The following is a 144179-nucleotide window of genomic DNA, read 5'->3' as shown; positions in this document are numbered from 1 at the left end:
TGCAGCAAGAACAGTTCTAAGAGAGAAGTTTATAGCAATACAATCCTACCTCAAGAAACAAGAACTATCTCAAATAAGCAAGTTAACCTTACACCTAAAGCAATTAGAGAAAGAAAGAAAAAAAAAAAACAAAGTCAGCAGAGGAAAGACATCATAAAGATCAGACCAGAAATAAATGAAAAAGAAATGAAGGAAACAACAGCAAAGATCAAAAAAACTAAAAGCTGGTTCTTTGAGAAGATAAACAAAATTGATAAACCATTAGCCAGACTCATCAAGAAAAAAAGGGAGACGACTCAAATCAACAGAATTACAAATGAAAAAGGAGAAGTAACAACTGACACTGCAGACATACAAAGGATCATGAGAGATTACTGCAAGCAACTATATGCCAATAAAATGGACAACCTGGAAGAAATGGACAAATTCTTAGAAAAGCACAACCTTCCAAGACTGAACCAGGAAGAAATAGAAACTACAAACAAACCAATCCCAAGCACTGAACTTGAGACTGTGATTAAAAATCTTCCAACAAACAAAAGCCCAGGACCAGATGGCTTCACAGGCAAATTCTATCAAACATTTAGAGAAGAGTTAACACCTATCCTTCTCAAACTCTTCCAAAATATAGCAGAGGGAGGAACTCTCCCAAACTTATTCTATGAGACCACCATCTCCCTGACACCAAAACCAGACAAAGATGTCACAAAGAAAGAAAACTACAGGTCAATATCACTGATGAACATAGCTGCAAAAATCCACTGCACAATACTAGCCAACAGAATGCAACAGCGCCTTAAAAGGATCATACACCATGATCAAGTGGGGTTTATCTCAGGGATGCAAGGATTCTTCAGTACATGCAAATCAATGTGATACACCATATTAAAAAACTGAAGGATAAAAACCATATGGTCGTCTCAATAGATGCAGAAAATGCTTTCAACAATATTAAACACCCATTTATCATAAAAACCCTCCAGAAAGTAGGCATAGAGGGAACTTTCCTCAACATAATAAAGGCCATATATGACAAACCCACAGCCAGCATCGTTCTCAATGGTGAAAAAGTGAAAACATTTCCACCAAGATCAGGAACAAGACAAGGTTGCCCACTCTCACCACTATTATTCCACACACTTTTGGAATTTTTAGCTACGGCAATCAGAGAAGAAAAAGAAATAAAAGGAATCCAAATCGGAAAAGAAGAAGTTAAGCTCTCACTGTTTGCAGATGACATGATACTATACATAGAGAATCCTAAAGATGCTACCAGAAACCTACTAGAGTTAATCAATGAACTGGTAAGGGTGCAGGATACAAAATTAATGTACAGATATCTCTTTCATTCCTATACACTAAAGATGAAAATTCTGAAAGAAAAATTAGGGAAACACTCCCATTTACCACTGCAACACAAAGAATAAAATACCTAGGAATAAACCTACCTAAGGAGACAAAAGACGTTTACTCAACAAACTATAAGACACAGATGAAAGAAATCAAAGATGACACAAACAGATACAGAGATATACCATGTTCTTGGATTGGAAGAATCAACATTGTGAAAATGACTCTACTACCCAACGCAATCTACAGATTCAATGCAATCCCTATCAAACTACCAATGGAAGTTTTCAGAGAACTAGAACAAAAATATTTCACAATTTGTATGGAAACACAAAAGACCCCGAACAGCCAAAGCAATCTTGAGAAGAAAAACAGAGCTGGAGGAATCAGGCTCCCTGACTTCAGACAATACTACAAAGCTACAGTAGTCAAGACAGTATGGTACTGGCACAAAAACAGAAATATAGAGCAATGGAACAGGAGAGAAAGCCCAGACATAAACCCATACACATATGGTCACCTTATTTTTGATAAAGGAGGCAAGAATATACAATGGAGAAATCACAGCCTCTTCAATAAGTGGTGCTGGGAAAACTGGACAGCTACCGGTAAAAGGATGAAATCAGAAGACTCCCTAACACCATACACAAAAATAAACTCAAAATGGATTAAAGACCTCAATGTAAGGCCAGACACTATCAAACTCTTAGAGGAAAACATAGGCAGAACACTCTATGACATCAATCACAGCAAGATCCTTTTTGACCCACCTCCTAGAAAACGGAAATTAAAAAGAAACATAAACAAATGAGACCTAAGGAGACTTAAAAGCTTTTGCACAGCAAAGGAAAACGTAAACAAGACGAAAAGGCCACCCTCAGAATGGGAGAAAATATTTGCCAACGAAGCAGCTGACCATGGATTAATCTCCAAACTTTACAAGCAGCCCATGCAGCTCAATATCAAAAACAAACAAACAAACAAACAACCCAATCCATAAATGGGCAGAAGACCTAAATAGACATTTCTCCAAAGAAGATATACAGATTGCCAACAAACACATGAAAGAATGCTCAACATCACTGATCATTAGAGAAATGCAACTCGAAATTACAATGAGGTATCACCACACACAGGTAAGAATGGCCATCATCAAAAAAATCTACAAACAATAAATGCTGCAGAGGTGTGGAAAAAAGGGAACCCTCTTGCACCGTTGGTGGGAGTGTAAATTGATAGAGCCACTATCGAGAACGGTATCGAGGTTCCTTAAAAAACTAAAAATAGAACTACCATATGACACAGCAATCCCACTACTGGGCATATACCTGGAGAAAACCATAATTCAAAAAGAGTCATGTTCCACAATGTTCATTGCAGCTCTATTTGCAATAGCCAGGACATGGAAGCAACCTAAGTGTCCATCAACTGATGAATGGGTAAAAAAGATGTTGCACATCTTCAATATAAAATGGAATATTACTCAGCCATAAAAAGAAATGAAATTGAGTTATTTGTAGTGAGATGGATGGACCTAGAGTCTGTCATACAGAGTGAAGTAAGTCAGAAAGAGAAAAACGAATACTGTATGCTAACACATATATGTGGAATCTAAAAAGAAAAGGAAAAGAAACGGTTGGGAGGAACCTAGGGACAGGACAGGAATAAAGACGCAGACATAGAGAATGGACTTGAGGACATGGGGAGGGGGAAGGGTAAGCTGGGACGAAGTGAGAGAGTGGCATGGACTTATATATACTACCAAATGTAAAATAGCTAGCTAGTAGGAAACAGCTGCATAGAAGAGGGAGATCAGCTCAGTGCTTTATGACCACTTAGAGGGGTGGGATAGGGAGGGCGGGAGGGAGACGCAACAGGGAGGAGATATGGGGATATATGGATATGTATAGCTGATTCACTTTGTTCTAAAGCAGAGACTAACACACCATTGTAAAGCAATTATAGTCCAATAAAGATGTTAAAATTAAATAAATAAATGAATAATTTATGCCCCCCCCCAAATTAAATCTTTTTTTAAAAATAAATAAATAAAAAAGAGCACTCAGTGACATGGAACGCTAAACCTAAGTATTTTCAGTACTATAGTAAATGTAAATGGATTAATATCTCCTATTAAAGTGTAATTTTTTATATTATGTGCAACTAAATTTTTTTCACAATATACAGGTAAAATAAAAGAATTACATTAGAAAGGAGAAAACATTCCATGTATTTAAAAACAATAAAACAATAAGCATATAATATGCATCTTAGATATAAGTAGTCTTTAAGTTCAGAACAATTTGTCATTATTGTAATTAGTATTATTATACCAATTTCTTTAAAACATTTCAATACTTGTTGTATTTGAAAAAATATTTTAATATTTTTTCTTCTCTCTTTTGTGGTCTAATACATGGTAAGTATTTAGCTGCTAACATAACTTAAAAATATATTTTGTTCTTTTACAGCCGAACAAAACTGAATCAAGAAGAAATAGATAACTTGAACATACTGATCACTAAAAGCAAAATAGAGGGCTTCCCTGGTGGCGCGGCGGTTGAGAATCTGCCTGCCAATGCAGGGGACACGGGTTCGAGCCCTGGTCTAGGAAGATACCACATGCCGTGGAGCAACTGGGCCCGTGAGCCACAACTACTGAGCCTGAGCGTCTGGAGCCCGTGCTCCACAACAAGAGAGGTCACGATAGTGAGAGGCCCACGCACCGTGATGAAGAGTGGCCCCCGCTCGCTGCAACTAGAGAAAGCCCTTGCACAGAAACGAAGACCCAACACAGCCAAAATAAATAAATAAATAAATAGAATTTTTAAAAAAATAGAATCTGTAATTTAAAAAAACTCCCTACCAACAGAAGTCCAGGATCAGATGGTTTCACAGGCAAATTCTACCAAATATAAAAAGCAGAACTTACACTGATTCTTCTCAAACTCTTCGAAAAGATTGAAGAGTAAGGAATACTTCCAAAGACATTCTATGAAGCCACTATCACGCTGATATCAAAAACAGATGGGGAGGGGGGACTTCCCTGGTGGCACAGTGGTTAAGAATCTGTCTGCCACTGCAGGGGACATAGGTTCGAGACCTGGTCTGGAAAGATCCCACATGCCATGGAGCAACTAAGCCTGTGTGCCACAACTACTGAGCCTGCGCTCTACAGCCCACGAGCCACAACTACTGAGCCTGATAGCCACAACTGCTGAAGCCCACGCACCTAGAGCCCATGATCTGCAACAAAAGAAGCCACCACAATGAACAGCCTGCACACCACAACGAAGAGTAGTCCCCGCTCACCACAACTAGAGAGAGCCCGAGCACAGCAACGAATGCCCAATGCATCCAAAAATAAAGAAAGAAAGAAATTTACTTAAAAAAAAAAAAAAACAAATAAAACAGATGGGGACTTTTCTGGTGGTCCAGCAGTTAAGATTTCGCCTTCCAGTGCAGGGGGTGCCTGTTCGATCCCTGGTTTTGGAGCTAAGATCCCACATGCCTCACAAACAAGAAACCAAAACATAAAACAGAAGCAATATTGGAACAAATTCAATAAAGACTTTAAAAAAAAACACAGAGAAAGACACTACCAAAAAAGAAAACTGCAGGCCAATATCGTTGATAAATATAGATGCAAAAATTCTCAACTGAATATTAGAAAACCGAATCCGACAACACATAAGAGGATCATACACCATGACCAAATTTGATTCACCCCAGTTTCACAAAGCTGTTTCAACATATGCAAATCAATCAACATGATACACCCCATCGACAAAGGAAAAACAAGAAACAAACGACCATCTCAGTAGATGGCGAAAAAGCATTTGAAAAGCTTCAACATCCATTCATGGTAAAAACACTTACCAACGTGGGTACAGAGGAAACATATCTCAACATAATAAAAGCTATTTATGACAAACCCACAGCCAATATAATACTCAACGTTCATAAGCTGAAAGCCTTCCCGCTAAAATCTGGAACAAGACAAGGATGCCCACTCCCACGTCTTCTCTTCAACATAGTATTGGAAGCCCTAACCACAACAATCAGACAAGAAAAAGAAATAAAATCTAACCAAATTGGAAGGGAAGAGGTAAAGTTGTCATTATATGCAGATGACATGATAATATATATAAAGGAAACCCTAAAAATCCCACACAAACACTACTAGAACTGATAAACAAATTCAGCAAAGTAGCAGGATACAAGATTAACATATATAAATTGGTTGCATTTCCTGGTTTTTCTTTCTTTTTTTTTTAAATTTATTTTGGCTGCATTGGGTCTTCATTGCTGTGCACGGGCTTTCTCTAGTTGTGGCCAGTGGGGACTAGACTTTCTTGTGGTGCGCAGGCTTCTCATTGCAGTGGCTTCTCTTATTGTGGAGCACGGGCTCTAGGCATGCAGGCTTAAGTAGTTGTGGCACATGGGCTCAGTATTTGTGGCTCACTGGCTCTAGAGTGCAGGCTAAGTAGTTGTGGCACACAGGTTTAGTGGCTCCACGGCATGTGAGATCTTCCTGCATCAGGGCTCAAACCCGTGTCCCCTGTATTGGCAGGCGGATTCTCAACCACGGAGCCACCAGGGAAGTCCCTGGTTGCATTTCTTTACACTAACAATGAAATATCAGAAAGGAAATGTAAACAAGCAATCCTTTTATTAATGGCATCAAAAAAATAAAATGCTTAGGAATAAACCTCACCAAGGAGGTGAAAGACTTATATACTGAGAACTACAAAACATTAGTAAAGGAAGCTGAAGATGATTCAAAGAAATGGAAAGACATCCCACGCTCTTGGATGGGAGGAATTCATACTGTTAAAATGGCTATACTACCCAAAGCAATCTACAGATTTAATGTGATCCCTATCAAATTACCCATGACATTTTCCCCAGAACTAGAACAAATAATCCTAAAATGTATCTGGAACCATAAAAAGTCAGAAATGTGAACACAATCCCCAGGAAAAAGAACAAAGCAGGAGGCATAACCCTCCTAAACTTCAGAAAATACTACAAAGTTACAGTAATCAAAGCCGCATTGTATTGGCACAGAAAGAGATACCTGGATCAATGGAATAGAATAGAGAGCTAAGAAATAAACCCTCACACCTATGGTCAATTAATCTTTGACAAAGGAGGCAAGAATATACAATGGGGAAAAGACAGTCTCTTCAGCAAGTGGTGTTTTGAAAGTTGGAGAGCCGTATGCAAATCAGTGAAGTCAGAACATACCCTCACACCATACACAAAAATAAACTCAAAACGGCTTATATGCTTAAATATAAGATAGGACACCATATAACTCCTAGAAGAGAACATAAGCAAAACATTCTCTGACATAAGTCATACCAAAATTTTCCTAGGTAGTTCTCCCTAGGCAGTACAAATACAGTAAGTCACCTACATACGAACCTTCAAGTTGCAAACTTTCAAAGATGCAAACGTCCATTCGCGTGTCCAATCATGTAAGTTAGTTCACGTGTCTGGCATACATTGTCACGTGCGTGCTTCCTCTATATGTGGTTGTGCTTTTGTGTACTTTGCAGTACTGTATAGAGTACAGTAGTACAGTACCTTTATTTCAAGCCCAAGATGTCTGGAAGCAAGCGTAAAAGCAGAGGTGATGTAGCTGGTACTGTTAAGAAGCGCCAAGCGATAATGACGGAAACAAAAGTGAAAGTAATTGAGAGAGTGGAGCGAGGCAAAAAGATGTTAGACATCGCTCATTCTTATAATATGAATCATTCAATCATTGGCACGAATCTAAAGAACAAGGACAAGATCATGGAACATGTGAAGTCTGCTGTGCCGACGATGTTGACACAATATCCAAGAAGCATGGAAAAGTGATGGAGGAGATGGAGAAACTTCTCAGTGTGCGGATGCAGGATCAACATCAGCGCTGAGTCCTTCTCAACTTAATGCTGATTCAAGAGAAAGCTAAAAGCCTTTATGAAGACTTGAAGAAGAAACATGGCAAAGAATCAGAGGGCACATCTTTTAATGCCAGCCGTGGCTGGTTTCATCGGTTCAAGGCTAGAGCCAGCCTTCACAATGTAAAAGTAAGTGGAGAGACAGCAAGTGCAGATAGGATAGCTGTCCAGGAACTTCCAGAAACACTTTGAGAAATTATTGATGATGGTGTGTATTTACCCAACCAGGTTTTTAATGTGGATGAGACACAACTGTACTGGAAGAGGATGCCAGACCGAAGTTACGTCAGTAAGGAGGAAAAGTTGATGCTGGGCTGTAAAGCAGCAAAGGATAGGCTAACTGTTGTTTGGTGGCAATGCTTCCGGTGAATTGAAGCTGAAACCTCTCTTAGTTTATCATTCACAGAACCCAAGAACCCTTAAAAACATAGCCAAGGGCTCTCTTCCTGTTGTGTGGAAGCGTAACCCCAAATCCCGGATTACACAGGCCACGTTCCAGGACTGGTTTTGCCACCACTTTATCCCAGATGTAGAGAAATATTGCTTGGAGAAGGACGTTCCAGCAAAACATTCTTTTGCTGCTCGACTATGCTCTGGGCCACCCCCCATTCATGGATGACTTTCATCCCAACGTCAAAGTACTGCATCTGTCACCAAATACTACATTGCTCATCCAACCTATGGACCAGGGCGTTATAGCGACTTTCAAGAAATATTATTTATGTCACACTTTTTGTCAGGCAGTAAAGGTAAGTGACAAATCAGGAACAACCTAGGGACAGCTTTGGGAGGACTATAACATCTACAAGACCATAAAAAACATTGACTTTGCATGGTGTGAGGGTATGGCGGTCACGATGAATGGGGTTTGGAAGAACCTTTGCCCACAGTTTGTTCATGATTTTTGTGGATTTGAGAAGGTAGATCAGAAGTCCGAAGAGGTCTTCAGCAACGTAGTGACCCTCAGCGAGAAGCTGGAGCTAGATCTGCAAGAGGACGATTTCGCTGAACTCCTTGCTGTGCAACATGAGGAGCTTACTGATGGAATTGGAGGCCCAGAGAAAGGATGAAGAGGGACAGGAGGAAGAAAAAGTAACTGAAGAACTGAAGAGATTCACGACACAGAAAATGGCAAGGGAATCTTCGTTATTTGAGGAAGCACTGTTAGTTTTTGAGGCACAGGACCCGAACCTAGAATGGGACCCAAAGGTGGCAGCAGCCATTCAGATTGCAATCCAGTGTTACCTTGTCATCTATGATGAGAAAAAAAGAGCTACTACCCAGACATCAATGGATCATTCTTTCAAGAGGGTAGATAGAATTAAATCCAGCAAGGAACCAGAACCTTTGCCATCAACGGCAGGTATGAGTGAAATTGCAGCTTGCCCTCTGTCTCCTACTGTTGATAATCCTTCACCCCTACCATCTCCCACCTCCCCTCCCTCCTCCAATCAGTAACTCTGCTCGCCTGTTCCTTCGATGCCAGCCCGAGTATCCTAGCTGTTGTACTGTATTACTGTACTTTTCAAGTTACTGTACTGTAAGATTAAAAATGCTTTCTTTGTTTTTGTGCTTGTTTTTTATGTATTGTTTGCGTGAAAAGTATTATAAACCTATTACGGTACAATACCATACAGCCGACTGTGTAAGTTGGGTACCTAGGCGAACTTTGTTGGACTTACAAACAAATTGAACTTACAAACGCACTCTTGGAACAGAACTTGTTCATATGTAGGGGACTTACTGTAAAAGCAAAAAAGAAACAGGAACTAATCAAACTTATAAGCTTTTGCACAGCAAAGGAAACCATAATCAAAATGAAAATACAACCTATGGACTGGGAGAAAATATTAGCAAATGATGAGACTGACAAGGGCTTAATTTCCAAACCATACAAACAGCTCATACAACTCAATAACAAAATAACAAATAACTCAATGGAAAAATGGGTAGAAGACCTAAATAAACATTTCTCCAAAGAAGACATACAGAGAGCCAATAGGCACATGAAAAGGTGCTCATCATCACTAATTATTAGATAAATGCAAATCCAAATTACAATGAGGTATCACTTCACACTGATCAGAATGGCCATCATTAAAAAGAAAATCTACAATTAACAAATGCTGGAGGGGGTATGGAGAAAAGGGAACCCTTCTACACTGTCGGTGGCCATGTAAGTTGGTGCAGCCACTATGGAAAACAGTATGGAGGTTCCTCAAAAAAACTATAAAGAGAGTTGCCATATGATCTAGCAATCCCACTTGTGGACATATATCTAGACAAAACTATAATTCAAAAAGATACATGAAACCCTATGTTCATAGCAGCACTATTTATAACAGCCAAGACATGGAAACAACCTAAATGTTCATTGAAAAATGAGTGTATAAAGAAGGTGTGGTATACGTATACAAAAGATATTACTCAGACATAAAAAAGAATGAAATAATGCCATTTGCAGCAACATGGATGGACCTAGAGATAATGATACTAAGTGAAGTAAGTCAGAGAGAGAAAGACAAATACCATATAATATCACCTACATGTGGAATCGAAAACAGGACACAAATGAGCATGTCAGCGAAACAGAAACAAACACACAGATATAGAAAAGAGAGTTGTGGTTGCCAAGGAGAGAGTGAAGGAAAGATTGGGAGTTTTGGAATAGCAGAAGCAAACTATTCTACATAGGATGGACAACCCACCAAGACCTACTGTAGAGCACAGGAAACTATATTCAATACCCTGTGATAAACCATAATGGAAAAGAATATATATAGATATATAGATATAGATACATAGATATAGATAGATATATAGATAGATATATATAAAACTGAATCACTTTGCTGCACAGCAGAAATTAATACAACAATGTGTAAAGGCTGCAGAGGGTGTGGAGAAAAGGGAACCCTCCTGAACTGTTGGTGGGAATGTAAACTGATAGAGCCACTATGGAGAACAGTATGGAGATTCCTTAAAAGCTAAAAAATAGAACTACCATACGACCCAGCAATCCCACTACTGGGCATATACCCGGAGAAAACCATAATTCAAAAAGATACATGTACCACAATGTTCACTGTAGCACTATTTACAATAGCCAGGACATAGAAGCAACCTAAATGTCCATCGACAGATGAATATATAAAGAAGATGTGGCACATCTATACAATGGAGTATTACTCAGCCATAAAAAGGAACAAAATTGAGTTATTTGCAGTGAGGTGGTTGGACCTAGAGTCTGTCATACAGAGTGAAGTAAGTCAGAAAGAGAAAAAACAAATACCGTACGCTAACACATATATATGGAATCTAGAAAAATGGTACTGACGAACCTAGTGACAGGGCAGGAATAAAGACACAGATGTAGAGAACGGACTTAAGGACACAAGGGGCAAGGGGAGACAGGGACGTAGTGAGAGAGTAGCACTGACATATATACACTACCAAATGTAAAATAGCTAGTGGTAAGCTGCCGCATAGCACAGGGAGATCAGCTCGGTGCTTTATGTCTCCCAGAGGGGTGGGATAGGGAGTGTGGGAGGGAGGCTCAAGGGGGGGGGGATATGGGGAATATATGTATACATATAGCTGATTCACTTTGTTGTAAAGCAGAAACTAATACAGTGTTATAAAGTAAGTATACTCCAATAAACATGTATTTAAAAAAACCCACAACATTGTAAATCAACTACACTTGAAAATATTTCTTAAGTGCAAACAATTTTCTGAATGTAAGTTTTACTGTGTGTGTGTGTACCACAGGTTCAATATATATGAATTATGTCAAATTGATTACATTGCTTTTCAAAATAAAGAATTTTTGATATTTTACATCAGCCTCATGTTATAAATGCAGAAAAACTATATTATTTTTTTCTAAAGTTCAGAAATAGCCATTTTGCTCATTCGGTATGCTATAAACCATTAACTATTAAAAAGGGATTCGTGACCTCTTCCTTCCAAAGAAATATTTCTCCACTCACACAAGTTTAATAGAATGTTCCACCATGAACTGACTTCCCACCTTAGAGACACGAGATTTGCATCCTGAAATCTCTTTCTTGCAAAAATGTCCAATTATCATCCTAGCATTACAGAAAAGAAATGCTTTTTTCCAGATCTCAAATTCCATACAACTTTAGTCAAGACATCATGTATGTTTTTTTTTCACACGCACACAGACTGTATTTTATTTTTACAAGAGATAAATCAACTGACACCAAGCACTGTAAATGGATGACCACAACAAAAGCAACAATGGTTGCAATTACCAAACACGAAACACACTCATACTATGTCATAATATTGACATTCAGTCCAGTAATCCTCCACTGTAACAGCTCATTTACTTTGCAGTGAAAGACATCATGCATTTTTAAATAATCAGCACTCACCTGAGGTCTTTAAAAATCAACATAAACATAATGTTGTGTTCTCTTTCATTTACTCTGGTTCTAAGTGGTCATTTCTAAACGAAAGTATTTAAGTATGTTAACGTCATCTTATAGCATCATATTTCAAATGACTACCGTGTCTCCAAAGATGAAATATGAGGAACTCACAATTAGGCTCTCCAAAGTTTTGCTCTCTGAATGTGTATTACCCTTCTGCTGAACTCCACACTGTTCATTATTCTCTGAGAATATTCTTTTTCTTGTATGGCCATCTCACATGCTCTTTCATTTCATGAAGTTTTTTCCTACAATGTTATGCCTAGTTTATTTCTGAGAATATGCATTATTTCAGAATGATATTTATAGACACAAAGACTTCTCTATAATTCCCTGAGAGTTTCAAGAACTCCTTCTTTTTTTTTTTTTTTTTTAATACCTAGATTCTGAAGCTCTCCACAAAGCATTACTAAACTTGCATTTACATAAGTATCTACATATTAATCACACATTAATGCATTCACAATTGTATTATGATTTATTGCTAATTTTGGAGCTGTCTTATATACCACCCTCTTGGAAATCACTTTAATATTTGCACTTAGGACTTGAAAGAGAATGGATAAATAAAAACCTGAAGAATATGCAAATACAATTTATATATTTCTCATAAAATTAGGTGATTATCTAACCTTTATCCAGAAAAAAAGAAGAGCCCAGATACTCTGCAGGCATGATCCTCGAGAATGTGTGGTCTTCCAGCAGGAAAACATGCAGTAATCCATGTGGCAGGGCAGAGTTTACCTGTGACCAGCTGGGGTTAGTGACCTATGCATTCCTTACATGCAACATATCAGGAGTGGAAAAAGGGAATTTGTCCGTTGTGGCAATAAGTATAATGAAGATTTGTAGCAGGTCATGCTCATATGTTCAACACAGGTACAATCAAAAGTTTGCTCAATTCTGGTAGATCTAAGTCTGTATCTGTTACCTTGTCTTTAACGAGGAAATGTCAGAACTGACTTACCAAAAAAAAAGTGTTTTGTTTGTTTGTTTGTTTTAATTAGAGTCACGGTGAGTAAGGCAGAGTTCAGAACAGCTAATGTGACTTAGTGATTCTCTCATCAGGAAATACAGTTTCTACTTCCCTGTTTATTCTCCACATCCTGTAGTAAGTCAAGTTTCAATGAAAGATAAATCTACAGCGTGAAAAGAAAAGAAAACTTACAGGTGTTGATAGGGTCATTTTGACAGGTTTTACCACGTATGTCAGTGTTTCTGGGGATGGACACAAGCCAGAGCTCCCTACTCTGACATTTTCACTGATGTCATTCCCCTTGATCCTCAATTTGAAAGTGGATAAAAATGCTTTCTATGCTTTCTTCTTTAAGAAATTAAATAAAGAATGTTTTCTAGACATGATCCTCTAATGATCTGCAGTCAGTGGTCATCAACAGAGGAAAAGCACAGAATCTCATCCCCACAGAAGGGTGACATTCAGTCAGGTAAGAAAATTCTCCCCGAAATCAGAGCTTCATCTTTAACATGCAATCAAAGGCTTTCACAGGTTCTTCATCACTCTGCACTCAGCCCTACCATATGGGATTGGCTCTGAGAATCTCACATCAGATGACTGACAAACATGTCATAGTACACTGATCTGGTACCAGATCCTGCCTCTCTTAATGATCTCCCACAGGGACATTGGAATATTCTAGGATATTTCCTGGAGCCCTCTATTCTACACAGGTACACTTCCAAGTAGAAACAGAAGCTTGGATTCTCACTGGGACCCCTGCTCTGTCCAACCAACCTCTCTAGAAATATGATGTTCTAATCTCTCCTGATTAGAACATTTCAAGGTCTCTCCCTGTGCTAATTTAGTAAAGGTAAAAGAGAAACAAGAAAGAGCAAACTATGCAGGGAGCAATATATAAGATTCCTTTACTTAACGTATTTATCTGATATACCCAAATACTGAGAAATATAGATTCATTTCATAATGTTCAAGAAAAGAGGAGGAGGAACCTCCATGCCAACAGTATATATAAAATGGAATCAATATTGCATAAGCTCCAGCTTAAGCTTAGCTACGAGGTACTAACCCTTCTCATAAAGAAGCAATAGTTCTCCATCATTTGAAGCACACTGAGGACTCAGACAGCTGGACACTGAAGGTGTAGCCTCCTCACTCGAATTCTGTACCTGCATCACAGAGCAGTGAAATATTCCCAAAGAATTATTAAGGATGAGGGGGGGGGGGAGGCGAAATAAAAAAGATGAATCCATCGTCTGTCCTACCGTCTGTTCTGTCGGATATTACCACCATCTTGGCCCAATATGACCTTCCCACTTTTCTCTGGGTCTCCCTACTTTCCACCTCCATCCTCTCATTATATCTTACCTACACTTGGGAACGACTCTAGTTTTTCCACTTATCTTTATCAACAAGTAATCCAAATAGCAACTGTGTATATAACTCCTTAGAAACCTCAGGTCTGACTCAGTAATAATACATGACCTTCAAAGTCCAAAGTTTTCCTAATTCCCTTCATTATTATTTTTTTCTAATTTCCATGTACTTACACTCTTAAGACCTCCACTGTTCTCAGGTTCGTCTTCCCTGCAAAATCTGTCAACCTAGACATAGACTTAAGTACCACCCTCTAATTATCTCCTAGGGAATCCAGTTTTTAAAAAAGCCTCAGCAAGCCTTATGGACTTTATTAAAGACTCTTTAAGATAACCCATGGGAGATAGCAGCACACCCACAGATATCTACCTAATACACCCTCAGAGTAATTTTTTTTTTCTCTTTTATAAAGTCTCTTCTGGCCAATGAAGACTCTCAGCTCTTCTTCTTCAACATATGCAGTGTCTCACCCTTCTGATTACTCTCTGCTCTATCCCAGGTCCACTCCCTTTCCTGATATTACATTCTTTCCCAATTTTGTATGTTGGTAAAATCAAATAACATAAAATATAACATGTTAGTTATTATAAAGTGCACCGTTCAGTGATATTAAATGCATTCATATTATTGGGCGATCAACATCACCATTTATCTTTCTAATTCTTTTCTACGTTTTAAAACTGTAACTCTATATCCTTTAAATATAACTTTCCTTTTTGTTCCATAACCACCTGAAAAGCGTCATTGCCCTCCCAATTTCTATGGTTTTGACTACACTAAGTACCCCCATATAATTGAAATAAGTAGTTGTATTGTTATGACTCACTAAAAGTCACAAAAATGGCATTTTTGGTAGCTAAATTTCCTCAAGATTCATCCATGTTGTAGCATATTCCTAGATCTTTTCCTTTTTAACACTGAATAATATTGTATTATATGGGTATACCACACTTTGCTTATCCAGGAACTAGTGGATGAACACTTAGGTTGCTTTCATATTTTAGCTACTGTGATTATTACTGCTCTAAACACTGGAGTACAAATATTTCTTTAAGACCCTGATTTCAATACCTTTGGGTATACCTCATAGTAAAATTCCTGGATCATGTAGTAAGTCTATTTTTCAATATCTGAAAAATTGCCATACTCTTTTGCAAAGCAGCTGTATCATTCTGCATTCCCTCTGACATAGCACAATGGTTCCAACTCCCTCACATCCTCACCAATAGTTGTTTTCTGCTTGTGTATGTGTGTGTGTGCTTGTGTGTATATGCATGCACACAAATATATAAACATGCATTTAGTGATATGGAGCATCTATTCAAGTGCTTAGTCATTTGTACATCTTTGTGAAGAACCATCTATTCAAGTCTTTTATCCATTTTTGAATCAGGGTGTTTGCTTTTTGTTCAGTTGTAGGAGTTCTCTGTATATTCTGAATAGAAATCTCTTGTCAGATAGATGGCTCTGAAATATTTTCTCCCATCTTGTGGGTTGCCATTTTATTCTGTTTACATTTCTTTGATACACATTTTTTTTTTAACTTATGTACTGAAAATTGTTTATTTTTTTGTTAGCTGTACCTTTGTTGTTCCTTCGTTTCATATGGAGGAAAACACTGCCAAATCCAATATCATGAAGCTCTTGTCCTCTATCTTCTTCTAAGACTTTTTATATTATTAGGTCTTATATTTAGTTTCTTGATACGTTTTCATTAATTTTTGCATATGATGTTAGGTAAGGGTCCATCCTCTTTCTTTTGCATGTTGCCCACAAGACTTCTCAGCACCATGTGTTGAAAATACTATCCTTTCTACTTTGAAAAGTCTTGGCAACTTGTCAAAAATCATTTGGCCATATATCAGGGTTTACTTCTGGGTGTTGTATTCTATTCTATTCTATTGGTCTTGAATAAGGGAGAAAATAGTATAACCTATCCAGGTTGATGAAGAACATAAAGAAAGACCAGGACTGAGAATTAGGAGGGCAATATAAAACAGCAGGGAGTAAAAGACAGTGTGAGAGAAGATCTTGTATTTGCGAGTTCATGGAAATAGGATCATGCTAAAACCACTAAACGCCTGCCTTTGAACAATACGGTAAATGTGCCAGCAAGAAACATAACACTTACCCATCTCTGGGAAATATAGTATGGGCATAAAGGTAAACTACACACAAATATATTAAAAAGGGAAGGGTTTTCATGGTGTGAGAATATTGTGGCATTTGAAATACAATTTACTTCTGTTCTACCATTGTCTCTAAAATTTATCAAAGTGTATATACAAGCAATTCCAATTCTGGTAATGTGCTTGACAGGTTTATATATGAACTTCAGTAGAGCAGTAAATGTACATTCATAGTAGGACTGTTCCCTAAACCAAAAAACAAAACACAAAAACTGCAAAGACTAGAGTTCACTTTGTCAACACACATACAGATGCAATGATGGTTAACGGTCCGAAAACAGAAGGTGAGCATGGGTGCAAGAGGTTAATCCCCAGGCTGGGGTGGGGTGCAGAGTTTGAGGGTAACACAAGTAGAAAAGGCTTTTGTCCTATCCTTGATTTTTGAGGTATGGAAATTCACAGGTCACTACCTTCATTTCAAACTGAATGAATGCACTATTCAATTTTTTTAGACAGGCGAAGTAAACATGAGTGATAATAAATTTCAAACTGTCGCTAATCAAATAAGATACTAAGAAAACTTAAATAATATGATTTAGGAATGAAGTAGAGAGATTGTCCAACATGGTAGCATTCAAAGACCCAGAGCTTGATGCCTCTCATGGGCACACCAAAGTCACAACTGTTTACAGAACAGCAATTGATGAAAAAGGCCGGGACCTACCATAAAAGATGTTTTACAGCTAAAGATATAAGGAAGGCACCTCGACAAGACAGAAAGGAAGGGCAAAATCTCAATAGAGTCAAGACCCATACCACCAAGTGGGTGGCCCACAAATGGGAGGATAATTACAATTTCAGAGGTGCTCCCAGGTAGCAAGGGGTATGAAGCCAACATCAGGCTCCCAAGCCCAGGGATCCTGTTGTGGAAAGAAGAGCTCCTAGAAAGTTGGGCTTTGAAGACCAGTAGTGCTTATTTTCCAGAGAGCCAGAGGGATGTGGGAAATAGAGATTCCACTCTTAAAAGATGCTCACAAAATCCCACATGATCTGAGAATCAGAACAGAAGCAGTCATTTGAAAGGATCCCGGGTCACACCTACCTCCTGATCTTGGAGAGTCTCCCAGAGAGGCAAGAGGCAACTACAGCACAGCCTCAGGGACAGAGACACTGGCAGCAGCCATTCGGGGGAGCTCCTTCTACCTCGTGGACGCTGGTACCAGCAAGCATAATTTCAGAATCCTCCCTGTAGCTTATCAGCCTCAGGACCGAGCCCCACCCATTTCCACCAGACTACAGACGCAAGTACTAGGATGCTGCAGGCCAAGCAACTAACTGAGCAGGGGCATAGCCCCATCCACCAGCAAACAGGCTGCCTTCAGATCCTCTCAGTGCACAGCTGCCCCTGGACATGGGTCCAGCCACCAAAAGCCCCAGGACCAGCCTCCACCCCTCAGTGGACAGGCACCAGCCCCAGAGTCCCTGGCCCCTCTGACAAGTGAGCCTGCTCTGGCCTTGGAGTCAGCCTCACCATCGGCAGGTGGTAACTGCACAGGGACTGGATGGAGCTTGGACCTACCCAACAGCAAACCTGCTTTAGCAGTGGGATCAGCCTCATACACCAACAGGCACACACCAGCTCCAGGAATACCACAGCCCAGCAGCCTGTGTAACCAGGCCACTTAATTGCAGGCCAGAAGCAGCCATGGACTCAGCTGGGTCCTGACCCTGCCCATCAGAATGCCAACACAAGATTAGGGATACCCCCGGCCCTGCAGAGAGCTGTGTCAGGAACAGTGATCCAACACCAACTCTGTGGCTCCTGGGCCCTGCAGCCAGAACGCAGAACCTGTCTCTTCCTCCCAGTAGCCAGCATAGCCCCAGAACCAGTGACTGGGCACTAGCCCTGATATCACCTGGACTGCAATTCTACCCATAAGTGAACCAGCACCAGATTTGGTGTCCCCCAGAGTTGTGCAGCCAGCTGCCTTATGATTTAGTCTCACCAAGCAGCACAGACAGCCTCCATACAAGGCAGAGCCTGGCAAACAAGCAGTCTGGGGGCAGCCAAGCCTACCAGACTACCCACAGTAGTCAGCCCGCCACAGCAGAAGAGCCCAAGCAGCCCACATAGGGGGTACACCTAGAATATATAGCTCTAGTGACCAGGGGAGAGGGGGCTGCTGGGACCCATAGGACAGCTCCTACAAAAGGCCACTTCCCCAAGGTCAGGAAATGTAACGAACCTACTACACACATAGCAATAAAAACAGGAAGTTAAGAAAAATGAGGTGACACAGAAACACGATCCAAATGAAGGACCAAGATAAGAATTCAGAAGAAGATCTAAGTGAAGTGGAGATAGCCAATCTCCTCAACAAAGGGTTCAAGGTAATGACTGTAAAGATGATCAAAGAACTCAGGAGAAGAATGGACGACCAGAGCAAGAAGTTAGAATTTTTTTTTAAAAAGAGTTAGACCATTAAAGAACAACAAAACAGAGATGAGGAATACAATAACCAAAATGAAAAATACATTAAAGGAAACTACTGTAGACTAAATGATACAGAGGAATGAATCAGAAAACTGAAGGACAGAGTACTGGCAATCACTGAAGATGAACGGTAAAACAATAGATTAAAATGAAATGAGGAAAGTTGAACAGACTTGTGAAACAACATCAAGTGTACTAATATTTGCATTATACTGGTCCCAGAAGCAAAAAAGGAAAGACAAAGCAGTGTAGAACATACCTGAAGACATAAGAGTTGAAAACTTCCCTAACCTGGGAAAGAAAACAGACATCCAAGTCCAATAAACACAGTAAGGCCAAAACAGGATCAACCCAAAGAGGACCACACCAAGACTCATTGTAATTAAAATGGAAAAAAAAATAAAGATAAAAAGACACTATTAAAAGGAGCAAAGGAAAAGCAACAAGTTACAAACATGGGAAATTGCATAAAGTTATCTGCTGACTTTTCAGGATAACCTCTGCATGCCAGAAGGGAGTGGCATGGTATATTTAAAGTCATGAAAGGGAAAAGCCTATAAGCAAAAATACTCTACCCAGCAAGGCTCTCCTTCAGATTTGATGGTGAGATCTAAAGTTTTACAGAGAAGCAAAACTAAAAGAGCTCAACATCGCCAAACCAGCTTTATGAGAAATCTTAAAGGGGCTTTTCTAAGTGAAAAAGAAAAGGTCACGATTGAAACATAAAAATTAGGAAAGGAAACCTACTAAATGAAAAACCTCATTGGTTAAGGCAAATATTCAACAAAGGTAGTAAATCAACCATGGACACAGCTAATAGGAAGGATGAAAAAAAAAACAGTAATAAAATCATCTATATTCACAATAAGAAGTTAAGGGACACACAAAACAAGTAGATGTAAAATATAAGGTCAAATTCAGTAACTGTGGGGGAGCAGAGTAACAATGCAGGGTTGTTAGTGTCCATGTGAAATTAAGAGCTCAGCAACTTAAATAATCACACACACACACACACACACACACACACACACACACACATAAACAAAACTGAAAGAAATCCAAACATAATATTAAAGATAGTCCTCACATCACAGATGAAGGGAATAAAAGGGGAAGAAAGGAACACTGAAGAAATTAAAGAGGGATTCTAAAAATACCCAAGACAAATGAAAATGAACACAAAATGATCCAAAATCTATGGGACACAGCCAACGCAGTTCACAGGGGGAAGTTATAGTGATACAAGCTTATTCTTAGGAATCAAGAAAAATATCAAATAAACAACCTAACATTACACCTGAAGGAATTAGAAAAAGAAGAAAAAACAAAACTCAAAGCTGTCAGAAAGGAAAATTAAGAAAACTATACCATATGCAATGACATCAAAAAGAATAAGATACCTAGGAATAAACACACCTAAGCAGGTAAAAGACATGTGCTCAGAAATCTATCAGCCATTGGTGAAAGAAGTTGAAGACAACACAAAAAGATGGAAAAATATAGCATGTGCATCGACTGGAAGAATTAATACTGTTAAAATAACCATACTACCAAAGACAATCTACAGATTTAATGCAATCCCTATCAGAATACCAAAGCATTTTCACAGAACTTGAAAAAGTAATTTTAAAATTTGTATAGAAACACAAAGACCCCAAATAGCCAAACAATCTTGAGAAAGAACACAGCTGGAGGCATCACGCACCTTGACTTCAGACTATACTGCAAAGCGACAGTAATCAAAGAGAAAGGGACCAGAGCAAAAACAGACACAAAGATCACTGGAATAGAATAGAGACCCCAGAAGTAAGCCCACCCACTTATATTTAATTGATTTATGACAAAGCAGGCAATATGGAGAAAAAACTGTCTCTTCAATAAGTGGTACTGGGAAAACTGGTCAGCTACATGGAAAAGAATAAAATTAGATTATTTTAGCACACCATATATAAAATAAATGCAAAACTGAATAAAGGCCTAAATGTAGGACCAGAAACCATAAAACCCCTAGAGGAAAATATAGAACATTCTTCAACATAAATGATAGCAACAGTTTTAGGTTCAGTCTACTAAGGCAAATGAAATAAAAGCAAAAATAAACAAATGGGACTTCACTAAACTTAAAAGATTTTGCACAGCAAAGGAAACCAAAGACAAAATGAAAAGACAACCTGCTGAGGGAGAGACAATATTTGCACATGATAAGAGGTTAACATCAAAAAAGATGACCAAGCAAGGGCTCATACCTAAACTACAGAAACAGCACATACAACTCAATATCAAAAAAACACCCAAAATCTTTTTTTAAAAAATGAGAAGCCCTAAATAGACATTTTTTCCAAGGAAAAACTACATATAGACAGCCAGAACTCACAAAGATGCTAAACATAGCTAATCGGCAGTAAAATGCAAATCAAAACTGTGAGATATATCACCTCAGTCTTGTCAGAATGGCTGTCATCCAAAAGATCACAAATAACAAAGGTTAGTGAGGATGTGGAGAAAGGGAAACTCTTGTACACTCTTGATGTGAATGTGAAGTAGTGCAGCTACTGTGGAAAGCAGAATGGAGGTTCCACAAAAAACTAAAAATAGAACTACCATAATATCCAGCAATTTCACTGTTGGGTATATCAGAAGAAAACAAAAACACTATTTCAAAAAAAATAACTGCACACCAATGTTCATAACAGTGTTATTTGCCATAGCCAAGATATAGAGTCAAACTAAGTGTTCATCAATAGCTTAGTGGATAAAAAAGATTTTTTATGATGACTTCAGCAAAAAATGAAATTTTGCCATTTGCAAGAACATGGATGGATTTGGAGGGTATTATGCTTAGTAAAATAAGCCGCAGAGAAAACAAGCATGGCATGTTATGAGAAAAAAAGCATGGTATGGTATGAGAAAACAAGCATGGTATGTTATCACTTACACGTGGCATCTAAAAAATTGAATACAATAACAACAAAAAAACAGACTCACAGATTAAAGAACAGACTAGTGGTTACCAGCAGGGAGAGATAGGGTGGAGGAGCAAAATAGTGGTAGGAGATTTTGAGGTACAATCCACTATGTATAAAATCAATAATCTACAGTGATGTACTGTATAGCATGGGGAATATAGCCACTCTTTTATAATAACTATAAATGGAGAAGAACCTAAACATTTATGAATCACTATGCTGTACCTCTGAAACTAATATAATAATGTAAATTAACTATAGATCAATAAAATATAAAGTAAGAAACAATAAAGGGGGGACACAGATTATTAGATAGAAATCAATTAAATAAACACAAGTTTTGGAAAGCAAGGAATTAAAAAACAACACGTAAGACACAACATTGGCATTTAAAGTGTACAATCTATTCATTTAAAAGAAATCATTTAAGTGGTAAAAAATGGTACCCATTCTCACAATTTTGTATATCTAGGATAAATTATTATCTACAAAAATATGTTACAAATATTCGCTCAAAAAGAAAGAGAAAATTGGGATAAACCCATTTTAGTATCCAAATTTAATATCAAAGTCTCTATGCAAAATTGATTTGAATAAGTTCTGTTAGCCACTTCTAGTTTCTTTGTGATGTAAAATCTTTTAAAGCATAAAAATCAGCTTTTCTACATTATTCCATTAGACATACATAGAAGTTAAAAGAAATGAGAAGACAGAACAATCAACCAGGAAGGTGAATTTACTGAGAAACAGTCATTCGTTCTCCCTCCTCCTTTTCTTTTCCTCCTTTTCCAGGTCTCTTTCGGTTCCGATCAAGAGAAATCTTGAGAGTTCTGAGAATATTTCTTTGAGGGCTTCAAATCACCATACCTACATCCTCTGCCACAACTACACACACGGGAACAAAAATCAACCTCTGCTATCTACTCACGTAGGAGGGATTCATGCAAAATAAACTCCTACATGGAGACCAACAGGTGAGTTTTCTACCTGTTCTTTCTAATGTCCTTCCATTATAGTAAATCCCACACATTATGAGGAAGAAACGGTTATGCGAGCTTTTCCTTGAAGTCAAAAAACTTGCATTCATTTCAAGTACCTGGTGATCATAGGGTACAGCCAGGGAAGGTGCCATCCCCCTTGGGGGGAGGGGCGGTGGATGGGCTCCCGCACCCATGCACCTCCTGATGCACAGATTCTGGAGAAACAAAGGGCGGTCACACCGCAGTCAGCCTGTCAGGCTGTCGGGCCACTGGGCAACCCGACCAGCCTGGAAGTGCCCCATCAGTTTGCTGAAAGCAAAACCCTGTCCCCCCTGTGAAGCCAGGCAATTTGGGTCAGAGAGTCAGAGGAGACCGGTAATCAACTCCTCCTCTCTGCTCACCTCCTTGGGGTTACAGCAACCCCATCTCCAAACCCAAATCTGACCCTGGAGTGCCAAACTGGGAGTGGCAGGTGGGCTCTGCCGGTGCTTCAGCGCCCTCTGGAGGTTGTCTGCTCTAATGGCAACTCTCAGCCCTTCCTCCTCCTCCTTCCCTAGTCCTGGGGGCTGCCTTGGCCTCCTGCAGCTGCTGGCCTGAATTCATTCTTCTTTTTTCTCCAATTACAATGAAGTGTCTTACAGAGGTTTGGAATCTCTTGAAGAAGGAAGATCTTTTAGCCAATACACCTTAACCGTGAGAAGTTGGTTTCAAGAATGAACCTGAAATACTGTATTTTTCTCCTGATGATTCCAAGGAGAGACAGCTCAAGTTTTCTAAATCATAAGAAAAACCAAGGTAAATCTGATATTCTGAGCCAGAGATGAAAAAGCAGTTTTTAGCACCCCCTCCTCATGTCATATGACCGGGATTTAAATCAATCAACTGCCACTGGTTTTTAAATCAAGTGACCCAACTTTAAATCCATCAGCTGCTTCCCTGTAACTCACGTGACTTGGCTTTGAATAGTAAGAAAAGCAGAGGTATAAAAATGATGTTCTGAACAATAAATGGAAAGACAACATTTTAGACAGTTTTTTTCCTTTTCGAATGGACCATTCATTGCCTACAGAATAAAGGATTCCCTTGTGGATTTCTTGAACTGTAAACACTTACATTGTCTCCGTTGGCTTGATTGACTTAGATTTTGGGTTTTTTTGTTGTTGTTGTTGTCGTTAACATCTTTATTGGAGTATAATTGCTTTACCTTGTTGTGTTAGCTTCTGCTGTATAACAAAGTGAATCAACTATTCGTATACATATATCCCCATATCCTCTCCCTCTTGTGTCTCCCTCCCACCTTCCCTATCCCACCCCTCTAGGTGGTCACAAAGCACTGAGCTGATGTCCCTGTGCTATATGCAGCTGCTTCCCAATAGCTATCTATTTCACCTTTGGTAGTGTATATATGTCCACGCCACTCTCTCACTTCATCCCAGCTTACCCTTCCCGCTCCCTGTGTCCTCAGGTCCGTTCTCTACATCTACGTCTTTATTCCTCTGCAGCGACTCCTGCTAGGGACGGATACTTCCTTTTATGCTCAGGGAAATCCCCTAGTTTGAATATGATTTGAGTTTGATCCTGTTAAACCATCAGAACTTCCCACCAGAGATAAATGAGGAGATTCTGGCCTTTATTAGTATGCATGATGAACACGGGTGTCCTGGCTGTACTTGCCAACCCTCCTATTTTACCCACCTATTTTTATCCACCTTCCTCCCTGTGAGTACCTTTGACCAACCCTGAGTTCAGACTCCTGACCTATTACAGTGACTTTGTCAGCCTTTCTTTAAAAATGGACAGGTAATAAAACGAATTTAACCTAGAAGCAGCAGCTCAGTAAGGGAAATAAAATCATCAGAAGTTATCTAATCACAGCCACAGCCATCCAGGGCTCTGTCTTACCTGCTGGGTCATAAGAATGGGACCTTCCTAAACTTGAAGGGCATCCAATCAAATAAGTAAAGGTCTGCTCACCTCTGGCTCTTGGAGGGATTGCTAGGCACTCTACCCAGTGTATACTAACTGCAAAACACTGTCATGGTTGTGAAACACCTATGTTCCAGGAAAGCTTTTTGGGGTGCATGGGGAAGGTTTCTTTTTGACATCAAGCAAAAAATAAATCACCAAGCTCTTTGAGCACAGGGGTTCTTAAGAGGGCAGTAGAAGGAAGGAATGGGCAGAAAAGACGATCTCCAGTGAAGTGAAGGCCGTTTTTCCAAAAGAGTAGGATTTAGTCTCAGTTTAAGGAGAACACTTTTACATAGCTGGGACAGCGCCAAACTGCAGTTTAGGGAACGAGTGCTTCAAAAGAACAGTGCTTTAAAAGTCCTGGCAAGGCAGCAAGAGGATGAAGAGTTGGTTTTGCATAGTTTTGAACACAGGAGTAAAGAAGCAGAGGCATCTCTGACTAAAAGGCCCTGAGATCCTATGGCATCAATGGGTCAGTTGCAGGGGCAGGGGGTGTGGGGGGCGATATTTCTCTCTCAACGTCTCCCAGGGCAGCCACCCCTCCCGACCCCACACCCCCACTCCCTTCACCCTTCCTCCCTCCACTGTTGGGTCCCCAGGGACAGCACTTTTCAAGCTGGAGCCCTCAGGCACCATCTCTGCTGTCTGGATTCTTCCTGGAGCCTGGCAAGTTCTGGGACAGGAAGGCGGGTCTGCAAGGCCGCTGCGGTGCAGTCGGACCTGGAGGCCTGGAGGGGAACTGGAGCCCTGAAGCCCACCCACGTCCTTGAAGCCGAGGGAGGAACACATCCTCCTAACAGTACTTCTCAGGGGTCAGCGTGCTCCCCACCCAACGGTGATCCATACTCACTTGAGGCAGCAAGGACTGCCTCTAACTGGCCCCCTCGATTCCGCCTTAAGGGTCCTCGCACATGTGTGATAGCGCAGGCCCCGGATCTCTTTAGTCAGCTGAGGCCAGTGCTGCCGGCATCCCTCCAGTCCCATCCCCCAGCCCCTCCCTCTGGGACTGTATCTAATAGAAGAAAGAGCACAGAGGAATTGGCTGAATCAAGGGACCTGGGAGCCTGGGGATGAGTTTGAAGACCGAGAACCTAAGGCGCAATTACATATTATTGGAAACTCTTGTGGAGTGTGTGGGGGGGGGGGAGGTTAGGAGGCTGAGAGGCTGAGTCGACCTGGTGAGTCCAGCCCCAGGACACCACACAGCCCTGTCCCCCTTTCCCTGCCATCAGACAAGCGGTGCCGCAACTCCAGCCGGGACTCTGCACTTCCCCCTCCCTGATCCTCCAGAAGAGCAGGTGGCCCCCCTCTGAGGGCAGGGCCAAGACAACGGACCAAGTCCCCCTGCACTAAGGCGCTACTGGAATCTCTTCCTGAACAGCAGTGCTGGCTTGGAGCGAACCCGTGCACCGCCAAAGTTGGTCTCGTCCTGCAGCTGAGGGACGCAAGGCTTTAAGTCAGCTGCCTTGGCTTTAAATCAATCAGTCCCCCCTTTAAGTCAGGTGACCCGACTTTAAATCACTGTGTGCCCCTCAAGCCTGCCACTTCAAAAGTTGGGAACTTCACTTTGATCCCAGCACCTCACACAGCTGAATGCACACTGTAGTCACCCCCAAGCCTGGCTTACAGGCAGGATATAAGGTAAGGGGATGGGCTGCACACATGGTGAGGAGGGTGCACTTCATGTACCAGAAGGGTCCAGGTACTCTGGGTACAGCAAGCAGTGCACGATACAGCAGCTCCCTGGCAAAGCTGGTGATGCACAGGGGGAGCAGGCACACCCAGGCACGCAGAGGTTTCAGGCCGGGAGCTGGGGCACAGCCAGCCGGCAGGGTGTGAAAGCCGAGGATCTGAGCCTTCTTGAGAAAGGCAGACACAGAGGATGGATGAGAAACAAAGAACAGATGAAACATGGATTTGAAAAGCACACCCTGCTCTTGAAATTGGGGTGGGGTCACCCCAGATTTGAGTCTTCTTACGCCCCAGTACCTAGTGCTTTGGCATTTGCCCAATTACTTATAAAATGTGACTGATAATATCTAAACCATAGAATACTGCATTTGGAGTGGTTTTGCGTGTTTATGTTTCTATAGTGGAATAATCTTTTCTACAAGAAAAATGTACACAATCTGAAATAAATTCAAACCCCTCTTTAAAAAGTACTATATCGGACTTCCCTGGTGGCGCAGTGGTTAAGAATCTGCCTGCCAAGGCAGGGGACATGGGTTCGAGCCCTGGTCAGGGAAGATCCCACATGCCGCGGAGTAGCTAAGCCCATGGGCCACAACTACTGAGCCTGCAGACCACAACTACTGAAGCCCGCGTGCCTAGAACCGGTGCTCCACAACAAGCGCAGCAAGAGAAGCCACCGCAATGAGAAGCCCGCGCACCGCAACAAAGAGTAGCCCCCGCTTGCCGCAACTAGAGAAAGCCTGTGCATAGCAACGAAGACCCAACGCAGCCAAAAACACATTAATTAATTAATTAGTTAACTATTTTAAAAAGGTACTATATCCTTCTGTACAGCTTCTCTGGGAAGAACAGAGAGATGGCGTAGGAGAGTGAGAAAGACCAATATTTAGTGCACATCTCTCATGCAGGTGCTCTGCTGGCTCAGATAGATTTATGCCCACTTTACACAGGAGGAACTAGTCTCAGAGAGGTTTAGTAATTTTCCCAAAGCCAAACAGCTATGGAGTGGCAGAACCAAGATCTGAACCAAGTCTGTTACCTTCAAAGCCTAAGTCCTCATCACAGCAAAACTCAATTAATATTTACATTTATCGAATTACATTGCAACCTGGGGAGTTCTTGGCACAATCCTGAATAAGAGTGAGAAAGAAAGAAATAGCATTGTTCCTACAGTCAACCCAAATTTTTGGAGCAGCTCCTAGATGCCTGGCCCTTTTTGGGGTTCAGCAGTGATGAAGACAGGAAGAGTCCTGCTTTCATGAACCACGTAGTGGGGAGGAGAGACGGGTGCAACTTGGGTGAGGGATTTCACCTTGCTGGACCTCTGTTTTGTCATCTGGAAAATGGGATGGGTGTTCCTCATTTTCTGGGATTGTCCAGCCCTCACATTCTCTGATTCCATAAGAAGCATTTGTTTTCCTGTTTCTTTAAACTTCATTCAGGCCGTGAGCTGTGATGAATGTTGTTAGCTGCTCCCCAAAGCACTCTATTCCCACCCTTTTCCTGTGATCAGGTCTTTCCCGAAACATGACTCACAGTCAGTCAGTCAAGTCACAGAACCTAAGGGGCACCCAGCAGAAAAATTCCAACCCTTGCTTCCCAGGAGCTCTGCGGTCTACCTGCCAGGTAAACTTAACTCACCTGGCACAAGGTGGCCATCCCTGGTTTCACATCAACATGATCTCAGGCACAAACCTCCTTGTTTTTCCATTTTGTCTTTAAGTTACTTGTTGAAACAACTGCACAAATATGACAAAGGTATAAAATCAGGCATCTTCTGCCCCCAGTGTCTACTAATAAATGATTTTCTGCCACTTTAATGATAAAGATAGAACATTTCAACATTCTGCTACCCTTATTATTTGTCATTTTTGTTGATATTTCTATTGACTACATCTTTCAGTATTTTAACAATGGAACATTTATTTAGGTTGTTCCAGACCCAGCCTTTAGTGGTAAAGGTTTTGTTGTTATATTTCTATTATGTTTCCTTTAAAAATCATTATCCTATTTAAATGGATTAAGTCAATTCTATAGGCATTTATCTTATGATATTGATGAAATTGATACATAGAGGGCAGTAGTACAAGTTGATTGGACTTGAGAACCTCTATTAGCACAGTTAAGTATAAATATTGTCTATATGTAAACCAAAGTACAGGCCGAGTGAGATTCTCCGACTTTTTTTCACTGTCTGCCCCTCAAGCCGGTGGGAAATGGAATATTTCTTGCCCTATCAGTAAACAAAGGATGTCACAGTCTTCAGCACTTGCAGCCCTCCAATGTGAGCCGGCGGGCCCTCAGGCACTCAGGATATGCAAATACGGAATGCAGGCCCCAGAGAGCTGAGGTGCATATCAAAGGAAGGATTTCAGTGAGTGAGCCCAGGCAAAGAAAAGCGCTGCATTCCTCACCTTGGGAGAGCTGGTTTTCCTTAGTTAACAATCACCTTTTGATGTTCCCCATTACCTGCGCCAGTGCCCTGCCCTGTCCCCTCCCCCCGGTACTTTAGCTCAGGGAGGAAGGAGCGCAGAGGGACTCGGCTGAATAAGGGGCCTGCGCGCCTCGGGAGGAGTTTTCAGCCGCTTTCCCCGCAGTCGGGAGGAGGGGCGCTGACGCTGCAGCCGGACCCTGCGCCTCCCTTGCCCCGTTTCCCCTCAGGACGCTCAGGCCGACCCCCTCCCCACGCCCACCAGGCCTCGCGAGCCAGGCCGAGGGCAGGGGCGGGAGGAGGGACCGAAGTTCCCGGGGACCAGACGCTGGAGGCCGCTCTTTCTGCACAGCAGCGGCGGGCGGCAGCGAACCCCTGCCCCTCAGAAGCTGGTGTTGTGCTGCCGCCCGGGCACCAGACCAGGCGGAGGGTCGGCGCCCACTTACCCGGCCCGCCGTCCCCGCGACTGTCACGGCTTCGGCCGCCGGGGCACCTCCAGAGCCGGCAGCCTCAGTGAGGTCGCCCTCCCCTCGGGCTCTGGGGCAGTTCCGTGAAGGCGGAAGGAAGAGACCCCGCCCGAGCCGGGAGTTCCAGCTCTGAGGAAACGCGGGCTCTGTTCAGCGCGCAGTGGGTGGGACCGCTCTGCCCCGAGGCCTTCCGGGAGGGAGCGGGGCGGCGGGGGAGGGAGCCGCCAGGAGCGCAGGGCCCCGTCGGGGGTCCTGGAGGGGCGGCCCGGCCTGGGGGCCACGCCCACTGTGGCCGCAGCCCAGGCCTTTTTCCTGGAATCCTACACAAAAAGTTAGAAAGATACACAGTCTATAGTAAATATTCACAAATGATTGTTGCTGCTGTGCTCACTATTCTATTAAAGGTGTAAAATCCATAAAACACTTTAAGTTCAAAATTAAATATGAATTTTTACCTTTCTAATTATGTCTCTGATATTCACAGTTGTGGTTAATGAATCAGAGACTGTGGCATCACTACTTAAAAATGAGCTTGTTAAAAAAATAGAACTCAGGCCCACCGGACCTACTGAATCACAATCTGCCCTTTTACAATCTCCCCAGTGTACTTGTGTACCCATGAATAGTTGAAAGGTACATTTCTACCTCGACAGGTCTTTTCTCTATGAGAAATACACACATTTTATCCAGTTTGATATAAATAAAACACTCAAAAATGCATATGCCTGTGTTGAAACCATCATTTTATCATTTCTTTTCCAGACAAGTATAGTCTCTATACTGGTTTTGTGGATCACATGCCATACTCTTTTCTTGTAGTTAGAAATAAGGTAGAGAAAGTTACTTTGTAAAATATATATATATATATATATATATATATTTATATATATATATATATTTATATATATATATATATATATTAGTGGATAATTGAAGACACTCTTGTAAATTAAAACCTTCTCTTAACTTGCTGTTTTCTTCTTGGGTCATATTATGAACTCTTCCCGTGGCCACATGGCATGTGTACTTTTAATTTCAGGGACTGCTGACATTCCAGGATGTGGCCATAGATTTCTGTCAAGAGGAGTGAGAAAGCATGGACCAAGATCAATGGGAATTGTACAGGGATGTGATGTTATAGAAGTATAGGAACCTTCTCTCCTTGGGTGAGGATACCTTCCTTCCAGAATTCCTTATCCAACCACAGGGTTTCGAGTCCTTCATTTGTACAATGTCTCCTGGAATCTTCTGCTTCCTACAATAGGGTTTCAGATTGCAACGTTTCAGGAAAGATTGGGAGTTTGTGGGTATAATTTTTCTTATTCTTTTAAAATTGCAGCCTCCCTTTTAATATACTTTGTAACTGCTTGGGATGTGTCTATATGAACTGTGCACTATATGCTTCTGTTATAGTCCTTACAATATTTTATTGTCTTATTTTCTGTAACCATTTTTCATGGATTCTTTGGGCTTAAGGTATATTAAAAGGGAGACTGCGATTCTCCCTTTAAAAGGGGACTTATTAAAAGGGGACTTCCCTGGTGATGCAGTGATTAAGAATTCGCCTGCCAATGCAGGGGACCCGGTTCGATCCCCGGCCCGGGAAGATCTCACGTGCCACGGAACAACTAAGCCAGTGGGCCACAACTACTGAGTCTGCACGCCACAACTACTGAAGCTGGTGTGTCTTGAGCCCGCGCGCCATTTATTTTTAGGAGAATAAAACCACTTCTGAGTGATTAAAATTTAGGCCAGCTAGTCAAAATGCTTTATCACCTGTTCTTCTAAAACACTGATCAATGGAACAAGTTTTACTAGGGATAACAGTGTAATTGTATTCTGGAGTTCATATGGGCAATATGGTTTATGACCTTGATGCTGGATCACGACATTTCAATGGTATAACTGCTATTAATTGTCTGTTTGTTCAACGATTAAAGTCTCACGTGATCTGAGTTCAGACTGGAGTCATCCTGGTTGGTTTCTGTCTATTGCAGATTTCTTCCAGTATGAAAGGACAAGAGCAATACGGCTTACTTTACAAAATGTCTTCAAACTAAATGATGATATAATCTACATTCAATTAATTTATACATACCCTACTGTAGAACAGGGTTCGTTACGCTGGCAGAGCCCGGTAATTATGTAAAACTGAAACTTTTTCTGCACTGGTTCAGGTCCTCTTCCTAAGAATGTGTTTATAATCAACATTCTTTCACAAATTACCCAATTTAATTCACCATAGCATTCCTCATATTAACTAAATGGAAAATCCTAGGCTATATACAAATCCAGAAAGGGCCAAAAATCATCAGCCCCCATGGATGATTACAACCCATTGCTGAGACATTCAAATTACTTATTAAACAACCACTGTGTCCATCAACATCATCAATTTATATATTATTGCCCCAATGCTGGCCTTAACCCTGGCTCTCACAACATGAATTCCTCTTCCCATATCTTATCCACTAATTAGTATAAATGTAGGCATATTATTTCTATTAGCCATATCACACCTAGGCATTTATTCCATCCTCAGATCTGGATGAACTTCACATTCAAAATACTCACTCACTGGAGCTCTAGGAACAATAACACAGACAATCATCTCATATGAAGTAATGTAGCAGTTATTCTCTTCTCAGTCTTACTGATAAATGGATCATTTACACTTTCAACAGTAATTATTACACTAGAACACCTATGACTAATTTTCTCCTGACCGCTACCCAGAATTTGATTATTTCCGCAGTAGCAGAAATCCAATGAAGCCCCACTTGATTTAACAGAAGTAGCATCAAAACCTGTATATGTCTTCAATGTAGAAAATGTAGCAGGCCCATTCACCCCGTCCCTCCTAGAGAATATGTCAATTTCCCTATAATAAACATTTCCACAGCAATCTATTTTTAGAAGCATTCGACAATCCCTAGGTGCCAGAATTATAGATTCTTTCATCTTGTAAATATATTTTTGAAAAAAAATAATTTTTATAGTTTTACTACCTTTAAACAAAATGTACTCCATAGCTGTGGAATATTCCTTCATAGGAGCGTGCATGGTTCATTTCTGCATCCGCCTGTGATGGCCTTCAGGTTCTTTCAGGTTTGGCTCCTGTGGCTGCGAGTCCATGTCCGTGTGTCCTGGTGCAGGGCTGGTGGGTTTGTGTTCAACTGGGATGAGCACTGTGGGTCTCTGTGCAGGGACTTCGCTATCTGAGGCCCGATTGTTTCAGAAGTGGTTGCATCCCCCCGTTGCGTATCAGGCTTTCCATTGCTCCACATCCTGCTGATATTTGATACTATGTCTTTCATGTCTGCCATTCTGGTAGGTGTATGCACAGTATTTTTCTTATGGCTTTAATCCCTCTGTTGTTAGTGAAGTTGTGCATCTTGTGGTATTCATGGACTATTTCCTGTTGTTTTTTAAAAAGTTTTAAAAATTGTGGTCAGATATACATAACATAAATTTTACTATCTTAACCATTTTTAAGTGCACATTTCAGGGTCAAGAAGTAATTCACACTGTTGTGCAAACCTGACCACCATCATCCTCCAGAACTTTTTCATCTTGCAAAATTGAAACAGTCCCCATTAAACACTCACTCCCCATTGTCCCTCCCTCAGCCCCTGGCACTCAACATCCTACTTTATGTCTCTATGTTTCCGACTGCTCTAGGGGCCTTGTATGAGTGGATCAAGCACTGTTTGTTTTTGTGTGTGTTTAGCTTACATCACTGAGCATAATGCCCTCAAGGTTCATCCCTGCTGCAGCCTGTGTCAGAATTGCCTTCCTTTTTAGGCTGAATAGCATCCCCTTGTATTGATGGACCGTGTTTTTCTTCTCCATTCATCCATTAGTGGACACATGTAATATCTACATTCATTTCTCCTGTCATAATATTTGTGGAATAACATCAGAAAGTCCTATGAATCAAAAGTCATTTGCCATTAACTTTTTTCTTAAACTTTTTGTTGTGGAAAACATCAAGGCTAAGAAAAGGGAAAAATACATGTCAGCTTCACTTGTGTTCAGGAATTAATGCTTTACGGATTCACTTTATTCCCTGTGTGTGTGCTATGCGTGTGCATGTGCCTGTTTGCATACCTATGCTGTGCATGTGCATAGGTGTGTGCACTTGCACACATTAGTGTGTGCATGGGCATATGGGTGCATGTGTGTTCACATGCTAGTGTGTGAATATATTTGTGCTGTGCACGTGCATATGTTTGTGTGTGTGCTGTGCCTGCCTGTGCGCACACCTGTGTGTTTGCTGGAACCACTTGCAAGTTGGTTGCAGACTGAATTGTGCCCCAGATATATCCGCACGCAGCTGCTCTAACAATCCTGCGTAGCCACGTAAAGGTCACAGATCTCAGGGATTTAAATGGATGGAGCAGGATATCCTGACACAGAGTTTGTCTTCCAATGACTGTCACTGTCTCAGTAACATCCTTCACACCTTCTTTTAGCCCCATTCAGGGTCCAGTTTAGACTCCCATTACATTGAGTCGCCTGCCCCAGGTCCCCTAAAGCAACAATGTCACCGATGGAGAGCCCGGCCAAGGCTGGGGGTGCCCCTCCTGTTGGCCTGGCCTCCAGGCCCTGCCCTTGGCTCCTGTGTTCCCATCTCTCAGCCAGGCCCCGACTTGGATGGGGCCGCCACCTCTTTCCACACAGGGTCCCATCTCCCATCGCCCAGTCAAGGGGGTTCATTCTCCCCAAACACAGCATCAGGAGTGGGGGGGGGGGTGCCAGTCCCCACTGGGTCTCCTTCACGTGAGACCCTGTGCTGTTGAAAGAGCAGGCACCCTGCCCTCGGGGGTGGGGGGCTGGGCGGTGACATGCGGCCCACGATGGGCAGGCGGGTCTCCGGGTGGGGCGAGCCAGTGTGCAAGGAGTTCCGCGGTGGGTTCTCCTCTCCAACGGCTTCTGTACCCCTACCTCTCCCCGTGCCTCCCCTCGAAGACAGCGCGGAGCCCGGGACGGGAGCCATGGGAGCCGTCAGCCACCGCCCCCTCTACACACACACACACACACACACACACGCACACGCACACGCACACGCACACGCTGCAGGGAAGCAGGACCTGAGTGCAGGGCTCTCAGCGGCCCTGAGTGCCCCGCCCGGAATCGGCCAGCCGAATGGACAGACCGGGTCTCCCGGCCCGGACCATGCAGGACTCTCCTGCCTGGGCTTCCAGTGTGGCCGCCTCCTTCTGGAAGCCTGGGAGGCTGGAATCAGGCCACTTCTTGTCTGTCCTGGCAGCAGACTGGGCTGCACTCTAAGAAGTTCGTGGCTCGCCCGTGGATCCTGACCATCAGGTGGCCAGAGAAATTGGGAACATTTCTGTTTTGCCTGTTGAAATGTTTAATGACAAAGATTTTGTTCAGTTTCCTGATGTGGGTGTCCAAAGATGAGAGACCCATGTGTGTGATCTGTACCTCCTATGAGATCAGCCCTAAGCTAGTTTAAACATGATCAAGTTGTGTCTACATGGTAGATTTAGACCTCTGCATGTCCTGTCTACTGATTATGTTTAGAGCTGACCATGTGTTGTCTATAATAAGAAGATTTAGACCTGACCATGTTCTGTGTACGCTAGGACTATGGGGACCTGGGTAGAGACCCGGCCTGGCCTCAGTACTGGGAAGCTCCGTGCCTGCATCGGAATGTCAGTGCTTAGATGTCTGGGGTCTGGAGCTGAGGTGGGCTTGTCTACGTAACAGCCTCTCTTCTGAGTGTGGTGACCTGGTCCTCCCAAGGGTCAGTGCTATGGTCGGGGCCTTAGTCTTAATCCCTGCAAGGTTCACCTTCCCTGGGGCTCATGGAGAATCCTCAGGAGGACTACCTGGCAATAATTCCAATTTACCAGCACGTGCATGGTGCATAGGGAAGCAGGTTTAGCTGGTGAATTGATTGCAGGGCACGCAGATCGGGCAAAAGGCCGATGGGTGACAGCTGAGGCTGCTGCTGAGCTCTCCCTCCAGTCTACCGTCCCTACTCAGCAGAGTCCAGAGCTGCCCCTCGGCTTTCAGCCCTGCTGTCCTGTGAGTTTTCTCAACATGTAAGTGAGACGAGAAAGGACTGAGCATGCCAGCACCAGGGTCGTGTGTTCAACTCTAGTATGAAAGCTTTAAAAACAGTTAAAATCACACAGAACCAAAGTGAGAAGAGGAGGACTCCTCTGGGGCAAGTGTGGGGAAAGGAGACCCACCTGACACTTTTTCCCATCCCAGGAGGTCCCAGGGACCCAGCTTGTTTCCACATTGGGGGAGCCCCCTGCAGAGCCATGGTGTCCTGACCAAGGGGACGTGTGACCCCAGGTGCAGGGTCTGGGGAGGTGAGGTCACCCTGGGACTGTGGACATGTGACCCAGGTGGAGGGGTCTGGGGAGGTGGGTCACCCTGGTGAGTGTGGATGTGTGGCCCCAGGTATAGGGTGCGGGGACTGTGTGGGTCTCACCATACCTGCATGGGTCAGGATCACATGTATGGGGAGACCGCATATGCGCTCTTTGCCTGCAGTGTGTCCTGTCCCCTTTGAGATTTCCAACCTCTGCATTAAGGGTGTTGTCCTGATTAACCTGTGGTTCCTTTTCTTCTCTTCATCTTGTCACAATCATATGAGGTCAGGCATGTTTGAGTGGGTTGCTGCTCTGTGTTCCGGTGAGTGACAACACTTGGTGGTATCATATTAATACTATAGTATATCATATGTCTAATCTATGGGGGTCACCACTGCCTGGGTCCCCCTGGACAGAGGTCAGGTGAGCACAGACTAGTCCCCCCTAAGAATGGTCTCCCACGTGCTCTGTGAGGGTACCGTGATGGCCCCTAAGGTAGGGGACTGTGTCTGGGCCTCCGACATTTGTGATGAAGGGGAGTCGAAATGGAATCTCAATTAACAAGACATTATTTTAAGAATTTATTTTAAGTGAAATAAAACACACGTCACATACCCTTTACCATCATCACCATTTTAAGTGCACGTTTCTGAGGCCTCAGATATATTCACTTTCTCGTGGAGCCATCACCACCATCCCTAGAACTTTTCATCTTGCAAAACCAAAATTCCACAACCATGAAAGTCTCATTCCCCATTCCCTCCCACTGCCCCTGGCACCGATATCCACTTCAGTCCCTGAGTTGTCGACTCCAGGGCACCCACTGGAGTGGAATCCTGCAGTGTTTGCTGACGGGTCATTTTGGAAGAGCTGACTTTCAATCTGAAGCTCTGCCTGTTTGCATCTGAAGAATCTGCATTTAAGGAGAGGGTGTATGAGGAAGGGGGTGTATGCGGGACAAAGGTGTCCGGGGTGCAGGTGAGCCAGGACCTGACCAGCTGCCTTTTGGGTCCTCTGGTCCCATCTCTTGGTCTGTGCCTCATCTGCATCATCACTGTCCCCGCTGGCACCGCTGGGGTGTTGTCTGAGTGAGAGTCCCCTGGTGCCCCTGCTCTCCTCCCCTCCTCCTGCTGGTTGGGGAGGGAACTGCTTGCTGTGTGGTCTCTACTCCTGAGGCATGAAGGACCCTGTAGCATGGACCTGCAGAGTGTGGGGTGTGGTCCCAAGAGCATGGGGCCCACATAGGACACGACATCGGGGCGTGACAAGTGCTAGGGCTACCTCATCACTGACAGGGAATGTTGCCCAGATCCTGCTCGAGAGGGCGTGGTGGGTGGCCTGGGACCCTAGAGGCCCCATTCCTATACTGGAGCTTGGAGAGTGCATCCCCATGGGCTCCAGATTCACCCCATATCTCAGCCATATCCCTCTGTCCTGTCTTTGAACTCAGGAAAACGAGCTCTCTTGTCCACAACATAGGCCTGGTCCTGTTGATATTAGGATTCTTTAAGTTAGGCGTCCTGGGATAGCAGCTCTTTTTAGGCCTGAGAAGGAACAACTCCGGAGTGTACAACAATTTCAGATGAAACTAATATTCAATGACTATCCCTAACTACTCGGTTGTTGACTTCTATTAGTCATTATTCTCCTGGTTTTAACTCTGATGTGGGGATTACAGAGGAGTCAACATTTAAATCTTCATAATCTGTGTATTTGTAGCTTCAGTATCATTACTGACCCATAGTTTTTTATGGTTTGGGAAGAGTTATTGATTTCATGTATCATGTAAAGGATTCACAATGATGATAGGGCAATTAAGATTACAATAATAGCTAGTAAATTGTTCACATTTTCTCTACCTGTGCATCTATTGTATGCATATGAGTTTAGATGTCAATATTAGTGAAATGATATAGAGGACAAGAGAACTTATTTTAAAAATCACTATTAATGTGTGATGAAGAAAATGTAAAAGTTCTACCATAATCGGTGATGTTGTATCTTGAGAGCCTAGATGAAATTGATATGCCTTAGTGATGTACAGGATTTTAGCCTATCATTTAACTTTGACAAAGCTACATCACTTTTTACTTTTATCTCATTTATTGAGGAAGACATAATTGTTATGGTGTTGGCTTGAAACTGGTTGAAAAGGACTTGAGTCCTTCCTTATTTTACATTTCCATAGGGAGGATCTTGAAACATAGGATATGGTGGAGGACATCCGTGTAACCATTCTAGGTTAGGAGTAGCAATTTCCACTGCTAAGACTTCTTGTTTAGACACAAATGCTTTTCAAAGTATGAAGATTATTAGCATTACTGCTGCTACTGAGATGAATGAGCCTAAAGACAAAATATTTCATGTTGTGTGTGCCTCAGGGTACTCAGACTAACGTAGTGACATCCCTGAGAGGCCACGAAAGTGCTGCAGGAAGTCATATTTACTACTACAAATATACTTGTGAAGTGAATTTTTGCTCATGCTGAGTTAACTGTATAACCTGAGAATAGTGGGAATCAGTGTAGGAAGCCTCCTATAATAGTGAAGACTGCTCCCATGGACATTAGGTCATGGAAGTGTGCTACTACATAGTATGTATCCTGGAGGACAATGTCTGGGGATGAGATGGCTAAGATGATTCCTGTCAAACCACCTACTGTAAAAAGAAAAACTAAAGCCTAAAACTCATAATATAGTGGGAGGTCATATAGTATTACCTCCGTGAACAGTTGCTAACCAGGGACTTCCCTGGTGACGCAGTGGTTAAGAATTCGCCTGCCAATGCAGGGGACACGGGGTCGAGCCCTTGTCTGGGAAGATTCCACATGCCGCGGAGCAAAAAGCCCGTGTGCCACAACTACTGAGCCTGCCCTCTAGAGCCCGCAAGCCACAACTACTGAAGCCCACGCGCCTAGAGGCCGTGCTCTGCAACAAGAGAAGCCACTGCAATGAAAGGGCCGCACACCGCAACGAAGAGTAGCTGCCGCTCACCGCAACCAGAGAAAGCCCATGCGCAGCAACCAAGACCCAACTCAGCCACAAAAAAAAAAGAAAAGAAAAACAAAAATTAAATAAAGAGTTGCTAATCAGCTAGATACTTTTACTCCTGTAGGGATAGAAGTAATTACGGTAGCTGATGCAAAGTATGCTCCTGAGTCCACAGCTATCCCTATGGTAAACATATGATGGGCCCACAAGAGAACTCCTAAAAAACCAGTGGACATGACTCATACTATTCCCAGATAGCTGAAAGGCAATTTTTGTCCTAAATAGTATGTAATGATATGTGAGTTTATAACAAACCCTGTTAGGCCATGAATACAGACTTCAGGGTGAGCAAAGTATCAACATAGGTGTTGGTATAGGATTCGGTCTCCTCCTGCAGGGTCAAAGAAAGTAGTGTTTAGATTTCTATCTCTTAGCAGCATGGCAATTCTGGCTGCTTGGACTGAGATTGGTAATTATAGTAATATGGCTATAGTTGGGGAAGATTAAACAAATAATGGTGTTTGGTATTGGGATATGACTGCTGGTTTTGTGTTAAAGACTATAGTAATAAAAGTAATAATACAAAGAATTGAGGAGACACCTGCTAAATGTAAGGAGAAAACAGTTAGGTCGACAGAGGCTCCTGCATGGGCCAGATTGCAGGCTAGAGCTGAATACACGGTTCCACTGGTACCAGAACCAGCTTCTACTATTGGTGATATGAGTAGGAGTAAGAATGATGGGGGAAGTAGTCAAAAGTTTATATGATTTATTGGGGGAAATGCTACTTCAGGTGTCTGAGTTATTAGTGGCCCAAGTCAGTTTTCAAAGCCTGCAATCATAACGGGTACAGCTATAAAGAAAATTATTACAAGTGCAGGGACTGTTATGACTACCTTACAGATTTGGGCATCTCCAAGTAGCGGTCCAGGTCAGCATAGCTCAGCCTCGATTAATATAATTAAGGTGCTGCCTGCTACTCCAGCTCAAGCACCAAATAGTAAATATAAAATGCCGATATCTTTGTGATTTGTTGAAAATAATCAGCAGTGTATGAACAGAGGTAAAATGACTGAGTTAGCATTAGACTGTAAATCTAAAGACAGAGATTGAGCCCTCTTTCTGGCAAACCCTGTGGTGAATCAACAAATTGAATTGTAACTTCAGAGAAGCAGCTTCAATTCTGCCAGTGATTTTCCTGCTTTTTTTTCTTCTTTTTTTCTTTCTCAAATGAAGGAGAAGTAGACTGAAGCCAGTTGACTAGAGGATTTGCCTGTTAACTAAAGTTTCCTGGGGTTAAAACTCATCAATCTCCTAAAGATTTGGCTTAAATACAGTGTTTGCTTTACATTCAATTGATGTAGAATAAAGTCTTGCAATCCTTATTTTTAGGAATTAAGTAAATTTCACTTGTTTAGGGTTTTGAAAGCTCTTGGTCTGAACTAACCTAAATTCCTAGTCCAGCACCGATAGAATGGGTGTTGTGTGTAGTAATCGTGTGGGTATTATGATTGGTAATGATAGGAAGGTTATTTCTTTGTATGTTCAAATTGTTTTGTGTTTGTGTTGTTTAATGAAGGGAATATAGTTAGTGATGTGGAGTGTGTTAGCTGCAAGTAGAAATATATGCTGAGGACTGCTATAATGGCTATTAGTGTTGGTAGAATGATGTTGTCGTTTTTGTTATCTCTTGGGTAATTATTCATTTGGGTAGAAACCCTGATAGTGATGGGCGATGTCCTAATGATACTATAATGGTGAGGAAAATGATTGTGATGGGAGGTGTTTTATCTCATGTGTGTGATAATGATACTCTTGTAGTACATGATCTGGGCATAAATAAGAAGAAGGTAGTGTTGTTATGATATAAATTAGTATGTTTTGGATTGTTATAATCTGAATATACATTATAATAGCTGTTATTCATCCTATATGGGCAATTGATGAGGAGCGTGTAATATTTTCCAGGTGAGTATGGCGAAGTCTGCCTCAGCCTCCAGCTATGATTTATAATATCACTATGATTAATAGTATATTTAGGTTGATGGATGGTGACATGTGGTATAAAACTGATAGGGGTGCAATTTTGTCATGTTGATAGCATCAGGTCTGCTGTTCATGGGATGCCTTGTGTGACTTCAGGCACTCAGAAGTGAAATGGGGAAAGTCCTACTTTTGTGACAAGGGCGATTGTCATGAGGGTGGGTGCTGCTGGATTAAAGATTTTTGTTATTCATTGTGCTCTTTGACCAGAGTATATTAGATTAATGATAATAGCCATTATAAGTAGTATTGATGTGGTGGACTGTTTTAGGAAATATTTGTTGGATGCTTCTGTAGCTTATGGGTTCATGTTTTTTATTAGAATGGGGATACCATTAACCAGTGTGAGCTGGTTATACAATTACATTTCCTGAGAAAATGGTCAGTAGAATGATGGTAAAAACAATGAGAGTTTATTTGCACAGGAAGGATATACAAAAATATTTTGGGGGTATGGGCCTGAAGCTTACTTAGAGAACTTTACTATATAGCATGTGGTGTAATGTGGTAGGTAGCATGGAGAATGTAAAATTATTAGGAAGAATTCAATTCCAGGAATAAGAGCATTGAAACCTCTATGATTTACTCTATCAAAGTAACTCTTTTGTCAGACATATTTCTTAAATTTGTGGTGGGTTGCCTGGTATGATGACAAGTAGTGAAAACTCTCATATACATAGGGTTAATGTTAGTCGTAAAAAAAACTTTTTATAAGAGATGTATGCGTTGATCATATCAAAATTGTAGGTAGGAGGCTCAAATTCATAGAAAGGAGATTGTTAGATGTGTTTTAATGATGACTTGGGTTGTATATAATTCTGGCACCTAGGGATTGTCGAATGCTCCTAAAAATAGATTGCTGTGGAAATGTTTATTATAGGGAAATTGACATATTCTCTAGGAGGGACGGGGTGAATGGGCCTGCTACATTTTCTACATTGAAGACATATACAGGTTTTGATGCTACTTCTGTTAAATCAAGTGGGGCTTCATTGGATTTCTGCTACTGTGGAGATAATCAAATTCTGGGTAGGGGTCAGGAGAAAATTAGTCATAGGTGTTCTAGTGTAATAATTACTGTTGAAAGTGTAAATGATCCATTTATCAGTAAGACTGAGAAGAGAATAACTGCTACATTACTTCATATGAGATGATTGTCTGTGCTATTGTTCCTAGAGCTCCAGTGAGTGAGTATTTTGAATGTGAAGTTCATCCAGATCTGAGGATGGAATAAATGGCTAGGTGTGATATGGCTAATAGAAATAATATGCCTACCTTTATACTAATTAGTGGATAAGATATGGGAAGAGGAATTCATGTTGTGAGAGCCAGGGTTAAGGCCAGCATTGGGGCAATAATATATAAATTGATGATGTTGATGGATATAGTGGTTCCTTAATAAGGAATTTGAAAGCCTCAGCAATGGGTTGTAATCATCCATGGGGGCTGATGATTTTTGGTGCTTTCTGGATTTGTATATAGCCTAGGATTTTCCATTTAGTTAATATGAGGAATGCTATGGTGAATTAAATTGGGTAATTTGTGAAACAATGTTGATTATAAACACATTCTTAGGAAGAGGACTTGAACCAGTGCAGAAAAAGTTTCAGTTTTACATAATTACTGGGCTCTGCCAGCGTAACGAACCCTGTTCTACAGTAGGGTATGTATAAATTAATTGAATGTAGATTATATCATCATTTAGTTTGAAAATATTTTGTAAAGTAAGCCGTATTGCTCTTGTCCTTTCATACTGGAAGAAATCTGCAATAGACAGAAACCAACCAGGATGACTCCAGTCTGAACTCAGATCACGTGAGACTTTAATCGTTGAACAAACAGAACAATTAATAGCAGTTATACCATTGAAATGTCGTGATCCAGCATCAAGGTCATAAACCATATTGCCCATATGAACTCCAGAATACAATTACACTGTTATCCCTAGTAAAACTTGTTCCATTGATCAGTGTTTTAGAAGAACAGGTGATAAAGCATTTTGACTAGCTGGCCTAAATTTTAATCACTCAGAAGTGGTTTTATTCTCCAAAAAATAAATGGCGCGCGGGCTCAAGACACACCGGCTTCAGTAGTTGTGGCGTGCAGACTCAGTAGTTGTGGCCCACTGGCTTAGTTGTTCCGTGGCACGTGAGATCTTCCCGGGCCGGGGATCGAACCGGGTCCCCTGCATTGGCAGGCGAATTCTTAATCACTGCATCACCAGGGAAGTCCCCTTTTAATAAGTCCCCTTTTAAAGGGAGAATCGCAGTCTCCCTTTTAATATACCTTAAGCCCAAAGAATCCATGAAAAATGGTTACAGAAAATAAGACAATAAAATATTGTAAGGACTATAACAGAAGCATATAGTGCACAGTTCATATAGACACATCCCAAGCAGTTACAAAGTATATTAAAAGGGAGGCTGCAATTTTAAAAGAATAAGAAAAATTATACCCACAAACTCCCAATCTTTCCTGAAACGTTGCAATCTGAAACCCTATTGTAGGAAGCAGAAGATTCCAGGAGACATTGTACAAATGAAGGACTCGAAACCCTGTGGTTGGATAAGGAATTCTGGAAGGAAGGTATCCTCACCCAAGGAGAGAAGGTTCCTATACTTCTATAACATCACATCCCTGTACAATTCCCATTGATCTTGGTCCATGCTTTCTCACTCCTCTTGACAGAAATCTATGGCCACATCCTGGAATGTCAGCAGTCCCTGAAATTAAAAGTACACATGCCATGTGGCCACGGGAAGAGTTCATAATATGACCCAAGAAGAAAACAGCAAGTTAAGAGAAGGTTTTAATTTACAAGAGTGTCTTCAATTATCCACTAATATATATATATATAAATATATATATATATATATAAATATATATATATATATATATATATATATATATATATTTACAAAGTAACTTTCTCTACCTTATTTCTAACTACAAGAAAAGAGTATGGCATGTGATCCACAAAACCAGTATAGAGACTATACTTGTCTGGAAAAGAAATGATAAAATGATGGTTTCAACACAGGCATATGCATTTTTGAGTGTTTTATTTATATCAAACTGGATAAAATGTGTGTATTTCTCATAGAGAAAAGACCTGTCGAGGTAGAAATGTACCTTTCAACTATTCATGGGTACACAAGTACACTGGGGAGATTGTAAAAGGGCAGATTGTGATTCAGTAGGTCCGGTGGGCCTGAGTTCTATTTTTTTAACAAGCTCATTTTTAAGTAGTGATGCCACAGTCTCTGATTCATTAACCACAACTGTGAATATCAGAGACATAATTAGAAAGGTAAAAATTCATATTTAATTTTGAACTTAAAGTGTTTTATGGATTTTACACCTTTAATAGAATAGTGAGCACAGCAGCAACAATCATTTGTGAATATTTACTATAGACTGTGTATCTTTCTAACTTTTTGTGTAGGATTCCAGGAAAAAGGCCTGGGCTGCGGCCACAGTGGGCGTGGCCCCCAGGCCGGGCCGCCCCTCCAGGACCCCCGACGGGGCCCTGCGCTCCTGGCGGCTCCCTCCCCCGCCGCCCCGCTCCCTCCCGGAAGGCCTCGGGGCAGAGCGGTCCCACCCACTGCGCGCTGAACAGAGCCCGCGTTTCCTCAGAGCTGGAACTCCCGGCTCGGGCGGGGTCTCTTCCTTCCGCCTTCACGGAACTGCCCCAGAGCCCGAGGGGAGGGCGACCTCACTGAGGCTGCCGGCTCTGGAGGTGCCCCGGCGGCCGAAGCCGTGACAGTCGCGGGGACGGCGGGCCGGGTAAGTGGGCGCCGACCCTCCGCCTGGTCTGGTGCCCGGGCGGCAGCACAACACCAGCTTCTGAGGGGCAGGGGTTCGCTGCCGCCCGCCGCTGCTGTGCAGAAAGAGCGGCCTCCAGCGTCTGGTCCCCGGGAACTTCGGTCCCTCCTCCCGCCCCTGCCCTCGGCCTGGCTCGCGAGGCCTGGTGGGCGTGGGGAGGGGGTCGGCCTGAGCGTCCTGAGGGGAAACGGGGCAAGGGAGGCGCAGGGTCCGGCTGCAGCGTCAGCGCCCCTCCTCCCGACTGCGGGGAAAGCGGCTGAAAACTCCTCCCGAGGCGCGCAGGCCCCTTATTCAGCCGAGTCCCTCTGCGCTCCTTCCTCCCTGAGCTAAAGTACCGGGGGGAGGGGACAGGGCAGGGCACTGGCGCAGGTAATGGGGAACATCAAAAGGTGATTGTTAACTAAGGAAAACCAGCTCTCCCAAGGTGAGGAATGCAGCGCTTTTCTTTGCCTGGGCTCACTCACTGAAATCCTTCCTTTGATATGCACCTCAGCTCTCTGGGGCCTGCATTCCGTATTTGCATATCCTGAGTGCCTGAGGGCCCGCCGGCTCACATTGGAGGGCTGCAAGTGCTGAAGACTGTGACATCCTTTGTTTACTGATAGGGCAAGAAATATTCCATTTCCCACCGGCTTGAGGGGCAGACAGTGAAAAAAAGTCGGAGAATCTCACTCGGCCTGTACTTTGGTTTACATATAGACAATATTTATACTTAACTGTGCTAATAGAGGTTCTCAAGTCCAATCAACTTGTACTACTGCCCTCTATGTATCAATTTCATCAATATCATAAGATAAATGCCTATAGAATTGACTTAATCCATTTAAATAGGATAATGATTTTTAAAGGAAACATAATAGAAATATAACAACAAAACCTTTACCACTAAAGGCTGGGTCTGGAACAACCTAAATAAATGTTCCATTGTTAAAATACTGAAAGATGTAGTCAATAGAAATATCAACAAAAATGACAAATAATAAGGGTAGCAGAATGTTGAAATGTTCTATCTTTATCATTAAAGTGGCAGAAAATCATTTATTAGTAGACACTGGGGGCAGAAGATGCCTGATTTTATACCTTTGTCATATTTGTGCAGTTGTTTCAACAAGTAACTTAAAGACAAAATGGAAAAACAAGGAGGTTTGTGCCTGAGATCATGTTGATGTGAAACCAGGGATGGCCACCTTGTGCCAGGTGAGTTAAGTTTACCTGGCAGGTAGACCGCAGAGCTCCTGGGAAGCAAGGGTTGGAATTTTTCTGCTGGGTGCCCCTTAGGTTCTGTGACTTGACTGACTGACTGTGAGTCATGTTTCGGGAAAGACCTGATCACAGGAAAAGGGTGGGAATAGAGTGCTTTGGGGAGCAGCTAACAACATTCATCACAGCTCACGGCCTGAATGAAGTTTAAAGAAACAGGAAAACAAATGCTTCTTATGGAATCAGAGAATGTGAGGGCTGGACAATCCCAGAAAATGAGGAACACCCATCCCATTTTCCAGATGACAAAACAGAGGTCCAGCAAGGTGAAATCCCTCACCCAAGTTGCACCCGTCTCTCCTCCCCACTACGTGGTTCATGAAAGCAGGACTCTTCCTGTCTTCATCACTGCTGAACCCCAAAAAGGGCCAGGCATCTAGGAGCTGCTCCAAAAATTTGGGTTGACTGTAGGAACAATGCTATTTCTTTCTTTCTCACTCTTATTCAGGATTGTGCCAAGAACTCCCCAGGTTGCAATGTAATTCGATAAATGTAAATATTAATTGAGTTTTGCTGTGATGAGGACTTAGGCTTTGAAGGTAACAGACTTGGTTCAGATCTTGGTTCTGCCACTCCATAGCTGTTTGGCTTTGGGAAAATTACTAAACCTCTCTGAGACTATTTCCTCCTGTGTAAAGTGGGCATAAATCTATCTGAGCCAGCAGAGCACCTGCATGAGAGATGTGCACTAAATATTGGTCTTTCTCACTCTCCTACGCCATCTCTCTGTTCTTCCCAGAGAAGCTGTACAGAAGGATATAGTACCTTTTTAAAATAGTTAACTAATTAATTAATTAATGTGTTTTTGGCTGCGTTGGGTCTTCGTTGCTATGCACAGGCTTTCTCTAGTTGCGGCAAGCGGGGGCTACTCTTTGTTGCGGTGCGCGGGCTTCTCATTGCGGTGGCTTCTCTTGCTGCGCTTGTTGTGGAGCACCGGTTCTAGGCACGCGGGCTTCAGTAGTTGTGGTCTGCAGGCTCAGTAGTTGTGGCCCATGGGCTTAGCTACTCCGCGGCATGTGGGATCTTCCCTGACCAGGGCTCGAACCCATGTCCCCTGCCTTGGCAGGCAGATTCTTAACCACTGCGCCACCAGGGAAGTCCGATATAGTACTTTTTAAAGAGGGGTTTGAATTTATTTCAGATTGTGTACATTTTTCTTGTAGAAAAGATTATTCCACTATAGAAACATAAACACGCAAAACCACTCCAAATGCAGTATTCTATGGTTTAGATATTATCAGTCACATTTTATAAGTAATTGGGCAAATGCCAAAGCACTAGGTACTGGGGCGTAAGAAGACTCAAATCTGGGGTGACCCCACCCCAATTTCAAGAGCAGGGTGTGCTTTTCAAATCCATGTTTCATCTGTTCTTTGTTTCTCATCCATCCTCTGTGTCTGCCTTTCTCAAGAAGGCTCAGATCCTCGGCTTTCACACCCTGCCGGCTGGCTGTGCCCCAGCTCCCGGCCTGAAACCTCTGCGTGCCTGGGTGTGCCTGCTCCCCCTGTGCATCACCAGCTTTGCCAGGGAGCTGCTGTATCGTGCACTGCTTGCTGTACCCAGAGTACCTGGACCCTTCTGGTACATGAAGTGCACCCTCCTCACCATGTGTGCAGCCCATCCCCTTACCTTATATCCTGCCTGTAAGCCAGGCTTGGGGGTGACTACAGTGTGCATTCAGCTGTGTGAGGTGCTGGGATCAAAGTGAAGTTCCCAACTTTTGAAGTGGCAGGCTTGAGGGGCACACAGTGATTTAAAGTCGGGTCACCTGACTTAAAGGGGGGACTGATTGATTTAAAGCCAAGGCAGCTGACTTAAAGCCTGCGTCCCTCAGCTGCAGGACGAGACCAACTTTGGCGGTGCACGGGTTCGCTCCAAGCCAGCACTGCTGTTCAGGAAGAGATTCCAGTAGCGCCTTAGTGCAGGGGGACTTGGTCCGTTGTCTTGGCCCTGCCCTCAGAGGGGGGCCACCTGCTCTTCTGGAGGATCAGGGAGGGGGAAGTGCAGAGTCCCGGCTGGAGTTGCGGCACCGCTTGTCTGATGGCAGGGAAAGGGGGACAGGGCTGTGTGGTGTCCTGGGGCTGGACTCACCAGGTCGACTCAGCCTCTCAGCCTCCTAACCTCCCCCCCCCCACACACTCCACAAGAGTTTCCAATAATATGTAATTGCGCCTTAGGTTCTCGGTCTTCAAACTCATCCCCAGGCTCCCAGGTCCCTTGATTCAGCCAATTCCTCTGTGCTCTTTCTTCTATTAGATACAGTCCCAGAGGGAGGGGCTGGGGGATGGGACTGGAGGGATGCCGGCAGCACTGGCCTCAGCTGACTAAAGAGATCCGGGGCCTGCGCTATCACACATGTGCGAGGACCCTTAAGGCGGAATCGAGGGGGCCAGTTAGAGGCAGTCCTTGCTGCCTCAAGTGAGTATGGATCACCGTTGGGTGGGGAGCACGCTGACCCCTGAGAAGTACTGTTAGGAGGATGTGTTCCTCCCTCGGCTTCAAGGACGTGGGTGGGCTTCAGGGCTCCAGTTCCCCTCCAGGCCTCCAGGTCCGACTGCACCGCAGCGGCCTTGCAGACCCGCCTTCCTGTCCCAGAACTTGCCAGGCTCCAGGAAGAATCCAGACAGCAGAGATGGTGCCTGAGGGCTCCAGCTTGAAAAGTGCTGTCCCTGGGGACCCAACAGTGGAGGGAGGAAGGGTGAAGGGAGTGGGGGTGTGGGGTCGGGAGGGGTGGCTGCCCTGGGAGACGTTGAGAGAGAAATATCGCCCCCCACACCCCCTGCCCCTGCAACTGACCCATTGATGCCATAGGATCTCAGGGCCTTTTAGTCAGAGATGCCTCTGCTTCTTTACTCCTGTGTTCAAAACTATGCAAAACCAACTCTTCATCCTCTTGCTGCCTTGCCAGGACTTTTAAAGCACTGTTCTTTTGAAGCACTCGTTCCCTAAACTGCAGTTTGGCGCTGTCCCAGCTATGTAAAAGTGTTCTCCTTAAACTGAGACTAAATCCTACTCTTTTGGAAAAACGGCCTTCACTTCACTGGAGATCGTCTTTTCTGCCCATTCCTTCCTTCTACTGCCCTCTTAAGAACCCCTGTGCTCAAAGAGCTTGGTGATTTATTTTTTGCTTGATGTCAAAAAGAAGCCTTCCCCATGCACCCCAAAAAGCTTTCCTGGAACATAGGTGTTTCACAACCATGACAGTGTTTTGCAGTTAGTATACACTGGGTAGAGTGCCTAGCAATCCCTCCAAGAGCCAGAGGTGAGCAGACCTTTACTTATTTGATTGGATGCCCTTCAAGTTTAGGAAGGTCCCATTCTTATGACCCAGCAGGTAAGACAGAGCCCTGGATGGCTGTGGCTGTGATTAGATAACTTCTGATGATTTTATTTCCCTTACTGAGCTGCTGCTTCTAGGTTAAATTCGTTTTATTACCTGTCCATTTTTAAAGAAAGGCTGACAAAGTCACTGTAACAGGTCAGGAGTCTGAACTCAGGGTTGGTCAAAGGTACTCACAGGGAGGAAGGTGGATAAAAATAGGTGGGTAAAATAGGAGGGTTGGCAAGTACAGCCAGGACACCCGTGTTCATCATGCATACTAATAAAGGCCAGAATCTCCTCATTTATCTCTGGTGGGAAGTTCTGATGGTTTAACAGGATCAAACTCAAATCATATTCAAACTAGGGGATTTCCCTGAGCATAAAAGGAAGTATCCGTCCCTAGCAGGAGTCGCTGCAGAGGAATAAAGACGTAGATGTAGAGAACGGACCTGAGGACACAGGGAGCGGGAAGGGTAAGCTGGGATGAAGTGAGAGAGTGGCGTGGACATATATACACTACCAAAGGTGAAATAGATAGCTATTGGGAAGCAGCTGCATATAGCACAGGGACATCAGCTCAGTGCTTTGTGACCACCTAGAGGGGTGGGATAGGGAAGGTGGGAGGGAGACACAAGAGGGAGAGGATATGGGGATATATGTATACGAATAGTTGATTCACTTTGTTATACAGCAGAAGCTAACACAACAAGGTAAAGCAATTATACTCCAATAAAGATGTTAACGACAACAACAACAACAAAAAAACCCAAAATCTAAGTCAATCAAGCCAACGGAGACAATGTAAGTGTTTACAGTTCAAGAAATCCACAAGGGAATCCTTTATTCTGTAGGCAATGAATGGTCCATTCGAAAAGGAAAAAAACTGTCTAAAATGTTGTCTTTCCATTTATTGTTCAGAACATCATTTTTATACCTCTGCTTTTCTTACTATTCAAAGCCAAGTCACGTGAGTTACAGGGAAGCAGCTGATGGATTTAAAGTTGGGTCACTTGATTTAAAAACCAGTGGCAGTTGATTGATTTAAATCCCGGTCATATGACATGAGGAGGGGGTGCTAAAAACTGCTTTTTCATCTCTGGCTCAGAATATCAGATTTACCTTGGTTTTTCTTATGATTTAGAAAACTTGAGCTGTCTCTCCTTGGAATCGTCAGGAGAAAAATACAGTATTTCAGGTTCATTCTTGAAACCAACTTCTCACGGTTAAGGTGTATTGGCTAAAAGATCTTCCTTCTTCAAGAGATTCCAAACCTCTGTAAGACACTTCATTGTAATTGGAGAAAAAAGAAGAATGAATTCAGGCCAGCAGCTGCAGGAGGCCAAGGCAGCCCCCAGGACTAGGGAAGGAGGAGGAGGAAGGGCTGAGTGTTGCCATTAGAGCAGACAACCTCCAGAGGGTGCTGAAGCACCGGCAGAGCCCACCTGCCACTCCCAGTTTGGCACTCCAGGGTCAGATTTGGGTTTGGAGATGGGGTTGCTGTAACCCCAAGGAGGTGAGCAGAGAGGAGGAGTTGATTACCGGTCTCCTCTGACTCTCTGACCCAAATTGCCTGGCTTCACAGGGGGGACAGGGTTTTGCTTTCAGCAAACTGATGGGGCACTTCCAGGCTGGTCGGGTTGCCCAGTGGCCCGACAGCCTGACAGGCTGACTGCGGTGTGACCGCCCTTTGTTTCTCCAGAATCTGTGCATCAGGAGGTGCATGGGTGCGGGAGCCCATCCACCGCCCCTCCCCCCAAGGGGGATGGCACCTTCCCTGGCTGTACCCTATGATCACCAGGTACTTGAAATGAATGCAAGTTTTTTGACTTCAAGGAAAAGCTCGCATAACCGTTTCTTCCTCATAATGTGTGGGATTTACTATAATGGAAGGACATTAGAAAGAACAGGTAGAAAACTCACCTGTTGGTCTCCATGTAGGAGTTTATTTTGCATGAATCCCTCCTACGTGAGTAGATAGCAGAGGTTGATTTTTGTTCCCGTGTGTGTAGTTGTGGCAGAGGATGTAGGTATGGTGATTTGAAGCCCTCAAAGAAATATTCTCAGAACTCTCAAGATTTCTCTTGATCGGAACCGAAAGAGACCTGGAAAAGGAGGAAAAGAAAAGGAGGAGGGAGAACGAATGACTGTTTCTCAGTAAATTCACCTTCCTGGTTGATTGTTCTGTCTTCTCATTTCTTTTAACTTCTATGTATGTCTAATGGAATAATGTAGAAAGGCTGATTTTTATGCTTTAAAAGATTTTACATCACAAAGAAACTAGAAGTGGCTAACAGAACTTATTCAAATCAATTTTGCATAGAGACTTTGATATTAAATTTGGATACTAAAATGGGTTTATCCCAATTTTCTCTTTCTTTTTGAGCGAATATTTGTAACATATTTTTGTAGATAATAATTTATCCTAGATATACAAAATTGTGAGAATGGGTACCATTTTTTACCACTTAAATGATTTCTTTTAAATGAATAGATTGTACACTTTAAATGCCAATGTTGTGTCTTACGTGTTGTTTTTTAATTCCTTGCTTTCCAAAACTTGTGTTTATTTAATTGATTTCTATCTAATAATCTGTGTCCCCCCTTTATTGTTTCTTACTTTATATTTTATTGATCTATAGTTAATTTACATTATTATATTAGTTTCAGAGGTACAGCATAGTGATTCATAAATGTTTAGGTTCTTCTCCATTTATAGTTATTATAAAAGAGTGGCTATATTCCCCATGCTATACAGTACATCACTGTAGATTATTGATTTTATACATAGTGGATTGTACCTCAAAATCTCCTACCACTATTTTGCTCCTCCACCCTATCTCTCCCTGCTGGTAACCACTAGTCTGTTCTTTAATCTGTGAGTCTGTTTTTTTGTTGTTATTGTATTCAATTTTTTAGATGCCACGTGTAAGTGATAACATACCATGCTTGTTTTCTCATACCATACCATGCTTTTTTTCTCATACCATACCATGCTTTTTTTCTCATAACATGCCATGCTTGTTTTCTCTGCGGCTTATTTTACTAAGCATAATACCCTCCAAATCCATCCATGTTCTTGCAAATGGCAAAATTTCATTTTTTGCTGAAGTCATCATAAAAAATCTTTTTTATCCACTAAGCTATTGATGAACACTTAGTTTGACTCTATATCTTGGCTATGGCAAATAACACTGTTATGAACATTGGTGTGCAGTTATTTTTTTTGAAATAGTGTTTTTGTTTTCTTCTGATATACCCAACAGTGAAATTGCTGGATATTATGGTAGTTCTATTTTTAGTTTTTTGTGGAACCTCCATTCTGCTTTCCACAGTAGCTGCACTACTTCACATTCACATCAAGAGTGTACAAGAGTTTCCCTTTCTCCACATCCTCACTAACCTTTGTTATTTGTGATCTTTTGGATGACAGCCATTCTGACAAGACTGAGGTGATATATCTCACAGTTTTGATTTGCATTTTACTGCCGATTAGCTATGTTTAGCATCTTTGTGAGTTCTGGCTGTCTATATGTAGTTTTTCCTTGGAAAAAATGTCTATTTAGGGCTTCTCATTTTTTAAAAAAAGATTTTGGGTGTTTTTTTGATATTGAGTTGTATGTGCTGTTTCTGTAGTTTAGGTATGAACCCTTGCTTGGTCATCTTTTTTGATGTTAACCTCTTATCATGTGCAAATATTGTCTCTCCCTCAGCAGGTTGTCTTTTCATTTTGTCTTTGGTTTCCTTTGCTGTGCAAAATCTTTTAAGTTTAGTGAAGTCCCATTTGTTTATTTTTGCTTTTATTTCATTTGCCTTAGTAGACTGAACCTAAAACTGTTGCTATCATTTATGTTGAAGAATGTTCTATATTTTCCTCTAGGGGTTTTATGGTTTCTGGTCCTACATTTAGGCCTTTATTCAGTTTTGCATTTATTTTATATATGGTGTGCTAAAATAATCTAATTTTATTCTTTTCCATGTAGCTGACCAGTTTTCCCAGTACCACTTATTGAAGAGACAGTTTTTTCTCCATATTGCCTGCTTTGTCATAAATCAATTAAATATAAGTGGGTGGGCTTACTTCTGGGGTCTCTATTCTATTCCAGTGATCTTTGTGTCTGTTTTTGCTCTGGTCCCTTTCTCTTTGATTACTGTCGCTTTGCAGTATAGTCTGAAGTCAAGGTGCGTGATGCCTCCAGCTGTGTTCTTTCTCAAGATTGTTTGGCTATTTGGGGTCTTTGTGTTTCTATACAAATTTTAAAATTACTTTTTCAAGTTCTGTGAAAATGCTTTGGTATTCTGATAGGGATTGCATTAAATCTGTAGATTGTCTTTGGTAGTATGGTTATTTTAACAGTATTAATTCTTCCAGTCGATGCACATGCTATATTTTTCCATCTTTTTGTGTTGTCTTCAACTTCTTTCACCAATGGCTGATAGATTTCTGAGCACATGTCTTTTACCTGCTTAGGTGTGTTTATTCCTAGGTATCTTATTCTTTTTGATGTCATTGCATATGGTATAGTTTTCTTAATTTTCCTTTCTGACAGCTTTGAGTTTTGTTTTTTCTTCTTTTTCTAATTCCTTCAGGTGTAATGTTAGGTTGTTTATTTGATATTTTTCTTGATTCCTAAGAATAAGCTTGTATCACTATAACTTCCCCCTGTGAACTGCATTGGCTGTGTCCCATAGATTTTGGATCATTTTGTGTTCATTTTCATTTGTCTTGGGTATTTTTAGAATCCCTCTTTAATTTCTTCAGTGTTCCTTTCTTCCCCTTTTATTCCCTTCATCTGTGATGTGAGGACTATCTTTAATATTATGTTTGGATTTCTTTCAGTTTTGTTTATGTGTGTGTGTGTGTGTGTGTGTGTGTGTGTGTGTGTGATTATTTAAGTTGCTGAGCTCTTAATTTCACATGGACACTAACAACCCTGCATTGTTACTCTGCTCCCCCACAGTTACTGAATTTGACCTTATATTTTACATCTACTTGTTTTGTGTGTCCCTTAACTTCTTATTGTGAATATAGATGATTTTATTACTGTTTTTTTTTTCATCCTTCCTATTAGCTGTGTCCATGGTTGATTTACTACCTTTGTTGAATATTTGCCTTAACCAATGAGGTTTTTCATTTAGTAGGTTTCCTTTCCTAATTTTTATGTTTCAATCGTGACCTTTTCTTTTTCACTTAGAAAAGCCCCTTTAAGATTTCTCATAAAGCTGGTTTGGCGATGTTGAGCTCTTTTAGTTTTGCTTCTCTGTAAAACTTTAGATCTCACCATCAAATCTGAAGGAGAGCCTTGCTGGGTAGAGTATTTTTGCTTATAGGCTTTTCCCTTTCATGACTTTAAATATACCATGCCACTCCCTTCTGGCATGCAGAGGTTATCCTGAAAAGTCAGCAGATAACTTTATGCAATTTCCCATGTTTGTAACTTGTTGCTTTTCCTTTGCTCCTTTTAATAGTGTCTTTTTATCTTTATTTTTTTTTCCATTTTAATTACAATGAGTCTTGGTGTGGTCCTCTTTGGGTTGATCCTGTTTTGGCCTTACTGTGTTTATTGGACTTGGATGTCTGTTTTCTTTCCCAGGTTAGGGAAGTTTTCAACTCTTATGTCTTCAGGTATGTTCTACACTGCTTTGTCTTTCCTTTTTTGCTTCTGGGACCAGTATAATGCAAATATTAGTACACTTGATGTTGTTTCACAAGTCTGTTCAACTTTCCTCATTTCATTTTAATCTATTGTTTTACCGTTCATCTTCAGTGATTGCCAGTACTCTGTCCTTCAGTTTTCTGATTCATTCCTCTGTATCATTTAGTCTACAGTAGTTTCCTTTAATGTATTTTTCATTTTGGTTATTGTATTCCTCATCTCTGTTTTGTTGTTCTTTAATGGTCTAACTCTTTTTAAAAAAAAATTCTAACTTCTTGCTCTGGTCGTCCATTCTTCTCCTGAGTTCTTTGATCATCTTTACAGTCATTACCTTGAACCCTTTGTTGAGGAGATTGGCTATCTCCACTTCACTTAGATCTTCTTCTGAATTCTTATCTTGGTCCTTCATTTGGATCGTGTTTCTGTGTCACCTCATTTTTCTTAACTTCCTGTTTTTATTGCTATGTGTGTAGTAGGTTCGTTACATTTCCTGACCTTGGGGAAGTGGCCTTTTGTAGGAGCTGTCCTATGGGTCCCAGCAGCCCCCTCTCCCCTGGTCACTAGAGCTATATATTCTAGGTGTACCCCCTATGTGGGCTGCTTGGGCTCTTCTGCTGTGGCGGGCTGACTACTGTGGGTAGTCTGGTAGGCTTGGCTGCCCCCAGACTGCTTGTTTGCCAGGCTCTGCCTTGTATGGAGGCTGTCTGTGCTGCTTGGTGAGACTAAATCATAAGGCAGCTGGCTGCACAACTCTGGGGGACACCAAATCTGGTGCTGGTTCACTTATGGGTAGAATTGCAGTCCAGGTGATATCAGGGCTAGTGCCCAGTCACTGGTTCTGGGGCTATGCTGGCTACTGGGAGGAAGAGACAGGTTCTGCGTTCTGGCTGCAGGGCCCAGGAGCCACAGAGTTGGTGTTGGATCACTGTTCCTGACACAGCTCTCTGCAGGGCCGGGGGTATCCCTAATCTTGTGTTGGCATTCTGATGGGCAGGGTCAGGACCCAGCTGAGTCCATGGCTGCTTCTGGCCTGCAATTAAGTGGCCTGGTTACACAGGCTGCTGGGCTGTGGTATTCCTGGAGCTGGTGTGTGCCTGTTGGTGTATGAGGCTGATCCCACTGCTAAAGCAGGTTTGCTGTTGGGTAGGTCCAAGCTCCATCCAGTCCCTGTGCAGTTACCACCTGCCGATGGTGAGGCTGACTCCAAGGCCAGAGCAGGCTCACTTGTCAGAGGGGCCAGGGACTCTGGGGCTGGTGCCTGTCCACTGAGGTGTGGAGGCTGGTCCTGGGGCTTTTGGTGGCTGGACCCATGTCCAGGGGCAGCTGTGCACTGAGAGGATCTGAAGGCAGCCTGTTTGCTGGTGGATGGGGCTATGCCCCTGCTCAGTTAGTTGCTTGGCCTGCAGCATCCTAGTACTTGCGTCTGTAGTCTGGTGGAAATGGGTGGGGCTCGGTCCTGAGGCTGATAAGCTACAGGGAGGATTCTGAAATTATGCTTGCTGGTACCAGCGTCCACGAGGTAGAAGGAGCTCCCCCGAATGGCTGCTGCCAGTGTCTCTGTCCCTGAGGCTGTGCTGTAGTTGCCTCTTGCCTCTCTGGGAGACTCTCCAAGATCAGGAGGTAGGTGTGACCCGGGATCCTTTCAAATGACTGCTTCTGTTCTGATTCTCAGATCATGTGGGATTTTGTGAGCATCTTTTAAGAGTGGAATCTCTATTTCCCACATCCCTCTGGCTCTCTGGAAAATAAGCACTACTGGTCTTCAAAGCCCAACTTTCTAGGAGCTCTTCTTTCCACAACAGGATCCCTGGGCTTGGGAGCCTGATGTTGGCTTCATACCCCTTGCTACCTGGGAGCACCTCTGAAATTGTAATTATCCTCCCATTTGTGGGCCACCCACTTGGTGGTATGGGTCTTGACTCTATTGAGATTTTGCCCTTCCTTTCTGTCTTGTCGAGGTGCCTTCCTTATATCTTTAGCTGTAAAACATCTTTTATGGTAGGTCCCGGCCTTTTTCATCAATTGCTGTTCTGTAAACAGTTGTGACTTTGGTGTGCCCATGAGAGGCATCAAGCTCTGGGTCTTTGAATGCTACCATGTTGGACAATCTCTCTACTTCATTCCTAAATCATATTATTTAAGTTTTCTTAGTATCTTATTTGATTAGCGACAGTTTGAAATTTATTATCACTCATGTTTACTTCGCCTGTCTAAAAAAATTGAATAGTGCATTCATTCAGTTTGAAATGAAGGTAGTGACCTGTGAATTTCCATACCTCAAAAATCAAGGATAGGACAAAAGCCTTTTCTACTTGTGTTACCCTCAAACTCTGCACCCCACCCCAGCCTGGGGATTAACCTCTTGCACCCATGCTCACCTTCTGTTTTCGGACCGTTAACCATCATTGCATCTGTATGTGTGTTGACAACGTGAACTCTAGTCTTTGCAGTTTTTGTGTTTTGTTTTTTGGTTTAGGGAACAGTCCTACTATGAATGTACATTTACTGCTCTACTGAAGTTCATATATAAACCTGTCAAGCACATTACCAGAATTGGAATTGCTTGTATATACACTTTGATAAATTTTAGAGACAATGGTAGAACAGAAGTAAATTGTATTTCAAATGCCACAATATTCTCACACCATGAAAACCCTTCCCTTTTTAATATATTTGTGTGTAGTTTATCTTTATGCCCATACTATATTTCCCAGAGATGGGTAAGTGTTATGTTTCTTGCTGGCACATTTACCGTATTGTTCAAAGGCAGGCGTTTAGTGGTTTTAGCATGATCCTATTTCCATGAACTCGCAAATACAAGATCTTCTCTCACACTGTCTTTTACTCCCTGCTGTTTTATATTGCCCTCCTAATTCTCAGTCCTGGTCTTTCTTTATGTTCTTCATCAACCTGGATAGGTTATACTATTTTCTCCCTTATTCAAGACCAATAGAATAGAATAGAATACAACACCCAGAAGTAAACCCTGATATATGGCCAAATGATTTTTGACAAGTTGCCAAGACTTTTCAAAGTAGAAAGGATAGTATTTTCAACACATGGTGCTGAGAAGTCTTGTGGGCAACATGCAAAAGAAAGAGGATGGACCCTTACCTAACATCATATGCAAAAATTAATGAAAACGTATCAAGAAACTAAATATAAGACCTAATAATATAAAAAGTCTTAGAAGAAGATAGAGGACAAGAGCTTCATGATATTGGATTTGGCAGTGTTTTCCTCCATATGAAACGAAGGAACAACAAAGGTACAGCTAACAAAAAAATAAACAATTTTCAGTACATAAGTTAAAAAAAAAATGTGTATCAAAGAAATGTAAACAGAATAAAATGGCAACCCACAAGATGGGAGAAAATATTTCAGAGCCATCTATCTGACAAGAGATTTCTATTCAGAATATACAGAGAACTCCTACAACTGAACAAAAAGCAAACACCCTGATTCAAAAATGGATAAAAGACTTGAATAGATGGTTCTTCACAAAGATGTACAAATGACTAAGCACTTGAATAGATGCTCCATATCACTAAATGCATGTTTATATATTTGTGTGCATGCATATACACACAAGCACACACACACATACACAAGCAGAAAACAACTATTGGTGAGGATGTGAGGGAGTTGGAACCATTGTGCTATGTCAGAGGGAATGCAGAATGATACAGCTGCTTTGCAAAAGAGTATGGCAATTTTTCAGATATTGAAAAATAGACTTACTACATGATCCAGGAATTTTACTATGAGGTATACCCAAAGGTATTGAAATCAGGGTCTTAAAGAAATATTTGTACTCCAGTGTTTAGAGCAGTAATAATCACAGTAGCTAAAATATGAAAGCAACCTAAGTGTTCATCCACTAGTTCCTGGATAAGCAAAGTGTGGTATACCCATATAATACAATATTATTCAGTGTTAAAAAGGAAAAGATCTAGGAATATGCTACAACATGGATGAATCTTGAGGAAATTTAGCTACCAAAAATGCCATTTTTGTGACTTTTAGTGAGTCATAACAATACAACTACTTATTTCAATTATATGGGGGTACTTAGTGTAGTCAAAACCATAGAAATTGGGAGGGCAATGACGCTTTTCAGGTGGTTATGGAACAAAAAGGAAAGTTATATTTAAAGGATATAGAGTTACAGTTTTAAAACGTAGAAAAGAATTAGAAAGATAAATGGTGATGTTGATCGCCCAATAATATGAATGCATTTAATATCACTGAACGGTGCACTTTATAATAACTAACATGTTATATTTTATGTTATTTGATTTTACCAACATACAAAATTGGGAAAGAATGTAATATCAGGAAAGGGAGTGGACCTGGGATAGAGCAGAGAGTAATCAGAAGGGTGAGACACTGCATATGTTGAAGAAGAAGAGCTGAGAGTCTTCATTGGCCAGAAGAGACTTTATAAAAGAGAAAAAAAAAATTACTCTGAGGGTGTATTAGGTAGATATCTGTGGGTGTGCTGCTATCTCCCATGGGTTATCTTAAAGAGTCTTTAATAAAGTCCATAAGGCTTGCTGAGGCTTTTTTAAAAACTGGATTCCCTAGGAGATAATTAGAGGGTGGTACTTAAGTCTATGTCTAGGTTGACAGATTTTGCAGGGAAGACGAACCTGAGAACAGTGGAGGTCTTAAGAGTGTAAGTACATGGAAATTAGAAAAAAATAATAATGAAGGGAATTAGGAAAACTTTGGACTTTGAAGGTCATGTATTATTACTGAGTCAGACCTGAGGTTTCTAAGGAGTTATATACACAGTTGCTATTTGGATTACTTGTTGATAAAGATAAGTGGAAAAACTAGAGTCATTCCCAAGTGTAGGTAAGATATAATGAGAGGATGGAGGTGGAAAGTAGGGAGACCCAGAGAAAAGTGGGAAGGTCATATTGGGCCAAGATGGTGGTAATATCCGACAGAACAGACGGTAGGACAGACGATGGATTCATCTTTTTTATTTCGCCTCCCCCCCCCCTCATCCTTAATAATTCTTTGGGAATATTTCACTGCTCTGTGATGCAGGTACAGAATTCGAGTGAGGAGGCTACACCTTCAGTGTCCAGCTGTCTGAGTCCTCAGTGTGCTTCAAATGATGGAGAACTATTGCTTCTTTATGAGAAGGGTTAGTACCTCGTAGCTAAGCTTAAGCTGGAGCTTATGCAATATTGATTCCATTTTATATATACTGTTGGCATGGAGGTTCCTCCTCCTCTTTTCTTGAACATTATGAAATGAATCTATATTTCTCAGTATTTGGGTATATCAGATAAATACGTTAAGTAAAGGAATCTTATATATTGCTCCCTGCATAGTTTGCTCTTTCTTGTTTCTCTTTTACCTTTACTAAATTAGCACAGGGAGAGACCTTGAAATGTTCTAATCAGGAGAGATTAGAACATCATATTTCTAGAGAGGTTGGTTGGACAGAGCAGGGGTCCCAGTGAGAATCCAAGCTTCTGTTTCTACTTGGAAGTGTACCTGTGTAGAATAGAGGGCTCCAGGAAATATCCTAGAATATTCCAATGTCCCTGTGGGAGATCATTAAGAGAGGCAGGATCTGGTACCAGATCAGTGTACTATGACATGTTTGTCAGTCATCTGATGTGAGATTCTCAGAGCCAATCCCATATGGTAGGGCTGAGTGCAGAGTGATGAAGAACCTGTGAAAGCCTTTGATTGCATGTTAAAGATGAAGCTCTGATTTCGGGGAGAATTTTCTTACCTGACTGAATGTCACCCTTCTGTGGGGATGAGATTCTGTGCTTTTCCTCTGTTGATGACCACTGACTGCAGATCATTAGAGGATCATGTCTAGAAAACATTCTTTATTTAATTTCTTAAAGAAGAAAGCATAGAAAGCATTTTTATCCACTTTCAAATTGAGGATCAAGGGGAATGACATCAGTGAAAATGTCAGAGTAGGGAGCTCTGGCTTGTGTCCATCCCCAGAAACACTGACATACGTGGTAAAACCTGTCAAAATGACCCTATCAACACCTGTAAGTTTTCTTTTCTTTTCACGCTGTAGATTTATCTTTCATTGAAACTTGACTTACTACAGGATGTGGAGAATAAACAGGGAAGTAGAAACTGTATTTCCTGATGAGAGAATCACTAAGTCACATTAGCTGTTCTGAACTCTGCCTTACTCACCGTGACTCTAATTAAAACAAACAAACAAACAAAACACTTTTTTTTTGGTAAGTCAGTTCTGACATTTCCTCGTTAAAGACAAGGTAACAGATACAGACTTAGATCTACCAGAATTGAGCAAACTTTTGATTGTACCTGTGTTGAACATATGAGCATGACCTGCTACAAATCTTCATTATACTTATTGCCACAACGGACAAATTCCCTTTTTCCACTCCTGATATGTTGCATGTAAGGAATGCATAGGTCACTAACCCCAGCTGGTCACAGGTAAACTCTGCCCTGCCACATGGATTACTGCATGTTTTCCTGCTGGAAGACCACACATTCTCGAGGATCATGCCTGCAGAGTATCTGGGCTCTTCTTTTTTTCTGGATAAAGGTTAGATAATCACCTAATTTTATGAGAAATATATAAATTGTATTTGCATATTCTTCAGGTTTTTATTTATCCATTCTCTTTCAAGTCCTAAGTGCAAATATTAAAGTGATTTCCAAGAGGGTGGTATATAAGACAGCTCCAAAATTAGCAATAAATCATAATACAATTGTGAATGCATTAATGTGTGATTAATATGTAGATACTTATGTAAATGCAAGTTTAGTAATGCTTTGTGGAGAGCTTCAGAATCTAGGTATTAAAAAAAAAAAAAAGAAGGAGTTCTTGAAACTCTCAGGGAATTATAGAGAAGTCTTTGTGTCTATAAATATCATTCTGAAATAATGCATATTCTCAGAAATAAACTAGGCATAACATTGTAGGAAAAAACTTCATGAAATGAAAGAGCATGTGAGATGGCCATACAAGAAAAAGAATATTCTCAGAGAATAATGAACGGTGTGGAGTTCAGCAGAGGGGTCATACACATTCAGAGAGCAAAACTTTGGAGAGCCTAATTGTGAGTTCCTCATATTTCATCTTTGGAGACACGGTAGTCATTTGAAATATGATGCTATAAGATGACGTTAACATACTTAAATACTTTCGTTTAGAAATGACCACTTAGAACCAGAGTAAATGAAAGAGAACACAACATTATGTTTATGTTGATTTTTAAAGACCTCAGGTGAGTGCTGATTATTTAAAAATGCATGATGTCTTTCACTGCAAAGTAAATGAGCTGTTACAGTGGAGGATTACTGGACTGAATGTCAATATTATGACATAGTATGAGTGTGTTTCGTGTTTGGTAATTGCAACCATTGTTGCTTTTGTTGTGGTCATCCATTTACAGTGCTTGGTGTCAGTTGATTTATCTCTTGTAAAAATAAAATACAGTCTGTGTGCGTGTGAAAAAAAAACATACATGATGTCTTGACTAAAGTTGTATGGAATTTGAGATCTGGAAAAAAGCATTTCTTTTCTGTAATGCTAGGATGATAATTGGACATTTTTGCAAGAAAGAGATTTCAGGATGCAAATCTCGTGTCTCTAAGGTGGGAAGTCAGTTCATGGTGGAACATTCTATTAAACTTGTGTGAGTGGAGAAATATTTCTTTGGAAGGAAGAGGTCACGAATCCCTTTTTAATAGTTAATGGTTTATAGCATACCGAATGAGCAAAATGGCTATTTCTGAACTTTAGAAAAAAATAATATAGTTTTTCTGCATTTATAACATGAGGCTGATGTAAAATATCAAAAATTCTTTATTTTGAAAAGCAATGTAATCAATTTGACATAATTCATATATATTGAACCTGTGGTACACACACACACAGTAAAACTTACATTCAGAAAATTGTTTGCACTTAAGAAATATTTTCAAGTGTAGTTGATTTACAATGTTGTGGGTTTTTTTAAATACATGTTTATTGGAGTATACTTACTTTATAACACTGTATTAGTTTCTGCTTTACAACAAAGTGAATCAGCTATATGTATACATATATTCCCCATATCCCCCCCCCCTTGAGCCTCCCTCCCACACTCCCTATCCCACCCCTCTGGGAGACATAAAGCACCGAGCTGATCTCCCTGTGCTATGCGGCAGCTTACCACTAGCTATTTTACATTTGGTAGTGTATATATGTCAGTGCTACTCTCTCACTACGTCCCTGTCTCCCCTTGCCCCTTGTGTCCTTAAGTCCGTTCTCTACATCTGTGTCTTTATTCCTGCCCTGTCACTAGGTTCGTCAGTACCATTTTTCTAGATTCCATATATATGTGTTAGCGTACGGTATTTGTTTTTTCTCTTTCTGACTTACTTCACTCTGTATGACAGACTCTAGGTCCAACCACCTCACTGCAAATAACTCAATTTTGTTCCTTTTTATGGCTGAGTAATACTCCATTGTATAGATGTGCCACATCTTCTTTATATATTCATCTGTCGATGGACATTTAGGTTGCTTCTATGTCCTGGCTATTGTAAATAGTGCTACAGTGAACATTGTGGTACATGTATCTTTTTGAATTATGGTTTTCTCCGGGTATATGCCCAGTAGTGGGATTGCTGGGTCGTATGGTAGTTCTATTTTTTAGCTTTTAAGGAATCTCCATACTGTTCTCCATAGTGGCTCTATCAGTTTACATTCCCACCAACAGTTCAGGAGGGTTCCCTTTTCTCCACACCCTCTGCAGCCTTTACACATTGTTGTATTAATTTCTGCTGTGCAGCAAAGTGATTCAGTTTTATATATATCTATCTATATATCTATCTATATCTATGTATCTATATCTATATATCTATATATATTCTTTTCCATTATGGTTTATCACAGGGTATTGAATATAGTTTCCTGTGCTCTACAGTAGGTCTTGGTGGGTTGTCCATCCTATGTAGAATAGTTTGCTTCTGCTATTCCAAAACTCCCAATCTTTCCTTCACTCTCTCCTTGGCAACCACAACTCTCTTTTCTATATCTGTGTGTTTGTTTCTGTTTCGCTGACATGCTCATTTGTGTCCTGTTTTCGATTCCACATGTAGGTGATATTATATGGTATTTGTCTTTCTCTCTCTGACTTACTTCACTTAGTATCATTATCTCTAGGTCCATCCATGTTGCTGCAAATGGCATTATTTCATTCTTTTTTATGTCTGAGTAATATCTTTTGTATACGTATACCACACCTTCTTTATACACTCATTTTTCAATGAACATTTAGGTTGTTTCCATGTCTTGGCTGTTATAAATAGTGCTGCTATGAACATAGGGTTTCATGTATCTTTTTGAATTATAGTTTTGTCTAGATATATGTCCACAAGTGGGATTGCTAGATCATATGGCAACTCTCTTTATAGTTTTTTTGAGGAACCTCCATACTGTTTTCCATAGTGGCTGCACCAACTTACATGGCCACCGACAGTGTAGAAGGGTTCCCTTTTCCCCATACCCCCTCCAGCATTTGTTAATTGTAGATTTTCTTTTTAATGATGGCCATTCTGATCAGTGTGAAGTGATACCTCATTGTAATTTGGATTTGCATTTATCTAATAATTAGTGATGATGAGCACCTTTTCATGTGCCTATTGGCTCTCTGTATGTCTTCTTTGGAGAAATGTTTATTTAGGTCTTCTACCCATTTTTCCATTGAGTTATTTGTTATTTTGTTATTGAGTTGTATGAGCTGTTTGTATGGTTTGGAAATTAAGCCCTTGTCAGTCTCATCATTTGCTAATATTTTCTCCCAGTCCATAGGTTGTATTTTCATTTTGATTATGGTTTCCTTTGCTGTGCAAAAGCTTATAAGTTTGATTAGTTCCTGTTTCTTTTTTGCTTTTACAGTAAGTCCCCTACATATGAACAAGTTCTGTTCCAAGAGTGCGTTTGTAAGTTCAATTTGTTTGTAAGTCCAACAAAGTTCGCCTAGGTACCCAACTTACACAGTCGGCTGTATGGTATTGTACCGTAATAGGTTTATAATACTTTTCACGCAAACAATACATAAAAAACAAGCACAAAAACAAAGAAAGCATTTTTAATCTTACAGTACAGTAACTTGAAAAGTACAGTAATACAGTACAACAGCTAGGATACTCGGGCTGGCATCGAAGGAACAGGCGAGCAGAGTTACTGATTGGAGGAGGGAGGGGAGGTGGGAGATGGTAGGGGTGAAGGATTATCAACAGTAGGAGACAGAGGGCAAGCTGCAATTTCACTCATACCTGCCGTTGATGGCAAAGGTTCTGGTTCCTTGCTGGATTTAATTCTATCTACCCTCTTGAAAGAATGATCCATTGATGTCTGGGTAGTAGCTCTTTTTTTCTCATCATAGATGACAAGGTAACACTGGATTGCAATCTGAATGGCTGCTGCCACCTTTGGGTCCCATTCTAGGTTCGGGTCCTGTGCCTCAAAAACTAACAGTGCTTCCTCAAATAACGAAGATTCCCTTGCCATTTTCTGTGTCGTGAATCTCTTCAGTTCTTCAGTTACTTTTTCTTCCTCCTGTCCCTCTTCATCCTTTCTCTGGGCCTCCAATTCCATCAGTAAGCTCCTCATGTTGCACAGCAAGGAGTTCAGCGAAATCGTCCTCTTGCAGATCTAGCTCCAGCTTCTCGCTGAGGGTCACTACGTTGCTGAAGACCTCTTCGGACTTCTGATCTACCTTCTCAAATCCACAAAAATCATGAACAAACTGTGGGCAAAGGTTCTTCCAAACCCCATTCATCGTGACCGCCATACCCTCACACCATGCAAAGTCAATGTTTTTTATGGTCTTGTAGATGTTATAGTCCTCCCAAAGCTGTCCCTAGGTTGTTCCTGATTTGTCACTTACCTTTACTGCCTGACAAAAAGTGTGACATAAATAATATTTCTTGAAAGTCGCTATAACGCCCTGGTCCATAGGTTGGATGAGCAATGTAGTATTTGGTGACAGATGCAGTACTTTGACGTTGGGATGAAAGTCATCCATGAATGGGGGGTGGCCCAGAGCATAGTCGAGCAGCAAAAGAATGTTTTGCTGGAACGTCCTTCTCCAAGCAATATTTCTCTACATCTGGGATAAAGTGGTGGCAAAACCAGTCCTGGAACGTGGCCTGTGTAATCCGGGATTTGGGGTTACGCTTCCACACAACAGGAAGAGAGCCCTTGGCTATGTTTTTAAGGGTTCTTGGGTTCTGTGAATGATAAACTAAGAGAGGTTTCAGCTTCAATTCACCGGAAGCATTGCCACCAAACAACAGTTAGCCTATCCTTTGCTGCTTTACAGCCCAGCATCAACTTTTCCTCCTTACTGACGTAACTTCGGTCTGGCATCCTCTTCCAGTACAGTTGTGTCTCATCCACATTAAAAACCTGGTTGGGTAAATACACACCATCATCAATAATTTCTCAAAGTGTTTCTGGAAGTTCCTGGACAGCTATCCTATCTGCACTTGCTGTCTCTCCACTTACTTTTACATTGTGAAGGCTGGCTCTAGCCTTGAACCGATGAAACCAGCCATGGCTGGCATTAAAAGATGTGCCCTCTGATTCTTTGCCATGTTTCTTCTTCAAGTCTTCATAAAGGCTTTTAGCTTTCTCTTGAATCAGCATTAAGTTGAGAAGGACTCAGCGCTGATGTTGATCCTGCATCCGCACACTGAGAAGTTTCTCCATCTCCTCCATCACTTTTCCATGCTTCTTGGATATTGTGTCAACATCGTCGGCACAGCAGACTTCACATGTTCCATGATCTTGTCCTTGTTCTTTAGATTCGTGCCAATGATTGAATGATTCATATTATAAGAATGAGCGATGTCTAACATCTTTTTGCCTCGCTCCACTCTCTCAATTACTTTCACTTTTGTTTCCGTCATTATCGCTTGGCGCTTCTTAACAGTACCAGCTACATCACCTCTGCTTTTACGCTTGCTTCCAGACATCTTGGGCTTGAAATAAAGGTACTGTACTACTGTACTCTATACAGTACTGCAAAGTACACAAAAGCACAACCACATATAGAGGAAGCACGCACGTGACAATGTATGCCAGACACGTGAACTAACTTACATGATTGGACACGCGAATGGACGTTTGCATCTTTGAAAGTTTGCAACTTGAAGGTTCGTATGTAGGTGACTTACTGTATTTGTACTGCCTAGGGAGAACTACCTAGGAAAATTTTGGTATGACTTATGTCAGAGAATGTTTTGCTTATGTTCTCTTCTAGGAGTTATATGGTGTCCTATCTTATATTTAAGCATATAAGCCGTTTTGAGTTTATTTTTGTGTATGGTGTGAGGGTATGTTCTGACTTCACTGATTTGCATACGGCTCTCCAACTTTCAAAACACCACTTGCTGAAGAGACTGTCTTTTCCCCATTGTATATTCTTGCCTCCTTTGTCAAAGATTAATTGACCATAGGTGTGAGGGTTTATTTCTTAGCTCTCTATTCTATTCCATTGATCCAGGTATCTCTTTCTGTGCCAATACAATGTGGCTTTGATTACTGTAACTTTGTAGTATTTTCTGAAGTTTAGGAGGGTTATGCCTCCTGCTTTGTTCTTTTTCCTGGGGATTGTGTTCACATTTCTGACTTTTTATGGTTCCAGATACATTTTAGGATTATTTGTTCTAGTTCTGGGGAAAATGTCATGGGTAATTTGATAGGGATCACATTAAATCTGTAGATTGCTTTGGGTAGTATAGCCATTTTAACAGTATGAATTCCTCCCATCCAAGAGCGTGGGATGTCTTTCCATTTCTTTGAATCATCTTCAGCTTCCTTTACTAATGTTTTGTAGTTCTCAGTATATAAGTCTTTCACCTCCTTGGTGAGGTTTATTCCTAAGCATTTTATTTTTTTGATGCCATTAATAAAAGGATTGCTTGTTTACATTTCCTTTCTGATATTTCATTGTTAGTGTAAAGAAATGCAACCAGGGACTTCCCTGGTGGCTCCGTGGTTGAGAATCCGCCTGCCAATACAGGGGACACGGGTTTGAGCCCTGATGCAGGAAGATCTCACATGCCGTGGAGCCACTAAACCTGTGTGCCACAACTACTTAGCCTGCACTCTAGAGCCAGTGAGCCACAAATACTGAGCCCATGTGCCACAACTACTTAAGCCTGCATGCCTAGAGCCCGTGCTCCACAATAAGAGAAGCCACTGCAATGAGAAGCCTGCACACCACAAGAAAGTCTAGTCCCCACTGGCCACAACTAGAGAAAGCCCGTGCACAGCAATGAAGACCCAATGCAGCCAAAATAAATTTAAAAAAAAAAGAAAGAAAAACCAGGAAATGCAACCAATTTATATATGTTAATCTTGTATCCTGCTACTTTGCTGAATTTGTTTATCAGTTCTAGTAGTGTTTGTGTGGGATTTTTAGGGTTTCCTTTATATATATTATCATGTCATCTGCATATAATGACAACTTTACCTCTTCCCTTCCAATTTGGTTAGATTTTATTTCTTTTTCTTGTCTGATTGTTGTGGTTAGGGCTTCCAATACTATGTTGAAGAGAAGACGTGGGAGTGGGCATCCTTGTCTTGTTCCAGATTTTAGCGGGAAGGCTTTCAGCTTATGAACGTTGAGTATTATATTGGCTGTGGGTTTGTCATAAATAGCTTTTATTATGTTGAGATATGTTTCCTCTGTACCCACGTTGGTAAGTGTTTTTACCATGAATGGATGTTGAAGCTTTTCAAATGCTTTTTCGCCATCTACTGAGATGGTCGTTTGTTTCTTGTTTTTCCTTTGTCGATGGGGTGTATCATGTTGATTGATTTGCATATGTTGAAACAGCTTTGTGAAACTGGGGTGAATCAAATTTGGTCATGGTGTATGATCCTCTTATGTGTTGTCGGATTCGGTTTTCTAATATTCAGTTGAGAATTTTTGCATCTATATTTATCAACGATATTGGCCTGCAGTTTTCTTTTTTGGTAGTGTCTTTCTCTGTGTTTTTTTTTAAAGTCTTTATTGAATTTGTTCCAATATTGCTTCTGTTTTATGTTTTGGTTTCTTGTTTGTGAGGCATGTGGGATCTTAGCTCCAAAACCAGGGATCGAACAGGCACCCCCTGCACTGGAAGGCGAAATCTTAACTGCTGGACCACCAGAAAAGTCCCCATCTGTTTTATTTGTTTTTTTTTTTTTTAAGTAAATTTCTTTCTTTCTTTATTTTTGGATGCATTGGGCATTCGTTGCTGTGCTCGGGCTCTCTCTAGTTGTGGTGAGCGGGGACTACTCTTCGTTGTGGTGTGCAGGCTGTTCATTGTGGTGGCTTCTTTTGTTGCAGATCATGGGCTCTAGGTGCGTGGGCTTCAGCAGTTGTGGCTATCAGGCTCAGTAGTTGTGGCTCGTGGGCTGTAGAGCGCAGGCTCAGTAGTTGTGGCACACAGGCTTAGTTGCTCCATGGCATGTGGGATCTTTCCAGACCAGGTCTCGAACCTATGTCCCCTGCAGTGGCAGACAGATTCTTAACCACTGTGCCACCAGGGAAGTCCCCCCTCCCCATCTGTTTTTGATATCAGCGTGATAGTGGCTTCATAGAATGTCTTTGGAAGTATTCCTTACTCTTCAATCTTTTCGAAGAGTTTGAGAAGAATCAGTGTAAGTTCTGCTTTTTATATTTGGTAGAATTTGCCTGTGAAACCATCTGATCCTGGACTTCTGTTGGTAGGGAGTTTTTTTAAATTACAGATTCTATTTTTTTAAAAATTCTATTTATTTATTTATTTATTTTGGCTGTGTTGGGTCTTCGTTTCTGTGCAAGGGCTTTCTCTAGTTGCAGCGAGCGGGGGCCACTCTTCATCACGGTGCGTGGGCCTCTCACTATCGTGACCTCTCTTGTTGTGGAGCACGGGCTCCAGACGCTCAGGCTCAGTAGTTGTGGCTCACGGGCCCAGTTGCTCCGCGGCATGTGGTATCTTCCTAGACCAGGGCTCGAACCCGTGTCCCCTGCATTGGCAGGCAGATTCTCAACCGCCGCGCCACCAGGGAAGCCCTCTATTTTGCTTTTAGTGATCAGTATGTTCAAGTTATCTATTTCTTCTTGATTCAGTTTTGTTCGGCTGTAAAAGAACAAAATATATTTTTAAGTTATGTTAGCAGCTAAATACTTACCATGTATTAGACCACAAAAGAGAGAAGAAAAAATATTAAAATATTTTTTCAAATACAACAAGTATTGAAATGTTTTAAAGAAATTGGTATAATAATACTAATTACAATAATGACAAATTGTTCTGAACTTAAAGACTACTTATATCTAAGATGCATATTATATGCTTATTGTTTTATTGTTTTTAAATACATGGAATGTTTTCTCCTTTCTAATGTAATTCTTTTATTTTACCTGTATATTGTGAAAAAAATTTAGTTGCACATAATATAAAAAATTACACTTTAATAGGAGATATTAATCCATTTACATTTACTATAGTACTGAAAATACTTAGGTTTAGCGTTCCATGTCATTGAGTGCTCTTTTTTATTTATTTATTTTTAAAAAAAGATTTAATTTGGGGGGGGGCATAAATTATTCATTTATTTATTTAATTTTAACATCTTTATTGGACTATAATTGCTTTACAATGGTGTGTTAGTCTCTGCTTTAGAACAAAGTGAATCAGCTATACATATCCATATATCCCCATATCTCCTCCCTGTTGCGTCTCCCTCCCGCCCTCCCTATCCCACCCCTCTAAGTGGTCATAAAGCACTGAGCTGATCTCCCTCTTCTATGCAGCTGTTTCCTACTAGCTAGCTATTTTACATTTGGTAGTATATATAAGTCCATGCCACTCTCTCACTTCGTCCCAGCTTACCCTTCCCCCTCCCCATGTCCTCAAGTCCATTCTCTATGTCTGCGTCTTTATTCCTGTCCTGTCCCTAGGTTCCTCCCAACCGTTTCTTTTCCTTTTCTTTTTAGATTCCACATATATGTGTTAGCATACAGTATTCGTTTTTCTCTTTCTGACTTACTTCACTCTGTATGACAGACTCTAGGTCCATCCATCTCACTACAAATAACTCAATTTCATTTCTTTTTATGGCTGAGTAATATTCCATTTTATATTGAAGATGTGCAACATCTTTTTTACCCATTCATCAGTTGATGGACACTTAGGTTGCTTCCATGTCCTGGCTATTGCAAATAGAGCTGCAATGAACATTGTGGAACATGACTCTTTTTGAATTATGGTTTTCTCCAGGTATATGCCCAGTAGTGGGATTGCTGTGTCATATGGTAGTTCTATTTTTAGTTTTTTAAGGAACCTCGATACCGTTCTCGATAGTGGCTCTATCAATTTACACTCCCACCAACGGTGCAAGAGGGTTCCCTTTTTTCCACACCTCTGCAGCATTTATTGTTTGTAGATTTTTTTGATGATGGCCATTCTTACCTGTGTGTGGTGATACCTCATTGTAATTTCGAGTTGCATTTCTCTAATGATCAGTGATGTTGAGCATTCTTTCATGTGTTTGTTGGCAATCTGTATATCTTCTTTGGAGAAATGTCTATTTAGGTCTTCTGCCCATTTATGGATTGGGTTGTTTGTTTGTTTGTTTGTTTTTGATATTGAGCTGCATGGGCTGCTTGTAAAGTTTGGAGATTAATCCATGGTCAGCTGCTTCGTTGGCAAATATTTTCTCCCATTCTGAGGGTGGCCTTTTCGTCTTGTTTACGTTTTCCTTTGCTGTGCAAAAGCTTTTAAGTCTCCTTAGGTCTCATTTGTTTATGTTTCTTTTTAATTTCCGTTTTCTAGGAGGTGGGTCAAAAAGGATCTTGCTGTGATTGATGTCATAGAGTGTTCTGCCTATGTTTTCCTCTAAGAGTTTGATAGTGTCTGGCCTTACATTGAGGTCTTTAATCCATTTTGAGTTTATTTTTGTGTATGGTGTTAGGGAGTCTTCTGATTTCATCCTTTTACCGGTAGCTGTCCAGTTTTCCCAGCACCACTTATTGAAGAGGCTGTGATTTCTCCATTGTATATTCTTGCCTCCTTTATCAAAAATAAGGTGACCATATGTGTATGGGTTTATGTCTGGGCTTTCTCTCCTGTTCCATTGCTCTATATTTCTGTTTTTGTGCCAGTACCATACTGTCTTGACTACTGTAGCTTTGTAGTATTGTCTGAAGTCAGGGAGCCTGATTCCTCCAGCTCTGTTTTTCTTCTCAAGATTGCTTTGGCTGTTCGGGGTCTTTTGTGTTTCCATACAAATTGTGAAATATTTTTGTTCTAGTTCTCTGAAAACTTCCATTGGTAGTTTGATAGGGATTGCATTGAATCTGTAGATTGCGTTGGGTAGTAGAGTCATTTTCACAATGTTGATTCTTCCAATCCAAGAACATGGTATATCTCTGTATCTGTTTGTGTCATCTTTGATTTCTTTCATCTGTGTCTTATAGTTTGTTGAGTAAACGTCTTTTGTCTCCTTAGGTAGGTTTATTCCTAGGTATTTTATTCTTTGTGTTGCAGTGGTAAATGGGAGTGTTTCCCTAATTTTTCTTTCAGAATTTTCATCTTTAGTGTATAGGAATGAAAGAGATATCTGTACATTAATTTTGTATCCTGCACCCTTACCAGTTCATTGATTAACTCTAGTAGGTTTCTGGTAGCATCTTTAGGATTCTCTATGTATAGTATCATGTCATCTGCAAACAGTGAGAGCTTAACTTCTTCTTTTCCGATTTGGATTCCTTTTATTTCTTTTTCTTCTCTGATTGCCGTAGCTAAAAATTCCAAAAGTGTGTGGAATAATAGTGGTGAGAGTGGGCAACCTTGTCTTGTTCCTGATCTTGGTGGAAATGTTTTCACTTTTTCACCATTGAGAACGATGCTGGCTGTGGGTTTGTCATATATGGCCTTTATTATGTTGAGGAAAGTTCCCTCTATGCCTACTTTCTGGAGGGTTTTTATGATAAATGGGTGTTTAATATTGTCGAAAGCATTTTCTGCATCTATTGAGACGACCATATGGTTTTTATCCTTCAGTTTTTTAATATGGTGTATCACATTGATTTGCATGTACTGAAGAATCCTTGCATCCCTGAGATAAACCCCACTTGATCATGGTGTATGATCCTTTTAAGGCGCTGTTGCATTCTGTTGGCTAGTATTGTGCAGTGGATTTTTGCAGCTATGTTCATCAGTGATATTGACCTGTAGTTTTCTTTCTTTGTGACATCTTTGTCTGGTTTTGGTGTCAGGGAGATGGTGGTCTCATAGAATAAGTTTGGGAGAGTTCCTCCCTCTGCTATATTTTGGAAGAGTTTGAGAAGGATAGGTGTTAACTCTTCTCTAAATGTTTGATAGAATTTGCCTGTGAAGCCATCTGGTCCTGGGCTTTTGTTTGTTGGAAGATTTTTAATCACAGTCTCAAGTTCAGTGCTTGGGATTGGTTTGTTTGTAGTTTCTATTTCTTCCTGGTTCAGTCTTGGAAGGTTGTGCTTTTCTAAGAATTTGTCCATTTCTTCCAGGTTGTCCATTTTATTGGCATATAGTTGCTTGCAGTAATCTCTCATGATCCTTTGTATGTCTGCAGTGTCAGTTGTTACTTCTCCTTTTTCATTTGTAATTCTGTTGATTTGAGTCGTCTCCCTTTTTTTCTTGATGAGTCTGGCTAATGGTTTATCAATTTTGTTTATCTTCTCAAAGAACCAGCTTTTAGTTTTTTTGATCTTTGCTGTTGTTTCCTTCATTTCTTTTTCATTTATTTCTGGTCTGATCTTTATGATGTCTTTCCTCTGCTGACTTTGTTTTTTTTTTTTCTTTCTTTCTCTAATTGCTTTAGGTGTAAGGTTAACTTGCTTATTTGAGATAGTTCTTGTTTCTTGAGGTAGGATTGTATTGCTATAAACTTCTCTCTTAGAACTGTTCTTGCTGCATCCCATAGGTTTTGGGTCTTCATGTGTTCATTGTCATTTGTTTCTAGGTATTTTTTAATTTCCTCTTTGATTTCTTCAGTGGTGTCTTGGTTATTAAGTAGTGTATTGTTGAGCGTCCATGTGTTTCTATTTTTTACAGATTTTTTTCCTGTAATTGATATCTAGTCTGATAGCATTGTGGTCGGAAAAGATACTTGATACGATTTCAATTTTCTTATATTTACCAAGGCTTGATTTGTGACCCAAGATATGATCTATCCTGGAGAATGTTCCAGGAGCACTTGAGAAAAAGTGTATTCTGTTGTTTTTGGATGGAATGTCCTATAAATATCAATTAAGTCCATCTTGTTTAATGTATCATTTAAAGCTTGTGTTTCCTTATTTATTTTCATTGTGGATGATCTGTTCATTGGTGAAAGAGGGGTGCTAAAGTCCCCTACTATGATTGTGTTACTGTCGATTTCCCCTTTTATGGCTGTTAGCATTTGCCTTATGTATTGAGGTGCTCCTATGTTGGGTGCCTAAATATATGCAATTGTTATATCTTCTTCTTGGATTGATCCCTTGATCATTATGTAGTGTCCTTCTTTGTCTCCTGTAATAGTCTTTATTTTAAAGTCTTTTTTGTCTGATATGAGAATTGCTACTCTAGCTTTCTTTTGATTTCCATTTGCATGGGATATCTTATTCCATCCCCTCACTTTCCATCTGTATGTGTCCCTATGTCTGAAGTGGGTCTCTTGTAGACCACATACATACCGGTCGTGTTTTCGGATCCATTCAGCCAGTCTATGTCTTTCGGTTGGAGCATTTAATCCATTTACATTTAAGGTAATTATTGATATGTATGTTCTTATTACCATTTTCTTAATTGTTTTGGGTTTCTTAGTGTAGGTCTTTTCCTTCTCTTGTGTTTCCTGCCTAGAGAAGTTCCTTTAGCATTTGTTGTAAAGCGGGTTTGGTGGTGCTGAATTCTCTTAGCTTTTGCTTGTCTGTAAAGGTTTTAATTTCTCTGTCGAATCTGAACGAGATCCTTGGTGGGTCGAGTAATCTTGGTTGTAGCTGTTCCCCTTTCATTACTTTAAATATGTCCTGCCAGTCCCTTCTGGCTTGCAGAGTTTCTGCTGAAAGTTCAGCTGTTAACCTTATGGGGATTCCCTTGTATGTTATTTGTTGTTTTTCCCTTGCTGCTTTTAATATTTTTTCTTTGTATTTAATTTTTGATAGTTTGACTAATATATGTTTTGGCATGTTTCTCCTTGGGTTTATCTTGTATGGGACTCCCTGCGCTTCCTGGACTTGATTAACGATTTCCTTTCCCATATTAGGGAAGTTTTCAACTATAATCTCTTTAAATATTTCCTCAGTGTCTTTCTTTTTCTCTTCTACTTCTGGGACCCCTATATTCGAATGTTGGTGCGTTTAATGTTTTCCCAGAGATGTCTCAGATTGTCCTCAATTCTTTTCATTCTTTTTTCTTTATTTTGCTTTGCAGTAGTTATTTCCACTATTTTATCTTCCAGGTCATTTATCCATTCTTCTGCCTCAGTTATTCTGCTATTGCTTCCTTCTAGAGAATTTTTAATTCCATTTATTGTGTTGTTCATCATTGTTTGTTTGCTCTTTAGTTCTTCTAGGTCCTTGTTAAAGGTTTCTTGTCTATTCTCCATTCCAGTTCCAAGATTTGGGATCATCTTTACTATCATTACTCTGAATTCTTTTTCAGGTAGACTGCCTATTTCCTCCACATTTGTTTGGTCTGGTGGGTTTTTACCTTGCTCCTTCATCTGCTGTGTGTTTCTGTGTCTTCTCATTTGGCTTTGGGGACTGTGTTTGGGGTCTCCTTTTCAGAGGCTGCAGATTCGTAGTTCCCGTTGTATTTGGTGTCTGCCCCCAGTGGCTAAGGTTGGTTCAGTGGGTTGTGTAGGCTTTCTGATGGAGGGGACTGGTGCCTGTGTTCTGGTGGGTGTGTCTGGATCTTGTCTTTCTGGTGGACAGATCCGCATCTGGTGGTGTGTTTTGGGGTGTCTGTGACCTTATTGTGATTTTCGGCAGCCTCTCTGCTAATGGGTGGGCCTGCATTCCTGTCTTGCTAGTTGTTTGGCATGGGATGTCCAGCACTGGATCTTGCTGGTCTCTGAGTGGAGCTGGGTCTTAGCGTTGAGACGGATATCTCTGGGAGAGCTTTCGCCATTTGATATTACAAGGTGCCAGAGGTCTCTGGTAGACCAATGTCCTGAACTCGGCTCTCCCACCTCAGAGGCACAGGCTTGACACCCGGCTGGAGCACCAAGACCCTGTCAGCCACACAGCTGGGGGTGAGAGCAAGAGGTAGCTTTGGTACATCTCAAAGACCACCAATGAGGTTCACTGACCATTTTCTCTCCAGAAGTGAAGAAAACAAAATTCAGACTTTGGCTAGTCAGCCACTTTGGTAGCCAGCCTCCAAGATGGACCTAATTATCCCCTAATTATCTCCCAGTCTCCATGTACCAGTGTGGCTCCTCGCACTTGAAAAGGGTTGACTGTTTAACTAATAAGAAATTGCAGAAATGACAAAGTGCAGCTTCCAAAGTTATAAAAGACATTGCAGCTTCTGCTTTGGTTTCTGCTAGATCACTCATCCTGGGGTAAGCCAGCTGCCATGTCATGAGGACACTCAAGCAGCCCTAAGGAGAGATCCATGTGGCAAGGAACTGAGGCCTCTTACCTACAGCCACGTGAGTGAGTCATCTCAGAAGTCAAAAGATTTAATTTTTTAAATTTTTGGTTGTGTTGGGTCTTCGTTGCTGCACAGGGTTTCTCCAGTTGTTACTAGAGAAGCAGGGGTTACTCATCGTTGTGGTGCACGGGCTTCTCCTTGCGGTGGTTTCTCTTGTTGTGGAGTATGGGCTCTAGGTGCATGGGCTTCAGTAGTTGTGTCATGCAGGCTCAATAGTTGTTGCTTGCAGGCTCTAGAGCACAGGCTCAGTACTTGTGGCACACGGGCTTAGTTGCTCTGCGGCATGTGGGATCTTCCCAGACCAGGGATGGAACCCCTGTTCCCTGCATTGGCAGGCAAATTCTTACCCACTGTGCCACCAGGGAAGTCCAGTGTGCTCTTTTTTAAACCTAGTCTGTTTTCATTATTTTCTATCTTAACGATTCTGTATTAAAGAAAAAAAAATAATACTCCTTTCTACCCCTCCTCTTTGAGGATTATATATGAAGAAGTATGTCTTATTTATTAACCTCAAATTTTCACCTTACTTTTAAGAAGTAATCACAATGTCAAGTATTTAATACTTTTCACTTCCACCTTGAAAAGCATGGATATTAAAGTGCTAATACAATTACCTTCCCTGGTCTATCTTTTTTAGTTTTTGTTATGTATAAAAAACAACGAAAAACATGCATGGTTTGTAAGGAAATGACAAATTTCAGAAAATTCAGCATCTGAATACACTCTAAACATAGCTTCTAGATAAAGACACAGAAAATTGCCAGATACTCAGAGGTCCCCTGGTCCCATTCTAGTGACTCCCCTTAAGGTTTAATATTGTTCTGGTACCTAACAAAAAGATAACTTTACCTGTATTTTGTATTTGATATAAATGTTATGGCACAGTAAAATCACTTTTGGATTGGGCTTTTTTATTTTATGTTGTTTGTGAATATGCCTATATGGTTGTCTGTTGCTGTGATCATGCATTGCCACTGTTGCATAGGATTCCATAATGTAAATATTTAACTATTAATTAATTTATTCCAATATGTATTACAATATGAGTGATTTTCAGTTTGTGTCTATTGAGAACAGCACTGGTATATAAATTCTAGAACTTGAGCTTTGGTGATGTGTGTATAAATTATTGTTCAGTATACACGTAGTAGTAAAATGTTCGAGTCATAGCTTTCTTGTGTTTATCTTTTTAGATATTTCTAAATATTTTCAAAACATTTGTATGATTTTTCATCTTCAGCAGCAGTGAATGAGATTCAAGGATTATACACATTCTTGTCAAACTTGATAATACCTGTCATTTTCATTTGAACTTTCTGGTTGGTGAGTGATAATTCCAGGTATCACGCTTTTGCATTTAATTGACTACTAAGAAGCCAAGCATCTATTGATATGTTTACTTAACATTCTGTACTCTCTTTTTTGAAATATCTTTTGGTATATTTCCCCCATTTTGCTATTCCATTATCTTCTTATTGAAGACTTCCTTTTTTTTTTTTTTTTTAACATCTGAAGACTTCTTATTTAGGAGTTTTTAATACATGCTTGAGATGAGTTCTTCTCTCTTTCTGTCTCTCCTTCTCTTTCATTAGATGAGTGTCAGTTTTCAATGTTAATAACATCTAATTTGTTATTTTCCTCTTTATTTATTTAGTCTTATTTCTATTGATTTATGTAGTCTTCTTACCTGTAGCAGAGCACATTATTTATTCTAAACCACAAATATGTTTTCATTTCTTCAATAAATGTAATTATTAAGCTTTAAATTTAAGTTAACTTTCTAAAGTAAATATGTTGTATCATAGTGAGTATTAATTTTTCTATGACAGCTGAAAGGTTACATTTATTCAGAAAATGTTGTATCAGCTTTCTTTTCCTTTGCTCCTACTTCTCATTGATTCACAGTGGTAAACATCACTTCATCCATGGATCTGACTTTTCTCTGATTTCTCATGGTCATTCTCACTAACTCGTCTTGCCTCCTGAAATCTTTAGCAATCCCATTATTCCACAGAAGCAAAAACCTTCCTTGGTCCTTTTTCCTCAGAAGATTGATTATTCCCACATTTTAAATGGGAGATTGCAATAAGTTAGGAGAAAATGCCACAAGAGGGTCTCTCATTTTTTTTTCACATCCTGTATCAGCCTCTGCTTGCACTCTCTGTTCAAAGATATTTGTGCAACACATTGATGGAAGATGCCACTTGTTTCTCTCCTTGGGGAAAAGACAGATTAATTACCTAACAAATAAAATAAAGAGAGTGTCTTGCTCTTTTCAAATGTTGGACAGGATTGCTTGCATCCTAATTTAAATGTTTCAGGTGACTGAAGCTTAAGATTCCTAAGCTTTAATCCATACTTGCACCATGCACAGCACCCAACAGGAGAGCTTTACATAACCCCATGAGACACTTGTGTGCAAGTGGAATAGATAAAAATATAAAACTATTGCTGTCTTTTTGTGTCATAAAAATGATTTTTTGTCTCATTTAAAATATTTTTTTCTAAAATCCAAAAACGTGTCAGGCTAAAATATTGTTATTTCAAATATGGTAAAATCGAAGACCCTTCAAATTTCTTTCCAGTTTTGTTGATGATGGGATGCCGTCAGAGATATGACTTCATTAAACACAATAGGTAAGATTCCTTCATAGGCCTGATTGGGGAATATGAAAATAAACCCCCCAAAATCTGGACATTTTCTAGTTCTCAAATATTGGTTAAGATGGTAGAAAGGGCCCTTCCTTGTCCTATATGTTAATGCAGATCAATTGTGAGAGGTGGGGATAAAACAAGCAGCCTAAATATCCTTTATGTTTGTTGTACTACTAGTAGAAAGAGGAAGGGTCAACATGTCACCATGGTTGATATAGCAAATAAGCTGCTTGAAACTACACAGAAATGTACCTGCTTGTATTTTCTGTGCAGTTACCCTCTCTTTTGGTGTGCCCTGATACCTCCCTCAACTTATGTACCAACTCCAGCAGCATTAAGCAGAAATCCAAAGAAACCTATTCTTTGGAATTATGAGGAAGGGAAGAGTCAAACATTTTATAACATGCTCTATACAAGGATACACGTCACCATCCTTATCTATGTCATGCCATGCATGGAGGGTCAGTAGGTTCAGGGGATTCTGGAAGCACCAAGTTCTGTGGGGTTAATCACAGTTGCATTCATGGGCAGTAAAAGAGAAGGGCCTTATCTTGGTCACTTTCTCAATGCTAGTAGCTACAAAAAGAAGAGGATAGCAGACATCTTAGGGAGAAGAACCAACATTAAATGAAATGTCCGAATTACTCTAGGCAACCTCTCATGGTGGCCTCCCATAGCTCCTCAAATCCCTACATACTTGCACAAGGGATAGTGTAATATTACTGGAGTGTCTGACTGCAGATTAACATTATTTTTGTTGAAAAAAATAAAAATAGGTTCAAGTGATAGGGTTTGAAAAGGGTTCACAGTGTGAGGGAAACTATTGTAACAATGTGGACAGAACCCTTTGGATGGATTCATCATGTTTTTTTTTTTTTTTTTTTTTTTTTTTTTGCTGCTTCAGAATCTGTAGTAGCGATTGGTGTGTTCCATGATACATCCCCGCTTCTTATAAGTTTTAGATGGAATACCCCATTAGGAAGAAGTGCACGTAAGGAAGATTAGTGAGTCAAACTCCTCTGCCCTCTGTCAGCAGTGGGTGCAAAGGGATTTAGACCAAGTGCTTTCATCCTTTGATTTGCAAAGTTTTCACTATATGAATGATGTTTTGTTTGTTTGCAGGTCAGGAGCCTTGGTCTCAATATCCCTGTTTAAAAAGTGTTATCACGTGTCTGCCAGAATGAATTGCTGATGATACTGGGAAAAATTGAGAGTTATCCTTAACAATTAAGGGTTTTGTAGCAACATGGATGGACCTAGAGATTGTTATACTGAGTGAAGCAAGTCAGACACAGAAAGACAGATATCATATGATATTGCTTATATGAGGAATCTAAAAAAGAAAAAAAAAGGTACAAATGAACTTATTTACACAACAGAAATAGAATCATGGATATAGAAAACAAACTTATGGTTACCAGGGGATAAGTGGGGAAGGGATAAATTGGGAGATTGGGACTGACTTATACACACTACTATATATAAAATAGATAAAGACCTGCTTTATAGCACAGGGAACTCTACTCAGTGGTCTGTACTGGCGTATACGGAAAAAGAATCTTATAAAAAAAAACAAGGGTTTTGGGATTATATAATAAATATAAATGTGCAAACCTTTAACATGAAAGGAAAAATCAGTTAACTCTGTGGTCCCTGTTATGGTGTAAATACTTTGTACCTCTAATTTAAAAATTTTGAAACCCAGCTCCCATGTTGATGGTATTAGGAGGTGGGGCTTTTGGGAGGTGATTAGGTTATGAGGCCAGAGACCTCAAACATGGGATTAGTGACCTAATAAATGTAGCACACAGAAGATCTTATGACCATTCCATGATTTCATTGTCGAGCGAGAAGACCCACATTATGAACCAGAAATTGGTCCCTCGCCAGACACTAAGTCATCTGGCAACTTGTTCTTTTTTTAAAAAAATTAATTAGATAATTAATTAATTAATTTTTTGGCTGTGTTGGGTCTTTGGTGCGGTGCGCGGGCTTCTCATTGAGTGGCTTCTCTTGTTGCGGAGCACGGGCTCTAGGCGTGTGGGTTTCAGTAGTTGTGGCTCACAGGCTCAGTAGTTGTGGCCTGTGGACTCTAGAGCACAGGCTCAGTATTTGTGGTGCACGGGCTTAGTTGTTCCATGGCATGTGGGATCTTCCTGGACCAGGGCTCGAACCCTTGTCCCCTTTATTGATAGGCAGATTCTTAACAACTGCACCTCCAGGGAAGCCCCTGGTTACTTGCTCTTGAACCTTTCAGCCTCAGCAATTATGAGAAAACAAAAATATTCTGTTATTTATAAAATACCAAGTCTCTCGTATTTTGTTCTAGCAGTCAAAGAGCTGGCTGAGGAGAAATATCTGTGAGCTTGAAGACATATCAGGAGAAACCTTTAAATCTCAAAAGAAAAGAGAAAATGGGCAGGAAAGAAATCAACAGAACAGAGTAATCAATAATTGTGGAACAATGAAAAATGCTGTGACCTATACATAATGGGTATAGCAGGAGGAGAATAAAGATAATAAAGAACAGAAAATATTTTTTAAAAATGACTGAGAATCTCCCCAAATGAATGTCTGACACTAAATCCACAACATCCAAACTTAGAAGAACATATGAATAGTAAAGAAAACTGACCAGTATCTCTCAGGAACATCAATGCAAAAATCCTCAACAAAATATTACCAAATCGAATCCAACAATATTTTGAGAGAATTTTATATCATGAATGAGAGGAAATAATCCCAGGTATGAAAGGCTGGTTCAACATTCTAGAATCAAATAATTATATCCATCATATCAACACCTTAAAGACAATCATTAGCATATCAATAGATTCAGAAGACCTTTGAAAAAATCTAACACCCATTCTTCATAAAAACTCTCAGTTAAAGAAATAGACTGGAGCTTTCTCAAGTTGATAACAAAGATTTACAGGAAACTTTTATCTTACATCATGATTAATGGTCAAAACCATGAAGCTTTTCCACTAAGTTCAGGTAAAAGCAAGGATGTCCCCTTTCATGACTCCTTTTCCATATTTTACTCCAAGTCCTTGTTAATGCAATAAGGCACGAAAATAAATAAAACAAATACAGATTGGGTAGAAAAAAATGAAAGCAACCTAAATAAAATGTGGACCAATATACTTTATGGACACCTCACCAAAGAAAATAGACACTATGCATATAAGTATACAGAAGAATAATCCAGATTACATGCTGCCATGAAAAAGCAAATTAAAAATACAATTACATACCACTATGTAACACTTAGAATGGCTAAAATGTGAACAATGACAAGAACAAATTCTGTAGGAGATGTGGAACAATAGGAAATGTCATTTGTCATTGGTGGAAATGAAAAATAATACAGCTACTTTGGTAGTCTGATTGACACTTGCTAGAATATTGAACATTCCCTTACTGTACAATCCGTCAAGTGTTCTCATGGATATTTACTGAAAGTAGTTTAAAACATACTTCCAGAGGAAAACCTGCATATGGATATTTATAGCACCTAATTCAATATTGCCAAAATGTGAATGAAACTAAGGTGTCCTCCAATAGGTGAATGAAATGATATAGTATTAATATATTCTGGGAATGGGATAATATTGAGCACTAAATAAGTAAGCTATCAAGCCATATAAAGAGATGGGAATTCTTTTTATTTTCTTTTGAAATATAGGTGATTTTCTTTATTTTGAAATTTAAATTTTATTGGAGTATAGTTGATTTACAATGTTGTGTTCATTTCAGCTGCACAGCAAGTGATTCAGTTACACATATGCATATATTCATTCTTTTTCAGATTCTTTTCTGATAACGGTATTCCCAGAATACTGAGTAGAGCTCCCTGTGCTATACAGTAGGTCCTTGTTGCTTATCTGTTATATATAGTAGTATTCGTATATTTACCCCAAGCTCCTGATTTATCCCTACCCCCCACCTCTCCCCTTTGGTAACCATAAGTTTGTTTTCCAAGTCTGTGAGTCTGCCTCTCTTTTGTAAGTTAGTTCATTTGTATCAATTTTTAGCTTCCACCTAGAAGTGATATCATCCAATATTTGTCTTACTCTGTCTGACTTACTTCACGTAGTACAATCATCTCTAGGTCCATCCATGTTACTGCAACTGGCATTATTTTCTTCTATTTTATGGCTGAGTCATATTCCATTATATGTATGTATCACATATTCTTTACCTATATTCATATGTTGATGGACATTTTGGTTGCTTCCATGTCTTCGCTATTGTAAAGCGTGTTGCAGTGAACATTGGGGAAGATGTGTCTTTTCGATTTATGCTTTCCTCCAGATATGCACACAGGAGTGAACTTGCTGGATCATCTGGTAGCTCTATTTTATTTGATTTTACTTCATTTCATTTCAATTTCAATTTTTTTGGAATAGAGTTGATTTACAATGTTGTGTTACTTTCTGCTGCACAGCACAGTGAAGCAGTTATACATACATCCAATCCTTTTTGGATTCCTTTCCCATACAGGTCATTACAGAGTATTGAGTAGAGTTCCCTGTGCTATACAGTAAGCCCTTATTTGTTATCTCTTTTATATATAGTGGTGTGTATATGTCAATCCCAATTTCCAATTTATCCCTCCCACCTCCCCTTACTCTGGTAACCTCCATTCTGTGCTCCATAGTGGCTGTTACCAATTGGCATTGCCACCGATAGCATAGAATTGGTGGCGCAGTGGTTAAGAATCTGCCTGCCAGTTCAGGGGACACAGGTTCGAGCCCTGGCCCGGGAAGATCTCACATGCCACAGAACAAGTAAGCCCGTGCACCACAACTACTCAGTCTGCGCTCTAGAGCCCACGAGCCACAACTACTGAAGCCTGTGTGCCTACAGCTTGTGCTCCACAACAAGAGAAGCCACCACAAAGAGAAGGCTTCGTACCACAACGATGAGTAGCCCCCGCTTGCTGCAACTATAGAAAAGCCGCGGGCAGCAACGAAGAGCCAAAGCAGATTAAAAAAAAAAATAAGTAGTAGGTTTCTCTTTTTTCCACACCCTCTGAAGCATTTCTTGTTTGTAGACATTGTGATGATGGCTATTCTGAGTGGTTCCAGGTGATACTTCTTTGTACATCTGATTTGCATTTGTCTAACATAAAGCAATGGTGAGTATCTTCAGATGTGCTTTTTTTTTTTTGAACAGTGTCAGTAAGATTTATCCCTTGAAAAAGGGTTATTGAAAGGTTGCCTTGTTTTGAAGTCTACTTCGATTACCTACCCCAAGACATTTTTTGAGGGCTGTTGTCATTTACAGCTCCCCAGGCATTGTGAATATGAAGTGCGTATAAGGTCCAGTTTTAGAATTGTTGTTATGGGAAACAGAAGGCGGCAGGATTTCTACTGTCCCTCTCTGGTTACTGACACAACCTTAGATGTAGGGCAAGTCCTGTTCTTGGGTATTAAATTAGAGTGGAATGTGCCTGACCAAACATGTAAGGGCTTCTGTCCCATTCCTTCTTCCCCCTTACCCTTCATCCCCCGAACAAGTATAAACCCCTGCAAAATCACCTGTTGAGGGTGCTGTCTTGTAGAGTGGGATGACCCTTACGAAGGAGTCAGGAGGTCGGAACCCAAACACCAGGATATGTTGAGAGCAGGTGATTTTCCAAATGTCATCCAGCCCAGAGAGTCCACCATCCTTTGGGTGTCAGAGGGTTGGTTTAGTAGTATGAGGGCACACTTAGATCTGGAGATAGTGATCCCATGCAGAGGGGACCAGGTACTACATGTTCAAGGGGGGCGAATTAGCTGGCATATCCTCCCGAGGTCCTCAGGCCCACAACAGTCCAGCCTTGGGACCAAATTGTGTCTGTGTCCAGGGATGTGACACTAGTACGTTCACTGCGACTAAACAAATTTAGTGATCATTTTTCTTTTCTTTAATTTAATTTTAAATTTATAATGGAGTATATAGTTGATTTATCATGTTGTGTTCATTTTTGTCATACACCAACATGATTCATTTATACAGAGATAACTATATATTCTTTTTAGAATTATTTTCCCATTGAGGTTACTAAAGGGTGTTGAGAAGAGCTCCAAGTGCTCTACAGCAGGTCCATGTTGATTACAAGTTTTCTCTCTGTAAATATGTATATACTAACTCCAACCTCATGATTTATGCCTCCAACACACCTTTCCAGTTTGGTAACCATAAGTTTGTGTTCTAAGTCTGGGACTCTGTTTCTGTGTTGTAAGATAGTACCTTTCTATCAATTTTTAGATTCCACCGATAAGTAATATCATATGATATTTTTCATTGCCTGATTTATGACACTTAGTATGAATGTATGTAGGTCCTTCTGAGTGGCCCTAAATGGCCTTATTTCATTCACTTCATGGCTGAGTAATATTCCATTGTACATATCTACCATAATTTCTTTATCCATTCTTCCTTCCAAGGACTTTTAGGTAGCTTCCGAGTAGAGGCTCTTGTAAACAGGGCTGCATACATTTTAGAGTGCCTGGGTCCTGTCAATTTACGTTTTTTCCAAGATACAGGCCCAGGAGTGGAAGCGCCATATGCTCTGAAGCTCTGGTTTTTAGATTTTTAAGGAATCACCACCCACTTCTCCAGAGTGGCTGTTAGCAATTTACATTCCCACCATCAGCTTGTCAGGGTTCCCTTTTCTCCACGCCCTGTCCTGCATTTCAGGTTTTACAGTTTGTGAGGTTGGCCATTCTGACTGGTGCGAAGTGATATCTCTTTGTAATATTAATTTACATTGCCCGCCTGTTTTGTTGGCCAAAAATGGAGTAAGGGTTTTTCCTGAATAGATTAAGGAATAACGCATACGGCCTTTTTGGCAAACTGCATCATTGGCGATGTTCAGCAGCTTTGCATGTGCTTTAATGACGAGTGCAAACTACCCCTTGAAATCCCTTTCCTGCAATTCTGCCTTGCTTACAAGGCCTTTACGAATACTTGGCTCAAGAAATGACTCCATTAGAGGTGTCAATTACAACCCTGCATGTTTGTGAATCGCAGTGCCCCTGAGCACCGGTTTTCAACTTGTTTAGGGAAGCAGACACAAAGGGGCAGGATTTCTACAGACCCATTCCAGTTACTGGGGCACCTGAAGGATAGGGAAATTCTTCTTCCAGGTAGGAAACTAGAGTAGCATATGCCTGTCCAAACATCTAAGGCTTGTGTCTCATTCCATCCCGCCATTCCCCTTCTTCACCGGAAAATTCCAAGCCGTGTAAAACCGGCTGTTGAGTGTGCTGCCTTCCCAAAGTGGGGAGACTCTAAGGAAAGGAGCTGGGGAACCCGAATACCAGGAGACGTGGAGATGAGGTGACTTTTCCAAACTCTTCCCGATCAGACGGTGTACCATCCTCTGGATGTGCCATGCATGTTTTAGCTGTAGGAAGGGTCCCCTGCACCTGGAGGTATGGGACCCATGGAATGGGGCCAGGCAGTATTACTCTAAAAGTGATGCATTTGCTGTCCCATCCTCACGAAACCTCTCAGACCAACGAGTGTAGAGCCTTAGATCCCATCCAGCTCTGTGTCTACATATGGTCAGTCCAGGTTGCATCACAGCCCTTGAACAAATTTTGTAAGAATTTCTCTCTCTCTCACTGTCTTTATTTTGTTCTTGTTATTTAATTTTATAATGGGGTATAGCTGATTTTCAATACTGTGTTTCTTCCTGCTCTACATCTATCCACTTGATTCACTTAAAGAGAGACATCAATAAATTCTTTTACAGATTCTTACCGGTCTTATATATCCTTTTCTGGTGACAACAGGGTGCTGAGTCCAGCTCTTTGAGCTATAGAGTAGGTCCTGTCGAATACCTATTTTGTTTATGGAACCGTATCTGTGCTAATTTCAACCTCCTGGTTTATGCATCACCCCGCCCCACCTTTCTCCTTTAGCAGCCATAAGTGTGTTTTCTAAATGTGCGACTCCGTTTCTGTTTTGTAATTGCGTTCATGTGAAGGCATTTTTAGATACTATCTATAAGTGATACCTTATGATAAGTCTCTTTTTATGTCTGACTTATGTCACTTAGAATGATCGTACCTCACTCTCCACGAGTTGCTGCCACTGGCCTTATTTCATTGATTTAAATGCTGAGTAATATTCCATTGTACATAAGTACCACATCTTCTTTATCCACTTTTTCCTTCCAAAGACATGTAAGTTGTACCCAAATCGAGGCATTTCTAAACAGAGCAGCCCTAAACTTTGGGGTGCCTGTGTCTTGTCGATTTTTTGGTTTTCCCAAGATATACGCCCATGAGAGGAAGTGCTGTATGCTCTGTAGCTCTCTTTTTTAGAAGTTTTAAGATACAGCATACACTTCTCAAGAGTGGCCGGTGGAAATTGACATCCCGCCGATCAGCATAACAAGGCTCCCTTTTCTCCATGGCCTGTCCTGCATTTCTGGGTTTTACACTTTGTCAGCAGGGGCCTTTTGACCAATGCGAAGTGAGACATTTTTGTAATGCTGATTTGCGTTGCCCGCTTGTTTAGTTGGCCAAAAAGAGCATCTGCGTTTTTTCCAATATTTATTCAGGAAAGAACGCAGACGCCCTTTTTGGCCAAGGGCATCATTGTCGAGGTTTTGCCGCTTTTCCTGTGCTTTAAAGGCGATTCGAATCTACCTCCTGAAATCTGTTTCCTGCAATTCTGCCTTGCTTTCAAATCCTCTTCGTTGCCTTCCCTCCATATAATTGTGGACGAGAGTTATCATTTCTAACTCTGCAGGTGTGTGAATTGCAGTGCCCCTGAGCTCCATTTTTCAACTCGGTTTCTTGGGAGCTGGCCGCAAAAGCGCAGGATTGCCTCAGGCCCTATTCTGGCTCCGGGCGGCAGGCTGAGCCTGTGGTTAATTCTGCTTCCTGATGGGAAAATAGAGTGACCTGTGCCTGTCCCAACACCTAGAGCTAGTCTCTCATTGGTTCCCCCTCTTCCCGTTCATCCTCAGGACAAATTGCAACCTGTACGGAACAGGAGGTTAAAGGTACTGATTCTCCAAGGAGGGAGATTGCTAGAAAAGCGGCTGGAATGGCGAACCGGAGCACAAGGAGATGAGAAATGAGGTGCGTTTTAGAAACCTTTCCCGATCACACGGAGTGCCATCTTCTGGGTTTCTTATGCATGTTTTCGATGTAGGAAGATGCCCTTGAACCTGGAGATTTGGGACCCATGGGATGGGTACCACGCCATATTAATTTAAAGGGTCTGCGTTTGCTCACCCAACCTCACCAAACCTCTCAGCCCCACGAGTGTCCACCCTTATGTCTCAATCAGCTGTGTGTCTAGATATGGTCAATCCAGGTGGGATCACAGCCCCTGAACGAATTTTGTAAGAATTTCTCTCTCTTTCACTGTCTTTGTTTCACGGATTTTTAAAAGTAATTGATTTTTATAATGGGGTTTAGCTGCTTTTCACTGCTGTGTTTATGCCGCTTTACACCCACTAGACTCACTTACAGAGAGATAGCAATACATAGGTTTTAAGATTCTTACTAGTCAGATATATTCTTGGGCGGTGAATAGGGGGTGTTGAGTCCAGTTCACTGAGCAAGGAGTAGGTCTTGTCTATTACATATTGGGTTTATGGAACGGAATCTGAGCTAATTTGAAACCCTTGTTTTTTGCATCACCCCACCTCACCTTTCCCGTTAAGCAGCCATAGTGTGTTTTCTAAACGTGTGACTCTGTTCTGTTTTGTAATTCAGTTCAAGGGTAGCGGTTTTTACATTCCCTCTATAAGTGATATCTTATGATAAGTGTCTTTTTCTGTGTGACTTATTTCACTTAGAATCGTCGTACCTAAATCCACTCATCATGCTGCTACTAGCCTTATGACGTTGATTTCATGGCTGAGTGATATTCCATTGTACATAAGAACCACAACTTCTTTATCCATTCTTCTCGTTCCTGGGATATTTAAGGTGTAACGAAGTGGAGGTTCTTGTCAACAGAGCAGCCCTAAGTTTTGGGGTGCCTGTGTCTTGCTGATTTATAGTTTTCTCAATTTATACGCCCATGAGTGGATGTGCCCTATGCTCTCTAAGCTGAGTTTTTTAGATGTTTCAGGACACACCGTACACTTCTCCAGAGTGGCTGTTGGCAATTTATATCCCGCCCATCAGCGTAGCAAGTCTCCCATTTCTCCATGGCCTGTCCTGCATTTCTGGTTTTGACACTTTATTCAGCATGGCCCTTTTGACCGATGGGAAGCGAGGCTTCTTTGTAGCGCTGATTTGCCTTTCCAGGTTGCTTGGTTGGCCAAAAAGGGCGTATGCGTTTTTTCCTGAATATATTCAGGAAAAATCGCATACGCCCTTTTTGGCCAAGGGCATCATTGTCGAGGTTTTGCCGCTTCTCCTGTGCTTTAAAGGCGATTCGAATCTACCTCCTGAAATCTGTTTCCTGCAATTCTGCCTTGCTTTCACATCCTCTTCGTTGCCTTCCCTCAATATATTTGTGGACGAGAGTTATCATTTCTTACTCTGCGGGTTTGTGAATTGCAGTGCCCCTGAGCTCCATTTTTCAACTCGCTTTCTTGGGAGCTGGCCGCAAAAGTGCAGGATTGCTTCAGGCCCTATTCTGGCTCTGGGCGGCAGGCTGAGCCTGTGGTTAATTCTTCTTCCTGATGGGAAAATAGAGTGACCTGTGCCTGTCCCAACACCTAGAGCTAGTCTCTCATTGGCTCCCCCTCTTCCCGTTCATCCTCAGGAGAAATTGCAACCTGTACGGAACAGGAGGTTAAAGGTGCTGATTCTCCAAGGAGGGAGATTGCTAGTAAAGCGGCTGGAATGGCGAACCGGAGTACAAGGAGATGAGAAATGAGGTGTGTTTTAGAAACCTTTCCCGATCACACGGTGTACCATCTTCTGGGTTTCTTATGCTTGTTTTCGATGTAGGAAGATGCCCTTGAACCTGGAGATTTGTGACCCATGGGATGGGTACCACGCCGTATTACTTTAAAGGGTCTGCGTTAGCTCACCCCACCTCCCCAAACCTCTTAGCCCCAAGAGTGTCCACCCTTATGTCTCAATCAGCTGTGGGTCTAGATATGGTCAATCCAGGTGGCATCACAGCCCCTGAACGAATTTTGTAAGCATTTCTCTCTCTTTCACTGTCTTTGTTTCACGGATTTTTAAAAGTAATTGATTTTTATAATGGGATTTAGCTGCTTTTCACTGCTGTGTTTATGCCGCTTTACACCCACTAGACTCACTTACAGAGAGATAGCAATACATAGGTTTTAAGATTCTTACTAGTCAGATATATTCTTGGGCGGTGAATAGGGGGTGTTGAGTCCAGTTCACTGAGCAAGGAGTAGGTCTTGTCTATTACATATTGGGTTTATGGAACGGTATCTGAGCTAATTTGAAACCCTTGTTTTTTGCATCACCCCACCTCACCTTTCCCGTTAAGCAGCCATAGTGTGTTTTCTAAACGTGTGACTCTGTTCTGTTTCGTAATTCAGTTCAAGGGTAGCGGTTTTTACATTCCCTCTATAAGTGATATCTTATGATAAGTGTCTTTTTCTGTGTGACTTATTTCACTTAGAATCGTCGTACCTAAATCCACTCATCATGCTGCTACTAGCCTTATGACGTTGATTTCATGGCTGAGTGATATTCCATTGTACATAAGGACCACAACTTCTTTATCCATTCTTCTCTTTCCTGGGATATTTAAGGTGTAACGAAGTGGAGGTTCTTGTCAACAGAGCAGCCCTAAGTTTTGGGGTGCCTGTGTCTTGCTGATTTTTAGTTTTCTCAATTTATACGCCCATGAGTGGAAGTGCCCTATGCTCTCTAAGCTGAGTTTTTTAGATGTTTCAGGACACACCGTACACTTCTCCAGAGTGGCTGTTGGCAATTTACAGCCCGCCCATCAGCGTAGCAAGTCTCCCATTTCTCCATGGCCTGTCCTGCATTTCTGGTTTTGACACTTTATTCAGCATGGCCCTTTTTGACCGATGGGAAGCGAGGCTTCTTTGTAGCGCTGATTTGCCTTTCCAGGTTGCTTGGTTGGCCAAAAACGGCGTATGCCTTTTTTCCTGAATATATTCAGGAAAAAAGGCATACGCCCTTTTTGGCCAAGGGCATCATTGTCGAGGTTTTGCCGCTTCTCCTGTGCTTTAAAGGCGATTCGAATCTACCTCCTGAAATCTGTTTCCTGCAATTCTGCCTTGCTTTCACATCCTCTTCGTTGCCTTCCCTCAATATATTTGTGGACGAGAGTTATCATTTCTTACTCTGCGGGTTTGTGAATTGCAGTGCCCCTGAGCTCCATTTTTCAACTCGCTTTCTTGGGAGCTGGCCGTAAAAGCGCAGGATTGCTTCAGGCCCTATTCTGGCTCTGGGCGGCAGGCTGAGCCTGTGGTTAATTCTTCTTCCTGATGGGAAAATAGAGTGACCTGTGCCTGTCCCAACACCTAGAGCTAGTCTCTCATTGGCTCCCCCTCTTCCCGTTCATCCTCAGGACAAATTGCAACCTGTATGGAACAGGAGGTTAAAGGTGCTGATTCTCCAAGGAGGGAGATTGCTAGTAAGGCGGCTGGAATGGCGAACAGGAGTACAAGGAGATGAGAAATGAGATGTGTTTTAGAAACCTTTCCCGATCACACGGTGTACCATGTTCTGGGTTGCTCGTGCATGTTTTCGACGTAGGAAGATGCCCTTGAACCTGGAGATTTGGGACCCATGGGATGGGTACCACGCCGTATTACTTTAAAGGGTCTGCGTTAGCTCACCCAACCTCACCAAACCTCTCAGCCCCAAGAGTGTCCACCCTTATGTCTCAATCAGCTGTGGGTCTAGATATGGTCAATCCAGGTGGCATCGCAGCCCCTGAACGAATTTTGTAAGAATTTATCTCTCTTTCACTGTCTTTGTTTGACGGGTTTTTAAAAGTAATTGATTTTTATAATGGGGTTTAGCTGCTTTGCACTGCTGTGTTTATGCCGCTTTACACCCACTTGACTCACTTACAGAGAGATATCAATACATAGGTTTTAAGATTCTTACTAGTCAGATATATTCTTGGGCGGTGAATAGGGGGCGTTGAGTCCAGTTCACTGAGCAAGGAGTAGGTCTTGTCTATTACATATTGGGTTTATGGAACAGTATCTGAGCTAATTTGAAACCCTTGTTTTATGCATCACCCCACCTCACCTTTCCCGTTAAGCAGCCATAGTGTGTTTTCTAAACGTGCGACTCTGTTCTGTTTTGTAATTCAGTTCAAGGGTAGCGGTTTTTACATTCTCTCTGTAAGTGATATCTTATGATAAGTGTCTTTTTCTGTGTGACTTATTTCACTTAGAATCGTCGTACCTAAATCCACTCATCATGCTGCTCCTAGCCTTATGACGTTGATTTCATGGCTGAGTGATATTCCATTGTACATAAGGACCACAACTTCTTTATCCATTCTTCTCTTTCCTGGGATGTTTAAGGTGTAACGAAGTGGAGGTTCTTGTCAACAGAGCAGCCCTAAACTTTGGGGTGCCTGTGTCTTGCTGGTTTTTAGTTTTCCCAATTTATACGCCCATGAGTGGAAGTGCCCTATGCTCTCTAAGCTGAGTTTTTTAGATGTTTCAGGACACACCGTACACTTCTCCAGAGTGGCTGTTGGCAATTTACAGCCCGCCCATCAGCGTAGCAAGGCTCCCATTTCTCCATGGCCTGTCCTGCATTTCTGGTTTTGACACTTTATTCAGCATGGCCCTTTTGACCGATGGGAAGCGAGACTTCTTTGTAGCGCTGATTTGCCTTTCCAGGTTGCTTGGTTGGCCAAAAAGGGCGTAGGCGTTTTTTCCTGAATATATTCAGGAAAAAAACGCCTACGCCCTTTTTGGCCAAGGGCATCATTGTCGAGGTTTTGCCGCTTTTCCTGTGCTTTAAAGGCGATTCGAATCTACCTCCTGAAATCTGTTTCCTGCAATTCTGCCTTGCTTTCAAATCCTCATCGTTGCCTTCCTTCCATATATTTGGGGACGAGAGTTATCATTTCTACCTCTGCAGGTTTGTGAATTGCAGTGCCCCTGAGCTCCATTTTTTAACTCGCTTTCTTGGGAGCTGGCCGCAAAAGCGCAGGATTGCTTCAGGCCCTATTCTGGCTCCGGGCGGCAGGCTGAGCCTGTGGTTAATTCTTCTTCCTGATGGGAAAATAGAGTGACTTGTGCCTGTCCCAACACCTAGAGCTAGTCTCTCATTGGTTCCCCCTCTTCCCGTTCATCCTCAGGACAAATTGCAACGTGTACGGAACAGGAGGATAAAGGTGCTGATTCTCCCAGGAGGGAGATTGCTAGTAAAGCGGCTGGAATGGCGAACCGGAGCACAAGGAGATGAGAAATGAGGTGCGTTTTAGAAACCTTTCCCGGTCACACGGTGTACCATCTTCTGGGTTTCTCGTGCATGTTTTCGATGTAGGAAGATGCCCTTGACCCTGGAGATTTGGGACCCATGGGATGGGTACCACGCCGTATTACTTTAAAGGGTCTGCGTTTGCTCACCCAACCTCACCAAACCTCTCAGCCCCAAGAGTGTCCACCCTTATGTCTCAGTCATCTGTGGGTCTAGATATGGTCAATCCAGGTGGCATCGCAGCCCCTGAACGAATTTTGTAAGAATTTCTCTCTCTTTCACTGTCTTTGTTTCACGGGTTTTTAAAAGTAATTGATTTTTATAATGGGGTTTAGCTGCTTTGCACTGCTGTGTTTATGCCGCTTTACACCTACTTGACTCACTTACAGAGAGGTATCAATACATAGGTTTTAAGATTCTTACTAGTCAGATATATTCTTGGGCGGTGAATAGGGGTTGTTGAGTCCAGTTCACTGAGCAAGGAGTAGGTCTTGTCTATTACATATTGGGTTTATGGAACGGTATCTGAGCTAATTTGAAACCCTTGGTTTATGCATCACCCCACCTCACCTTTCCCGTTAAGCAGCCATAGTGTGTTTTCTAAACGTGCGACTCTGTTCTGTTTTGTAATTCAGTTCAAGGGTAGCGGTTTTTACATTCCCTCTGTAAGTGATATCTTATGATAAGTGTCTTTTTCTGTGTGACTTATTTCACTTAGAATCGTCGTACCTAAATCCACTCATCATGCTGCTCCTAGCCTTATGACGTTGATTTCATGGCTGAGTGATATTCCATTGTACATAAGGACCACAACTTCTTTATCCATTCTTCTCTTTCCTGGGATGTTTAAGGTGTAACGAAGTGGAGGTTCTTGTCAACAGAGCAGCCCTAAACTTTGGGGTGCCTGTGTCTTGCTGGTTTTTAGTTTTCCCAATTTATACGCCCATGAGTGGAAGTGCCCTATGCTCTCTAAGCTGAGTTTTTTAGATGTTTCAGGACACACCGTACACTTCTCCAGAGTGGCTGTTGGCAATTTACAGCCCGCCCATCAGCGTAGCAAGGCTCCCATTTCTCCATGGCCTGTCCTGCATTTCTGGTTTTGACACTTTATTCAGCATGGCCCTTTTGACCGATGGGAAGCGAGACTTCTTTGTAGCGCTGATTTGCCTTTCCAGGTTGCTTGGTTGGCCAAAAAGGGCGTATGCGTTTTTTCCTGAATATATTCAGGAAAAAACGCATACGCCCTTTTTGGCCAAGGGCACCATTGTCAAGGTTTTGCCGCTTTTCCTGTGCTTTAAAGGCGATTCGAATCTACCTCCTGAAATCGGTTTCCTGCAATTCTGCCTTGCTTTCAAATCCTCTTCGTAGCCTTCCCTCCATATATTTGTGGACGAGAGTTATCATTTCTAACTCTGCAGGTTTGTGAATTGCAGTGCCCCTGAGCTCCATTTTTCAACTCGCTTTCTTGGGAGCTGGCCGCAAAAGCGCAGGATTGCTTCAGGCCCTATTCTGGCTCCGGGCGGCAGGCTGAGCCTGTGGTTAATTCTGCTACCTGATGGGAAAATAGAGTGACCTGTGCCTGTCCCAACACCTACAGCTAGTCTCTCATTGGTTCCCCCTCTTCCCGTTCATCCTCAGGACAAATTGCAACGTGTACGGAACAGGAGGTTAAAGGCGCTGATTCTCCAAAGAGGGAGATTGCTAGTAAAGCGGCTGGAATGGCGAACCGGAGCACAAGGAGATGAGAAATGAGGTGCGATTTAGAAACCTTTCCCGGTCACACGGTGTACCATCTTCTGGGTTTCTCGTGCATGTTTTCGATGTAGGAAGATGCCCTTGAACCTGGAGATTTGGGACCCATGGGATGGGTACCACGCCGTATTACTTCAAAGGGTCTGCGTTTGCTCACCCAACCTCACCAAACCTCTCAGCCCCAAGAGTGTCCACCCTTATGTCTCAGTCATCTGTGGGTCTAGATATGGTCAATCCAGGTGGCATCGCAGCCCCTGAACGAATTTTGTAAGAATTTCTCTCTCTTTCACTGTCTTTGTTTCACGGGTTTTTAAAAGTAATTGATTTTTATAATGGGGTTTAGCTGCTTTGCACTGCTGTGTTTATGCAGCTTTACACCTACTTGACTCACTTACAGAGAGATATCAATACATAGGTTTTAAGATTCTTACTAGTCAGATATATTCTTGGGCGGTGAATAGGGGTTGTTGAGTCCAGTTCACTGAGCAAGGAGTAGGTCTTGTCTATTACATATTGGGTTTATGGAACGGTATCTGAGCTAATTTGAAACCCTTGTTTTATGCATCACCCCACCTCACCTTTCCCGTTAAGCAGCCATAGTGTGTTTTCTAAACGTGTGACTCTGTTCTGTTTCGTAATTCAGTTCAAGGGTAGCGGTTTTTACATTCCCTCTATAAGTGATATCTTATGATAAGTGTCTTTTTCTGTGTGACTTATTTCACTTAGAATCGTCGTACCTAAATCCACTCATCATGCTGCTACTAGCCTTATGACGTTGATTTCATGGCTGAGTGATATTCCATTGTACATAAGAACCACAACTTCTTTATCCATTCTTCTCTTTCCTGGGATATTTAAGGTGTAACGAAGTGGAGGTTCTTGTCAACAGAGCAGCCCTAAGTTTTGGGGTGCCTGTGTCTTGCTGATTTTTAGTTTTCTCAATTTATACGCCCATGAGTGGAAGTGCCCTATGCTCTCTAAGCTGAGTTTTTTAGATGTTTCAGGACACACCGTACACTTCTCCAGAGTGGCTGTTGGCAATTTACAGCCCGCCCATCAGCGTAGCAAGTCTCCCATTTCTCCATGGCCTGTCCTGCATTTCTGGTTTTGACACTTTATTCAGCATGGCCCTTTTTGACCGATGGGAAGCGAGGCTTCTTTGTAGCGCTGATTTGCCTTTCCAGGTTGCTTGGTTGGCCAAAAACGGCGTATGCCTTTTTTCCTGAATATATTCAGGAAAAAAGGCATACGCCCTTTTTGGCCAAGGGCATCATTGTCGAGGTTTTGCCGCTTCTCCTGTGCTTTAAAGGCGATTCGAATCTACCTCCTGAAATCTGTTTCCTGCAATTCTGCCTTGCTTTCAAATCCTCTTCGTTGCCTTCCCTCAATATATTTGTGGACGAGAGTTATCATTTCTTACTCTGCGGGTTTGTGAATTGCAGTGCCCCTGAGCTCCATTTTTCAACTCGCTTTCTTGGGAGCTGGCCGTAAAAGCGCAGGATTGCTTCAGGCCCTATTCTGGCTCTGGGCGGCAGGCTGAGCCTGTGGTTAATTCTTCTTCCTGATGGGAAAATAGAGTGACCTGTGCCTGTCCCAACACCTAGAGCTAGTCTCTCATTGGCTCCCCCTCTTCCCGTTCATCCTCAGGACAAATTGCAACCTGTACGGAACAGGAGGTTAAAGGTGCTGATTCTCCAAGGAGGGAGATTGCTAGTAAGGCGGCTGGAATGGCGAACAGGAGTACAAGGAGATGAGAAATGAGATGTGTTTTAGAAACCTTTTCCGATCACACGGTGTACCATGTTCTGGGTTGCTCGTGCATGTTTTCGACGTAGGAAGATGCCCTTGAACCTGGAGATTTGGGACCCATGGGATGGGTACCACGCCGTATTACTTTAAAGGGTCTGCGTTAGCTCACCCAACCTCACCAAACCTCTCAGCCCCAAGAGTGTCCACCCTTATGTCTCAATCAGCTGTGGTTCTAGATATGGTCAATCCAGGTGGCATCGCAGCCCCTGAACGAATTTTGTAAGAATTTATCTCTCTTTCACTGTCTTTGTTTGACAGGTTTTTAAAAGTAACTGATTTTTATAATGGGGTTTAGCTGCTTTGCACTGCTGTGTTTATGCCGCTTTACACCCACTTGACTCACTTACAGAGAGATATCAATACATAGGTTTTAAGATTCTTACTAGTCAGATATATTCTTGGGCGGTGAATAGGGGGCGTTGAGTCCAGTTCACTGAGCAAGGAGTAGGTCTTGTCTATTACATATTGGGTTTATGGAACAGTATCTGAGCTAATTTGAAACCCTTGTTTTATGCATCACCCCACCTCACCTTTCCCGTTAAGCAGCCATAGTGTGTTTTCTAAACGTGCGACTCTGTTCTGTTTTGTAATTCAGTTCAAGGGTAGCGGTTTTTACATTCTCTCTGTAAGTGATATCTTATGATAAGTGTCTTTTTCTGTGTGACTTATTTCACTTAGAATCGTCGTACCTAAATCCACTCATCATGCTGCTCCTAGCCTTATGACGTTGATTTCATGGCTGAGTGATATTCCATTGTACATAAGGACCACAACTTCTTTATCCATTCTTCTCTTTCCTGGGATGTTTAAGGTGTAACGAAGTGGAGGTTCTTGTCAACAGAGCAGCCCTAAACTTTGGGGTGCCTGTGTCTTGCTGGTTTTTAGTTTTCCCAATTTATACGCCCATGAGTGGAAGTGCCCTATGCTCTCTAAGCTGAGTTTTTTAGATGTTTCAGGACACACCGTACACTTCTCCAGAGTGGCTGTTGGCAATTTACAGCCCGCCCATCAGCGTAGCAAGGCTCCCATTTCTCCATGGCCTGTCCTGCATTTCTGGTTTTGACACTTTATTCAGCATGGCCCTTTTGACCGATGGGAAGCGAGACTTCTTTGTAGCGCTGATTTGCCTTTCCAGGTTGCTTGGTTGGCCAAAAAGGGCGTAGGCGTTTTTTCCTGAATATATTCAGGAAAAAACGCCTACGCCCTTTTTGGCCAAGGGCATCATTGTCGAGGTTTTGCCGCTTTTCCTGTGCTTTAAAGGCGATTCGAATCTACCTCCTGAAATCTGTTTCCTGCAATTCTGCCTTGCTTTCAAATCCTCATCGTTGCCTTCCTTCCATATATTTGTGGACGAGAGTTATCATTTCTACCTCTGCAGGTTTGTGAATTGCAGTGCCCCTGAGCTCCATTTTTTAACTCGCTTTCTTGGGAGCTGGCCGCAAAAGCGCAGGATTGCTTCAGGCCCTATTCTGGCACCGGGCGGCAGGCTGAGCCTGTCGTTAATTCTTCTTCCTGATGGGAAAATAGAGTGACTTGTGCCTGTCCCAACACCTAGAGCTAGTCTCTCATTGGTTCCCCCTCTTCCCGTTCATCCTCAGGACAAATTGCAACGTGTACGGAACAGGAGGTTAAAGGTGCTGATTCTCCCAGGAGGGAGATTGCTAGTAAAGTGGCTGGAATGGCGAACCGGAGCACAAGGAGATGAGAAATGAGGTGCGATTTAGAAACCTTTCCCGGTCACACGGTGTACCATCTTCTGGGTTTCTCGTGCATGTTTTCGATGTAGGAAGATGCCCTTGAACCTGGAGATTTGGGACCCATGGGATGGGTACCACGCCGTATTACTTCAAAGGGTCTGCGTTTGCTCACCCAACCTCACCAAACCTCTCAGCCCCAAGAGTGTCCACCCTTATGTCTCAGTCATCTGTGGGTCTAGATATGGTCAATCCAGGTGGCATCGCAGCCCCTGAACGAATTTTGTAAGAATTTCTCTCTCTTTCACTGTCTTTGTTTCACGGGTTTTTAAAAGTAATTGATTTTTATAATGGGGTTTAGCTGCTTTGCACTGCTGTGTTTATGCAGCTTTACACCTACTTGACTCACTTACAGAGAGATATCAATACATAGGTTTTAAGATTCTTACTAGTCAGATATATTCTTGGGCGGTGAATAGGGGTTGTTGAGTCCAGTTCACTGAGCAAGGAGTAGGTCTTGTCTATTACATATTGGGTTTATGGAACGGTATCTGAGCTAATTTGAAACCCTTGTTTTATGCATCACCCCACCTCACCTTTCCCGTTAAGCAGCCATAGTGTGTTTTCTAAACGTGCGACTCTGTTCTGTTTTGTAATTCAGTTCAAGGGTAGCGGTTTTTACATTCCCTCTATAAGTGATATCTTATGATAAGTGTCTTTTTCTGTGTGACTTATTTCACCTAGAATCGTCGTACCTAAATCCACTCATCATGCTGCTACTAGCCTTATGACGTTGATTTCATGGCTGAGTGATATTCCATTGTACATAAGAACCACAACTTCTTTATCCATTCTTCTCTTTCCTGGGATATTTAAGGTGTAACGAAGTGGAGGTTCTTGTCAACAGAGCAGCCCTAAGTTTTGGGGTGCCTGTGTCTTGCTGATTTTTAGTTTTCTCAATTTATACGCCCATGAGTGGAAGTGCCCTATGCTCTCTAAGCTGAGTTTTTTAGATGTTTCAGGACACACCGTACACTTCTCCAGAGTGGCTGTTGGCAATTTACAGCCCGCCCATCAGCGTAGCAAGTCTCCCATTTCTCCATGGCCTGTCCTGCATTTCTGGTTTTGACACTTTATTCAGCATGGCCCTTTTTGACCGATGGGAAGCGAGGCTTCTTTGTAGCGCTGATTTGCCTTTCCAGGTTGCTTGGTTGGCCAAAAACGGCGTATGCCTTTTTTCCTGAATATATTCAGGAAAAAAGGCATACGCCCTTTTTGGCCAAGGGCATCATTGTCGAGGTTTTGCCGCTTCTCCTGTGCTTTAAAGGCGATTCGAATCTACCTCCTGAAATCTGTTTCCTGCAATTCTGCCTTGCTTTCAAATCCTCTTCGTTGCCTTCCCTCAATATATTTGTGGACGAGAGTTATCATTTCTTACTCTGCGGGTTTGTGAATTGCAGTGCCCCTGAGCTCCATTTTTCAACTCGCTTTCTTGGGAGCTGGCCGTAAAAGCGCAGGATTGCTTCAGGCCCTATTCTGGCTCTGGGCGGCAGGCTGAGCCTGTGGTTAATTCTTCTTCCTGATGGGAAAATAGAGTGACCTGTGCCTGTCCCAACACCTAGAGCTAGTCTCTCATTGGCTCCCCCTCTTCCCGTTCATCCTCAGGACAAATTGCAACCTGTACGGAACAGGAGGTTAAAGGTGCTGATTCTCCAAGGAGGGAGATTGCTAGTAAGGCGGCTGGAATGGCGAACAGGAGTACAAGGAGATGAGAAATGAGATGTGTTTTAGAAACCTTTTCCGATCACACGGTGTACCATGTTCTGGGTTGCTCGTGCATGTTTTCGACGTAGGAAGATGCCCTTGAACCTGGAGATTTGGGACCCATGGGATGGGTACCACGCCGTATTACTTTAAAGGGTCTGCGTTAGCTCACCCAACCTCACCAAACCTCTCAGCCCCAAGAGTGTCCACCCTTATGTCTCAATCAGCTGTGGTTCTAGATATGGTCAATCCAGGTGGCATCGCAGCCCCTGAACGAATTTTGTAAGAATTTATCTCTCTTTCACTGTCTTTGTTTGACAGGTTTTTAAAAGTAACTGATTTTTATAATGGGGTTTAGCTGCTTTGCACTGCTGTGTTTATGCCGCTTTACACCCACTTGACTCACTTACAGAGAGATATCAATACATAGGTTTTAAGATTCTTACTAGTCAGATATATTCTTGGGCGGTGAATAGGGGGCGTTGAGTCCAGTTCACTGAGCAAGGAGTAGGTCTTGTCTATTACATATTGGGTTTATGGAACAGTATCTGAGCTAATTTGAAACCCTTGTTTTATGCATCACCCCACCTCACCTTTCCCGTTAAGCAGCCATAGTGTGTTTTCTAAACGTGCGACTCTGTTCTGTTTTGTAATTCAGTTCAAGGGTAGCGGTTTTTACATTCTCTCTGTAAGTGATATCTTATGATAAGTGTCTTTTTCTGTGTGACTTATTTCACTTAGAATCGTCGTACCTAAATCCACTCATCATGCTGCTCCTAGCCTTATGACGTTGATTTCATGGCTGAGTGATATTCCATTGTACATAAGGACCACAACTTCTTTATCCATTCTTCTCTTTCCTGGGATGTTTAAGGTGTAACGAAGTGGAGGTTCTTGTCAACAGAGCAGCCCTAAACTTTGGGGTGCCTGTGTCTTGCTGGTTTTTAGTTTTCCCAATTTATACGCCCATGAGTGGAAGTGCCCTATGCTCTCTAAGCTGAGTTTTTTAGATGTTTCAGGACACACCGTACACTTCTCCAGAGTGGCTGTTGGCAATTTACAGCCCGCCCATCAGCGTAGCAAGGCTCCCATTTCTCCATGGCCTGTCCTGCATTTCTGGTTTTGACACTTTATTCAGCATGGCCCTTTTGACCGATGGGAAGCGAGACTTCTTTGTAGCGCTGATTTGCCTTTCCAGGTTGCTTGGTTGGCCAAAAAGGGCGTAGGCGTTTTTTCCTGAATATATTCAGGAAAAAACGCCTACGCCCTTTTTGGCCAAGGGCATCATTGTCAAGGTTTTGCCGCTTTTCCTGTGCTTTAAAGGCGATTCGAATCTACCTCCTGAAATCTGTTTCCTGCAATTCTGCCTTGCTTTCAAATCCTCATCGTTGCCTTCCTTCCATATATTTGTGGACGAGAGTTATCATTTCTACCTCTGCAGGTTTGTGAATTGCAGTGCCCCTGAGCTCCATTTTTTAACTCGCTTTCTTGGGAGCTGGCCGCAAAAGCGCAGGATTGCTTCAGGCCCTATTCTGGCACCGGGCGGCAGGCTGAGCCTGTCGTTAATTCTTCTTCCTGATGGGAAAATAGAGTGACTTGTGCCTGTCCCAACACCTAGAGCTAGTCTCTCATTGGTTCCCCCTCTTCCCGTTCATCCTCAGGACAAATTGCAACGTGTACGGAACAGGAGGTTAAAGGTGCTGATTCTCCCAGGAGGGAGATTGCTAGTAAAGCGGCTGGAATGGCGAACCGGAGCACAAGGAGATGAGAAATGAGGTGCGATTTAGAAACCTTTCCCGGTCACACGGTGTACCATCTTCTGGGTTTCTCGTGCATGTTTTCGATGTAGGAAGATGCCCTTGAACCTGGAGATTTGGGACCCATGGGATGGGTACCACGCCGTATTACTTCAAAGGGTCTGCGTTTGCTCACCCAACCTCACCAAACCTCTCAGCCCCAAGAGTGTCCACCCTTATGTCTCAGTCATCTGTGGGTCTAGATATGGTCAATCCAGGTGGCATCGCAGCCCCTGAACGAATTTTGTAAGAATTTCTCTCTCTTTCACTGTCTTTGTTTCACGGGTTTTTAAAAGTAATTGATTTTTATAATGGGGTTTAGCTGCTTTGCACTGCTGTGTTTATGCAGCTTTACACCTACTTGACTCACTTACAGAGAGATATCAATACATAGGTTTTAAGATTCTTACTAGTCAGATATATTCTTGGGCGGTGAATAGGGGTTGTTGAGTCCAGTTCACTGAGCAAGGAGTAGGTCTTGTCTATTACATATTGGGTTTATGGAACGGTATCTGAGCTAATTTGAAACCCTTGTTTTATGCATCACCCCACCTCACCTTTCCCGTTAAGCAGCCATAGTGTGTTTTCTAAACGTGCGACTCTGTTCTGTTTTGTAATTCAGTTCAAGGGTAGCGGTTTTTACATTCCCTCTATAAGTGATATCTTATGATAAGTGTCTTTTTCTGTGTGACTTATTTCACCTAGAATCGTCGTACCTAAATCCACTCATCATGCTGCTACTAGCCTTATGACGTTGATTTCATGGCTGAGTGATATTCCATTGTACATAAGAACCACAACTTCTTTATCCATTCTTCTCTTTCCTGGGATATTTAAGGTGTAACGAAGTGGAGGTTCTTGTCAACAGAGCAGCCCTAAGTTTTGGGGTGCCTGTGTCTTGCTGATTTTTAGTTTTCTCAATTTATACGCCCATGAGTGGAAGTGCCCTATGCTCTCTAAGCTGAGTTTTTTAGATGTTTCAGGACACACCGTACACTTCTCCAGAGTGGCTGTTGGCAATTTACAGCCCGCCCATCAGCGTAGCAAGTCTCCCATTTCTCCATGGCCTGTCCTGCATTTCTGGTTTTGACACTTTATTCAGCATGGCCCTTTTTGACCGATGGGAAGCGAGGCTTCTTTGTAGCGCTGATTTGCCTTTCCAGGTTGCTTGGTTGGCCAAAAACGGCGTATGCCTTTTTTCCTGAATATATTCAGGAAAAAAGGCATACGCCCTTTTTGGCCAAGGGCATCATTGTCGAGGTTTTGCCGCTTCTCCTGTGCTTTAAAGGCGATTCGAATCTACCTCCTGAAATCTGTTTCCTGCAATTCTGCCTTGCTTTCAAATCCTCTTCGTTGCCTTCCCTCAATATATTTGTGGACGAGAGTTATCATTTCTTACTCTGCGGGTTTGTGAATTGCAGTGCCCCTGAGCTCCATTTTTCAACTCGCTTTCTTGGGAGCTGGCCGTAAAAGCGCAGGATTGCTTCAGGCCCTATTCTGGCTCTGGGCGGCAGGCTGAGCCTGTGGTTAATTCTTCTTCCTGATGGGAAAATAGAGTGACCTGTGCCTGTCCCAACACCTAGAGCTAGTCTCTCATTGGCTCCCCCTCTTCCCGTTCATCCTCAGGACAAATTGCAACCTGTACGGAACAGGAGGTTAAAGGTGCTGATTCTCCAAGGAGGGAGATTGCTAGTAAGGCGGCTGGAATGGCGAACAGGAGTACAAGGAGATGAGAAATGAGATGTGTTTTAGAAACCTTTTCCGATCACACGGTGTACCATGTTCTGGGTTGCTCGTGCATGTTTTCGACGTAGGAAGATGCCCTTGAACCTGGAGATTTGGGACCCATGGGATGGGTACCACGCCGTATTACTTTAAAGGGTCTGCGTTAGCTCACCCAACCTCACCAAACCTCTCAGCCCCAAGAGTGTCCACCCTTATGTCTCAATCAGCTGTGGTTCTAGATATGGTCAATCCAGGTGGCATCGCAGCCCCTGAACGAATTTTGTAAGAATTTATCTCTCTTTCACTGTCTTTGTTTGACAGGTTTTTAAAAGTAACTGATTTTTATAATGGGGTTTAGCTGCTTTGCACTGCTGTGTTTATGCCGCTTTACACCCACTTGACTCACTTACAGAGAGATATCAATACATAGGTTTTAAGATTCTTACTAGTCAGATATATTCTTGGGCGGTGAATAGGGGGCGTTGAGTCCAGTTCACTGAGCAAGGAGTAGGTCTTGTCTATTACATATTGGGTTTATGGAACAGTATCTGAGCTAATTTGAAACCCTTGTTTTATGCATCACCCCACCTCACCTTTCCCGTTAAGCAGCCATAGTGTGTTTTCTAAACGTGCGACTCTGTTCTGTTTTGTAATTCAGTTCAAGGGTAGCGGTTTTTACATTCTCTCTGTAAGTGATATCTTATGATAAGTGTCTTTTTCTGTGTGACTTATTTCACTTAGAATCGTCGTACCTAAATCCACTCATCATGCTGCTCCTAGCCTTATGACGTTGATTTCATGGCTGAGTGATATTCCATTGTACATAAGGACCACAACTTCTTTATCCATTCTTCTCTTTCCTGGGATGTTTAAGGTGTAACGAAGTGGAGGTTCTTGTCAACAGAGCAGCCCTAAACTTTGGGGTGCCTGTGTCTTGCTGGTTTTTAGTTTTCCCAATTTATACACCCATGAGTGGAAGTGCCCTATGCTCTCTAAGCTGAGTTTTTTAGATGTTTCAGGACACACCGTACACTTCTCCAGAGTGGCTGTTGGCAATTTACAGCCCGCCCATCAGCGTAGCAAGGCTCCCATTTCTCCATGGCCTGTCCTGCATTTCTGGTTTTGACACTTTATTCAGCATGGCCCTTTTGACCGATGGGAAGCGAGACTTCTTTGTAGCGCTGATTTGCCTTTCCAGGTTGCTTGGTTGGCCAAAAAGGGCGTAGGCGTTTTTTCCTGAATATATTCAGGAAAAAACGCCTACGCCCTTTTTGGCCAAGGGCATCATTGTCGAGGTTTTGCCGCTTTTCCTGTGCTTTAAAGGCGATTCGAATCTACCTCCTGAAATCTGTTTCCTGCAATTCTGCCTTGCTTTCAAATCCTCATCGTTGCCTTCCTTCCATATATTTGTGGACGAGAGTTATCATTTCTACCTCTGCAGGTTTGTGAATTGCAGTGCCCCTGAGCTCCATTTTTTAACTCGCTTTCTTGGGAGCTGGCCGCAAAAGCGCAGGATTGCTTCAGGCCCTATTCTGGCTCCGGGCGGCAGGCTGAGCCTGTCGTTAATTCTTCTTCCTGATGGGAAAATAGAGTGACTTGTGCCTGTCCCAACACCTAGAGCTAGTCTCTCATTGGTTCCCCCTCTTCCCGTTCATCCTCAGGACAAATTGCAACGTGTACGGAACAGGAGGATAAAGGTGCTGATTCTCCCAGGAGGGAGATTGCTAGTAAAGCGGCTGGAATGGCGAACCGGAGCACAAGGAGATGAGAAATGAGGTGCGTTTTAGAAACCTTTCCCGGTCACACGGTGTACCATCTTCTGGGTTTCTCGTGCATGTTTTCGATGTAGGAAGATGCCCTTGACCCTGGAGATTTGGGACCCATGGGATGGGTACCACGCCGTATTACTTTAAAGGGTCTGCGTTTGCTCACCCAACCTCACCAAACCTCTCAGCCCCAAGAGTGTCCACCCTTATGTCTCAATCAGCTGTGGTTCTAGATATGGTCAATCCAGGTGGCATCGCAGCCCCTGAACGAATTTTGTAAGAATTTATCTCTCTTTCACTGTCTTTGTTTGACGGGTTTTTAAAAGTAATTGATTTTTATAATGGGGTTTAGCTGCTTTGCACTGCTGTGTTTATGCCGCTTTACACCCACTTGACTCACTTACAGAGAGATATCAATACATAGGTTTTAAGATTCTTACTAGTCAGATATATTCTTGGGCGGTGAATAGGGGGCGTTGAGTCCAGTTCACTGAGCAAGGAGTAGGTCTTGTCTATTACATATTGGGTTTATGGAACGGTATCTGAGCTAATTTGAAACCCTTGTTTTATGCATCACCCCACCTCACCTTTCCCGTTAAGCAGCCATAGTGTGTTTTCTAAACGTGCGACTCTGTTCTGTTTTGTAATTCAGTTCAAGGGTAGCGGTTTTTACATTCCCTCTATAAGTGATATCTTATGATAAGTGTCTTTTTCTGTGTGACTTATTTCACCTAGAATCGTCGTACCTAAATCCACTCATCATGCTGCTACTAGCCTTATGACGTTGATTTCATGGCTGAGTGATATTCCATTGTACATAAGAACCACAACTTCTTTATCCATTCTTCTCTTTCCTGGGATATTTAAGGTGTAACGAAGTGGAGGTTCTTGTCAACAGAGCAGCCCTAAGTTTTGGGGTGCCTGTGTCTTGCTGATTTTTAGTTTTCTCAATTTATACGCCCATGAGTGGAAGTGCCCTATGCTCTCTAAGCTGAGTTTTTTAGATGTTTCAGGACACACCGTACACTTCTCCAGAGTGGCTGTTGGCAATTTACAGCCCGCCCATCAGCGTAGCAAGTCTCCCATTTCTCCATGGCCTGTCCTGCATTTCTGGTTTTGACACTTTATTCAGCATGGCCCTTTTTGACCGATGGGAAGCGAGGCTTCTTTGTAGCGCTGATTTGCCTTTCCAGGTTGCTTGGTTGGCCAAAAACGGCGTATGCCTTTTTTCCTGAATATATTCAGGAAAAAAGGCATACGCCCTTTTTGGCCAAGGGCATCATTGTCGAGGTTTTGCCGCTTCTCCTGTGCTTTAAAGGCGATTCGAATCTACCTCCTGAAATCTGTTTCCTGCAATTCTGCCTTGCTTTCAAATCCTCTTCGTTGCCTTCCCTCAATATATTTGTGGACGAGAGTTATCATTTCTTACTCTGCGGGTTTGTGAATTGCAGTGCCCCTGAGCTCCATTTTTCAACTCGCTTTCTTGGGAGCTGGCCGTAAAAGCGCAGGATTGCTTCAGGCCCTATTCTGGCTCTGGGCGGCAGGCTGAGCCTGTGGTTAATTCTTCTTCCTGATGGGAAAATAGAGTGACCTGTGCCTGTCCCAACACCTAGAGCTAGTCTCTCATTGGCTCCCCCTCTTCCCGTTCATCCTCAGGACAAATTGCAACCTGTACGGAACAGGAGGTTAAAGGTGCTGATTCTCCAAGGAGGGAGATTGCTAGTAAGGCGGCTGGAATGGCGAACAGGAGTACAAGGAGATGAGAAATGAGATGTGTTTTAGAAACCTTTTCCGATCACACGGTGTACCATGTTCTGGGTTGCTCGTGCATGTTTTCGACGTAGGAAGATGCCCTTGAACCTGGAGATTTGGGACCCATGGGATGGGTACCACGCCGTATTACTTTAAAGGGTCTGCGTTAGCTCACCCAACCTCACCAAACCTCTCAGCCCCAAGAGTGTCCACCCTTATGTCTCAATCAGCTGTGGTTCTAGATATGGTCAATCCAGGTGGCATCGCAGCCCCTGAACGAATTTTGTAAGAATTTCTCTCTCTTTCACTGTCTTTGTTTGACGGGTTTTTAAAAGTAACTGATTTTTATAATGGGGTTTAGCTGCTTTGCACTGCTGTGTTTATGCCGCTTTACACCCACTTGACTCACTTACAGAGAGATATCAATACATAGGTTTTAAGATTCTTACTAGTCAGATATATTCTTGGGCGGTGAATAGGGGGCGTTGAGTCCAGTTCACTGAGCAAGGAGTAGGTCTTGTCTATTACATATTGGGTTTATGGAACGGTATCTGAGCTAATTTGAAACCCTTGTTTTATGCATCACCCCACCTCACCTTTCCCGTTAAGCAGCCATAGTGTGTTTTCTAAACGTGCGACTCTGTTCTGTTTTGTAATTCAGTTCAAGGGTAGCGGTTTTTACATTCCCTCTATAAGTGATATCTTATGATAAGTGTCTTTTTCTGTGTGACTTATTTCACCTAGAATCGTCGTACCTAAATCCACTCATCATGCTGCTACTAGCCTTATGACGTTGATTTCATGGCTGAGTGATATTCCATTGTACATAAGAACCACAACTTCTTTATCCATTCTTCTCTTTCCTGGGATATTTAAGGTGTAACGAAGTGGAGGTTCTTGTCAACAGAGCAGCCCTAAGTTTTGGGGTGCCTGTGTCTTGCTGATTTTTAGTTTTCTCAATTTATACGCCCATGAGTGGAAGTGCCCTATGCTCTCTAAGCTGAGTTTTTTAGATGTTTCAGGACACACCGTACACTTCTCCAGAGTGGCTGTTGGCAATTTACAGCCCGCCCATCAGCGTAGCAAGTCTCCCATTTCTCCATGGCCTGTCCTGCATTTCTGGTTTTGACACTTTATTCAGCATGGCCCTTTTTGACCGATGGGAAGCGAGGCTTCTTTGTAGCGCTGATTTGCCTTTCCAGGTTGCTTGGTTGGCCAAAAACGGCGTATGCCTTTTTTCCTGAATATATTCAGGAAAAAAGGCATACGCCCTTTTTGGCCAAGGGCATCATTGTCGAGGTTTTGCCGCTTCTCCTGTGCTTTAAAGGCGATTCGAATCTACCTCCTGAAATCTGTTTCCTGCAATTCTGCCTTGCTTTCAAATCCTCTTCGTTGCCTTCCCTCAATATATTTGTGGACGAGAGTTATCATTTCTTACTCTGCGGGTTTGTGAATTGCAGTGCCCCTGAGCTCCATTTTTCAACTCGCTTTCTTGGGAGCTGGCCGTAAAAGCGCAGGATTGCTTCAGGCCCTATTCTGGCTCTGGGCGGCAGGCTGAGCCTGTGGTTAATTCTTCTTCCTGATGGGAAAATAGAGTGACCTGTGCCTGTCCCAACACCTAGAGCTAGTCTCTCATTGGCTCCCCCTCTTCCCGTTCATCCTCAGGACAAATTGCAACCTGTACGGAACAGGAGGTTAAAGGTGCTGATTCTCCAAGGAGGGAGATTGCTAGTAAGGCGGCTGGAATGGCGAACAGGAGTACAAGGAGATGAGAAATGAGATGTGTTTTAGAAACCTTTTCCGATCACACGGTGTACCATGTTCTGGGTTGCTCGTGCATGTTTTCGACGTAGGAAGATGCCCTTGAACCTGGAGATTTGGGACCCATGGGATGGGTACCACGCCGTATTACTTTAAAGGGTCTGCGTTAGCTCACCCAACCTCACCAAACCTCTCAGCCCCAAGAGTGTCCACCCTTATGTCTCAATCAGCTGTGGTTCTAGATATGGTCAATCCAGGTGGCATCGCAGCCCCTGAACGAATTTTGTAAGAATTTATCTCTCTTTCACTGTCTTTGTTTGACAGGTTTTTAAAAGTAACTGATTTTTATAATGGGGTTTAGCTGCTTTGCACTGCTGTGTTTATGCCGCTTTACACCCACTTGACTCACTTACAGAGAGATATCAATACATAGGTTTTAAGATTCTTACTAGTCAGATATATTCTTGGGCGGTGAATAGGGGGCGTTGAGTCCAGTTCACTGAGCAAGGAGTAGGTCTTGTCTATTACATATTGGGTTTATGGAACAGTATCTGAGCTAATTTGAAACCCTTGTTTTATGCATCACCCCACCTCACCTTTCCCGTTAAGCAGCCATAGTGTGTTTTCTAAACGTGCGACTCTGTTCTGTTTTGTAATTCAGTTCAAGGGTAGCGGTTTTTACATTCTCTCTGTAAGTGATATCTTATGATAAGTGTCTTTTTCTGTGTGACTTATTTCACTTAGAATCGTCGTACCTAAATCCACTCATCATGCTGCTCCTAGCCTTATGACGTTGATTTCATGGCTGAGTGATATTCCATTGTACATAAGGACCACAACTTCTTTATCCATTCTTCTCTTTCCTGGGATGTTTAAGGTGTAACGAAGTGGAGGTTCTTGTCAACAGAGCAGCCCTAAACTTTGGGGTGCCTGTGTCTTGCTGGTTTTTAGTTTTCCCAATTTATACACCCATGAGTGGAAGTGCCCTATGCTCTCTAAGCTGAGTTTTTTAGATGTTTCAGGACACACCGTACACTTCTCCAGAGTGGCTGTTGGCAATTTACAGCCCGCCCATCAGCGTAGCAAGGCTCCCATTTCTCCATGGCCTGTCCTGCATTTCTGGTTTTGACACTTTATTCAGCATGGCCCTTTTGACCGATGGGAAGCGAGACTTCTTTGTAGCGCTGATTTGCCTTTCCAGGTTGCTTGGTTGGCCAAAAAGGGCGTAGGCGTTTTTTCCTGAATATATTCAGGAAAAAACGCCTACGCCCTTTTTGGCCAAGGGCATCATTGTCGAGGTTTTGCCGCTTTTCCTGTGCTTTAAAGGCGATTCGAATCTACCTCCTGAAATCTGTTTCCTGCAATTCTGCCTTGCTTTCAAATCCTCATCGTTGCCTTCCTTCCATATATTTGTGGACGAGAGTTATCATTTCTACCTCTGCAGGTTTGTGAATTGCAGTGCCCCTGAGCTCCATTTTTTAACTCGCTTTCTTGGGAGCTGGCCGCAAAAGCGCAGGATTGCTTCAGGCCCTATTCTGGCTCCGGGCGGCAGGCTGAGCCTGTCGTTAATTCTTCTTCCTGATGGGAAAATAGAGTGACTTGTGCCTGTCCCAACACCTAGAGCTAGTCTCTCATTGGTTCCCCCTCTTCCCGTTCATCCTCAGGACAAATTGCAACGTGTACGGAACAGGAGGATAAAGGTGCTGATTCTCCCAGGAGGGAGATTGCTAGTAAAGCGGCTGGAATGGCGAACCGGAGCACAAGGAGATGAGAAATGAGGTGCGTTTTAGAAACCTTTCCCGGTCACACGGTGTACCATCTTCTGGGTTTCTCGTGCATGTTTTCGATGTAGGAAGATGCCCTTGACCCTGGAGATTTGGGACCCATGGGATGGGTACCACGCCGTATTACTTTAAAGGGTCTGCGTTTGCTCACCCAACCTCACCAAACCTCTCAGCCCCAAGAGTGTCCACCCTTATGTCTCAATCAGCTGTGGTTCTAGATATGGTCAATCCAGGTGGCATCGCAGCCCCTGAACGAATTTTGTAAGAATTTATCTCTCTTTCACTGTCTTTGTTTGACGGGTTTTTAAAAGTAATTGATTTTTATAATGGGGTTTAGCTGCTTTGCACTGCTGTGTTTATGCCGCTTTACACCCACTTGACTCACTTACAGAGAGATATCAATACATAGGTTTTAAGATTCTTACTAGTCAGATATATTCTTGGGCGGTGAATAGGGGGCGTTGAGTCCAGTTCACTGAGCAAGGAGTAGGTCTTGTCTATTACATATTGGGTTTATGGAACGGTATCTGAGCTAATTTGAAACCCTTGTTTTATGCATCACCCCACCTCACCTTTCCCGTTAAGCAGCCATAGTGTGTTTTCTAAACGTGCGACTCTGTTCTGTTTTGTAATTCAGTTCAAGGGTAGCGGTTTTTACATTCTCTCTGTAAGTGATATCTTATGATAAGTGTCTTTTTCTGTGTGACTTATTTCACTTAGAATCGTCGTACCTAAATCCACTCATCATGCTGCTCCTAGCCTTATGACGTTGATTTCATGGCTGAGTGATATTCCATTGTACATAAGGACCACAACTTCTTTATCCATTCTTCTCTTTCCTGGGATGTTTAAGGTGTAACGAAGTGGAGGTTCTTGTCAACAGAGCAGCCCTAAACTTTGGGGTGCCTGTGTCTTGCTGGTTTTTAGTTTTCCCAATTTATACGCCCATGAGTGGAAGTGCCCTATGCTCTCTAAGCTGAGTTTTTTAGATGTTTCAGGACACACCGTACACTTCTCCAGAGTGGCTGTTGGCAATTTACAGCCCGCCCATCAGCGTAGCAAGGCTCCCATTTCTCCATGGCCTGTCCTGCATTTCTGGTTTTGACACTTTATTCAGCATGGCCCTTTTGACCGATGGGAAGCGAGACTTCTTTGTAGCGCTGATTTGCCTTTCCAGGTTGCTTGGTTGGCCAAAAAGGGCGTAGGCGTTTTTTCCTGAATATATTCAGGAAAAATCGCCTACGCCCTTTTTGGCCAAGGGCATCATTGTCGAGGTTTTGCCGCTTTTCCTGTGCTTTAAAGGCGATTCGAATCTACCTCCTGAAATCGGTTTCCTGCAATTCTGCCTTGCTTTCAAATCCTCATCGTTGCCTTCCTTCCATATATTTGTGGACGAGAGTTATCATTTCTACCTCTGCAGGTTTGTGAATTGCAGTTCCCCTGAGCTCCATTTTTTAACTCGCTTTCTTGGGAGCTGGCCGCAAAAGCGCAGGATTGCTTCAGGCCCTATTCTGGCTCCGGGCGGCAGGCTGAGCCTGTCGTTAATTCTTCTTCCTGATGGGAAAATAGAGTGACTTGTGCCTGTCCCAACACCTAGAGCTAGTCTCTCATTGGTTCCCCCTCTTCCCGTTCATCCTCAGGACAAATTGCAACGTGTACGGAACAGGAGGATAAAGGTGCTGATTCTCCCAGGAGGGAGATTGCTAGTAAAGCGGCTGGAATGGCGAACCGGAGCACAAGGAGATGAGAAATGAGGTGCGTTTTAGAAACCTTTCCCGGTCACACGGTGTACCATCTTCTGGGTTTCTCGTGCATGTTTTCGATGTAGGAAGATGCCCTTGACCCTGGAGATTTGGGACCCATGGGATGGGTACCACGCCGTATTACTTTAAAGGGTCTGCGTTTGCTCACCCAACCTCACCAAACCTCTCAGCCCCAAGAGTGTCCACCCTTATGTCTCAGTCATCTGTGGGTCTAGATATGGTCAATCCAGGTGGCATCGCAGCCCCTGAACGAATTTTGTAAGAATTTCTCTCTCTTTCACTGTCTTTGTTTCACGGGTTTTTAAAAGTAATTGATTTTTATAATAGGGTTTAGCTGCTTTGCACTGCTGTGTTTATGCCGCTTTTCACCCACTTGACTCACTTACAGAGAGATATCAATACATAGGTTTTAAGATTCTTACTAGTCAGATATATTCTTGGGCAGTGAATAGGGGTTGTTGAGTCCAGTTCACTGAGCAAGGAGTAGGTCTTGTCTATTACATATTGGGTATATGGAACGGTATCTGAGCTAATTTGAAACCCTTGTTTTATGCATCACCCCACCTCACCTTTCCCGTTAAGCAGCCATAGTGTGTTTTCTAAACGTGCGACTCTGTTCTGTTTTGTAATTCAGTTCAAGGGTAGCGGTTTTTACATTCCCTCTGTAAGTGATATCTTATGATAAGTGTCTTTTTTTGTGTGACTTATTTCACTTAGAATCGTCGTACCTAAATCCACTCATCATGCTGCTCCTAGCCTTATGACGTTGATTTCATGGCTGAGTGATATTCCATTGTACATAAGAACCACAACTTCTTTATCCATTCTTCTCTTTCCTGGGATATTTAAGGTGTAACGAAGTGGAGGTTCTTGTCAACAGAGCAGCCCTAAGTTTTGGGGTGCCTGTGTCTTGCTGATTTTTAGTTTTCTCAATTTATACGCCCATGAGTGGAAGTGCCCTATGCTCTCTAAGCTGAGTTTTTTAGATGTTTCAGGACACACCGTACACTTCTCCAGAGTGGCTGTTGGCAATTTACAGCCCGCCCATCAGCGTAGCAAGTCTCCCATTTCTCCATGGCCTGTCCTGCATTTCTGGTTTTGACACTTTATTCAGCATGGCCCTTTTTGACCGATGGGAAGCGAGGCTTCTTTGTAGCGCTGATTTGCCTTTCCAGGTTGCTTGGTTGGCCAAAAACGGCGTATGCCTTTTTTCCTGAATATATTCAGGAAAAAAGGCATACGCCCTTTTTGGCCAAGGGCATCATTGTCGAGGTTTTGCCGCTTCTCCTGTGCTTTAAAGGCGATTCGAATCTACCTCCTGAAATCTGTTTCCTGCAATTCTGCCTTGCTTTCAAATCCTCTTCGTTGCCTTCCCTCAATATATTTGTGGACGAGAGTTATCATTTCTTACTCTGCGGGTTTGTGAATTGCAGTGCCCCTGAGCTCCATTTTTCAACTCGCTTTCTTGGGAGCTGGCCGTAAAAGCGCAGGATTGCTTCAGGCCCTATTCTGGCTCTGGGCGGCAGGCTGAGCCTGTGGTTAATTCTTCTTCCTGATGGGAAAATAGAGTGACCTGTGCCTGTCCCAACACCTAGAGCTAGTCTCTCATTGGCTCCCCCTCTTCCCGTTCATCCTCAGGACAAATTGCAACCTGTACGGAACAGGAGGTTAAAGGTGCTGATTCTCCAAGGAGGGAGATTGCTAGTAAGGCGGCTGGAATGGCGAACAGGAGTACAAGGAGATGAGAAATGAGATGTGTTTTAGAAACCTTTTCCGATCACACGGTGTACCATGTTCTGGGTTGCTCGTGCATGTTTTCGACGTAGGAAGATGCCCTTGAACCTGGAGATTTGGGACCCATGGGATGGGTACCACGCCGTATTACTTTAAAGGGTCTGCGTTAGCTCACCCAACCTCACCAAACCTCTCAGCCCCAAGAGTGTCCACCCTTATGTCTCAATCAGCTGTGGTTCTAGATATGGTCAATCCAGGTGGCATCGCAGCCCCTGAACGAATTTTGTAAGAATTTATCTCTCTTTCACTGTCTTTGTTTGACAGGTTTTTAAAAGTAACTGATTTTTATAATGGGGTTTAGCTGCTTTGCACTGCTGTGTTTATGCCGCTTTACACCCACTTGACTCACTTACAGAGAGATATCAATACATAGGTTTTAAGATTCTTACTAGTCAGATATATTCTTGGGCGGTGAATAGGGGGCGTTGAGTCCAGTTCACTGAGCAAGGAGTAGGTCTTGTCTATTACATATTGGGTTTATGGAACAGTATCTGAGCTAATTTGAAACCCTTGTTTTATGCATCACCCCACCTCACCTTTCCCGTTAAGCAGCCATAGTGTGTTTTCTAAACGTGCGACTCTGTTCTGTTTTGTAATTCAGTTCAAGGGTAGCGGTTTTTACATTCTCTCTGTAAGTGATATCTTATGATAAGTGTCTTTTTCTGTGTGACTTATTTCACTTAGAATCGTCGTACCTAAATCCACTCATCATGCTGCTCCTAGCCTTATGACGTTGATTTCATGGCTGAGTGATATTCCATTGTACATAAGGACCACAACTTCTTTATCCATTCTTCTCTTTCCTGGGATGTTTAAGGTGTAACGAAGTGGAGGTTCTTGTCAACAGAGCAGCCCTAAACTTTGGGGTGCCTGTGTCTTGCTGGTTTTTAGTTTTCCCAATTTATACGCCCATGAGTGGAAGTGCCCTATGCTCTCTAAGCTGAGTTTTTTAGATGTTTCAGGACACACCGTACACTTCTCCAGAGTGGCTGTTGGCAATTTACAGCCCGCCCATCAGCGTAGCAAGGCTCCCATTTCTCCATGGCCTGTCCTGCATTTCTGGTTTTGACACTTTATTCAGCATGGCCCTTTTGACCGATGGGAAGCGAGACTTCTTTGTAGCGCTGATTTGCCTTTCCAGGTTGCTTGGTTGGCCAAAAAGGGCGTAGGCGTTTTTTCCTGAATATATTCAGGAAAAAACGCCTACGCCCTTTTTGGCCAAGGGCATCATTGTCGAGGTTTTGCCGCTTTTCCTGTGCTTTAAAGGCGATTCGAATCTACCTCCTGAAATCTGTTTCCTGCAATTCTGCCTTGCTTTCAAATCCTCATCGTTGCCTTCCTTCCATATATTTGTGGACGAGAGTTATCATTTCTACCTCTGCAGGTTTGTGAATTGCAGTGCCCCTGAGCTCCATTTTTTAACTCGCTTTCTTGGGAGCTGGCCGCAAAAGCGCAGGATTGCTTCAGGCCCTATTCTGGCTCCGGGCGGCAGGCTGAGCCTGTCGTTAATTCTTCTTCCTGATGGGAAAATAGAGTGACTTGTGCCTGTCCCAACACCTAGAGCTAGTCTCTCATTGGTTCCCCCTCTTCCCGTTCATCCTCAGGACAAATTGCAACGTGTACGGAACAGGAGGATAAAGGTGCTGATTCTCCCAGGAGGGAGATTGCTAGTAAAGCGGCTGGAATGGCGAACCGGAGCACAAGGAGATGAGAAATGAGGTGCGTTTTAGAAACCTTTCCCGGTCACACGGTGTACCATCTTCTGGGTTTCTCGTGCATGTTTTCGATGTAGGAAGATGCCCTTGACCCTGGAGATTTGGGACCCATGGGATGGGTACCACGCCGTATTACTTTAAAGGGTCTGCGTTTGCTCACCCAACCTCACCAAACCTCTCAGCCCCAAGAGTGTCCACCCTTATGTCTCAATCAGCTGTGGTTCTAGATATGGTCAATCCAGGTGGCATCGCAGCCCCTGAACGAATTTTGTAAGAATTTATCTCTCTTTCACTGTCTTTGTTTGACGGGTTTTTAAAAGTAATTGATTTTTATAATGGGGTTTAGCTGCTTTGCACTGCTGTGTTTATGCCGCTTTACACCCACTTGACTCACTTACAGAGAGATATCAATACATAGGTTTTAAGATTCTTACTAGTCAGATATATTCTTGGGCGGTGAATAGGGGGCGTTGAGTCCAGTTCACTGAGCAAGGAGTAGGTCTTGTCTATTACATATTGGGTTTATGGAACGGTATCTGAGCTAATTTGAAACCCTTGTTTTATGCATCACCCCACCTCACCTTTCCCGTTAAGCAGCCATAGTGTGTTTTCTAAACGTGCGACTCTGTTCTGTTTTGTAATTCAGTTCAAGGGTAGCGGTTTTTACATTCTCTCTGTAAGTGATATCTTATGATAAGTGTCTTTTTCTGTGTGACTTATTTCACTTAGAATCGTCGTACCTAAATCCACTCATCATGCTGCTCCTAGCCTTATGACGTTGATTTCATGGCTGAGTGATATTCCATTGTACATAAGGACCACAACTTCTTTATCCATTCTTCTCTTTCCTGGGATGTTTAAGGTGTAACGAAGTGGAGGTTCTTGTCAACAGAGCAGCCCTAAACTTTGGGGTGCCTGTGTCTTGCTGGTTTTTAGTTTTCCCAATTTATACGCCCATGAGTGGAAGTGCCCTATGCTCTCTAAGCTGAGTTTTTTAGATGTTTCAGGACACACCGTACACTTCTCCAGAGTGGCTGTTGGCAATTTACAGCCCGCCCATCAGCGTAGCAAGGCTCCCATTTCTCCATGGCCTGTCCTGCATTTCTGGTTTTGACACTTTATTCAGCATGGCCCTTTTGACCGATGGGAAGCGAGACTTCTTTGTAGCGCTGATTTGCCTTTCCAGGTTGCTTGGTTGGCCAAAAAGGGCGTAGGCGTTTTTTCCTGAATATATTCAGGAAAAATCGCCTACGCCCTTTTTGGCCAAGGGCATCATTGTCGAGGTTTTGCCGCTTTTCCTGTGCTTTAAAGGCGATTCGAATCTACCTCCTGAAATCGGTTTCCTGCAATTCTGCCTTGCTTTCAAATCCTCATCGTTGCCTTCCTTCCATATATTTGTGGACGAGAGTTATCATTTCTACCTCTGCAGGTTTGTGAATTGCAGTTCCCCTGAGCTCCATTTTTTAACTCGCTTTCTTGGGAGCTGGCCGCAAAAGCGCAGGATTGCTTCAGGCCCTATTCTGGCTCCGGGCGGCAGGCTGAGCCTGTCGTTAATTCTTCTTCCTGATGGGAAAATAGAGTGACTTGTGCCTGTCCCAACACCTAGAGCTAGTCTCTCATTGGTTCCCCCTCTTCCCGTTCATCCTCAGGACAAATTGCAACGTGTACGGAACAGGAGGATAAAGGTGCTGATTCTCCCAGGAGGGAGATTGCTAGTAAAGCGGCTGGAATGGCGAACCGGAGCACAAGGAGATGAGAAATGAGGTGCGTTTTAGAAACCTTTCCCGGTCACACGGTGTACCATCTTCTGGGTTTCTCGTGCATGTTTTCGATGTAGGAAGATGCCCTTGACCCTGGAGATTTGGGACCCATGGGATGGGTACCACGCCGTATTACTTTAAAGGGTCTGCGTTTGCTCACCCAACCTCACCAAACCTCTCAGCCCCAAGAGTGTCCACCCTTATGTCTCAGTCATCTGTGGGTCTAGATATGGTCAATCCAGGTGGCATCGCAGCCCCTGAACGAATTTTGTAAGAATTTCTCTCTCTTTCACTGTCTTTGTTTCACGGGTTTTTAAAAGTAATTGATTTTTATAATAGGGTTTAGCTGCTTTGCACTGCTGTGTTTATGCCGCTTTTCACCCACTTGACTCACTTACAGAGAGATATCAATACATAGGTTTTAAGATTCTTACTAGTCAGATATATTCTTGGGCAGTGAATAGGGGTTGTTGAGTCCAGTTCACTGAGCAAGGAGTAGGTCTTGTCTATTACATATTGGGTATATGGAACGGTATCTGAGCTAATTTGAAACCCTTGTTTTATGCATCACCCCACCTCACCTTTCCCGTTAAGCAGCCATAGTGTGTTTTCTAAACGTGCGACTCTGTTCTGTTTTGTAATTCAGTTCAAGGGTAGCGGTTTTTACATTCCCTCTGTAAGTGATATCTTATGATAAGTGTCTTTTTTTGTGTGACTTATTTCACTTAGAATCGTCGTACCTAAATCCACTCATCATGCTGCTCCTAGCCTTATGACGTTGATTTCATGGCTGAGTGATATTCCATTGTACATAAGAACCACAACTTCTTTATCCATTCTTCTCTTTCCTGGGATATTTAAGGTGTAACGAAGTGGAGGTTCTTGTCAACAGAGCAGCCCTAAGTTTTGGGGTGCCTGTGTCTTGCTGATTTTTAGTTTTCTCAATTTATACGCCCATGAGTGGAAGTGCCCTATGCTCTCTAAGCTGAGTTTTTTAGATGTTTCAGGACACACCGTACACTTCTCCAGAGTGGCTGTTGGCAATTTACAGCCCGCCCATCAGCGTAGCAAGTCTCCCATTTCTCCATGGCCTGTCCTGCATTTCTGGTTTTGACACTTTATTCAGCATGGCCCTTTTTGACCGATGGGAAGCGAGGCTTCTTTGTAGCGCTGATTTGCCTTTCCAGGTTGCTTGGTTGGCCAAAAACGGCGTATGCCTTTTTTCCTGAATATATTCAGGAAAAAAGGCATACGCCCTTTTTGGCCAAGGGCATCATTGTCGAGGTTTTGCCGCTTCTCCTGTGCTTTAAAGGCGATTCGAATCTACCTCCTGAAATCTGTTTCCTGCAATTCTGCCTTGCTTTCAAATCCTCTTCGTTGCCTTCCCTCAATATATTTGTGGACGAGAGTTATCATTTCTTACTCTGCGGGTTTGTGAATTGCAGTGCCCCTGAGCTCCATTTTTCAACTCGCTTTCTTGGGAGCTGGCCGTAAAAGCGCAGGATTGCTTCAGGCCCTATTCTGGCTCTGGGCGGCAGGCTGAGCCTGTGGTTAATTCTTCTTCCTGATGGGAAAATAGAGTGACCTGTGCCTGTCCCAACACCTAGAGCTAGTCTCTCATTGGCTCCCCCTCTTCCCGTTCATCCTCAGGACAAATTGCAACCTGTACGGAACAGGAGGTTAAAGGTGCTGATTCTCCAAGGAGGGAGATTGCTAGTAAGGCGGCTGGAATGGCGAACAGGAGTACAAGGAGATGAGAAATGAGATGTGTTTTAGAAACCTTTTCCGATCACACGGTGTACCATGTTCTGGGTTGCTCGTGCATGTTTTCGACGTAGGAAGATGCCCTTGAACCTGGAGATTTGGGACCCATGGGATGGGTACCACGCCGTATTACTTTAAAGGGTCTGCGTTAGCTCACCCAACCTCACCAAACCTCTCAGCCCCAAGAGTGTCCACCCTTATGTCTCAATCAGCTGTGGTTCTAGATATGGTCAATCCAGGTGGCATCGCAGCCCCTGAACGAATTTTGTAAGAATTTATCTCTCTTTCACTGTCTTTGTTTGACAGGTTTTTAAAAGTAACTGATTTTTATAATGGGGTTTAGCTGCTTTGCACTGCTGTGTTTATGCCGCTTTACACCCACTTGACTCACTTACAGAGAGATATCAATACATAGGTTTTAAGATTCTTACTAGTCAGATATATTCTTGGGCGGTGAATAGGGGGCGTTGAGTCCAGTTCACTGAGCAAGGAGTAGGTCTTGTCTATTACATATTGGGTTTATGGAACAGTATCTGAGCTAATTTGAAACCCTTGTTTTATGCATCACCCCACCTCACCTTTCCCGTTAAGCAGCCATAGTGTGTTTTCTAAACGTGCGACTCTGTTCTGTTTTGTAATTCAGTTCAAGGGTAGCGGTTTTTACATTCTCTCTGTAAGTGATATCTTATGATAAGTGTCTTTTTCTGTGTGACTTATTTCACTTAGAATCGTCGTACCTAAATCCACTCATCATGCTGCTCCTAGCCTTATGACGTTGATTTCATGGCTGAGTGATATTCCATTGTACATAAGGACCACAACTTCTTTATCCATTCTTCTCTTTCCTGGGATGTTTAAGGTGTAACGAAGTGGAGGTTCTTGTCAACAGAGCAGCCCTAAACTTTGGGGTGCCTGTGTCTTGCTGGTTTTTAGTTTTCCCAATTTATACGCCCATGAGTGGAAGTGCCCTATGCTCTCTAAGCTGAGTTTTTTAGATGTTTCAGGACACACCGTACACTTCTCCAGAGTGGCTGTTGGCAATTTACAGCCCGCCCATCAGCGTAGCAAGGCTCCCATTTCTCCATGGCCTGTCCTGCATTTCTGGTTTTGACACTTTATTCAGCATGGCCCTTTTGACCGATGGGAAGCGAGACTTCTTTGTAGCGCTGATTTGCCTTTCCAGGTTGCTTGGTTGGCCAAAAAGGGCGTAGGCGTTTTTTCCTGAATATATTCAGGAAAAATCGCCTACGCCCTTTTTGGCCAAGGGCATCATTGTCGAGGTTTTGCCGCTTTTCCTGTGCTTTAAAGGCGATTCGAATCTACCTCCTGAAATCGGTTTCCTGCAATTCTGCCTTGCTTTCAAATCCTCATCGTTGCCTTCCTTCCATATATTTGTGGACGAGAGTTATCATTTCTACCTCTGCAGGTTTGTGAATTGCAGTTCCCCTGAGCTCCATTTTTTAACTCGCTTTCTTGGGAGCTAGCCGCAAAAGCGCAGGATTGCTTCAGGCCCTATTCTGGCTCCGGGCGGCAGGCTGAGCCTGTCGTTAATTCTTCTTCCTGATGGGAAAATAGAGTGACTTGTGCCTGTCCCAACACCTAGAGCTAGTCTCTCATTGGTTCCCCCTCTTCCCGTTCATCCTCAGGACAAATTGCAACGTGTACGGAACAGGAGGATAAAGGTGCTGATTCTCCCAGGAGGGAGATTGCTAGTAAAGCGGCTGGAATGGCGAACCGGAGCACAAGGAGATGAGAAATGAGGTGCGTTTTAGAAACCTTTCCCGGTCACACGGTGTACCATCTTCTGGGTTTCTCGTGCATGTTTTCGATGTAGGAAGATGCCCTTGACCCTGGAGATTTGGGACCCATGGGATGGGTACCACGCCGTATTACTTTAAAGGGTCTGCGTTTGCTCACCCAACCTCACCAAACCTCTCAGCCCCAAGAGTGTCCACCCTTATGTCTCAGTCATCTGTGGGTCTAGATATGGTCAATCCAGGTGGCATCGCAGCCCCTGAACGAATTTTGTAAGAATTTCTCTCTCTTTCACTGTCTTTGTTTCACGGGTTTTTAAAAGTAATTGATTTTTATAATAGGGTTTAGCTGCTTTGCACTGCTGTGTTTATGCCGCTTTTCACCCACTTGACTCACTTACAGAGAGATATCAATACATAGGTTTTAAGATTCTTACTAGTCAGATATATTCTTGGGCAGTGAATAGGGGTTGTTGAGTCCAGTTCACTGAGCAAGGAGTAGGTCTTGTCTATTACATATTGGGTATATGGAACGGTATCTGAGCTAATTTGAAACCCTTGTTTTATGCATCACCCCACCTCACCTTTCCCGTTAAGCAGCCATAGTGTGTTTTCTAAACGTGCGACTCTGTTCTGTTTTGTAATTCAGTTCAAGGGTAGCGGTTTTTACATTCCCTCTGTAAGTGATATCTTATGATAAGTGTCTTTTTTTGTGTGACTTATTTCACTTAGAATCGTCGTACCTAAATCCACTCATCATGCTGCTCCTAGCCTTATGACGTTGATTTCATGGCTGAGTGATATTCCATTGTACATAAGAACCACAACTTCTTTATCCATTCTTCTCTTTCCTGGGATATTTAAGGTGTAACGAAGTGGAGGTTCTTGTCAACAGAGCAGCCCTAAGTTTTGGGGTGCCTGTGTCTTGCTGATTTTTAGTTTTCTCAATTTATACGCCCATGAGTGGAAGTGCCCTATGCTCTCTAAGCTGAGTTTTTTAGATGTTTCAGGACACACCGTACACTTCTCCAGAGTGGCTGTTGGCAATTTACAGCCCGCCCATCAGCGTAGCAAGTCTCCCATTTCTCCATGGCCTGTCCTGCATTTCTGGTTTTGACACTTTATTCAGCATGGCCCTTTTTGACCGATGGGAAGCGAGGCTTCTTTGTAGCGCTGATTTGCCTTTCCAGGTTGCTTGGTTGGCCAAAAACGGCGTATGCCTTTTTTCCTGAATATATTCAGGAAAAAAGGCATACGCCCTTTTTGGCCAAGGGCATCATTGTCGAGGTTTTGCCGCTTCTCCTGTGCTTTAAAGGCGATTCGAATCTACCTCCTGAAATCTGTTTCCTGCAATTCTGCCTTGCTTTCAAATCCTCTTCGTTGCCTTCCCTCAATATATTTGTGGACGAGAGTTATCATTTCTTACTCTGCGGGTTTGTGAATTGCAGTGCCCCTGAGCTCCATTTTTCAACTCGCTTTCTTGGGAGCTGGCCGTAAAAGCGCAGGATTGCTTCAGGCCCTATTCTGGCTCTGGGCGGCAGGCTGAGCCTGTGGTTAATTCTTCTTCCTGATGGGAAAATAGAGTGACCTGTGCCTGTCCCAACACCTAGAGCTAGTCTCTCATTGGCTCCCCCTCTTCCCGTTCATCCTCAGGACAAATTGCAACCTGTACGGAACAGGAGGTTAAAGGTGCTGATTCTCCAAGGAGGGAGATTGCTAGTAAGGCGGCTGGAATGGCGAACAGGAGTACAAGGAGATGAGAAATGAGATGTGTTTTAGAAACCTTTTCCGATCACACGGTGTACCATGTTCTGGGTTGCTCGTGCATGTTTTCGACGTAGGAAGATGCCCTTGAACCTGGAGATTTGGGACCCATGGGATGGGTACCACGCCGTATTACTTTAAAGGGTCTGCGTTAGCTCACCCAACCTCACCAAACCTCTCAGCCCCAAGAGTGTCCACCCTTATGTCTCAATCAGCTGTGGTTCTAGATATGGTCAATCCAGGTGGCATCGCAGCCCCTGAACGAATTTTGTAAGAATTTATCTCTCTTTCACTGTCTTTGTTTGACAGGTTTTTAAAAGTAACTGATTTTTATAATGGGGTTTAGCTGCTTTGCACTGCTGTGTTTATGCCGCTTTACACCCACTTGACTCACTTACAGAGAGATATCAATACATAGGTTTTAAGATTCTTACTAGTCAGATATATTCTTGGGCGGTGAATAGGGGGCGTTGAGTCCAGTTCACTGAGCAAGGAGTAGGTCTTGTCTATTACATATTGGGTTTATGGAACAGTATCTGAGCTAATTTGAAACCCTTGTTTTATGCATCACCCCACCTCACCTTTCCCGTTAAGCAGCCATAGTGTGTTTTCTAAACGTGCGACTCTGTTCTGTTTTGTAATTCAGTTCAAGGGTAGCGGTTTTTACATTCTCTCTGTAAGTGATATCTTATGATAAGTGTCTTTTTCTGTGTGACTTATTTCACTTAGAATCGTCGTACCTAAATCCACTCATCATGCTGCTCCTAGCCTTATGACGTTGATTTCATGGCTGAGTGATATTCCATTGTACATAAGGACCACAACTTCTTTATCCATTCTTCTCTTTCCTGGGATGTTTAAGGTGTAACGAAGTGGAGGTTCTTGTCAACAGAGCAGCCCTAAACTTTGGGGTGCCTGTGTCTTGCTGGTTTTTAGTTTTCCCAATTTATACGCCCATGAGTGGAAGTGCCCTATGCTCTCTAAGCTGAGTTTTTTAGATGTTTCAGGACACACCGTACACTTCTCCAGAGTGGCTGTTGGCAATTTACAGCCCGCCCATCAGCGTAGCAAGGCTCCCATTTCTCCATGGCCTGTCCTGCATTTCTGGTTTTGACACTTTATTCAGCATGGCCCTTTTGACCGATGGGAAGCGAGACTTCTTTGTAGCGCTGATTTGCCTTTCCAGGTTGCTTGGTTGGCCAAAAAGGGCGTAGGCGTTTTTTCCTGAATATATTCAGGAAAAAACGCCTACGCCCTTTTTGGCCAAGGGCATCATTGTCGAGGTTTTGCCGCTTTTCCTGTGCTTTAAAGGCGATTCGAATCTACCTCCTGAAATCTGTTTCCTGCAATTCTGCCTTGCTTTCAAATCCTCATCGTTGCCTTCCTTCCATATATTTGTGGACGAGAGTTATCATTTCTACCTCTGCAGGTTTGTGAATTGCAGTGCCCCTGAGCTCCATTTTTTAACTCGCTTTCTTGGGAGCTGGCCGCAAAAGCGCAGGATTGCTTCAGGCCCTATTCTGGCTCCGGGCGGCAGGCTGAGCCTGTCGTTAATTCTTCTTCCTGATGGGAAAATAGAGTGACTTGTGCCTGTCCCAACACCTAGAGCTAGTCTCTCATTGGTTCCCCCTCTTCCCGTTCATCCTCAGGACAAATTGCAACGTGTACGGAACAGGAGGATAAAGGTGCTGATTCTCCCAGGAGGGAGATTGCTAGTAAAGCGGCTGGAATGGCGAACCGGAGCACAAGGAGATGAGAAATGAGGTGCGTTTTAGAAACCTTTCCCGGTCACACGGTGTACCATCTTCTGGGTTTCTCGTGCATGTTTTCGATGTAGGAAGATGCCCTTGACCCTGGAGATTTGGGACCCATGGGATGGGTACCACGCCGTATTACTTTAAAGGGTCTGCGTTTGCTCACCCAACCTCACCAAACCTCTCAGCCCCAAGAGTGTCCACCCTTATGTCTCAATCAGCTGTGGTTCTAGATATGGTCAATCCAGGTGGCATCGCAGCCCCTGAACGAATTTTGTAAGAATTTATCTCTCTTTCACTGTCTTTGTTTGACGGGTTTTTAAAAGTAATTGATTTTTATAATGGGGTTTAGCTGCTTTGCACTGCTGTGTTTATGCCGCTTTACACCCACTTGACTCACTTACAGAGAGATATCAATACATAGGTTTTAAGATTCTTACTAGTCAGATATATTCTTGGGCGGTGAATAGGGGGCGTTGAGTCCAGTTCACTGAGCAAGGAGTAGGTCTTGTCTATTACATATTGGGTTTATGGAACGGTATCTGAGCTAATTTGAAACCCTTGTTTTATGCATCACCCCACCTCACCTTTCCCGTTAAGCAGCCATAGTGTGTTTTCTAAACGTGCGACTCTGTTCTGTTTTGTAATTCAGTTCAAGGGTAGCGGTTTTTACATTCTCTCTGTAAGTGATATCTTATGATAAGTGTCTTTTTCTGTGTGACTTATTTCACTTAGAATCGTCGTACCTAAATCCACTCATCATGCTGCTCCTAGCCTTATGACGTTGATTTCATGGCTGAGTGATATTCCATTGTACATAAGGACCACAACTTCTTTATCCATTCTTCTCTTTCCTGGGATGTTTAAGGTGTAACGAAGTGGAGGTTCTTGTCAACAGAGCAGCCCTAAACTTTGGGGTGCCTGTGTCTTGCTGGTTTTTAGTTTTCCCAATTTATACGCCCATGAGTGGAAGTGCCCTATGCTCTCTAAGCTGAGTTTTTTAGATGTTTCAGGACACACCGTACACTTCTCCAGAGTGGCTGTTGGCAATTTACAGCCCGCCCATCAGCGTAGCAAGGCTCCCATTTCTCCATGGCCTGTCCTGCATTTCTGGTTTTGACACTTTATTCAGCATGGCCCTTTTGACCGATGGGAAGCGAGACTTCTTTGTAGCGCTGATTTGCCTTTCCAGGTTGCTTGGTTGGCCAAAAAGGGCGTAGGCGTTTTTTCCTGAATATATTCAGGAAAAATCGCCTACGCCCTTTTTGGCCAAGGGCATCATTGTCGAGGTTTTGCCGCTTTTCCTGTGCTTTAAAGGCGATTCGAATCTACCTCCTGAAATCTGTTTCCTGCAATTCTGCCTTGCTTTCAAATCCTCATCGTTGCCTTCCTTCCATATATTTGTGGACGAGAGTTATCATTTCTACCTCTGCAGGTTTGTGAATTGCAGTTCCCCTGAGCTCCATTTTTTAACTCGCTTTCTTGGGAGCTGGCCGCAAAAGCGCAGGATTGCTTCAGGCCCTATTCTGGCTCCGGGCGGCAGGCTGAGCCTGTCGTTAATTCTTCTTCCTGATGGGAAAATAGAGTGACTTGTGCCTGTCCCAACACCTAGAGCTAGTCTCTCATTGGTTCCCCCTCTTCCCGTTCATCCTCAGGACAAATTGCAACGTGTACGGAACAGGAGGATAAAGGTGCTGATTCTCCCAGGAGGGAGATTGCTAGTAAAGCGGCTGGAATGGCGAACCGGAGCACAAGGAGATGAGAAATGAGGTGCGTTTTAGAAACCTTTCCCGGTCACACGGTGTACCATCTTCTGGGTTTCTCGTGCATGTTTTCGATGTAGGAAGATGCCCTTGACCCTGGAGATTTGGGACCCATGGGATGGGTACCACGCCGTATTACTTTAAAGGGTCTGCGTTTGCTCACCCAACCTCACCAAACCTCTCAGCCCCAAGAGTGTCCACCCTTATGTCTCAGTCATCTGTGGGTCTAGATATGGTCAATCCAGGTGGCATCGCAGCCCCTGAACGAATTTTGTAAGAATTTCTCTCTCTTTCACTGTCTTTGTTTCACGGGTTTTTAAAAGTAATTGATTTTTATAATAGGGTTTAGCTGCTTTGCACTGCTGTGTTTATGCCGCTTTTCACCCACTTGACTCACTTACAGAGAGATATCAATACATAGGTTTTAAGATTCTTACTAGTCAGATATATTCTTGGGCAGTGAATAGGGGTTGTTGAGTCCAGTTCACTGAGCAAGGAGTAGGTCTTGTCTATTACATATTGGGTATATGGAACGGTATCTGAGCTAATTTGAAACCCTTGTTTTATGCATCACCCCACCTCACCTTTCCCGTTAAGCAGCCATAGTGTGTTTTCTAAACGTGCGACTCTGTTCTGTTTTGTAATTCAGTTCAAGGGTAGCGGTTTTTACATTCCCTCTGTAAGTGATATCTTATGATAAGTGTCTTTTTTTGTGTGACTTATTTCACTTAGAATCGTCGTACCTAAATCCACTCATCATGCTGCTCCTAGCCTTATGACGTTGATTTCATGGCTGAGTGATATTCCATTGTACATAAGGACCACAACTTCTTTATCCATTCTTCTCTTTCCTGGGATGTTTAAGGTGTAACGAAGTGGAGGTTCTTGTCAACAGAGCAGCCCTAAACTTTGGGGTGCCTGTGTCTTGCTGATTTTTTTTTTTCCCAATTTATACGCCCATGAGTGGAAGTGCCCTATGCTCTCTAAGCTGAGTTTTTTAGATGTTTCAGGACACACCGTACACTTCTCCAGAGTGGCTGTTGGCAATTTACAGCCCACCCATCAGCGTAGCAAGGCTCCCATTTCTCCATGGCCTGTCCTGCATTTCTGGTTTTGACACTTTATTCAGCATGGCCCTTTTGACCGATGGGAAGCGAGACTTCTTTGTAGCGCTGATTTGCCTTTCCAGGTTGCTTGGTTGGCCAAAAAGGGCGTATGCGTTTTTTCCTGAATATATTCAGGAAAAAACGCATACGCCCTTTTTGGCCAAGGGCATCATTGTCGAGGTTTTGCCGCTTCTCCTGTGCTTTAAAGGCGATTCGAATCTACCTCCTGAAATCTGTTTCCTGCAATTCTGCCTTGCTTTCAAATCCTCTTCGTTGCCTTCCCTCAATATATTTGTGGACGAGAGTTATCATTTCTTACTCTGCGGGTTTGTGAATTGCAGTGCCCCTGAGCTCCATTTTTCAACTCGCTTTCTTGGGAGCTGGCCGTAAAAGCGCAGGATTGTTTCAGGCCCTATTCTGGCTCCGGGCGGCAGGCTGAGCCTGTGGTTAATTCTGCTACCTGATGGGAAAATAGAGTGACCTGTGCCTGTCCCATAACCTAGAGCTAGTCTCTCATTGGTTCCCCCTCTTCCCGTTCATCCTCAGGACAAATTGCAACGTGTACGGAACAGGAGGTTTAAGACGCTGATTCTCCAAGGAGGGAGATTGCTAGTAAAGCGGCTGGAATGGCGAACCGGAGCACAAGGAGATGAGAAATGAGGTGCGATTTAGAAACCTTTCCCGGTCACACGGTGTACCATCTTCTGGGTTTCTCGTGCATGTTTTCGATGTAGGAAGATGCCCTTGAACCTGGAGATTTGGGACCCATGGGATGGGTACCACGCCGTATTACTTTAAAGGGTCTGCGTTTGCTCACCCAACCTCACCAAACCTCTCAGCCCCAAGAGTGTCCACCCTTATGTCTCAGTCATCTGTGGGTCTAGATATGGTCAATCCAGGTGGCATCGCAGCCCCTGAACGAATTTTGTAAGAATTTCTCTCTCTTTCACTGTCTTTGTTTCACGGGTTTTTAAAAGTAATTGATTTTTATAATGGGGTTTAGCTGCTTTGCACTGCTGTGTTTATGCCGCTTTACACCTACTTGACTCACTTACAGAGAGATATCAATACATAGGTTTTAAGATTCTTACTAGTCAGATATATTCTTGGGCGGTGAATAGGGGTTGTTGAGTCCAGTTCACTGAGCAAGGAGTAGGTCTTGTCTATTACATATTGGGTATATGGAACGGTATCTGAGCTAATTTGAAACCCTTGTTTTATGCATCACCCCACCTCACCTTTCCCGTTAAGCAGCCATAGTGTGTTTTCTAAACGTGCGACTCTGTTCTGTTTTGTAATTCAGTTCAAGGGTAGCGGTTTTTACATTCCCTCTGTAAGTGATATCTTATGATAAGGGTCTTTTTTTGTGTGACTTATTTCACTTAGAATCGTCGTACCTAAATCCACTCATCATGCTGCTCCTAGCCTTATGACGTTGATTTCATGGCTGAGTGATATTCCATTGTACATAAGGACCACAACTTCTTTATCCATTCTTCTCTTTCCTGGGATGTTTAAGGTGTAACGAAGTGGAGGTTCTTGTCAACAGAGCAGCCCTAAACTTTGGGGTGCCTGTGTCTTGCTGATTTTTAGTTTTCCCAATTTATACGCCCATGAGTGGAAGTGCCCTATGCTCTCTAAGCTGAGTTTTTTAGATGTTTCAGGACACACCGTACACTTCTCCAGAGTGGCTGTTGGCAATTTACAGCCCACCCATCAGCGTAGCAAGGCTCCCATTTCTCCATGGCCTGTCCTGCATTTCTGGTTTTGACACTTTATTCAGCATGGCCCTTTTGACCGATGGGAAGCGAGACTTCTTTGTAGCGCTGATTTGCCTTTCCAGGTTGCTTGGTTGGCCAAAAAGGGCGTATGCCTTTTTTCCTGAATATATTCAGGAAAAAACGCATACGCCCTTTTTGGCCAAGGGCATCATTGTCGAGGTTTTGCCGCTTTTCCTGTGCTTTAAAGGCGATTCGAATCTACCTCCTGAAATCTGTTTCCTGCAATTCTGCCTTGCTTTCAAATCCTCTTCGTAGCCTTCCCTCCATATATTTGTGGACGAGAGTTATCATTTCTAACTCTGCAGGTTTGTGAATTGCAGTGCCCCTGAGCTCCATTTTTCAACTCGCTTTCTTGGGAGCTGGCCGCAAAAGCGCAGGATTGTTTCAGGCCCTATTCTGGCTCCGGGCGGCAGGCTGAGCCTGTGGTTAATTCTGCTACCTGATGGGAAAATAGAGTGACCTGTGCCTGTCCCATCACCTAGAGCTAGTCTCTCATTGGTTTCCCCTCTTCCCGTTCATCCTCAGGACAAATTGCAACGTGTACGGAACAGGAGGTTTAAGACGCTGATTCTCCAAGGAGGGAGATTTCTAGTAAAGCGGCTGGAATGGCGAACCGGAGCACAAGGAGATGAGAAATGAGGTGCGATTTAGAAACCTTTCCCGGTCACACGGTGTACCATCTTCTGGGTTTCTCGTGCATGTTTTCGATGTAGGAAGATACCCTTGAACCTGGAGATTTGGGACCCATGGGATGGGTACCACGCCGTATTACTTTAAAGGGTCTGCGTTTGCTCACCCAACCTCACCAAACCTCTCAGCCCCAAGAGTGTCCACCCTTATGTCTCAGTCATCTGTGGGTCTAGATATGGTCAATCCAGGTGGCATCGCAGCCCCTGAACGAATTTTGTAAGAATTTCTCTCTCTTTCACTGTCTTTGTTTCACGGGTTTTTAAAAGTAATTGATTTTTATAATGGGGTTTAGCTGCTTTGCACTGCTGTGTTTATGCAGCTTTACACCTACTTGACTCACTTACAGAGAGATATCAATACATAGGTTTTAAGATTCTTACTAGTCAGATATATTCTTGCGCGGTGAATAGGGGTTGTTGAGTCCAGTTCACTGAGCAAGGAGTAGGTCTTGTCTATTACATATTGGGTATATGGAACGGTATCTGAGCTAATTTGAAACCCTTGTTTTATGCATCACCCCACCTCACCTTTCCCGTTAAGCAGCCATAGTGTGTTTTCTAAACGTGCGACTCTGTTCTCTTTTGTAATTCAGTTCAAGGGTAGCGGTTTTTACATTCCCTCTATAAGTGATATCTTATGATAAGTGTCTTTTTCTGTGTGACTTATTTCACTTAGAATCGTCGTACCTAAATCCACTCATCATGCTGCTCCTAGCCTTATGACGTTGATTTCATGGCTGAGTGATATTCCATTGTACATAAGGACCACAACTTCTTTATCCATTCTTCTCTTTCCTGGGATGTTTAAGGTGTAACGAAGTGGAGGTTCTTGTCAACAGAGCAGCCCTAAACTTTGGGGTGCCTGTGTCTTGCTGGTTTTTAGTTTTCCCAATTTATACGCCCATGAGTGGAAGTGCCCTATGCTCTCTAAGCTGAGTTTTTTAGATGTTTCAGGACACACCGTACACTTCTCCAGAGTGGCTGTTGGCAATTTACAGCCCGCCCATCAGCGTAGCAAGGCTCCCATTTCTCCATGGCCTGTCCTGCATTTCTGGTTTTGACACTTTATTCAGCATGGCCCTTTTGACCGATGGGAAGCGAGACTTCTTTGTAGCGCTGATTTGCCTTTCCAGGTTGCTTGGTTGGCCAAAAAGGGCGTAGGCGTTTTTTCCTGAATATATTCAGGAAAAATCGCCTACGCCCTTTTTGGCCAAGGGCATCATTGTCGAGGTTTTGCCGCTTTTCCTGTGCTTTAAAGGCGATTCGAATCTACCTCCTGAAATCTGTTTCCTGCAATTCTGCCTTGCTTTCAAATCCTCATCGTTGCCTTCCTTCCATATATTTGTGGACGAGAGTTATCATTTCTACCTCTGCAGGTTTGTGAATTGCAGTTCCCCTGAGCTCCATTTTTTAACTCGCTTTCTTGGGAGCTGGCCGCAAAAGCGCAGGATTGCTTCAGGCCCTATTCTGGCTCCGGGCGGCAGGCTGAGCCTGTCGTTAATTCTTCTTCCTGATGGGAAAATAGAGTGACTTGTGCCTGTCCCAACACCTAGAGCTAGTCTCTCATTGGTTCCCCCTCTTCCCGTTCATCCTCAGGACAAATTGCAACGTGTACGGAACAGGAGGATAAAGGTGCTGATTCTCCCAGGAGGGAGATTGCTAGTAAAGCGGCTGGAATGGCGAACCGGAGCACAAGGAGATGAGAAATGAGGTGCGTTTTAGAAACCTTTCCCGGTCACACGGTGTACCATCTTCTGGGTTTCTCGTGCATGTTTTCGATGTAGGAAGATGCCCTTGACCCTGGAGATTTGGGACCCATGGGATGGGTACCACGCCGTATTACTTTAAAGGGTCTGCGTTTGCTCACCCAACCTCACCAAACCTCTCAGCCCCAAGAGTGTCCACCCTTATGTCTCAGTCATCTGTGGGTCTAGATATGGTCAATCCAGGTGGCATCGCAGCCCCTGAACGAATTTTGTAAGAATTTCTCTCTCTTTCACTGTCTTTGTTTCACGGGTTTTTAAAAGTAATTGATTTTTATAATAGGGTTTAGCTGCTTTGCACTGCTGTGTTTATGCCGCTTTTCACCCACTTGACTCACTTACAGAGAGATATCAATACATAGGTTTTAAGATTCTTACTAGTCAGATATATTCTTGGGCAGTGAATAGGGGTTGTTGAGTCCAGTTCACTGAGCAAGGAGTAGGTCTTGTCTATTACATATTGGGTATATGGAACGGTATCTGAGCTAATTTGAAACCCTTGTTTTATGCATCACCCCACCTCACCTTTCCCGTTAAGCAGCCATAGTGTGTTTTCTAAACGTGCGACTCTGTTCTGTTTTGTAATTCAGTTCAAGGGTAGCGGTTTTTACATTCCCTCTGTAAGTGATATCTTATGATAAGTGTCTTTTTTTGTGTGACTTATTTCACTTAGAATCGTCGTACCTAAATCCACTCATCATGCTGCTCCTAGCCTTATGACGTTGATTTCATGGCTGAGTGATATTCCATTGTACATAAGGACCACAACTTCTTTATCCATTCTTCTCTTTCCTGGGATGTTTAAGGTGTAACGAAGTGGAGGTTCTTGTCAACAGAGCAGCCCTAAACTTTGGGGTGCCTGTGTCTTGCTGATTTTTATTTTTCCCAATTTATACGCCCATGAGTGGAAGTGCCCTATGCTCTCTAAGCTGAGTTTTTTAGATGTTTCAGGACACACCGTACACTTCTCCAGAGTGGCTGTTGGCAATTTACAGCCCACCCATCAGCGTAGCAAGGCTCCCATTTCTCCATGGCCTGTCCTGCATTTCTGGTTTTGACACTTTATTCAGCATGGCCCTTTTGACCGATGGGAAGCGAGACTTCTTTGTAGCGCTGATTTGCCTTTCCAGGTTGCTTGGTTGGCCAAAAAGGGCGTATGCGTTTTTTCCTGAATATATTCAGGAAAAAACGCATACGCCCTTTTTGGCCAAGGGCATCATTGTCGAGGTTTTGCCGCTTCTCCTGTGCTTTAAAGGCGATTCGAATCTACCTCCTGAAATCTGTTTCCTGCAATTCTGCCTTGCTTTCAAATCCTCTTCGTTGCCTTCCCTCAATATATTTGTGGACGAGAGTTATCATTTCTTACTCTGCGGGTTTGTGAATTGCAGTGCCCCTGAGCTCCATTTTTCAACTCGCTTTCTTGGGAGCTGGCCGTAAAAGCGCAGGATTGTTTCAGGCCCTATTCTGGCTCCGGGCGGCAGGCTGAGCCTGTGGTTAATTCTGCTACCTGATGGGAAAATAGAGTGACCTGTGCCTGTCCCATAACCTAGAGCTAGTCTCTCATTGGTTCCCCCTCTTCCCGTTCATCCTCAGGACAAATTGCAACGTGTACAGAACAGGAGGTTTAAGACGCTGATTCTCCAAGGAGGGAGATTGCTAGTAAAGCGGCTGGAATGGCGAACCGGAGCACAAGGAGATGAGAAATGAGGTGCGATTTAGAAACCTTTCCCGGTCACACGGTGTACCATCTTCTGGGTTTCTCGTGCATGTTTTCGATGTAGGAAGATGCCCTTGAACCTGGAGATTTGGGACCCATGGGATGGGTACCACGCCGTATTACTTTAAAGGGTCTGCGTTTGCTCACCCAACCTCACCAAACCTCTCAGCCCCAAGAGTGTCCACCCTTATGTCTCAGTCATCTGTGGGTCTAGATATGGTCAATCCAGGTGGCATCGCAGCCCCTGAACGAATTTTGTAAGAATTTCTCTCTCTTTCACTGTCTTTGTTTCACGGGTTTTTAAAAGTAATTGATTTTTATAATAGGGTTTAGCTGCTTTGCACTGCTGTGTTTATGCCGCTTTTCACCCACTTGACTCACTTACAGAGAGATATCAATACATAGGTTTTAAGATTCTTACTAGTCAGATATATTCTTGGGCAGTGAATAGGGGTTGTTGAGTCCAGTTCACTGAGCAAGGAGTAGGTCTTGTCTATTACATATTGGGTATATGGAACGGTATCTGAGCTAATTTGAAACCCTTGTTTTATGCATCACCCCACCTCACCTTTCCCGTTAAGCAGCCATAGTGTGTTTTCTAAACGTGCGACTCTGTTCTGTTTTGTAATTCAGTTCAAGGGTAGCGGTTTTTACATTCCCTCTGTAAGTGATATCTTATGATAAGTGTCTTTTTTTGTGTGACTTATTTCACTTAGAATCGTCGTACCTAAATCCACTCATCATGCTGCTCCTAGCCTTATGACGTTGATTTCATGGCTGAGTGATATTCCATTGTACATAAGGACCACAACTTCTTTATCCATTCTTCTCTTTCCTGGGATGTTTAAGGTGTAACGAAGTGGAGGTTCTTGTCAACAGAGCAGCCCTAAACTTTGGGGTGCCTGTGTCTTGCTGATTTTTATTTTTCCCAATTTATACGCCCATGAGTGGAAGTGCCCTATGCTCTCTAAGCTGAGTTTTTTAGATGTTTCAGGACACACCGTACACTTCTCCAGAGTGGCTGTTGGCAATTTACAGCCCACCCATCAGCGTAGCAAGGCTCCCATTTCTCCATGGCCTGTCCTGCATTTCTGGTTTTGACACTTTATTCAGCATGGCCCTTTTGACCGATGGGAAGCGAGACTTCTTTGTAGCGCTGATTTGCCTTTCCAGGTTGCTTGGTTGGCCAAAAAGGGCGTATGCGTTTTTTCCTGAATATATTCAGGAAAAAACGCATACGCCCTTTTTGGCCAAGGGCATCATTGTCGAGGTTTTGCCGCTTCTCCTGTGCTTTAAAGGCGATTCGAATCTACCTCCTGAAATCTGTTTCCTGCAATTCTGCCTTGCTTTCAAATCCTCTTCGTTGCCTTCCCTCAATATATTTGTGGACGAGAGTTATCATTTCTTACTCTGCGGGTTTGTGAATTGCAGTGCCCCTGAGCTCCATTTTTCAACTCGCTTTCTTGGGAGCTGGCCGTAAAAGCGCAGGATTGTTTCAGGCCCTATTCTGGCTCCGGGCGGCAGGCTGAGCCTGTGGTTAATTCTGCTACCTGATGGGAAAATAGAGTGACCTGTGCCTGTCCCATAACCTAGAGCTAGTCTCTCATTGGTTCCCCCTCTTCCCGTTCATCCTCAGGACAAATTGCAACGTGTACGGAACAGGAGGTTTAAGACGCTGATTCTCCAAGGAGGGAGATTGCTAGTAAAGCGGCTGGAATGGCGAACCGGAGCACAAGGAGATGAGAAATGAGGTGCGATTTAGAAACCTTTCCCGGTCACACGGTGTACCATCTTCTGGGTTTCTCGTGCATGTTTTCGATGTAGGAAGATGCCCTTGAACCTGGAGATTTGGGACCCATGGGATGGGTACCACGCCGTATTACTTTAAAGGGTCTGCGTTTGCTCACCCAACCTCACCAAACCTCTCAGCCCCAAGAGTGTCCACCCTTATGTCTCAGTCATCTGTGGGTCTAGATATGGTCAATCCAGGTGGCATCGCAGCCCCTGAACGAATTTTGTAAGAATTTCTCTCTCTTTCACTGTCTTTGTTTCACGGGTTTTTAAAAGTAATTGATTTTTATAATGGGGTTTAGCTGCTTTGCACTGCTGTGTTTATGCCGCTTTACACCTACTTGACTCACTTACAGAGAGATATCAATACATAGGTTTTAAGATTCTTACTAGTCAGATATATTCTTGGGCGGTGAATAGGGGTTGTTGAGTCCAGTTCACTGAGCAAGGAGTAGGTCTTGTCTATTACATATTGGGTATATGGAACGGTATCTGAGCTAATTTGAAACCCTTGTTTTATGCATCACCCCACCTCACCTTTCCCGTTAAGCAGCCATAGTGTGTTTTCTAAACGTGCGACTCTGTTCTGTTTTGTAATTCAGTTCAAGGGTAGCGGTTTTTACATTCCCTCTGTAAGTGATATCTTATGATAAGGGTCTTTTTTTGTGTGACTTATTTCACTTAGAATCGTCGTACCTAAATCCACTCATCATGCTGCTCCTAGCCTTATGACGTTGATTTCATGGCTGAGTGATATTCCATTGTACATAAGGACCACAACTTCTTTATCCATTCTTCTCTTTCCTGGGATGTTTAAGGTGTAACGAAGTGGAGGTTCTTGTCAACAGAGCAGCCCTAAACTTTGGGGTGCCTGTGTCTTGCTGATTTTTAGTTTTCCCAATTTATACGCCCATGAGTGGAAGTGCCCTATGCTCTCTAAGCTGAGTTTTTTAGATGTTTCAGGACACACCGTACACTTCTCCAGAGTGGCTGTTGGCAATTTACAGCCCACCCATCAGCGTAGCAAGGCTCCCATTTCTCCATGGCCTGTCCTGCATTTCTGGTTTTGACACTTTATTCAGCATGGCCCTTTTGACCGATGGGAAGCGAGACTTCTTTGTAGCGCTGATTTGCCTTTCCAGGTTGCTTGGTTGGCCAAAAAGGGCGTATGCCTTTTTTCCTGAATATATTCAGGAAAAAACGCATACGCCCTTTTTGGCCAAGGGCATCATTGTCGAGGTTTTGCCGCTTTTCCTGTGCTTTAAAGGCGATTCGAATCTACCTCCTGAAATCTGTTTCCTGCAATTCTGCCTTGCTTTCAAATCCTCTTCGTAGCCTTCCCTCCATATATTTGTGGACGAGAGTTATCATTTCTAACTCTGCAGGTTTGTGAATTGCAGTGCCCCTGAGCTCCATTTTTCAACTCGCTTTCTTGGGAGCTGGCCGCAAAAGCGCAGGATTGTTTCAGGCCCTATTCTGGCTCCGGGCGGCAGGCTGAGCCTGTGGTTAATTCTGCTACCTGATGGGAAAATAGAGTGACCTGTGCCTGTCCCATCACCTAGAGCTAGTCTCTCATTGGTTTCCCCTCTTCCCGTTCATCCTCAGGACAAATTGCAACGTGTACGGAACAGGAGGTTTAAGACGCTGATTCTCCAAGGAGGGAGATTTCTAGTAAAGCGGCTGGAATGGCGAACCGGAGCACAAGGAGATGAGAAATGAGGTGCGATTTAGAAACCTTTCCCGGTCACACGGTGTACCATCTTCTGGGTTTCTCGTGCATGTTTTCGATGTAGGAAGATACCCTTGAACCTGGAGATTTGGGACCCATGGGATGGGTACCACGCCGTATTACTTTAAAGGGTCTGCGTTTGCTCACCCAACCTCACCAAACCTCTCAGCCCCAAGAGTGTCCACCCTTATGTCTCAGTCATCTGTGGGTCTAGATATGGTCAATCCAGGTGGCATCGCAGCCCCTGAACGAATTTTGTAAGAATTTCTCTCTCTTTCACTGTCTTTGTTTCACGGGTTTTTAAAAGTAATTGATTTTTATAATGGGGTTTAGCTGCTTTGCACTGCTGTGTTTATGCAGCTTTACACCTACTTGACTCACTTACAGAGAGATATCAATACATAGGTTTTAAGATTCTTACTAGTCAGATATATTCTTGGGCGGTGAATAGGGGTTGTTGAGTCCAGTTCACTGAGCAAGGAGTAGGTCTTGTCTATTACATATTGGGTATATGGAACGGTATCTGAGCTAATTTGAAACCCTTGTTTTATGCATCACCCCACCTCACCTTTCCCGTTAAGCAGCCATAGTGTGTTTTCTAAACGTGCGACTCTGTTCTCTTTTGTAATTCAGTTCAAGGGTAGCGGTTTTTACATTCCCTCTATAAGTGATATCTTATGATAAGTGTCTTTTTCTGTGTGACTTATTTCACTTAGAATCGTCGTACCTAAATCCACTCATCATGCTGCTCCTAGCCTTATGACGTTGATTTCATGGCTGAGTGATATTCCATTGTACATAAGGACCACAACTTCTTTATCCATTCTTCTCTTTCCTGGGATGTTTAAGGTGTAACGAAGTGGAGGTTCTTGTCAACAGAGCAGCCCTAAACTTTGGGGTGCCTGTGTCTTGCTGGTTTTTAGTTTTCCCAATTTATACGCCCATGAGTGGAAGTGCCCTATGCTCTCTAAGCTGAGTTTTTTAGATGTTTCAGGACACACCGTACACTTCTCCAGAGTGGCTGTTGGCAATTTACAGCCCGCCCATCAGCGTAGCAAGGCTCCCATTTCTCCATGGCCTGTCCTGCATTTCTGGTTTTGACACTTTATTCAGCATGGCCCTTTTGACCGATGGGAAGCGAGACTTCTTTGTAGCGCTGATTTGCCTTTCCAGGTTGCTTGGTTGGCCAAAAAGGGCGTAGGCGTTTTTTCCTGAATATATTCAGGAAAAATCGCCTACGCCCTTTTTGGCCAAGGGCATCATTGTCGAGGTTTTGCCGCTTTTCCTGTGCTTTAAAGGCGATTCGAATCTACCTCCTGAAATCTGTTTCCTGCAATTCTGCCTTGCTTTCAAATCCTCATCGTTGCCTTCCTTCCATATATTTGTGGACGAGAGTTATCATTTCTACCTCTGCAGGTTTGTGAATTGCAGTTCCCCTGAGCTCCATTTTTTAACTCGCTTTCTTGGGAGCTGGCCGCAAAAGCGCAGGATTGCTTCAGGCCCTATTCTGGCTCCGGGCGGCAGGCTGAGCCTGTCGTTAATTCTTCTTCCTGATGGGAAAATAGAGTGACTTGTGCCTGTCCCAACACCTAGAGCTAGTCTCTCATTGGTTCCCCCTCTTCCCGTTCATCCTCAGGACAAATTGCAACGTGTACGGAACAGGAGGATAAAGGTGCTGATTCTCCCAGGAGGGAGATTGCTAGTAAAGCGGCTGGAATGGCGAACCGGAGCACAAGGAGATGAGAAATGAGGTGCGTTTTAGAAACCTTTCCCGGTCACACGGTGTACCATCTTCTGGGTTTCTCGTGCATGTTTTCGATGTAGGAAGATGCCCTTGACCCTGGAGATTTGGGACCCATGGGATGGGTACCACGCCGTATTACTTTAAAGGGTCTGCGTTTGCTCACCCAACCTCACCAAACCTCTCAGCCCCAAGAGTGTCCACCCTTATGTCTCAGTCATCTGTGGGTCTAGATATGGTCAATCCAGGTGGCATCGCAGCCCCTGAACGAATTTTGTAAGAATTTCTCTCTCTTTCACTGTCTTTGTTTCACGGGTTTTTAAAAGTAATTGATTTTTATAATAGGGTTTAGCTGCTTTGCACTGCTGTGTTTATGCCGCTTTTCACCCACTTGACTCACTTACAGAGAGATATCAATACATAGGTTTTAAGATTCTTACTAGTCAGATATATTCTTGGGCAGTGAATAGGGGTTGTTGAGTCCAGTTCACTGAGCAAGGAGTAGGTCTTGTCTATTACATATTGGGTATATGGAACGGTATCTGAGCTAATTTGAAACCCTTGTTTTATGCATCACCCCACCTCACCTTTCCCGTTAAGCAGCCATAGTGTGTTTTCTAAACGTGCGACTCTGTTCTGTTTTGTAATTCAGTTCAAGGGTAGCGGTTTTTACATTCCCTCTGTAAGTGATATCTTATGATAAGGGTCTTTTTTTGTGTGACTTATTTCACTTAGAATCGTCGTACCTAAATCCACTCATCATGCTGCTCCTAGCCTTATGACGTTGATTTCATGGCTGAGTGATATTCCATTGTACATAAGGACCACAACTTCTTTATCCATTCTTCTCTTTCCTGGGATGTTTAAGGTGTAACGAAGTGGAGGTTCTTGTCAACAGAGCAGCCCTAAACTTTGGGGTGCCTGTGTCTTGCTGATTTTTAGTTTTCCCAATTTATACGCCCATGAGTGGAAGTGCCCTATGCTCTCTAAGCTGAGTTTTTTAGATGTTTCAGGACACACCGTACACTTCTCCAGAGTGGCTGTTGGCAATTTACAGCCCACCCATCAGCGTAGCAAGGCTCCCATTTCTCCATGGCCTGTCCTGCATTTCTGGTTTTGACACTTTATTCAGCATGGCCCTTTTGACCGATGGGAAGCGAGACTTCTTTGTAGCGCTGATTTGCCTTTCCAGGTTGCTTGGTTGGCCAAAAAGGGCGTATGCGTTTTTTCCTGAATATATTCAGGAAAAAACGCATACGCCCTTTTTGGCCAAGGGCATCATTGTCGAGGTTTTGCCGCTTCTCCTGTGCTTTAAAGGCGATTCGAATCTACCTCCTGAAATCTGTTTCCTGCAATTCTGCCTTGCTTTCAAATCCTCTTCGTTGCCTTCCCTCAATATATTTGTGGACGAGAGTTATCATTTCTTACTCTGCGGGTTTGTGAATTGCAGTGCCCCTGAGCTCCATTTTTCAACTCGCTTTCTTGGGAGCTGGCCGTAAAAGCGCAGGATTGTTTCAGGCCCTATTCTGGCTCCGGGCGGCAGGCTGAGCCTGTGGTTAATTCTGCTACCTGATGGGAAAATAGAGTGACCTGTGCCTGTCCCATAACCTAGAGCTAGTCTCTCATTGGTTCCCCCTCTTCCCGTTCATCCTCAGGACAAATTGCAACGTGTACAGAACAGGAGGTTTAAGACGCTGATTCTCCAAGGAGGGAGATTGCTAGTAAAGCGGCTGGAATGGCGAACCGGAGCACAAGGAGATGAGAAATGAGGTGCGATTTAGAAACCTTTCCCGGTCACACGGTGTACCATCTTCTGGGTTTCTCGTGCATGTTTTCGATGTAGGAAGATGCCCTTGAACCTGGAGATTTGGGACCCATGGGATGGGTACCACGCCGTATTACTTTAAAGGGTCTGCGTTTGCTCACCCAACCTCACCAAACCTCTCAGCCCCAAGAGTGTCCACCCTTATGTCTCAGTCATCTGTGGGTCTAGATATGGTCAATCCAGGTGGCATCGCAGCCCCTGAACGAATTTTGTAAGAATTTCTCTCTCTTTCACTGTCTTTGTTTCACGGGTTTTTAAAAGTAATTGATTTTTATAATGGGGTTTAGCTGCTTTGCACTGCTGTGTTTATGCCGCTTTACACCTACTTGACTCACTTACAGAGAGATATCAATACATAGGTTTTAAGATTCTTACTAGTCAGATATATTCTTGGGCGGTGAATAGGGGTTGTTGAGTCCAGTTCACTGAGCAAGGAGTAGGTCTTGTCTATTACATATTGGGTATATGGAACGGTATCTGAGCTAATTTGAAACCCTTGTTTTATGCATCACCCCACCTCACCTTTCCCGTTAAGCAGCCATAGTGTGTTTTCTAAACGTGCGACTCTGTTCTGTTTTGTAATTCAGTTCAAGGGTAGCGGTTTTTACATTCCCTCTGTAAGTGATATCTTATGATAAGGGTCTTTTTTTGTGTGACTTATTTCACTTAGAATCGTCGTACCTAAATCCACTCATCATGCTGCTCCTAGCCTTATGACGTTGATTTCATGGCTGAGTGATATTCCATTGTACATAAGGACCACAACTTCTTTATCCATTCTTCTCTTTCCTGGGATGTTTAAGGTGTAACGAAGTGGAGGTTCTTGTCAACAGAGCAGCCCTAAACTTTGGGGTGCCTGTGTCTTGCTGATTTTTAGTTTTCCCAATTTATACGCCCATGAGTGGAAGTGCCCTATGCTCTCTAAGCTGAGTTTTTTAGATGTTTCAGGACACACCGTACACTTCTCCAGAGTGGCTGTTGGCAATTTACAGCCCACCCATCAGCGTAGCAAGGCTCCCATTTCTCCATGGCCTGTCCTGCATTTCTGGTTTTGACACTTTATTCAGCATGGCCCTTTTGACCGATGGGAAGCGAGACTTCTTTGTAGCGCTGATTTGCCTTTCCAGGTTGCTTGGTTGGCCAAAAAGGGCGTATGCCTTTTTTCCTGAATATATTCAGGAAAAAACGCATACGCCCTTTTTGGCCAAGGGCATCATTGTCGAGGTTTTGCCGCTTTTCCTGTGCTTTAAAGGCGATTCGAATCTACCTCCTGAAATCTGTTTCCTGCAATTCTGCCTTGCTTTCAAATCCTCTTCGTAGCCTTCCCTCCATATATTTGTGGACGAGAGTTATCATTTCTAACTCTGCAGGTTTGTGAATTGCAGTGCCCCTGAGCTCCATTTTTCAACTCGCTTTCTTGGGAGCTGGCCGCAAAAGCGCAGGATTGTTTCAGGCCCTATTCTGGCTCCGGGCGGCAGGCTGAGCCTGTGGTTAATTCTGCTACCTGATGGGAAAATAGAGTGACCTGTGCCTGTCCCATCACCTAGAGCTAGTCTCTCATTGGTTCCCCCTCTTCCCGTTCATCCTCAGGACAAATTGCAACGTGTACGGAACAGGAGGTTTAAGACGCTGATTCTCCAAGGAGGGAGATTTCTAGTAAAGCGGCTGGAATGGCGAACCGGAGCACAAGGAGATGAGAAATGAGGTGCGATTTAGAAACCTTTCCCGGTCACACGGTGTACCATCTTCTGGGTTTCTCGTGCATGTTTTCGATGTAGGAAGATACCCTTGAACCTGGAGATTTGGGACCCATGGGATGGGTACCACGCCGTATTACTTTAAAGGGTCTGCGTTTGCTCACCCAACCTCACCAAACCTCTCAGCCCCAAGAGTGTCCACCCTTATGTCTCAGTCATCTGTGGGTCTAGATATGGTCAATCCAGGTGGCATCGCAGCCCCTGAACGAATTTTGTAAGAATTTCTCTCTCTTTCACTGTCTTTGTTTCACGGGTTTTTAAAAGTAATTGATTTTTATAATGGGGTTTAGCTGCTTTGCACTGCTGTGTTTATGCAGCTTTACACCTACTTGACTCACTTACAGAGAGATATCAATACATAGGTTTTAAGATTCTTACTAGTCAGATATATTCTTGCGCGGTGAATAGGGGTTGTTGAGTCCAGTTCACTGAGCAAGGAGTAGGTCTTGTCTATTACATATTGGGTATATGGAACGGTATCTGAGCTAATTTGAAACCCTTGTTTTATGCATCACCCCACCTCACCTTTCCCGTTAAGCAGCCATAGTGTGTTTTCTAAACGTGCGACTCTGTTCTCTTTTGTAATTCAGTTCAAGGGTAGCGGTTTTTACATTCCCTCTATAAGTGATATCTTATGATAAGTGTCTTTTTCTGTGTGACTTATTTCACTTAGAATCGTCGTACCTAAATCCACTCATCATGCTGCTCCTAGCCTTATGACGTTGATTTCATGGCTGAGTGATATTCCATTGTACATAAGGACCACAACTTCTTTATCCATTCTTCTCTTTCCTGGGATGTTTAAGGTGTAACGAAGTGGAGGTTCTTGTCAACAGAGCAGCCCTAAACTTTGGGGTGCCTGTGTCTTGCTGGTTTTTAGTTTTCCCAATTTATACGCCCATGAGTGGAAGTGCCCTATGCTCTCTAAGCTGAGTTTTTTAGATGTTTCAGGACACACCGTACACTTCTCCAGAGTGGCTGTTGGCAATTTACAGCCCGCCCATCAGCGTAGCAAGGCTCCCATTTCTCCATGGCCTGTCCTGCATTTCTGGTTTTGACACTTTATTCAGCATGGCCCTTTTGACCGATGGGAAGCGAGACTTCTTTGTAGCGCTGATTTGCCTTTCCAGGTTGCTTGGTTGGCCAAAAAGGGCGTAGGCGTTTTTTCCTGAATATATTCAGGAAAAAACGCCTACGCCCTTTTTGGCCAAGGGCATCATTGTCGAGGTTTTGCCGCTTTTCCTGTGCTTTAAAGGCGATTCGAATCTACCTCCTGAAATCTGTTTCCTGCAATTCTGCCTTGCTTTCAAATCCTCATCGTTGCCTTCCTTCCATATATTTGTGGACGAGAGTTATCATTTCTACCTCTGCAGGTTTGTGAATTGCAGTGCCCCTGAGCTCCATTTTTTAACTCGCTTTCTTGGGAGCTGGCCGCAAAAGCGC

Source organism: Balaenoptera borealis (genome assembly GCF_965194805.1).
Source record: "Balaenoptera borealis genome assembly, chromosome: 10".
In the NCBI taxonomy this organism is placed as follows: domain Eukaryota; kingdom Metazoa; phylum Chordata; class Mammalia; order Artiodactyla; family Balaenopteridae; genus Balaenoptera; species Balaenoptera borealis.
Note: the sequence above shows the minus strand (reverse complement) of the source record.